The following is a 144179-nucleotide window of genomic DNA, read 5'->3' on the forward strand; positions in this document are numbered from 1 at the left end:
TGGAGGGAAAGGCAGGATACACAAATACTAGATAGGAGCTTTTAGTGGAATTCTATGAATGCAAGCCTTTCCCATGGCTCCACCAATCTTCAGGACAGACTGTACAAACCACAGGAAAATCACCGCAGAGGGCAGATGACTTTTAGCACCTCTGAAAGGCTCTGGTTTTCACATCCAAGTTTACATCCAGATTGATATGAGCTTTGGAGGTTATGGTGAGATGGTGAAACAGAGAGGACAGGTCACATCAGAAGGGCTGGAAGCCTCCAACTAACGTCTGGGATACTTAAGGAAAATCTGAAGTTCACAGAAATTAAGTGCTCTTGTCAAACACCCAGAGTTACTTTCAGTGCTGCACCTTGGAGATATAAATAAGGCTCCTGTTCTTGAGGAGCAAACAGATAAGCAAGGGAAAAAGGCGCGGAAACAAAATAGTTGATAAAACAATGTTATTGGTATAATAATGACTAAACATACGAAGTTGGTGTAATTGATAACATGGGAGAGGAAATGAATAAATGGCTTGGGGAAGACTTCTCTGAGGAAGGAAGCTCTTTTTTATGTTTTTTAAATTATTTATTTATCTTTTATTATACTTTAAGTTCTAGGGTACATGTGCACATCGTGCAGGTTTGTTACATATGTATACATGTGCCATATTGGTGTGCTGCACCCATTAACTTGTCATTTACATTAGATATATCTCTTAATGCTATCCCTCGCCCTCCCCCCACCCCACAACAGGCCCTGATGTGTGATGTTCCCCACCCTGTGTCCATGTGTTCTCATTGTTCAATTCCCACCTATGAGTGAGAACATGTGGTGTTTGGTTTTCTGTCCTTGCAATAGTTTGCTGAGAATGATGGTTTCCAGCTTCATCCATGTCCCTACAAAGGACATGAACTCATCCTTTTTTATGGCTGCATAGTATTCCATGGTGTATATGTTCCACATTTTCTTAATCCAGTCTATCATTGATGGACATTTGGGTTGGTTCCAAGTCTTTGCTATTGTGAATAGTGCCACAATAAACATATGTGTGAATGTGTCTTTATAGCAGCATGATTTATAATCCTTTGGGTATATACCCAGTAATGGGATGGCTGGGTCAAATGGTATTTCTAGTTCTAGATTGGAAGGAAGCTCTTTACTTGGCCAGGAAGGGGTTTGCTGACTATGACTGGCAGAGGATGCTCTGGATAGAGCCGCTGCTTGTAAATGTCTTGAAAGTCATAATAAGGAGTTTGTCCTTTATTCTATAGGCTATAGGTTTTTAAATTTTTAAAAACAGGACCCCCTTTTTGTCAGATAAACTCTTAAATGGAGCTCTAGTCTACAAATCAGATGAAAGTGGAGCTTCTGCCTAGGTGCGGTGGCTCACATCTGTAATCCTAGCACTCTGGGAGGCCAAGGTGGGCAGATCACCTGAGGTCAGGAGTTCGAAACCAGCCTGGCCAATATGGGGAAACCCCCTCTCTACAAAAAACACAAATAATTAGCCAGGCATGGTGGCGGGTGCCTGTAGTCCCAGTTACTCGGGAAGCTGAGGCAGGAGAATGGCATGAACCTGGGAGGCGGAGCTTGCAGTGTGCGGAGATTGCGCCACTGCACTCCAGCCTGGGTGACAGAACAAGACTCTGTCTCAAAAAAAAAAAAAAAAAAAAAAAAAAATTAACCGAGTGTGGTGGTGGGCGCCTGTAATCCCAGCTACTCAGGAGGCTGAGGCACCAGAATCACTTGAACCTGGGAGGTGGAGGTTGCAGTGAGCTAAGATCGCACCACTGCACTTCAGCTTGGGAGAGAGAGTGAGACCTAGAAAGAAAAAGAAAGAAAGAAAGAAAGAAAGAGAGAAAGGAGGAGGGAGGGAGGGAAGGAAGGAAGGGAAGACAGAAAGAGAGAAAGAAGAAAGAAAGAAAGAAACAGAGGGAAAGAGAGAGAGAAAGAAAGAGAAAGGAAGAAAAAGAAAGAAAGAGAGGGAGGGAGGGAGAGAAAGAAAGAAAGAAAGAGATGAAAGAAAGAAAGAAAGAAAGAAAGAAAGAAAGAAAGAAAGAAAGAAAGAAAGAAAGAAGAAAGAAAGAAAGAAAGAAAGAAAAAGAAAAAGAAAGAGGAGATTCTTTGTGAATTAGGTAGAGGACCAGGGCCCTGAGCACTTAACTCTCCATTGCCCCTGGTGATGGCTCTTTGGACTGCTTCTGGGGACTTCTCTTTACACACGCTGGAGGACAAAATAGCCTGCCTCTGCCAGCTTTACTGGGCTGCCAAAGGGTGGAACATAAACGACCTGATTCTTGATTTGAATTTTGTTCTTTCCATTTCCCCATCCTTTGCTCGTCTTTGTGAGTGTATGCCATCTGTATAGGGATTTACTTTTCACCAACATGATTTGTACCTGCCCACTCTCCCTTTAAAAGGCCTAAGCAATTACAGAGAACCTTGGTTATACACAATTGTTTTCTTCAGCATATACTAGAATAGTGAGCTCTCCAAGTATTCTACTGCATACACATATCTTGCGTCAGGGACGGTAGAGAAAAGACTTTGTGTTCCATAGCTGGAGCAGCCCAGTGTGGAGCCAGAGCAGCGCTGAGATCATCTGCAAACCTGAACTCATTCAGCAAAAGCAGCAGTTCGGGGCCTAGCGCTTCTGGAACACTATAAGCCACTCCTGGAGAGAGTCGCGAGGTTGCAAGACAGGGCACCCAGCTGGCATGTGGACCACAGTTGTGGGCCAGGTGAAGGTGGTGCAGGTGTGGACCATGCCCAGGGTGAAGGCTCTGGAGAGGAGCAGGGGCAGTTCAAGAGATGTAGAAGCCAGAATGGGCACCCTCTGGCAGAGGGTGGAGGGGCTGCTCTCTCATAGGTCTCTGGTTTGCAGGAATAGATAAATGGCAGTTGTGTACATAAGAAGAGTGAATAAACAACAGAGCAGATAAGTTTAGAAGGAAAATTCCATTTGGGACACTGAGTTCTCTGTTAGGAATCATGAGAGGTCTGGACTGAGAAATGAGAATCTGGAGATCACAAATAAGTTACCACATCTCCTGAGAGAATTTTGAGATTATACTGTCTACATCCATTCTAACATCCATCTTGCCTTTTTGAACCTTCAGTTACCTGAAAGGAATATGAGGACAGTATGAACAAAGAAATAAAGGTCAAAGGGAAAGACGTGGTTTCAGTCTAAAGAATTCAGGAGAGGTCAGGAAGTGAGAAGACATTAGGTCCTCCTTTCCAAGAACAGAGGAAAAGAACATGTATGGTTTAAACAGCATCAAAGGAGGAAAAGAGTCCATTCTCATTCTTTACATGCCACATCTTGCCCAATTTTTGGAACCCCTAGAGATAAACGCAAAATACCTCTGATTAGGCCAGACCCTGAGATCTCACACATGTTGTTTCTCAGTTTCCCTTCCCAGGGCCATGACGGAGCCACGAGGGTGGCAAATGAGCAAGAGGCGACCCACCAAGCAGCATAGCCAGCGCTGATGCCTCCTAAATCCTCTCCAAATATGAATACGTCAGGATTAGGGTGCTGCACTAATGATTCTCACTCCCCTGTTCTTGTTCTCAAGCCTAATTGTTCCTGTGAGATGCTGCATGTGCCAACTGAGTGTTGTCTTCCTTTAAATGCCCGATGAACCAGGTTTGCGGGGAGGTATTAAGGGAAAGGTTTTCTTCTTTTGCTTCATTTTTCCATTTTTCTTCTGCTTCAGCGCCATCCGCACCCCTGCCTGCAGAGGCAGCTGTGAGTGAGGAGCTGCATTCTTGCCAGCTCCGTGTGTGGCTGTGGTGGATGGATGTGGGTCATTATCCTATGGCCAAGAGGCTTTCCTACAAATGTGGAAATGGAGTGTCAGTTTCATCGAAGCATACTCATACCCAGCAAAGAGCAGACTCAGGAACAGCAGTTAAAAGGTGGAGTCTTCCAGAAAATTAATCTTAATAAGTTAAGTACATTAGGAAGCCCCAAGGGTTGGATTTGGTTTACCACAATATGTCAGCAGCCTCATTCATTGTACTCTTCCTTCTGATACTAGTATGGAATAAAGTGGAAGGAGGGCAGACAGAAATTATTTTAGCTTCTGAGTACAATACACAAAGCAGTGAGATTCACACACTCCCACCCCCAAACATTAAAAGTTCCCTCACATTACTTAGCAATAACTGGCCAAATTAATTGGGTCTAGATCTCAACATTATTACTTCCTGAAGGAATCTTTGCATGGAGTTAGTCAGTATTCTTGGCAATATATTATACACACAAGGATTTGAGACAAAATGAGAAAAAGTTAGCTTTATTATGCAATTTTTTCAATTGGAATCAATTTCCCCAGTCACAAATGGAGAAGCCAGGAACCTGTAGTGTTGCCTTCAAGACTGGGGAGGCAGAGGCAGAGTATGTGCCTGGTGTGTTTATGTGGGGTGTGTGCGCATGTGTGGTAAGTGTGGTTTGTGTCTGTGGTGTGTATGAATATGTGGAGTGTGTGTGCTGACAGAAGCTTCCTTTTCTTTTCTATGGAATCACAAAGATAGTGAGCATAACTGTTCCCCATAACACCTTTCTTTCTTGGAGCAAAAGATCGATGAAAGTAAAGAGGTAGAGTTAGGCAAAAGAAATTATTTCTAAAATTATTGAAAAGTAGGGATTATAGCAAATATTTTCTTCTCTTTTGTGCTGTGTCATTGGGACTTCAGCAAATTGGAGCCAGAGAAAGAAGGATCATAGTGCGGCCACAATAGCAACGCAATGGATTTTATCTCTCTAGTATGTAATCTTGTTAGGATTCCCCAGGGAGATGGGAAGAAAAATAGCAGAAATGAAAAAAGAGCAAAGGGACCTTCAAGTTAGGGGAATAATGTTTGGTAAACAACTCTGTCCTCCACTCTCAGTGTGCATTCAACCAAGCACAGTGCATAGAGAGATAGGCAGTATGAGATGTGGGCTGCCTAGACATTTTTAGAAATAAGTAGGTATTTAAATAATAATTGCTAAATTGATTTACAAAATTGGGAGGTCATATGTCTTTTAGATTAGATTCTATTAGCGACTTAGCCGCATTAAAAGTGTTGACACAGTAGCCTTGTAGTATAGTTTGAAGTCAGGTAGCATGATGCCTCCAGCTTTGTTCTTTTGGCTTGGTACTGGTACCAAAACAGAGATATAGATCAATGGAACAAAACAGAGCCCTCAGAAATAACGCCGCATATCTACAACTATCTGATCTTTGACAAACCTGAGAAAAACAAGCAATGGGGAAAGGATTCCCTATTTAATAAATGGTGCTGGGAAAACTGGCTAGCCATATGTAGAAAGCTGAAACTGGATCCCTTCCTTACACCTTATACAAAAATTAATTCAAGATGGATTAAAGACTTAAACGTTAGACCTAAAACCATAAAAACCCTAGAAGAAAACCTAGGCATTACCATTCAGGACATAGGCATGGGCAAGGACTTCATGTCTAAAACACCAAAAGCAATGGCAACAAAAGCCAAAATGGACAAATGGGATCTAATTAAATTAAAGAGCTTCTGCACAGCAAAAGAAACTACCATCAGAGTGAACAGGCAACCTACAAAATGGGAGAAAATTTTTGCAAACTACTCATCTGACAAAGGGCTAATATCCAGAATCTACAATGAACTCAAACAAATTTACAAGAAAAAAACAAACAACCCCATCAAAAAGTGGGTGAAGGACATGAACAGACACTTCTCAAAAGAAGACATTTATGCAGCCAAAAAACACATGAAAAAATGCTCACCATCGCTGGCCCTCAAAGAAATGCAAATCAAAACCACAGTGAGATACCATCTCACACCAGCTAGAATGGCAATCATTCAAAAGTCAGGAAACAACAGGTGCTGGAGAGGATGTGGAGAAATAGGAACACTTTTACACTGTTGGTGGGACTGTAAACTAGTTCAACCATTGTGGAAGTCAGTGTGGTGATTCCTCAGGGATCTAGAACTAGAAATACCATTTGACCCAGCCATCCCATTACTGGGTATATACCCAAAGGACTGCAAATCATGCTGCTATAAAGACACATGCACACGTATGTTTATTGTGGCACTATTCACAATAGCAAAGACTTGGAACCAACCCAAATGTCCAACAATGATAGACTGGATTAAGAAAATGTGGCACATATACACCATGGAATACTATGCAGCCATAAAAAATGATGAGTTCATGTCCTTTGTAGGGACATGGATGAAACTGGAAACCATCATTCTCAGTAAACTATTGCAAGAACAAAAAACCAAACACCGCATATTCTCACTCATAGGTGGGAATTGAACAATGAGAACACATGGACACAGGAAGGGGAACATCACACTCTGGGGACTGTTGTGGGGTTGGGGGAGGGGGGAGGGATAGCTTTAGGAGATATACCTAATGCTAAATGACGAGTTAATGGGCGCAGCACAGCAGCATGGCACATGTATACATATGTCACTAACCTGCACATTGTGCACATGTACCCTAAAACTTAAAGTATAATAAAAAAAAAGTGTTGACACATGAAGGCACCATTTATGCCCATGCTTGCATTATTTTAGTGCAGTTTAACATTAGTATACACTTTGATTTTCCCGCGTAGTAGCACAAATGAGATACTACTTCTCTTAATTCAGGAGGCAACTTACAATTCCCATTCAATTTATAGTATTTTTAATCAAAATATTTTCTCCTAAGAAGTGTGCTCCTGTAATGCTACTTGATGATAACCCAAAAGAATCATAAAAATAAGTTGAGCTTGCCAAGGTAATCTACAAAGCAGAATTGTAGCACGCCAAAAACTGGGTGCTCCCAGGTTCAAGACAGTTTTGAATCTTGGCTCTACCACTTACTTGCCATAAGAACCTAGGGAAATTACTGAATCTCTCTGTGTTCTTGATTAATCATCAAGGCGGTATTTATACCTCTCCTGCTGGGTGAGAAAGCTCAGTAAATAAACTAAGGGAGATCATCTACAAGTTAGTTCATGCTCAATAATGCTAGCAATATAGTCCAAAATATTCTTTTTGTTGGTAAGAAAAGTGGAGCCCAAAACAAAACATAGCAAAGAGAAGTAGAGGCTGGCCTAACTCCCAGTTCTAACCAGACCCTGAAGGAAGGCTTTCACCTAACCTTATCACAACCAAGACAAAGTAAAGACATCTTTCTCTTCATGTGAGACCTTCAATCAAAGATCAAAATCTTCATGATTACCAACAACCTAAAATACGCTTAGTTTTACATTTCCTAAGAACAGATCATGTGACTTCCTCTCCTTTCAAAGGGACATAGCTATTCTTCACACAATTTCCACAAGTTGTGTATTATTAATAATGAAGTAAGAGTCACAGCTCAGGGTATAACTCTTATAATGAGTTGAAGCAGAAAAGTCCCCAAACAAATGGTGTGGGTAGAGGCACACAGGAGAGGCTGGGTCACTCTCAGGACAGGGTTGTGAAATCCATCTTTTGGGAACGGCAGTTGCCCTGAGCAAGGGCTCCTCTTTCCACATTTGTAGTCCCCCACTGGAGTTCAAATTAAATTAGGTCTCACTTAAATTGGATTTTCTCCCATTACATTAGCATTTCCACAATCTTGCCAATGTTTGGCAACTTGCTAATTAGTAAGAGGATGACTTTGGACTGGAGAGTTAAATCACATTTTCCTGCTGCTAAATAGGCCTAGGCCTGGCCTCTCAAGGAGTACTTTCTTGGGTGTTCGTTCAGTTTTTATCCCAGTGGGCATACCTCAGTTGGCAAATTAAATCCACCACAAGAAATTGACATTACAATGACTTTTTCACTAAACTGAAATGCCAAAATGTTTCCATTCCTGGGTATTACTTCAGTATAGGTGAATCAGGAAAACAACAGTTAACAAGTCAGCAGCTGACTTATACTTACGCTTATACTTATACTGAAGTAATATCCAAGAATGATTTGTCTCTTTGATAAATAGTAACAGAAACAAGCTTCAGAAAATTAATGTAAGACAAGGATAATTCTTTGTCAAGAATTATGTTCCAGGGTTGCAAAGGGCTGAACCTGAAAATATTTATTTTCCTAAGGCTCTTTCATCTTCCCATTATACAGAGCTTCAGGTGTATCCAGATACTGGAATAATAATAATTTGAGCTGGAATAAAGTAGCATAATTTTTGGAAGCTGAAACTGGATAATTTTAGCAGTATGTTTGGATTGTTTTCTTCAACTGCATTTTCAGCTTTGCAGTTGCTTTAGGTTTACTTCTAGAAGCATAGATATCCAAGGATCTCACATTTCTTGTTATATGTGTATATATATATATATGTATATACATATAAATGTATAATTTGAGATCATATTTGTGAGAATATACATATATACACACACATATATATGTATATATGTATATAGAGGATCACGAAGAGGATCTCAAGTTAGTCCTAGCAGAATTCTTATTAAATGGATAAACTTAATACTTCTAAATCTGCTTAATCTTTAGACATCTGTCATGTCACTATAAGATTTAATTGCAACAAAATTTCAATAAATTCCATTTTCATTTTAATTGGCTTGAGAAGTCAGAATTAAGTTTTTCATTAAAATTAATCAAATCCATAGGAAGGAAAAACACAGATTTAACTATAAATCCATATGTCTGAAATATTTCTGTAAGTATATATGGACACAGCATAGCCATATAGCCATCATCATCCCATCAGGACTTTGTCTTCCTTTTTTTTTTTTTTTTTTTTTTGGTGGTGTGGAGTGGGTGGGTAGGGGGGACTGAGTCTTGCTCACTCTATTTCCCAGGCTGGAGTGCAGTGGCGATCTCAACTTACAGCAACCTCTGCCTCCCTGGGCTCAAGTGATCCTCCCGCCTCAAGCCTCCTGAGTAGCTGGGTTTATAGGTGTGTGCCACGAGCCTGGCTAATTTTTGTATTTATAGTAGAGATGGGGTTTCACCATGCTGGCCAGGCTGGTCTAGAACTCCTGGCCTCAAAGCAATCCACCTGCCTCAGCCTCCCAAAGTGCTGGGATTATAGGCATGAGCCACTGCACCCAGCCCAAGACTATATCTTTCATAATCAAGTCTTGTGATGCAGGCCCACAATTTCTCATCATCTTAAAGAAATGATCTGTCTAAGGAATAGCTTCCAATTAACCATCTTATTCAGATTGAACCACTTATTTAATTTAACGAGGTATATACACCTCTTCAATTCTATGTTTAGGATCACTGAGGTCAACAATATGTAGTCAAATAGCTAAAGAACTAAGGCACTGTAGAAGAAGAATGGGAGCAATGTTAAACATTTACAACTGCAGAAATTTTTACCCCAGGAAACGCACACACACACACACACACACACACACACACACACACACACACGTATATATGCACTTTAAATCAACATACAATATCCCTGCAGCAAACACTGAGTTGCTTAAATCATAGAATCATTTTTGTGCATCCAACAGCAATATGCTGAAGAGATTTTCAGGGAGTCGTGCATCATCCATCTGCCAAGTCTCATTTCAAGGAAACTGGAAGTTGTATTTGGTTGTATAATAACTGGCTCCTCCAATTTGATCAGGATCTTAGCTGTCAGAATCCTTTTCCCGTATTCATGCCAAAGGAAAACATGACCAGGCACAAATAACAGGGTAGATGATGTGCCTTTGTGGCAGAAACAAGCCTCAGTATAAACAAAGAAGAGGGTCCTCAGCCACGCTCCCTCGTTGCCTGTTGTCTCTCTCTGTTAGTGTGTACTTCTACTGATGGACTTTCTTTACTGAGGATAAACCTGTGGAAAAGAGTAGGAAAATGTTTTAGATTAAAAATTAACATTTCATTTCTCTTCTTCTGGCTTAAGGCTGACATAAAGTTCCAGGATGGCAAAAAAAAAAAAAAAAAAGTTATGTTATATTCATAAGCTCCCCACAAGTTTACACTGAGAAATCAAGAAGCGGGAGATGGAGGGTTATTATTTTAAGCATTGACATATGCTTACCATTTTGTGAAATAAGTTGTGGCCTCGTTCTAATTATGCCTGAGGAGGAATGTTCTATACTAATTCTCACTCTTGCTGGCATTTTGGCTTGGGCATGTGAAAGTAAGTCATATATATGACTTAGGTTAGGTTCAGTACTTACCCCAGAGAAAGAAAACTTGCCAAATATGATCTTTTAATATATGGTACTGGGTACATTATTGCCAAAGCTATAGAAAATATCCTATAGAAAGACTTGTTGGTGTATCATGAAGACCAATATGAAAAATCTGGAATATTTTGATTGAGTACTATTTGATAATGAATACTACATGAAAGACAAAGTCAAATAAGTTTACTCATGGCAACAGGAAAAAATAATCATAGAAATGCCAAGAAACAAAGAGTTATCCTTATCCCTGATAACTTAAAAATATGCTGAATGTTTTGTACTTGTTGTCCTCATTTGGTATACCAAAGACGTGCTAAACTAACATTTTGGTAACAGAAAAAGCAAATAGGAAGATAATAAGTTACTTTTCCAGGCTGAAAAATTATGTTGCTGAGGACTGTGGTCACTATGTTAAAAAGGTATCTAATATGTTGAGAACATAAATTTGAACTCAGAAGCATAAATTAATTGATCTAACCAATCTGAAGTTAACATTAAATAAATCCACTAATGATACCTCTCCCTAGGTATCTTAAATATTTTAAAATTAACTCCTTTTCAATTTGTACAGTGCTCTTGTGAAACAGGCATAGAATTAAAGATCAATAGCCTGATATTTTAGATGGAGAGAGGCTGTGGCCAATGAGATAATCCATGGCAGAATGGAAATCTGAACAAAAACAAAGATAGGTCTTTAGTTTCTTGAAGGGAAGGCACAATTTCCCTGAATGTATAGTGAAGGTGGGAGGAGGGCCTTAATCCACTGTAACTGGTGTGCGTGTAAGAACAGGAAAATTTGGACACAGATGGAAGATGGTCATGTGAAGACCGAGGCAGAGATTGCAGTGATGCTGCCACTAGCTAAGGAATACCTGGAGCTACTAGATGCTGAAAGAGGCAAGGAAGTCTCCTCCCCAGAGGATTTGGAAGGAGCTTGGCCCTGCCAACATCTTGATTTTTGGATATCTAACCTCCAGAGCTATGAAAAAAAAAAGTTTTTCTATTTTAAGCCACCCAGCTTGTGGTATTTTGTTATGGCAATCCTAGGAGACAAATCCAGTCAGTATTTAATTGGTTAGTATTAGACATTAGTAAAAGCTAATCATAATATTTAGGCTTTGATCTTCTATATTGTAAAGAAATAATTTCACAACACAGTTTCACATCCCTACATTTTATGCCTTTCTAGATACATTAATAATCCAGCTCTGGCTCATTAGACACAGCATAACTCTGTACCCTATGAAAAATTTGGAATGTACAGAAGTGACTGGCATGCAATGCAATCAGAAACTATAGCTTTTTGACATTTCAGAAAGGAAGAAACAAACAACATGTTTTTCAAGGTTAAACTAACTCTGTTATGACGTAATTGTTCTATAAACATGGAAGTCATTTTGCATCTCGTTCTGATAACAGATGAAACAAGATGAAAATGTTCTTTGTAAAATCACGTTTCTAAACAAAAGCTGTAACTCATTAATATCTGTGGACTTCAATGTATTAAAAACATCATTATTTAATGCTATACAGAGAGAAAGCCAAGTCTCAAATGACTTGAAAACATTCGAAACTCTTCATTTAAAATCTTTAGTTTTTGAAAGAAGGGTTGACTTCAATGTGTCTCCAAAGCATTCTGAAATAACCACAGACAGTAACTGAGAGCAAAGCTGGAAATTAGTTGACTGGAAGGCTGTGCACCATGGTACTCAGCACCTACCACCCTCAGTCCCTAGTCAGAAAGCCCTTCACTGGTGTCCCCATATTATAGAGGACTCTGCTCTGGCCCTCCTCCAGCCACACCCTTCCTCACAGTGTGAGCGACCTTTCCTCCAGAACAAGCTCCTGGCACCCAAATGCACATCCCGAAGTCCCTGCCCAGGTGATTCTGGGACTGCTTCCAAGACTCATGTGGTCCTCTTCCCAGCCTGAAGGCTGTCGAAAGAGTGCTGTGTGTAGAGTGGTGAGGGGTGTATGGACAAGGGTGGGATCTCCCAGCTGGGCTGTCTTCAAGTCTGCACTCAAGAGTCCTTATGATGGGAAGTTGGGGAGAGAAGGTCGAGGGTCCCAGGCAGGAGGCCAGGGCTTAGGTCTCCCTGTGCCACCATGTCCTGTCACAGACTGGTTTTGAAACTGAGCATTGTAAATTGTACTTTGGTTTTCCATGTATGTTTATCAAGGTAGGAGGATAGATTATACTTTAATAGTTTCTATGCTTGATTCATGAGATTTACACAGATAGGATGTAGCTCTCCACTTATTCTTGCTCTAGGCCCCAGAAATGTTAGAGGAGGATTTAGTAGTATCATTGAAATTTAATCACTCATTATCTGCCATACCTTTTCAAATGCATGAAGTTACTTCTTCTTCTTTTTTTTTTTATTTTCTTTTTTGAGATAGAGTCATTTTCTGTCACCCAGGCTTGAGCGCAGTGGCGTGATCTCACCTCACCGCAACCTTGGCCTCCTGGGCTCATGTGATCCTCCTACCTTAGTCTCCCGAGTAGCTGGGACTACAGGCACATGCCACTAGACTTGGTTAATTTTTGTATTTTTTTGTAGAGACAGGGTTTCACCATGTTGCCCAGGCTGGGCTTGAACTCCTAGGCTCAAGCAATCTGCCCACGTTGGCCTCACAAAGTGCTGGGATTATAGGCATGAGCCACCACTCCTGGCCTTAAACTAGTGATTTCTTAATAGTCAATACCACAAAATTATTTTATGAGAATTCTGAGCAATTCAGTTACACCAACAGATTAAAAGGACCTTTTTAATTAAATGAACCCCAAACCAGCAAGAACCACTACTGAAATTAAATAATGACACATCCATCATTTGTGACAAGAGTGATGTCAGAGTTCTGCCAATTCTTATGACGTGGCTTAAGCTATGAAATACATCAACTGTGGAAGCTAGTAAAGGAGGCATAGGAATCCCAAACAGGTAGACTTTTGAGTGAGGAACTTTTTGGTGGTGCCCTAACCATGATCAGCCCTCTTCTCTGCTGCTGGCCAGCCATAGTTAGTTGCAGAGCTGTGTTAGTATGGAAAAGGATAGGTTTCAAATGACAACATACCCTGGTCAGGTTCCACCAGGGCTGTCCATGCACAGGTTAGTTCATAACATATTTATTACACACTTAATCTTACATAGTACTGTGCCTTTTACTTGTGATATTCTAAATGTCAAATGAGTAGCATGCTGTAAGTTCACACAAAGATGAGATTATTGAGGGTTAAATGCTAATCATATTATTATCTATGTTAGAGCCCCCTTCTCATTTTTGTATCTATACTTTCAGAAAATTTCAATAAAGTGAGAGAGGTATAGTAAGAGGAACACTGTACTATATAATTCAAACCATATGTTTTAGAATCCTATATATCAAATAATCTAATCCCCTTGCTAAATTTTATTAACTGTGTGATTTAGGCGTGTTACTTAAATTCTCTAAGCTTCAGTTTCCTCATGTGTTAAATAGTGCAAAGCAAAACCTATTTCATAGCTTTGTTGTGAAGATTGAAATAATGCTTTAAAAACAGGCCGGGTGTAGTGGCTCACACCTGAAATTTCAGCACTTTGGGAGCCAGAGGCAGGAGGATCACTTGAGGCCAGGAGTTCGAGACCAGCCTGGCAACAGACTGGAGGTGGAGCAAGACACCATCTGAACAAAAAATAAAAATAAAAATTAGCTAGGCATGGTGGTTCATGCCTGTAGCCCTATTCATGAGGCTGAGGTGGGATGATTTCTTGAGCCCAGGAGTTTAAGGGTACAGTGAGCTATGATCACACCACTGCACTACTCCAGCCTGGGTGACAGAGTAAGACTGTCTCAGACAAAAAAAAAAAAAACAACAAAAAAACAAAAAAAAACAAAGCTTAGATTGGTACATCATGGAGATTTTTTTGTTGTAGTTTTACATCTGTAGACACTGTTACACGGTATGTTTATACATCACAAAGCTCACTACATTTTTCCTAGCCAGACAAAAATCAGTAAGTCTCATACACTGACTACAACATTTCATTATTGCATATTCTATTTAATTTCTGAATGTCATCACAATTCATTTCTATTTTATGTAATCATTAGCTTGTGTAATATTGGTCCAGCAAGAATCTAATAATGATATATAAATGACCTTATGGTATTACTAAATTCTGTACTAAGTAATTTTATTTTCCAGTTATTAAACTCCAATTCAGAAAGAAAATATCTTTAATAGTCATTCCAGAGCAATATAAAATGGAAAATTATAATTGGGTAGCAATTCTGTTATTATACCATAATAGATTTTAAAATTGCATATATTATGCAACACTCATTCTGGTTAATGGTATGCCTTTCTAATAAAAGAACTCCATTATTGTTGGAACTCAAGAACTTCATTAAAACCACTGGCTATATTTGTAGTAGAAAGCAAAGAAAAAAGAGAGTCCTATAGTGTTTTGATAAATACCTGGATATTTTATAATGGAATTCTCACATTTCATATTTCTTTTCTATGATGCTGTTGTAATCTATGGCCTTTGTCACTCCCATTGCTGCTGTGTACAGCTGTCCAGATTGCATATTGTACTTCAGCAGACTCCATTCACATAGAGTACCATGATGAGCCCCTCAGACTTGTAAAGTTCACAACCTGCAAAACTACATGTCGTATCCCTGACTCCCTATTTACACTCCATAACAGACTCCTTGTATTAAAAACTAGATTTCTGTGATCTCAGCTCTGACTTCAAACGAGATCAAATTTCAAGAATGGCCTGAAATTAGACTACATAGCTCATCTTCAGCATTTTTAGATAGAATCAAATCTTTGGAAATTAATAAGTTAGAGTCCCAGGTGTGTGTCATATGAGACTTTAAACATGTAGCAGACATTTCTAACTTTTGATTATGTATACTTGATGAGAATAGAAGTGGGATTTTGATTATAGCTCAGTTTATACAGCCCGCTTCTGGGTGGCCTCACAAGACCATAGAAACAAGCAGTAGAAAGTATAGCAGATTCTAGAAAGAAAACAGAAAATGTTAAATCAATAAAAAATAAGATTTGAAAAAAGTACTCTTAGTTGTGAGTACTTCATAAGTGACTTTTAGTTTTCACCAGCATACTTTGAGATGGGCGTTGTGGGCAACCCTGGCCTAAACTAAGAGCCCTGCCTTGGAGTCTGACATTTAGTCATAAGGGAACACAGTTCTGAGCCTTTGGTTTCCTCTGTCTGTCTGCCAGTGACATTTAAAACATCTGTCTAGCAAACTCAACCTGGAATAGTGGGTGTGCATCTGTGCTTTGTAGTACAATTGCAGAGCTTTGTTGTTGTTATAATACAGCTCTGCTTACAGTTTTCATTTCTAACCCCAGATGGAATTCTGACTCTGAGACTGAAAAAGGAACAGAAGCCAGAATTGAGGTTCATGCATTTCTGCATTCGCACATTTTCTTTGTCTTAAGGAGTTCAATTTAACCCCAGGTGCATCAAATTAAAGTTATGTATGTAACACAACTTTATAGTAAGTCCTCCCCAAGTACGAATGAATGTATGTTGAGTAAACATCCCCAAAAGATCCCATTAAGATGTAAACATGAAAGAATGCTCAATACAGCGGTGGTCTTACCATTTGCCTTGTGTTGTACATCTGGCGGAAGCTGGTCAAGAGCATACCACTGATAGTCTGGCTGTGTGGAACAATACAACATTATTATAGCAATATGGACTTCAAATATAGTGGCATGTCAAAAATACAATTAGGCTATGTGGCTTTTATTAAGCAGGCAACACAAAAGTAATTTCTATCCAAACCTATTGCCAACCTCACTCATCCTGCTTACCCCCCATCACTGCCATCATCTCTCCCTACCCCCTCTTAAATCCACTCTGTGTTTGGCCAGAATTTCTACCACTTTGAGGTTGTGACATGTTTTCTTTCTTTTTTTGAAACAGATGTGTTTTGAATATCTGCAGAAGTATAAACACTTGTAAAACTTACTACAGCCCATCAATAAAACAAAGCAACTTAGCATCAACAAATACTCTTTTTGAGACCCTCACACTAGAGGCAATGAGAAGGCCAGGAAAAAAAGTTTAATACAAGTTTTCTAATGGTTTAAGTAAGAAATCTAAGGTATTAAATGGGGATTTGGCATTGACAGAAGTTCAGGATGGTGAAGTAGGGCAAATCTTTCCCTTTTTGCTGTTGTGAAGAACCGATCCAGCAGAACCTATCCTCTAAATTGCTCATATAGTTTAGTCTACAGAGACAAGATTTTTCTCTTGGGATTTTTTCCTAGGTTTACACCAGTTAAGAACAGCTAGATATTGAATGTCGAACAAATTGCATTGAATAAATAGTAAACCCATAGGCCTGAATTATCAAGGTATCTCCAAGGCCAGCACCTCTGTATTTAACCCTTAGGAATGGAGCAATCTCAGCTTTACCTGCCCACAAAGCAGGTCTGTCTTTCTGCTCTGAATGCTCACCCCTGCCTCCTACTTCTCCACAAGACACAGAGAATATAGATTTTTTTTTTGTTCTGTAATTCAATTATCTCCTAAAAATAGCTTGAGGAAAATTTTTCTAACATGAGCCAACAGAGAGCATTTACAAGGCTGCCAGACCACTGAAAGTAGCCCAGAAAGTTCAATTACTCAATAAGACACTGAGAAATGCTGCTTTCAGTGCAGTTTGACCCCACTGTACCCCTACTCTAGACACCTAGGCCCTTGGCTCCTCTGGCTTATGAAAAAGCTAGAAGAGGAAATGAGATCACCTCTGTTTTTTATCTTCTCGTTTATTTTTAGATGTCTCAAATAACACATAGGATAAGTGACGTGAGCCTCAGTTTTATATTCCAGGAGAGTTGCCAAGAGAAGGTAAATATCCTGTAATGTTACCAACACTATAGCATGTGACTTAATTCAGCCTTCGATATAGACAAGAAACATGAAATATTATTTTTAAATTAACTTTGAGGATTTGGTTGTAAACTCTACTGTTATGCTGAGATTTTTTTCATCTGACTACTGCTTGAAAATGTAGGCCATTCTGGCCAGGCGCAGTGGCTCATGCCTGTAATCTCAGCACTTTGGGAGGCCAAGGTGGGCGGATCATGAGGTCAGGAGTTTGAGACCAGCCTGGCCAATATGGTGAAACCCCATCTCCGCTAAAATTACAAAAATTAGCCACATGTGGTGGTGTGTGCCTGTAGTCCCAGCCAGTCGGGAGGCTGAGGCAGGAGAATTGCCTGAACCCAGGAGGTACAGGTTGCAGTGAGCCAAGATCGCACCACTGCACTACAGCCTGGATGACAGAGCGAGATGCCTTCTCAAAAAAAAAGAAAAAAGAAAAAAAGAAAGAAAATGTAGGCCATTCTACATGGCTTGGAGTCCTTTTTCAAATATGGGCCTTTATTTGGTGACAATTTTATGTGACCTGGACTGCCTTGCCTTTTTTAATTGACATGGACTGTTTGATGAGCTATAGTAGGTGAATTCCTTCCTTCTTTCCATAAAGAAATATTTGACTGAAACAATAATTTGTACTCCTAGGTAAATGTGAATGACTGATTGGTTTTATAGTTAACCTTTCATAAGAATATTTCTCCAATCCCTCAACCTGTAGAAGCCAACTCCTATAGGTTAATTCACTCCTACAGTAAATTTCTCTTTATGTTTCTCACAATCTGAGTTGACTTCTACATTCTTGAAAAAAAAATTTAATGTTATTGGTAAAGACTGAAAAGTAAGCAAACAGGTAAAGAAAAAAAAGGAAATGGGGGAGGGAGAGCAGACAGAACTAGCAACCCGCAATAACATGAAAAGACTCAATTCTTAGCGGTGTGCTGTGTCATACCAGGGTCAAATAAGAGATGCTCATTAAATCCTCACATTCCTTCAGCCACCCAAAGAGTCATTATCTCCTCCCTTGGGAAAAGGGTTTTGAGTCACACTCAAACAAAAGTATGAGAACTTTCAGGAAGCCAAGAGAATCATGTTCTCTGTAAGCATTCTGGTAGGAAAATCCCAGTTAAAAATCTTAGATTTTTTCATCATGAGAAACACAATTAATCAAACCTAAAGGGTAGCGGGATTTGTCTGGGTAAATCCAAAATGCAGAAAATGCATATTTTTTTCCTGGATAAATTTCTATCTATGTAGGCAAAATAAAAAGGAGAGGAGGGTGGGTGGAATACTGCTATTGAGAAGGAAAAAAAGGGTGCTCTGGGCCTCACTAATTCAGGTTGACTGTCCAAATCAATTCCCCTCACAAATAATTGCTCAACTCTGCATTTCATTTTGTCTGGGAAGACACAGCCATGGAGAACAACTTAAGTGGGTCACTTTTTCTTGGATCCTTTAAGAAAATCCTTTCAATTGGAAAATGTCAAAAACTATTTTGCACATATGTAGCAATATCCATAGTAGTTCAATATAAATTTACAACTGAACAAAAGCATCTCATTTTTCTTGTTTTGCCGTATCCACTTTCCTTTATACATAAATACACTTTGTCCTTTGGGTAGAATGAAGTATGCCAATTGAAAATGTTATATGTTGTTCAAGGAATTATTCCCAATTTAATACCTTTCAGTTAATTTATTCATATCTATGTGTCCTATGGATTCAGTGTCCCAAAGATAATTCTAGTGTACATTGACCACTGCAACTTTGCAAGTTAGAGGCTGAGAGAAAACAGAGGCTCTTGCTGTAGATAATATAATGTGCTGAAATTCCAGAGATGCACATAATTTCTACCAAAACAGTATACTAAGCACTTTTTCAAATGCACTCTTACTTACTGGGTGCTCCCGTTGCTTCTGCACAGCTCCAGGGCCTGTTGGTACCCATGGATCTTGCAGGTGGAAAACCAAGCCGCAGTTACAGGGTGGGCAATACATCTGAGGAGAACAAAGCTGTGGGTTCACTACCAGTGGGAGAGACTGAGGAGTTGCACTGACATTGCTTTATACAAAAGGTTTGGTTTCAATCTTAAGGTTCCACTTAATCTGGCATAATTATATCTCAAAATAGTAAACATGTCAATAGACTCAGGACCTATACAAACGAGGCTCACAGGTCAAGTTTTACCTAAGGTGAAACTATAATCATTTCCCCATTTTGAAGAAATTAGACACACTTGAAAAGTATATAGAGTTAACTTTATGTTTTTGAGTTATCTTTATTGAGGGCCCTCAATGAAGAAAATCTATTCATTGAGTCATAAAATAGGTTTTCTTAAATTGTAGCCAGGGAAAACTAAAATCCAGAAAGGAAATTAGGAATTAGGACAAATAATATTCATTATTTAAGGCTATTAGAGAACCCATGGGATAGAATGCTTCAGTGCTCAAGAAGGCATGTTATTTTTTCAAAAGAGGCAGTATTTGATTTAGTTTTCTACTGTTAATTGTGTGAGCAACTGCATGAAATACCAATGAAATCTATTTCCAGGTGCTTGTGGGTCTAAGGAGCACTAAGACTTGTGCTACTGGTAACATGCTCTATAAAGCATATGCTTTCTATGAGTGTTAGGGCTGAAAGGCCTTGGTGGTGCCTAAGCACTGTCTATCCGTTGATGGTGTAGTCAGTAATGAAAAGCATGGGTTGTTGTAGGCCACCTGTAGCAGAGCTTGAATATGTCTTTAATTGGGACAATGAGAAATGCTGTACATGGGAATAAATGTATGCGTGAAAATTAGATCAACATACCTGTTTTAATTGCTTTTCTAGTTTTTCTTTCTCCATCTGACAAGCTTTTATCTAAAGACAAAACAAAGGCATTTGTTAATCAAGACAAGTTAAAATCATTAATTCCCAAGCCACTCTTGACCTACTCAAGTGTCAGGCATTGACAGCAGTAATACCAACAAAAACAGCCACAGGTTGGTTTTTGCAGACATGCATTGATTCTTAAAATTTCCAGTTGCAGTTTGAAAAATGTGATAATTTTAAATTGCTATTCCAGTTTTTTGAGGCCATTACAATTCTGTTTTAGGTAGATCTATTTAGATACAGATATAGAAACAATTTCCATTGCTTACTGAATGACTTTGGAATTGTCAATCTGACATTCAAAGGCTTCCACAATAAACTTTAGAAGTTATATATGCACTTAATCCATGTCAGAAACTTATCTAAATTTTTTACATGCAATAACAACTCACTGAATCCTCCCAATCCCTCTATGTGATACTTAATATTATCTCAATTTTATAGATGAGAACACTAAGACATAAGATTCTGAGTAACTTGTTCAAAGTCACACTGCTATATTCCATGGCTTCTCACTACTTAAGGCCCAGCCTCATCTAGATGAATCACCTACCCTGGGTTCCCTTAACTTAAGACACACTTAGAGAAAGCTGGCTTTTCCTTGACTGTTCATTCACATCATTGTCATTCCTACACTCCATGTCCCACATTCCCATAAGGGATGGTCAAATATCCCCTTCTGAATGATACCTTTCCAAGTCCCACTTATCAGAATTATTCTGTCCTCTTATGTAGTGTTGTATATTTACTGTGTGATTTTTTAGACCAATGTGTACTATTTACAGGCAATTCTTGCTGCTTGTGGTGGTCATATTCCATAAAGTCACCACGGACACTGAATTAGTGAATATTGAACCACTGCTCCCAGGAGAAATGTTGGGTTAAGTTTCTGCTAGCCTCTTGTCACAACATTTGTGTCAATGGATCAATACATAACTTTGTTTCATGTGTGTTTCTGATTAAAGACAACTTATTTAATATGTATTGTTGATTAACTCTGAAGTCATCGTCAAGAGTACTATAACATGTCTTAATGAAGCTTCTCTAACACACTTTTTCTCTATAAGGCACATCACATCCTTCATGCTTAGGAATACTAGAGAGCATGTCAGCATATATGTGTGGGCCATTCTAAACCATGAAATCACCAACAAATAGCACAAAAATGCAGGAAACATGGCACTAAATAGATCACAAAAAGAACACTAGCAATGTGTATATGTCAGGAAACAACTTTGCTGCTCTGCTCATATGTAAGGATGTATCACAAAGCACCACAAGTATTGATTTGGGGATGACAAATGCATTTTAGTCAGTAGGGAAATTCACATATGCAGAATTTGTGATGATGAGGATAGACTGTACATGTCTCTTTTACTATATTGTGAGTTATTTACTAGCAAGAACCAGTTTTCGTTTTCTCACAGCATATAGCAGAATGCCTTGCAAAAAGAAAGCATCAAAATTAGATTACAAAGAACTGAAAGTACCATGCTAATTATAAACTAAATGAAACTATTAAACATGCCCCCTCTTCTAATAGACTAAAATAATTTATAAAATACCTCAGAGCCATGACTTGACTTGAGCTAAATGTTTTCTAAAGGGTTTTTTGTTTTTTTCTTTTCTTTTTGAGACAGAATCCCACTCTGTTGCCCAGACTGGAATGCAGTGGCCCAATCTCGGCTCACTGCAACCTCTGCCTCCTGGGTTCAAGTGATTCTCCTGCCTCAGCCTCCGAAATAGCTGTGATTACAGGCGCGTGCCACCATGCCCAGCTAATTTTTGTGTTTTTAGTAGAGACAGGGTTTCGCCATGTTGGCCAGGCTGGTCTCAAACTCCTGATCTCAGGTGATCTGCCCGCCTTGGCCTCCCAAAGTGCTGGGATTACAGGCATGAGTCACCGCACCCGGCCTGTTTTTGCTTTTTTCACTTAACATTGAGAACAACTTAGTGAAGTCACAAGGTAGGTTTCATTATCTATATTTTACAGGCAGGTATACTAAAAGAGGTTAAGTAACTTATTTTTTAGAGAGAGATTTTAGAGTAATAAGAAGCGTTTTAGAGATCATCTAGTTCAACTTTGTCATTGTACAGATGAAGAAAAGGAAGCATAGAAAAGTTAAATAACTTGTTCAAGGTTACCACCAATGGAATATTAGAGCAGGCAGGAACACCAAGTCTTTTCCCCCTAAATTCTCCTATTTCTAAGTACCCTAAGCATCTCTCACTTTACCACATTACTTATTTTCACTGACTTAACGCATCCTCAGTGATAGAATGAATACATTCTGGTAAGAAAGCAACTCAGAATGCCAGAATGATTTGACCTAAATATTCCTCTAAAAGTCCACTTGGACAACAAATAATATGTTATTCAACTAAGGTAATGTCAGTTCTTTTTAAAATATCATAGCATTTAATCTGCTGTTAATACATTTAACATAGATCATCAAACCATCTATTACATCTCTGTGAATTCTATCATTCTCCTATTGAGTAAATGAGACTTAAAAAAATGACTGGGCTTTCATTATTTTAAAGAAAAAATTTCATAGCTTTAATCTATCACTTTAGATATCATTAAGATTGTCCTTTAGGTTCAAGGCACAATTATACCATACTGCATTTAGAAAATACATTTATTTTGTTGATACCAATCAACTTTACAGGTGACACAGTTAAGGACTTGTGGATTATAGTATATAATGTTAAGTAGATAGATATACATTCCTGACAAGACTAAAAGTTCTGTAATGGCAAGGACATTCCCAGTCTATCACCAATCTTAATATAGTAGAATAAATAAAATTATTTAATTAAATATAATTATATATTGATATATAATTTATCATATAAAAATAAATTATTAAAAATTGTTTTAAAATTAAAGTTGTTTTACTTGCTGTTTTACTGGTAGCAAATTTTAAAACTGCTTTAAAAAACAAATTATTTTTTGTTCTAAAACTGTTTTACTGGCAGCAAGTAAAACAGTTTGTGCAGAGACAACTTAAAAGAAATTAGAGTAGTTGGGCATGTAAGAAACAAATTAAAAGAATAAAAATACAAAAAAATTAGCTGGGCGTGGTGGTGCATGCCTGTAATCCCAGCTACTTGGGAGGCTGAGGCAGGAGACTAGCTTGAACCTGGGAGGTGGAGGTTGCAGTGAGCCAAGATCATGCCATTGCACTCCAGCCTGGGCAACAAGAGCAAAACACCATCTCATAAAAAAAAAAACAAAAACAGAGAGAGAATATACAATATATACTCTTTTTTTTTTACCAAGAGTAATCAGAACATTGTCTTACCTATTATTGTATGAATTATTTACTAGGTTGCCTGAATTACTTTCATAAAATTATTTGATTTTTTACTACTATTTTATTTTTTCTAATTTCTTACAGAGAAAATGGTTCTGCAAAACAATTTTTCCATGTAAAATTAAGAATTTCAAGTTAATCTTAAAAAAATCAGAGATAAAATTAAATTTAATTCACAATCCACTTCGTATTTGGAAGAAAATGATGACTGTTTTAAATTTTTTTATGACGAAGAATCTTGAAGCTAAGAGCTGCCACAGCATTCTCATAACAATTTTCTATTTATTTAAATGTATTGCAATATTTTACAAATAAAAATGGTGCCGTTTGTTTTATTTTTTAAGGCAAAATTATGTTAGCTACATATTCCTTCATTAACATCACTATTTACCCATCGTGGCAACTTCCTGAGTCTACTTTAATATATTCAATTACACTTAATTTTAGTATGCTTACATTTAATATATTCTATTTTAGTAAACTGGTGACCATTATCTGGCTTCCTTGAAAGTACTCCACTTACATTACATCTGGGGACCACTGAACAAAATCCTCAGTCTCACATATAAATGGCATTTAGAAATACGTATGTTTTTGGCAGACAGGAGCATTCCAACATAGCCCTTCAAAGAAAATGACAAGAATTTTAAAAACCACTTCACTTTATTTGAGTACTAGGTAGTTCAACTCTCATTCTACCAAGATAAATATTATGAGAAAAAGATCAAAAGGACTGTATTTTATTAAAAAAAACTTTGGAATGCAATTTCTTGGGCAATTCCTTAATATACTTAAGTTAAAAGAAATTTCCAGTCATTTTCATCTCTTTACAAGATTGTTTAAGAATGACTTCATCCCAGGTGCTGACCTTTCAAAAAAAATTCAATGTCAATTAACAGAAGTCCAAAAGTCTTGAATTTTTTTAAATGAAAAAAATATACATACATGCTGGCAAAGATTATTTTGTTTTGACTTGTACCTGGGAATTCAGCCTGTTCAACTGGGATTGGGAAGTTTCATTAATTTGCTGTAGCTCCTCTTTCTCTTGATTAAGTCTCTCTCGATCCGATCGTTCCTTTTTGAAGTCTTCTTCGTATATTTGCACCTAAGAAATATTAGCTTGCTGTTACTGTTGGCTTCCTTTTCACTTAAGCCATTTAAATGACTTTATTTTAAATGACTGCTGCCTACTCCATTATTGTAAAGAACCCTCCCAACTAGTGTTCAGTGTCACTGTTTTGGAGCAAGTCATCCATCCCTAACACAAGGGCTTTGATGTATGAATACTGCTTGAACTTCTAAAAGACAGTTTACTGACAATAGCTGTTAAGTGATGCCACTAAATACTGACGTGCCCAAGTTTCCAGACATAAATTATAAGTTGAATGCAAAAAAGAAATGAAACCCTTACATATGTGGAAAAGCAAAGCATGATTGTTAAAAGGTATTCCCCAATTTTCCCTTTATAAGTTATTTTGGATGTATATCATAAATAATAGTAATATTTGAGTGGAACACCTCTTGAGAGGCACTCCAAATATTTGAGAAAAGTGACTAAACTAAAAACAAAAACAGGTTTAATTATTGTTACTGTTTTCAACTGACTTACTGTTGACTGAAGGTTAGCAGACTGGTATATAAAGCTATGAAAACAAATGAAAGGTAAGGAATGAAGTAAAAACATTCCTCTAAGATTCTGATTTAAATTACTACTTATATTGGAACCTATAGCTAGATTTTTATCTATTAAAACTAATGCACATTACACTTTCATCACTAACGGCCCAACAAATTTTAACTAAAGGTTTATCAATTTTATTGTTCTAAGTCGACAGCAATAGAACAAAATATGCAAGGGAAGAAATTAAAAATTTTGTATAGATCTACATGCAGATACACATATTACATTTTTAAGGCTTTATTCACCAGAAGCACTGAAGGGAAACTACATCCAGCCACACTGACATTTTGATGATTTTTTTGGTTGAGAACTGACATTCATTTCCAGAGACAGTTAAACTAATGCTCTGTAAACAATTACCAGGGGCATTTTAAATGGGAGGAGCCCATCTGATTAGAATTAAACACTGGCAACATCATCACTTTAGTCAGGTAGGGGCCAAGATTCCAACTCAGTTTCTTTGTGCATTTAAACCCTTTAGTGTTTCATGTGGCACTTGGTGATGTAATGATTGCGGGTGCCTGATTAGAAACGTGCACAGTTAAAATATTTATGGAGAAAGTCAGCAGTAGAGGCACTGCAAAACTACGGAGATGGATTTTGGTCTTCCCACAGGGATTATGAAAAAAGAGCATCTGTCACTGTAACAAATATGAACCAAACCATTATTATAAACTTTATGTGTAAAAGTGACTCTTGCATGTGGTGTACCTTATATGCGAGTTCCGAAGATGTCAAGTGTTTGAACATAAGCAGTACTTTTGGTTTTTGAAGAAATCCTGGCTAGCACCAACAGTTACTTTAGGGGTTGAGAGTTTGACAGAGCTTTAAGACTGTGCATATTACCCTTATTCTCTTCGTCGGTTTATTTTTCAGCTATGTATTTTACCCCGAATGTAATGAAGCAGATTATTCAAGTAAAATTGACAGAAGAGAAAATCCAACTTCACCATCAAATGCTATAAAATTTTTAGATCTATTCACAGGCTACTTCATATGAAGCAATAACAATAAAGTAAATAGCAACAATCATAACACAATTGCTGAATTTTTTCCATGTATTGCAACAAAAATCTTTGTAATTAGTACTTGCTCAGGGCAAAACCAGTCAGTAAATCATACCCAGGGACATCAGAAAAATAATGCTTTCCAGCCTTTTGTTCTATGACACCCTGTCTCCCATTGCTAATATGTTACTAACAATGTGTGCCTCAGGGATTGAGGTTCCTTTATGTATCCTGTATTTATCATTATTGCCATGAACCATTCCAGATTTTTCTCTACATTAATTTAACCTCTCACATAAAAAGAGACATGATATGCATGGTCGGCCCCTCAGCTAAGTGAATTTCAGCAGATTGATTAAATTTAGACACAGGTAGTTTAACCAATGCAGTATCTCCACAGCCCTATGCTGCCAATAGATACATGCGGAAGTTGTAGAGAGTGCATCCTTACTCTTGCTGTCCACTTGGCAATAGTGCGTGAGGTTAGGTGAGTGGGGAGGAGAATGCTCTTGTGCATCAGTCAATTGCTAAGTGGTGCCATCCATACACGGGACTAGCTGAGAAACCTGGTTTCAGTGATTATAATAAGTACAAAGTATTTTCTTTAAAACTGCTCTTATTGTGCGAAGGCCTAGAGGCTAGCAACTACAGAATCACCACTCAGCTACTACCATTTTCTGAAAAAGTCCAGAGTTGGGATTAATAGTGTTCTTAAAATAAACCACGTGGCTGGGTGCTGTGGCTCACGCCTGTAATCCCAACACTTTGGAAGGCCGAGGCAGGTGGATCATGAGGTCAGAAGTTTGAGACCAGCCTGGACAACATGGTGAAACCCCATCTCTACTAAAAATACAAAAAATTAGCTGGGCATTGTGGTGCATGCCTGTAATCCCGCTACTCGGGAGGCTGAGGCAGGAGAATCACTTGAACCCGGGAGGCGGAAGTTGCGGTGAGTGGAGGTTGCACCCCTGCACCGCAGCCTCGGTGACAATGGGAGACTCCGTCTCAAAAACAAAAACAAAAACCATGTCTACGTGAAACTCCCTAGCCCCAGTGCTAATAGAACCTCACCCAAAGGTTAACTGGAGTGCCCCTCTTTTAATTGTGTGATCTTGGGTAAGCATTTAATCCGTCTGAAGCTCAGTTCCCTATGTTCTAAATGGTGGGACTGAACTAGCTGATCTGTATTCTTTCTATCAAGCTTGAAAATTAGATAATTCTACTTAAAATAAATGCAAAAACCTTTGACATATTTCTAGCAGCAAGACATCTAAAAATGCCCAAAGAAGCATGAACAATGGGCAGTATGTTCTCCACAGGATCATGCCACTTCCAGCTTCTCACCTGCTGCTTCAGAACTTCCATTTCTGTTCTCATCTCCTCATGGCAGAATTCCACTCGAGACTTCCTCAAACAGTCCTCGGAAAATGAACACTTGATATTCAAGGCATCCTGAAGAGCCTACGTAATAAGATAAGTACACTGTTGATCTAAGATTTACCACATGGAATGAATTATTTTATAATTGTTACAATCATCTCAAATGCACCCACAAATATGCATTTCATGTTTAACGCTGCTTACATAACCAAGTAACTTTCTTCTTTCTGATTTTCTCATATATGTATTTTTTTTTCCAGAATCTCTGTCTTTTTTCCATGATGATGCTTATGTTAGTCAATCCTCATTATTATTTAGGCTTTGATGTTGGACCCTCCTCCTCCACCTAGCCAACTATGAAAACAAAATCTGTATCTATAGACTTTCTCCAGATTCTCTGCTTCAGTCAAATGTATACCCTTTCAATGATGCTTAGCCTTAGGGAAAATCAGAGGCAGCAAATATGCCCATCCCTTGGTACTGGCTCCCAGAGATTATGAATCAGTAGGCTGGAGGGTATGGTTTGAGAATTTGCATTTCTCAGAAGCTGGTGTTGCTGGTCCCAGGTGATGTTTTGAGTAATATTCTACTATATAACTATGGCATGCCTCCAACAAGAGAGACGGACATCCACAGAAATGAAAGCCCATGCAGATTCATTATCTGTTAGCTCTGTTGCGCTGCTCTTCTGCTCTGGCCTAGCCACAGTCCTGTTTATTTTCTGTTAAAACATTCATTAACTCACTACCGAGTGGAGAGAGTGCCCTGCTTTCTTGACATCCAGTATAAGTTGATGCTTTTAGCATGACATGAGGAGAGGAAAGAAAGAAGTAATACCTGTATTCACCAGAACGATTATCATCTTTAGTCATTAGCTCATGATGGGCATATCATTACATTATGTTTGGTAACATCATATGAAAGACATTGCCTCTATTTTGAAGACCTTTGGTTCATGATAAGTTTAATAAAAATGACTTCCAAATATTGTGACAGAACACTTCTCCTCCTGGTGTGGCCTCAGAGACCACAAAATGACTACTTGCTCATTATCAAATGAGTCCTCTGTACAAATAGAAAAGGTTCATTTTCAGATCTAAGAATAATTTGCTTCTGTATTTCTTTAGTAACTTCAACAGTGTCTATTTGGTGATATTAGTGGTAACTTACTCCACTGCATTACTATATAATATGGTCATAAAGGTAGGAAAAGAAAAGCAAATGTGTGGTTTTGAGTATGTGAATAGACTGGGAATTTCCTAATAGAATGTCTTAGAATATACAAATACGGTCTAGCCTGATATGAATATCATTTTTTTTTCAGGAAGTTGTAAGAGAAAAAAAGAGCTTTTTTCATCCTTCAGGGAGAATTTAAAGAAACAACAAAAGTAGTTTAATAATTTATGTTTTGTGAGGATTTGTGTTAAGCTATAGGAAGTGTCAGAATAGTTCAATTTTTTTTTTCAATTGGTGAATAGTAGTAAAGAGAATCTAGGGTGGGGTGGGCCAAATGGATTATGGCAATGGAATATGCTGGTTCCTTATCCTACACCTGGGAATAGACTACTTTTGTAGATCTTGTTATTTGAATTTTCTGATCTACTTTTCATGCTATTTGGGATCCTAGAAATTTTGTAAATGAGTCATAAATGAAAGATGAGTCTAATAGATATTTATTCCATTTTGGGCTTTCCCAACTTCCTTGAACAAACACCGATAACCTATTCTAGAATATTTACGATTAGTACGGATATCCTAAACAGATCTACTGAGATGTTAGACAAATCAATTTTGCCCACGGGTGGCACGAGCTGAGTAGCCTTAGGTAATTGTTTTCACTTTGGTTAAACATCTGGCTTCAGGAGCCTGATAAAAACAAACTCCTAGGTATATTTCCCCATTTTCTTCAATGCAAATAAATTGAATAGAGTACACATAATTGTGTGAACTTCTAAAAACAGTATGTTAATTACAAAGCTGACATATTACAAATTTTTTCTGAGTGAATGGGTCAGGAGGCATTCAGCTTGTACATAGAGGGTAGGCCCTGGATTCCATGCTGTGAGGGATGGTGTGCAAAATCAGCTACCAAAATCAACATTTTGAGTAACTTTTGTTTATCACATTGGTAAGAAGGAAAAGAAAAATATTCATTGTAAAATAGAAGAACAATAATATCTTACATTAGGTACCAATACCCATCTTAAATAAGACAAAAATCTACTGTCATAACTCATCACTTTATATCTATACTTTTAAGGGACAGCTTAAAGTATAGATGTGGGATGAAATCTTTTCTGGCTTTAAGCATCCTTTTATTTTTTGCTCACTACCCATAAGTAATGCATTATGCCTGTTAAAGCATGAATTCTGGGTCCAGAATTGTCTACCAAACATATTATATACTAGCTAATTAAATTCATCCATTCACCCATTCAATAAATATTTAAGAACTTACTCTGAGCAAAGTCCTGTTCTAAGTATTCAAGATAAAGCAGTGAACAAAACAGAAAAAATTCAGAACCACATTATGACATTGCCTGAGTCCCTCCCTCCCTAAAAATACATGTTAAAATGATATTTTACAAATGTGTTATTATAAAGATGGATACATAATACATGAAAATGTGTTTTCAACCCCAAAGTTTATTTTTTCTTCTAATTTTAAGAGAAATTAAACATAAACATACTTATGGGTCCCTAACAGTACTATAGGCCTGGCCACTGCGCCTCTGGTGCCTAATGGAGGAGTTGGCACAAAAATCCTACCTTCATGGAACTAACAACCAAGATTAGTAGCTAGAAAACAAATAGTCATAAAAGTTAGACATTATATATATATTAGATAGTAATAAATTCCAAGGAAAAATTAAACCAGGAAACACCAGTAGTATAGTATGTAATTTTAATTAGGATAGCCAGAAAAGTCATCTTTGAGAGGTGACATTTGTATAAAGATCTGATTTTACTCAAATTATTTTTTCTCATTGAGATTTTATAATTGTAAAATCATAAAATTTTAAAATGTAAAATTTTGTGTAGAATTATTAAATTATATAATCACCGGAATGATGAAAAATTATATTTTTCTAACTTGAAACAATTTTCTGTGAGCTACAAATATGGATACACAAACATGAAGAGTGCACATGGACATGAGCAAAAATACAGCATTCTTGGCTGTTCTAATATCTACAAGGTTTATATCTTTGTGTCTACATTTAGGGAAATTAACTAGACAATGTAAGAAAACTTGTAATATGGTATCAAAAATGGGAGGATTTTAAATATAATCTCAATTATTTATAGTTCCTCTAATGCATTTGTGCAACATTTTCTGGAAAAGAAAAAATGGGAAAAGATAGATTTTGCCCCGCATTTGTATGTCTGAGCATGGTTTTTCTGTCTTAGAGGATAAAGTATATTGTTTATGAAGTTTATCCTCATTTTCCCATTTTCTCCTGAAGAATAACTTGTCCCACACACAGATCTACTACAGGATCACATTTGCAAAGCATCCTATCAACTATGCAGGCACATACTTAATACTTTGAGGATCTTTAAATGACATCTCTGAACACTAGTTAACTACAATCATGGGCATGTGGTCCAAAATACAGGGGTTGAGCACCTGTTTCAAGTCCAATCACCTACTCTTGTTTCAGAAGACAATTTCTGTTGCTTTTATCATGAAATATCTAGTTGAGAGAGGCATATCTCAACTCAACCATGTGCTAGCGCATTCCTATGTTCCACATATGGGTTGGCTCTTGGAAAAGTCAACAGTATAGGATTATTTTTCCTGAACTAGTTAGCGACCCATTCCTCCAAAACATGAATGAACTAGTCCATAAAACAACACACACACACACACACACACCTGCATGCACACATGCACACTTTTCCTCTCTCTGACTTTAAAGTAGGTTTAAAGTAGGTTTTAGGCTTGCACTTGAGAGAGCTATCATCTCAGCCTTGGATTCGGCATTTAGCATGCTTCCTTAGAGTGTGTTTCACACCCGACTCCATAGTGATCATTTTAAAGAGCAGTTTGTTTCCTGAGGAAGCTTTTGCGGTTGACCAAGAGTACGTTATTGTTCGCAAACACCCACTTGCTTTATGTGGTTCTTCAAACTAAGAAATGTTCTTACTGTCTCTGTAATTCCTCCTCATTTCTCTTTTTCATGATGAATCTTCGTAGGGACAAAAATTCCCTAAAGCCTCCTTAGCCAAGTATGGCTGAAAGCTGCAGCTAGGAGTGATTTATAAAATCACAGATAATTTCTTGTGCAAGCCTCCAAGGCTGGGACCCACACTGCAGCCTAGATTTTGTTGGGACTCTCAGTAAGAATGTTTTATGCAGGGACTTCTCATTTTAATCTCCCATGCTTGACGTGACTGATACCTTATTGAGGCGTTTTATTTCACATTCGTAATGTTCCTTTTCCTTGTTCGCAAGAGTATTTTTTCCCTTTAAAAGTTTATTCTCTTCCTTCAATTCATGTAATTCTTCATTTAGGCGTTCCTTTTCCTTCTGAAGTTAAGACCAAGAAAAGAAAAGAAAAGTCAGTACAAGTCAAATGAGATGATATTGTAGGAATTCTGATATATCAGCCATGGCAGGCAGATTGAGGGGTCACCCTTCTGAAATACAATAAAAACAGGACCTGCAAGACTTTAAACTTAATGTTCCATTTGAGCAATATTCTTTGGATGCACACTAGAATTAGGATTGAAGGAATCTTTCTTTTATCAGAATTTACTGAAGTATCTTAGAAATTTTGTGACCCCAGGAAAAAAAAAATCAAAATTCCCAATTCTTTTTTTTTTTTTTTTAAAGACGAATTCTCACACTGTCTCCCGGGCTGGAGTGCAATGGTGTGATCTCAGCTCACTGCAACCTCCGCCTCCCAGGTTCAAGCAATTCTCCTGCCTCAGCCTCCCTAGTAGCTGGGATTATAGGTGCCTGCCACCACGCCCGGCTAATTTTTTATATTTTTTAGTAGAGACGGGGTTTCACTATGTTGGCCAGGCTGGTCTCAAACTGCTGACCTCGTGATCTGCCTGTCTCAGCCTCCCAAAGTGCTGGATTCCCAATTCTTACTTTCAATTGTCAGATAAATGGGTCTGCAGGATAAGCAAGTCCCTATATACTGTCACTAGGTGATGGATAAGTGATTAAGAAAAATAGCTGAAAGTCTTAAAAAGAAAAAACTCTCATTGTGAGAAAACAATACTAAATATGTCAAACCTCATTCCTGCATCATTCTGTATTAGAAAGAGGGAAAAGAGAATAATCTTTAGGCCAATAAAACCTTTCATTACAGATCATTATTTAGAGCACTCTATTGTTGTGATTATTATTTTTAAAAGGTAGAAATCAACTAGTCCAACTGCCACCACTCCTCCAATTTTAGATGACAATCTAAAATTGTCATCCAGAAGTGCAGTGTTTTAAACAACTGAAGGTTAGCTGCGTAAACATCAACAGGCTCTGGATTCAGACAATATCTCCTACCTCTTAATTTTGTATAATAGATAGCAAACATTTTGTGAAGTAAATTGGGTTCTTAATGAGATTGAGATTTTAACCCAGTAAAATAAATATTGCAGAAAATAGGTAACTTGACATGCAAAAATAGCTAATATATGTGTTAAAGTGTGTTATTTGAGTAACTAATATTTCCCAATATGATTATTAAATTTAAGAAATCCGCTTTAGGTAATTCATTTTCTTTAAAAGGGAAAATCTTTCTATTTGCTTTTATTTAAATAGAATGAACATATACACTTAGAAAATAAGCCAATTATTTTCTAATTTAGCATAATTTAAGAGAAAATTATTCCAATAAGATAATGGTCCCAACTGCATTGAGGGAAAAATTACTCAGATTCCTGGCTAGAGTGTAATTGGAAAAGGAAATGACTGCTACATGGCAGAAAGGGAGTGTTGCTAAACTCTGTTTTCCTGACTCACTGTGACAAAGACATCCTCAGCAAGATAGGAAAACCTGGACTGGCATTGTCTGCGCTAATTTCAGACATTGCCTTAAGATTTGTACATGTTTTAAAATATTGCCATTGCCTCACGATATCAGTGATAAGATTTCCCCTCAGAGTCTTTACACTTTGTTTTTTCTTACTATACCTAAAATAACGAGGGGCCATTAGAGTTTAAGGTTTCCTCCCATTTTCTACAATATTCATGAAGTCCAATAATTGAAAGTAAAACCAGGAAGAAAAAGTGTTCTTTAGGAAAAGCTGTCATCTCAATTGTCACCATCCAGTTCTCAGCAAGGGACTGATAGAGCTTTAGAATCTGGAGGTTGGGTTCAAGTCCTTTTTCATCAACGTGGGCAATTCAATTTGTTTACATCTCAGCTTTCTCATTTTTAATATAGCAAAAATAATATTTTGCTCACAGGTGGGCCAAGAATGTTAAATGAGATAATGAGGACGAAGGCTTTAAAAAATGTCATAAATTTATGGTGATAGAAGTAAGACCTCATATATAAATCTCTCTGTAAGCTTGAAAAGCTACTGCACAAATACAAGGTATTGCCATATTATTATTATGAACACTACTAATAAAAATAATAAATACGAATAAAAGCAAAAGAAAAAAAAATTTCTCCTAGGCTGAAATGCCCTAGAGAGTTAGCAAATTTATGGATCCATTTTCTTCTTCCTGGAAGGGACTGGGGAATGACTGTCTGCCTATTTATGCAAACCAGGAGGAAGCCGGCAGAGAATCTCCTTCCTTCTTATTCTAGAGAAGTGACCCTTGTTCATGGCTCTTGGGGACTTGCGTAACCCATGCACCCTTGCACATCGGTCGTTGCTCAGTAGTGAGTTGATTTTAATAAAACGGTAGGTTTTCTACAGGAAATCCCCCCGCCCCTTTGCTTTTACTTGGATCCTCTGGGCTCGAGGACCCGGGCCCCGCCCACCTCCTCCCGCTGCAGCCGGTCCCGGGTCAGGTCGCGCTGCCTGTCGTCCTCTCTCTGCCTGTCGTCCTTTCTCTGCCTCTGATGCGGATCCTTCTCCCGCGTGCTGAGGAATCTTTCCGCGGCGTCCAGTTTCGTCTTCAGCTCTGCTACCTGAGGAGGTCATTCACAGACAGCTGCAGATACCTTCTCTGAATCTCACAAGCCCCTGGATTTATTCCCAGGCTATGAATTTTGGCAGAAACGCCCCACCCCAGGACGTCCCCTAAGGAGAGGTTCTAGCTCCCACCGTCCCGAACACAGATCGGGATACTCGCGTTTCAAAGGGAGCTTGGCCTTGCACCAAAACAGCCTTCTTTTCTCCAAACCACCCAGCTCTTCCTTCTTTTCTCCAAACCACCCCTACTTCAGAGGGGATAAAAGACTTAGACCCCACCCAGGGGAATCTGTAGGTTTGTCATTCTATTCTCAACTCTCCAGGTGAGCCTAGCCTGGTCTGGAAAGGGCAATGAGGAGCAGCAGGTTAAGTAGCATATGCCTACACCAGAGAAAAACAGACATGGCCTTTAATTTATCAGTAATTTGCAGCACTTGACCTCCTACTAGGTGCCAAATCACTCTGATGACAGAGTGACAGGTCCTCAGAGTGGCCACAGTCCAGAGGGAGAATCTTAGAGATGGATGCATCTTCCAAGATGGAGATTATAGCCATCACTAACACTGTCTTCACACACCTGCAAGCCATTCGAGAAAGCAGCTTAAGCATTCTCTCTGGGATCATCATCTTTAACATTTACAGACCCGGATTGCCCCAGCAGGGATATTGCAAGGCTGCCTGACCATTGCCTGGTGCAGCAGGAACATTATCCTGCACCTTCTAAATTCAATACTTCTGGGTAACAAAATGAGGAAGAAAGGAAAAATGCTGCTATATTATAATACTCATGGTCAAGTTTCTTAATACTGAATTATTTAGGGGAAAGTACTTGCTCTTTTTATCTCTTTTTGAAAATAGAATAATTTTAAATTATAAATTGTCTTTTATGTATTAAAGGAGGTTTTCTTCCAAAAGCCCCTTTCTCACCAGAGCTTCTTGAGAGCAAATATGCTTTAGATGGAAGAGGAGGTTGCTCCATTTCTACTCACATTTTCACTGTTACCACCATTTGTTTCTCTATTTGTGGAAAATAGGTCATGCTATCTAATTAAAGAATTAGGGCTAACCTGGCGTAAACAGTATGGACTTTAAACCATATCTCACCTCACATATAACTTTGTGTATTTGTGGCTTCTAGTGACAAAGGTAAGGCTGGGATACTCTGTGAGCCACGATAAATGTGCACAAGAACTCTTGAGACATCACTGGGGGCCATTTTTGCACCTTTCTTTAGCTATTGCTCAAGACAACTCACTGACACCGTTCATTAATCTTCAGTGCCATGAGACCAATACTACACTTAGCACCCTCCCCATCATTTTCCAACAGTTGGCTATCCACAAAGCTCTTTGTAGCTGAAATGAATGAGACTCTTCACACAATTGGCCCCACCAGGATAATGGCTTTAAAGAAAATACCGAATAGAGAGAGATATTTACCTTTCTTTCATATAACTCTTTCATACTTCTAAATTGCTGATCCCATTGCTGGTTGACTTCCAGGAGCTGAAATCATTAAAATTTGGTGAATCAACAAAGAATTTCTGCCCATTTGAAAGTTTGGTCAAAAAGAAATTACTTTCTGAGCTTATTAAGGTTTTAGAAGCCATGGATGAAGACAATATTTTTTTCCATCAAGTTCTGATTGTGCTGGGATGATTAAATTGAACACACTCTCACTGTTTATAACTGGTTCGTATATGAAAAACTACTGGCCGGGTGCGGTGGCTCACGCCTGTAATCCCACCACTCTGGGAGGCCATGGCAGGCGGGATCACTTGAGGTCAAGAGTTGGTGACCAGCCTGCCCAACATGGTGACATCCCGTCTCTACTAAAAATACAAAAATTAGCCGGACGTGGTGGCATGCACCTGCAGTCCCAGCTACTGGGGAGGCTGAGGCAGGAGAATCGCTTGAACCTAGGAGGTGGAGGTTGCAGTGAGCCGAGATTGTGCCACTGCACTCCATCCTGGGCGACAGAGTGAGACTCCATCTCATGGAAAGAAAAGAATAAAAAGAAAAGAAAAACCAGTAAGTTTCAGGTATATCTTGACAAGTCAGCTGAACAGTTTATCAGTAACTTTTAACTTTTTTTAGTTATTTGGATTTTCATTTTCTTTGTTTAATCCAACCACAATCTGATAAAAATTTGTAAGTATTGATGATTGTCTGTAAGATTTCTTAATGCATGAAGGTTCTTTTCCCAAACTTTTTCGTATTTTTCTTTGTGCTTACACTGATTATAATGAAATATTTTTTCCAGCTCTTTTAAAGCAGAATTTATGCTAACAAAGCCTAGGCTCCATTAACTGATCACGATTTTCTTGCAATAATGTGTTTTAAAAGATTAACACATGATTTATAATAAATACTCAACAAATAGGTAATATCACCATTTTGAAAATTTAGATTTTCAAGAAATTATAGTTTCGTCGTAGGAAAATATTTAGATGCATTTTAGGCTACAAATAATTTAAAGATCTTAAGACTATCTGCTAATTAGAAGGCAGAAGAAATGCTATGATATGTGGTTGGCTTTTTGTTGGGGAAGTTTGTAGTTTTCTGCATTAAGAGAAATTCCAACGCTTATCTATAGGGAACAGACACTGAGAAGACAGTCATAATGACTAAAAAGTAGCAAAACTTTCTCCTAATTAAAAAGCAAACTACTGAATCCAGAGTGGCAGTTACTAGGTAACTCTTATGCTGAAAATACATATCATTATTTAGTATGAAACTGTATAATATTATTATATTGAGAGTTACTCTGTTGGCATTTTAGGGATTCCCATGTGTATACTATAGTAACATTACTCTGCCATCGTTCAATAATTTTCCAGAAGGTCACAATATTCTTCAAGTATCAAAGAAGAGTAGAAGGCACCATGCAAGAGAACATGAAAGATGTAGTACACAGAATGAATTAGAAAAGGAATTACAGGCTGGGCACAGTGGCTAACTCCTGTAATTCCAGCACTTTGGGAGGCTGAGGTGGGCAGATCACTTGAGGATAGGAGTTCGAGACCAGGCTGGCCAAAATGGCGAAACCCCATCTCTACTAAAGATACAAATATTAGCTGGGCATGGTCGTGCACGCCTGTAATCCCAGCTACTTGGGAGGCTGAGGCACAAGAATCACTTGAACCCTGGAGGCAGAGGCTGCAGTGAGCTGAGATCGTGCCACTGCACTCCAGCCTGGGTGACAGAGCAACACTGTTTCAAAAAAAAAAAAGAAGGAATTACAAAATTGACAATATACAGAGTGCTAAAATTGTTATAGTTTTCACTACTTCCTCTGTCAAGAAGAGTAAAGAGGTTCTAACATTCATTAAGCTCAGAAAAATAAAACCCCAAATAATACCCATTAATTCCCAGGAACATTTTAGAAACAAACTTTATTTATGATAATGCTTTTTAACTCCCATGTGTTTGGATGCCCAGTTCATGAAGTCATAGCACCTAAATCAACTATACTTAAAGACTTTTCAAGTAACTCAAGAAACCTTGAGTTTCAAGGTGTGTCAAGTTGCAAGGCATAAAGGGTAAAGGTCATAAGGCACAAACGATAAAGGCATAAAGGATAAAGTAACTCGGTCTGTGTGGAGGAAACATCTAAGTTTTGAGAAAATTAGGATTATATTACCAGACTTATGACTTTGTCGTTTTTCATTCGTTACTGCACAGACACTGAGACAACAAGTATGAAACATACAGGTGAATAAGAAAGAAGCGTTTTCTTTCAAAATAGTGCAGTCCAGTATCTTAAAGATAAATACTGTGACCTGATAACAAAAATAAAAGGCACAAGGATAATACATTATTTTATCCTCAGCATTAATCCATGGCACCTGTGGCTTTAGCGAATATTTCTAAGTTACCTCTTTTCTTTGTTTTTCCAAACACCTTATCTTTTGTTCAAGAGAATTCATCAAGTTCTTTCTTGTTGATGATTCAGCACACTTAGAAAAAAAAAAAGAGAGAAGATTGAAACAAAGCTGTTTACAAAATAAACAGAAGTACTGTTCCTCAGAAACCCCATGCATTTGGCCAACTCTCCTGTTGCGATTTATAAAAATACCTGATTCTAGCAGTAATAATCCTCATACCCTAAGTCCTTCATCATGGCTGGTGGATGAGTCAGCTTCATATTACATTTTAGAATGCTTTACATAAATTAGTTACCAATATAATTCTTTAATAAATTATAAATATATCTGTATACTATAACGGGTAAGTCAGAGATTAAAATTTTATGAATTTGGATTTCAATCCTTTTCCCAAAAAATGACAATTCAGAAATCAGGTAAGTTTCATGGATATATTTTAGGTATTTTTATAGTAAACATTTCATAAAAGTCATTTTGGTAGCTGTGCCCATGAACATGTATGTGAGTAATATTCTGAAAAATAGACCCAGTAAAAGTCAGAGGAACGACAAAATCATCGAGAAAAAGACAAACACATACAGCCATTACTGTGTAATTACTGTGTAATTTTAGCCAGCTCTTTGAATAAAGTCACTAGTTTAGATTAATAATAAATTACTGGCATAATGAAAATTTACCACCTTTCTTTTCAGTTATTTTTTTCAGAAGTGAGAGTATTCATTTAAAGATAACACAAAAGCTGTGGAAGCTGTCTGCCATCTGCCTAAATTGACTAAGAACAATATTTACTTAAATAAAGGACTGGATCCTCTATAATAATTCAATAGTCTTATTACTATCTCATCTCAGAGTCATATAAGTAATACAATTTATTGGATGATGAGAGTAATTCCTACATCTGTAATCTGTTTCAGGCTTAATAGTTACTGTGGATCACTAAGTTGTTTAAAGTTATTTGTGAACCATTAAGAAATATTTTCAAAACATGTTGTTGGTCTTTGCCAGAAATGTGTACAGGAAATTGTTCTTTGCAATCATCATGGGATTTCAAGCACCTTTTTTCATCAGAAATTATTTATAAAACTGTATTTTCTATCTTTTCTCTGTTTGTTTATGTTTCAGCATTTTAGGGTTTGATGGTATTTTAAGTAAGCAGAGATGTTCTCGTTTCCTTAGCTTCTTCCTATTTAGACCTATGTTACAATTAAGACCACATTTAAAAAGAGACAGTCTTCTGTGGGTCAATAAATTCTGAATGATTATATTTGCTCTTGACCTCAAGAAGGTGTTCTGGCTGAGCACCAAGAGTGACACTGAAACCCAAGTGTCAAGTATGTTGGGGCCCGTAATTGGACCTTCTTTTGGGGAAGACTTCCAAGAAACTGGACCCATTCTGGGTTAGAACAGACTAACTATTAAGCATCTTTGATCTGGAAAATGCTGTGAGCCAACCCTACTTAGTGTACCTTGAGGTCATCAGCAAAGTAGGGGCACAGTAAGACTGGATTTTAGAACAGTGGTTCCCACCGCAAGAGCACATCAAAGTCACCGTTAAGCTTGCCAAACATAGAGCATCCTGAACAATGGATCAGAATTTCTAGAAGAGCAGCCAGGGCACCTCTATTTCTAATACATTTCCTAGGTAATCTTGATTCATACTAAAGTTCAATATATTCCCATTCTAGGGAATAAATTATGGGTCCTCAAAAATGTCTCCTCTCTGTTTGTGATGTAGACAAAAATCCGTGATTGGCAAACATTTGTATGTCCCTGCCTTTGGGAGCCCAGATGTGGAACAATGAGACAGTGTGCTTTTTGTTTGTTTCCCCATAAACAATTTTCTCTGGAAGAAAATTATAATACATTTCACCCTTGATTTTTCTTTAATAAATAAAAATTACTGAAAATCTAGATACCAAATCTGCAAGAGGCTCTATTTGTAACTGCACAAGTACTAGTTTTTGAAATTCATAAGTAATATTCAGTTATAGGTGGGGGAGGATAGGAGGGAGGAAAAATAGAAAACATAGTGACTAGGAATAGCATGTAAGTCACAAATGTATCACCAAAGCTTTCTCTGGAGATTAATCAACATTTTGTTATAGTTCATATGTCTCAGGTTTCTATAAAATAAAGTGAAATTAATCAAATACAAAGGTTTGGGGGACCTTTTCAATTTGTATTTACTTTGCTTTGCAGTTGCTAATGAAGGCATCTGATTTGCAGTAACTACAAAGATTTTCAGTCATTGATTCTAGTAAGGGCTGCTTACAGAACAGTTATTCCCTATACATAATTTCCTATAATTATTCCCTGTAAAGTAGAATTTCTGTTCAAAGCATCTGGGCACTTCTTTCTCTATGATAACATCCTTACCAATGTATATTCAAGGTCTGATGCTACTAAATTAAAAACTTAAATGAATAGAAGTTACCATTTAGTTTCCCATTATACCTTGGTTATCTGTAAAAGAAAACTAGAAAATATTTGAATTCATTCATTCGATTAGCAGTAGTCTCTGTTGCTGAACAAAATCTATGGTACCAATTGTAAATATATAAAAATATTACTACAGATACTCTATTGTTACAATATGTTCTATTTCTACCTGCACCAATATAGTATTCTTTTAAGATTTTTATAGAACAAAAATCAAGAACAAAATAAGGAACCCACAGAATTGGAAGGCTGAAAGGAATTTAAGCCCCGTGGGTTAAAAGCAATGTACTGGTTACTTAGATATTTTTTTCTATGTTACATAATATTGGTTAAAAATATAGAGCAAATCTTAGCTAAAGAAAGCAAACTATCCATTTCTGTTCTTATTGATAAGTGCACAATTAACCACTAGAAATGCCATCAATGCTAGATGTGATCAACTCATCTCCTAGAAATATGTTCTTACCTCTTTATGCTCCGTAGAACTTTCTGCAGCAATCATTCTAGATGTGCCCTGTACAAAATGTGCCATGGAAGCTGTTTTTCCTGGAGTCTTGGAAAGCAGAAAGAAAAACAGGGGAAAAGTCTCTTAAGATATATTTTAGGGTGAGAGCAAGTATACAAAATTTAAAAAACACACATCACCGTTAACTCATAATAGAAAATAACAGCAATAGGTTTTCATTAAAAATGAACAGAAGTTACTGTGGATAGGAATTACACAGAATAAAGTTATAAGCACTGCAACTGGGATTTTAACTTTTCTTCTCTTCCAAATAGGGATTTCCCAGGATGTCTCAAATAGGCAGGCCGTGACTAAGACCTGGGGCCGATTAGCCTTGCTATAGTATGTAAATCGTCATTCTTCCTTTACTGGCAGTTTCTCCCACTGGAGGAGGAAGTTCTCCACCACAGAAAGCCTGGGCAATCCAAGTGTTTCCTCAGTAGCCTAACTGTTATAAATTCATTGTATTTCCCAGAGCAATTAGGTAACTGTTGACTTTTTGACAGCTCAGTTTCCCTAAAGGCGAGATTTTCTGGCAATGCCTTCTAAATGTGAGTGTAGCTTGGTAGAACTTAATGAGTCATACATAATTCATAGTACATAATAATATAAGTGCCACTAATTCTTATAGAAATAAAAGGGAAAATAATTCATTGTAAAGAAAATGGGCATTGTTTGCAAATCTAATCTTCTATATTGGCAGAAAGGTTAAACTTGTCTCTCAAGTTTAAGTCTGTCTTTTCTATAAATCAAGTCCAGATTGTCTCCATGACTCATTTGAAGTGAAATCTTCTCATGGAGAATCACTTTCACTTTAATTATTTGACTGTTATCATTTTAGGAGCCTTGAGGTAATGGAGCACTTGAGGTAATGGAGTACAGATAAAAGCGTGGAAATGGCAGATACTTGGAGCTGCATAAGTGAAATGCGATGGAACAGAATACCTCATTTTGGACTTGGAACAAAAGGAAAGAGGCAAGGAATACAAAAAAGGAAAGAATGTGTAACTAAAAAGAGAAAAGAATTTATGGTCAATCATTTAACTTCATTAACCTGCCTACGAGATATTCACATATATATAGGATAAAGCCTAAAACTCCTAAAATTCAAAAGGGAGTGATTGAGTGTCCCACATTTGGCCCTCCCATTTCTCCTGAATATCTCCCCCTACTCTCCAACTCTCCCCTGTGCTCCAACCATCCTGACTGACCTCCCTTTCCTGAAATGAGTGAGATGGTTCTACGCCCCTGAGCTCTGTGCATGCTGTTCTTGCCACCTCAGATGTCTCCTCTCTGGGCCCTCCATCCAACCTTATGACGGGGAAAACCTAGAGTCAATGCCTCTCTTTCCTTCTGATCTTCTCTTGACTTCCTCTAATCAGCTAAGGAGAGCACTTCATCATGCATTACGATTACATATTTCCACGTTCTTGTGTTAATCTCTGTCCACGCACCCAGGCACTGAGCTATCTGGCACACAGCAGGCGTTCAACACATTTTGCTACATGAATAAATGAATGAATATCTACATAATGATTTACAAAATCAATGAACTTTTTGCTAGTTTGTGTGTGTGTGCGTGTGTGTGTGTGTGTGTATGTGTTTACTTTCTTCTGGTTTCTTGTTATGTTTGGGTCTACGCTTGAGTGAAAGGGAGTGATGCTGCTTTAAGGCAAAATCCAAAAATACAGGTAGGAATCAAATTGTTCATTCAGGGTTCTGAAAGTAAAAAGTTATAACTCACATAAGATCTGACTTTAGGGTACAGGAGCAGCGATTTCCTGAACCGACACTTTATCAACACTAAAATCTGCTCATCAGAAAAGAAAAAGAAAACTCTATTGTAAGAATATTTTTCTTCTGAAACATACCATGCACATACACACTCCATAGTTTTATATAGTGTAAGGTTCTCTTCAGCTTTAACTTTGTATTTGGTAGTAATAAACTAGGGATGTGGTAACATTGACCTAGAAAGGTGGGTGGGAAGAACATTTTCTTGCCAGGAAATACCATCCTTGGCATTGTGCCTCTTGAGTCTCCCCTGTAAAATATCCTGATGCACATACATTGTTAGGTGTGATGGCTTCTATTAAATGGAAATTCTATACCTTTACATCTTTCATTACAATTCCTTTGCCTCTTCTGCTATGCAGATAAACAACAAACAGATTTTCTATTAGCTCAAGAGAGCCATATGGTTATTTATGAATAAGTAATAACTCTTCTGAAGAGCCACAAGTTTGGTTTCAGAAAAATGAGACTTTCAATAGGCCATCCCTAAGAATTAATTGGGTCTTTTCTGTTACATATGCTCTGTTCACTTCACCTCCATCCCTCTCACATTGTGCCACATATTTTAAGAGTCTGGCTTTTAGTCAAGCTTTGTTTCATGAGAAGTATCACTAGCTGAAATCACTTTCAGAGAATCAGAGGTGTCATTCCATGTTTCCAAGGCTGTTGTGAAGAGTCTTCATTTCTGAAGTCACTAAAATATTATACAGAGGAAAGAAAATTAAAATTAACAAAGGGAAATGTGGTAAAGTAACAAGGACTACCAGTCACTGGTCTATAACCATCATTCTGGTGGACAATAATTATCTTAAAATTAGTCCAAGAGGAGAGTACTATATTTCTATAAGTTATTGGAGGCATTTTTTGGCAGGTAAAAGAAACATGCCTTTTTCCTTTTTATGCTTTTACAATGGGAGCTGAAAAACCTTCTTTGTTTCCTGAATCTATTTGCATGAATTTTTAAGTGTATGTGCTAAGTAGGTAGGAAAGAGAGGATTAGTAATGACTAAAAGATCTAGCTCTAGAATTAGATTATCTGGACTCACAGCTTGGCTCTGCCACTCACTGCTTGTGCCTTTGGTCATCTAAGATGCTTAAGGTCTCTAAGGCTCAATTTCCATTTTATACAATGGGATAGTAATAGTATCCTTCTAGTAGGGTTGCTATCTGAGCTTATATAGTAATAACAATTTGGTTTTAAAGATAGGACCATCAATCAAATTATTTATGAAACAAATAATATGACAAAAGGAAAGGGAAATCCACAATTTATGCATCACTCACCCTGTACTTGACATTGTGTGGGTTCCAAAGGAAAACAAAAGCAAAAATTCCCTGCTTATGATGAAATGTACACACACATACATATGTGTGTATGGCTGTGTGTATGTCAATATATATATATATATTTGAAAAACTAAACAGTAAATGAAAACCAGGAAATGAATGATAGAGACAATAAGGCCTGTAAGAATTCAGAGGAGAGAGTGCTCATTCTCACCTTTAATAGCTATGGAAAGAGTCAGAGTTTCTGCTGGGCCTTGAAGGGTAGATAGGATTTTGATACAGAGTGAAAGCCGAGCTATAAATGCTGCAAAGGGAGCAAAGTAAGAAACAGAACACAACTGGGTAAGCCTAGTTATAAAGGATTCTGACAAATCCAGTTTACCTGGAGTAGGGTCCGTGTGGTATTTTCAAAGTTTATTTGGATAAAATCATAAAAGATTTTAATTTCAGATTAAGAAATGTTGACCTTATAGGCCATATGGAATTACTAAAGACCTTTGGGCAAAGGAATTACATGATCAAAGTGGTTTTTTAATTGGTTTTAGTTCATCATGTATTAAATGGGAGAGATTGGAAACTGCAATGCAGTTAATATACATTAGCAAAAGTAATATTCAAAATATTTATTTTAACAGCTTGTGACAATCAGAATATTTAGCAATCAGTTCACCAGGGGCACTAGGAATGGACCATATCCCTGGACTCGAGACTCCTGTATTAATTGCTTAATTGTCATCTCTGCTTGTATGCATAATAGTTACCTCCTTCTTCACCTGACCTGTTTGATCAGGATAGCTTAGTTTATGATTTTCCCTGCAAAACTTGCCTTCCCTGTTACAATTAATAACACCTTTTATTCTCCAGATCAAAAATCTTGGAGTCATCCTTGACTCTTCTTTCTCTTACATCCTGCATCCAATCTATCTGAACATTTTGTAGGCTTTTTGAAAATATATCCAGACAGGGGAGGAGCACATTGCCACAAAAGCCTAGAGACTTCTCAGTTTAATAAGCAAGCGGCAAGGTGAAATAAACTTACCATTTTTTCTTTCTTTTTTCTTTTTTTTTGAGACAGAGTCTCGCTCTGTCACCCAGGCTGGAGTGCAGTGGCACAATCTCGCCTCACTGCAACCTCCGCCTCGTGGGTTCAAGCAATTCTCCTGCCTCAGCCTCCCAAGTAGCAGGGATTACAGGCATGCACCACCATGCCTGGCTATTTTTTTTTGTAGAGACAGGGTTTCACCATATTGGCCAGGCTGTTCTCGAACTCCTGACCTTGTGATCCACCCGCCTCGGCCTCCCAAAGTGCTGGGATTACAGGCATAAGCCAACATGCCCAGCCTTTTTCTTTTTTCTTTTCTTTTCTTTTCTTTTTTTTTTTAAGAGACAGAGTTATGTTCTGTAGTACAGGCTGGAGTGCAGTGGTACAATCATAGCTCATTGTAACCTCCAACTCCTGGGGTCAAGCAATCCAGCTGCCTCAGCCTCTTGAGTAGCTACAGGTGTGTACCACCACATCTGGCTATTTTTATCTTTTAAATTTTTGTAGAGATGTGGTCTCACTATATTGCCCACACTGGTCTTGAACTCGTGGCTTTGAATGATCCTCCCACCACAGCTTCTCAAAAAAAAAAATGCCTTTTAATAACTTTTTCAAAATGAGGACTTTAATATTTGCTTCCTGATTTTATTCATAGGAACACTTTTAAGAGCGTGTCCAGCAGTGACTGATCTCTGACTGTGTGTCAAACCTAGTTCCACCACTTGCTAGTTATGTGACCTTGGGCAAGATGATTGGCATTTTTGCATGACACCAACTCACCATCATCTCTTAGCTGGATTACTGCAATAACCTAAGGGTTTTCCTGCTTCTATTTTTGCTTCCACTCCCCCCTCCCCATTATTAACACAGTGGCCACTGTGAGACTTTTAAAATGTCATTTCATGTCATTCCACTGCTCAGAACCTTTCAGTGGCTTCCCATGTCACTCAGAGTGAAAGCAGAACTCTTTATAGTGGCAAGGTCCTGCACAATCTAGCCCAGGCCTCTCTGACCTCATTCTTGGTATCCTTCCGTTAGTCCATTCTGCGCCATGCCCTGGCTTCACCGTTGCCCCTTGAACTTGTTCTCTCTTGCCTCGAACTGTCTTTTCCCTAGATCTCCACATGGTACATCCCCTAACCTTTGTCAGGTAATGGTGTAAGTGACATCTGTTTATTGAGTCTTTACTTGGCCTCCCAATTTAAAATTGCTCTCCACCCCAGCACTTTCCATTCACCTTTCCTGCTTTATTTTTCCATAGCACTAAATTTTTTTCTTCTTTTTGTTGATTGCCTCCCGACACTAGCTTGTAAACTCCATGATAGCAACTTTTGTGTGTTGTGTTCACTCTGTGTTTCTCGAGCCCAAAGTAGTGCCATTTTAGTGCCTGTGCGTGTTCATGTGGGACTCACACTACAAATTGCCTTCCTTATCCCAAAACAAATGTATGATGCTCCCAAATCATACATCTTCTCAAGAGATTAAATGGGATCTAAAGATCAGAAACTTCAACTTTTTGGCTTCCAACTAGTAAATCACCTCTCTTTGATCCCCCAAACCTGGTTTTGAACTAGCAGAGTCGGGGAATGGGGTGTCACAGATTCCATAGCCTCTTGGAGGATATTCGCTTGTGTCCCGCCTGGTTGGAACTCTGAAACAATGCTCCTATGCGATATAGCGAGGTTGATTGCAGTCTGTCTTGATTATACACTTTCAGTTTTTAGGGCACATCAGATACATTAGAAGGCAAATTGGCTTTTGTTGACGAGTCTGCAGCCTCTACAAAACTGCAGACTTCGTGAAATCCATGTTTAAAGATTTCTGAGTGCCCACAAAGCAGTAAACAATCTGACCCACCTTGACCATCAGCTCCTCTGTGAAGGCTCCCCTGGTCTTCCAGAGTGGAGTTAGCTACTTCCTTCTTTATGATCTCATGGTGCTTTGTGAAGCATCAACTCTAGCACTTATTGTAAAGCAGTTGTTAATTCGATGTACCTTTCTCCTCTGAGATGCTATAAGCTTCTTGAAGATGAGGTTGATATTTATCACTTTAGCCTTAGGAACTACCACAGTACCTTCAAGGTACAGAGTATTACAATACATTTTTATTGAATGAGTCCGTTTATGTATGAATCTATAGTACAAAATCATAGCACACCCCTGCTTTTCAGAACACAGTCCAGAACACACAATGACCACGGGGATACACAAAGTTATAGGCTTTGCCTCCAAACCAGAAATGATCAGGTAGGACTGTGAACACACGTTTAAAGAGCTGGCCTGTTTCCATGTATTTTCTTTTTATTCATTTTATAAGCAAATATTTTACCTCATCCTATTTTGGTTACATGGTCAATAGTCTTTAGCCTTCATACAGATGCCTCTTAAAATTTTTTACTTGATTTTGATTAATATTTAATAAATAAATAATATAAATAATTAGATATGCTATGGGAAAATTTTTTAAAGGCAGAACTGTTGTCTTTAATGATACTTTCTACATTTTCATGGTGCTTTCTAAGATCTTATAAGTTAATATATTGAAGTATTAACTGATGATCCCCCAAAACACACACTATTCTTTTGTTTTATGTAGCTAATTCTTTCTTTGCTCAGTAAGAGATATCTTTTTTTTTTTAAAGAAGGAATCTTACTCTGTCGCTCAAGCTGGAGTGCAGTAGCATGATGTCAGCTCACTGCAATCTCTGCCTCCCGGGTTCAAGAAATTCTCCTGCCTTCGCCTCCCGAGTAGCTGGGATTACAGGTACCTGCCACCATGCCCTGCTAATTTTTGTACTTTTAGTAGAGTTGGGGTTTCATCATGTTGGCTAGGCTGGTCTCAAACTCTTGACCTCAGGTGATCTGCCCATCTCGGCCTCCCAAAGTGCTGAGATCACAGGCATGAGCCACCATGCCTTGCCAGTAAGGGATATCTTTTGTCAGATTAAGTTTGTCATAGAATAAAAAGAGGAGAACAGCCCCTGTTTGGCCTTTGCATTTCAAAATAGACTCTCCAAACTCTAGACACCATCTGGAGAATCAAACCTTTGAATTTCAAGAGCTAGTGTTTTCAAAACAATTTTTAAAGATTTTAGGCTAATTTATTTTGTGCAATTTATTTTGAAATGCCTCAAAAAGTTACATGAGTTGATGGATTAAAAGAGGGGTGGATAGATGGATGAATAGATGGTGAACAAGTAGAGTAAAATGTTCATGTTCATGGCTGAATTTTGATGGTGGGTATATGTGTATACCATACAATTCTTTCAACTTTCCTACATGTTTGAAATGTTCATGATAAAATGTTAGGGGAAAAGTCTGAATCAAGGCATAAAAACTTATACCAAGAATAGCCGATAAAACAAATGAGTAGATGAAGAGTCAGTGTAACCTGTCCTTACCACTTTCACCATCTGCCCCAGAAGAGAAAGGTTTCATGCCTCAGGAAAATGAAAATGATTCAGGCAAAAAGAGTACTGCCTGGATGTTTCTCAGTTCTCATGAGGAAATGGAGCCCTACTCCCCTACTTTTTGTTTTGTTTTGTTTTGTTTTGTTTTGTTTTGTTTTTGAGATGGAGTCTCACACTGTCACCCAGGCTGGAGTGCAGTGATGCGATCTTGGCTCACTGCAACCTCTGCCTCCTGGGTTCAAGCGATCCTCCTGCCTCAGCCTCCCAAGTGGTTGGGACTACAGGCATGAACCACCACGCCCGGCTAATTTTTTTGTATTTTTAGTAGAGATGGGGTTTCACCATGTTGGTCAGGCTTGTCTTGAACTTCTGACCTCAAATGATCCACCTGCCTCAGCCTCCCAAAGTTCTGGGATTACAGGCATGAGCCACCACACCTGGCCCCTATTCCCCTACTTCTAGGTACTCATCTGTCATCTTCCAAATTGCTTACATTGAACATCAAAGAGCAGAGTCAGCTCCAGCCTTACTCACTGGGTTAAGTCCAGGGAAGGTACAAGCCTTGAAGAGAATTTCTCCACACCACCATGGTACACGGCTGTGACATGGCCTTATGACTTGTCTAAGTAGAGAGGTCCTGAGACAACTCAACCTTAGAGTGGTGTGGAAGCAGAGCCAGAGATTTCCTATGTTCCTGGGAAGGATGAAAGAGTGGTTAACTGAGGGTTTGAGGAGGCCTCAGAGTCAAATTGAAGAGGATGTAGTGTTTACCACATGACCCTAAGGACTAGAGATGTGCTGAGTGACCTGGAAGCTTTAGTGATTGCCAGTGAGGATACAGGCCAATGAAAAAACCCATAAGGGATAGACTACATCAGTGCCAATGGCAGTGTCAGATGGGGGATCACTGTAACCCTGATGTCTCCACCCCAAAGTTGCCAGAAAAATACAAAATATCCAGTCAAATTTGAATTTCAGATAGACAACAATTTTTTGTATGTTTGTCTCATACAATATTCTGCCGTTTATCTGAAATTTAAACTTAGGTGGACATCCTATATTTCTATATGCTACATCTGGCAACACTATTTCACCCAGATTATTTCACAAAATCTGTTCCACAAATCCCTAGGTACCATTATGTGTAGGGACAGGGGATAATTCTTGCATACCACTGCACAGAAAATATAAATTGCCTGAGAAAACACTGAAGTGACTGAAATTTTCTGTGGTCAATTAGATAAATTATTTTCCAAAGGACAAGCTAGAGGTCCTAGAATGGAACTAAATTTAGTTAAGAAAACAAAGAAAATTACTATTTTGTACTAAGGAGTTATGTGGTTTAAAATACTTTATTTGCTTCAATCTGAACTTCATAACAGCCCCGTAAGAAGAGGCAGCTTTAATGCTAATGAGGACAAAGTTGAATTTAGAGATGGCAAATGACTTGCTCACAATTATGATGTGACAAGTGGGTGGCTGAACCCATATCAGAGCTCATTTAGTCTTCCTGGTTTACTTCCGCCAAAGAACCTTTTATCTGTGTGGGTAGACGTAAATAACACACCTAAAAATTGTAGCAGGAGACATCATTTACCAATTATGGAAAAGCATCGCAGGAGCCTAAGCCATTAGGAATATGATTCAGGGAAGTTTTATGGGAATTAAGTGTTTTTGAGGGATAGATATGAGGTGGCTTGACCTTTGACGTTGTATCCAAACAAAATCTTAACAAATTCCCACCATGACATGCCTAGAGATTAATTTGCATTTCCAAAATAGAAATTAGTGGTCAGAAAAGAGAAATTCAGTCTCTAAAAACTGTAGTAGTCAGAAGAGAGAAAATTCAGCCTTCAAAAACTATAGTGGTTAGAAAAGAGAAATTCAGCCTTTTAAAACTGTAATCTGTGTTTGAGTTTTTTTTAAAAAAATTATTTTCTCTGGAAGGAAATTAGCTGCTGATCATTTTATAGCAATGCAGATCACTCTGTTTTTCTCTTGTACCTTGCTCATGTGTTGACTTCACCTTCATTCATGTATGCACTTTTTTCTTTGAGATGGAATCTGGCTCTGTTGCCCAGGCTGGAGCGCAATGGTGAGATCTTGGCTCACTGAAACCTCTGCCTCCCGAGTTCAAGCAATTCTCCTGTCTCAGCTTCCCGAGCAGCTGGGGTTACAGGTGTGTGCCACCATGCCCAGCTAATTTTTTTGTAATTTTAGTAGAGGTGGAGCTTCACCATGTTGGCCAAGCTGGTCTCAAACTCCTGACCACAAGTGATCCACCTGCCTCGGCCTCCCAAAGTGCTGGGATTACAGGCGTGAGCCATTGCACCTGACCAATGTATGCATTCTTGTATTAAATACTTATTGATTATTGTCTGTGGACCAAGTATTGTGCTAAGTACTAGAATATGAAGATAAGCAAAAGGCACATCTCAGTTGTGTTTTCTGTTTTCTGAATATAAAATCTGAACATTAGAGGGGACCACTCCATTGATGATGGAATCTTTTCTGCATCATTCCTGCCAAGGGGTTGTCCAGATTAGCTTGGATACTTCAGGTGAAAGAGAACTACCTTCTTCCTGAGGCAATATATTTCAACACCATATCTATAGATTTAGACACTATTTTTAAATACCAAAAGTTATAATTATAAAAATTAAGAGACTAGGCATGGTGGCTGACACCTATAATCCGACCACTTTGGGAGGCTGAGACTGGGGAATCGTGTGAGCCCAAAATGTTGAGGTTATAGTGAGCCATGATTGCACCACCATACTCCAGCCTGAGTGACAGAGCGAGACCCTGTCTCTAAAATAATAATAATAATAAACAAAATAAAAAAATAAGAAAGAACATGTGCATATAAAGATGACGTAGGTATATGGAAAGGCTATGGTGAGGACTCAAAACATGGGTGATACAAGGAACACATACCAGAAGTGTTTTGTCTGAAAATAAGCCTGACTCAAAAAAATCTCCCAATATGCTAGCCTAAAAAATTGCAAACATTTGCTAAGTCGGTTTTAATGACAAACATTTATTTTAAAAAGAAATCAGAATAGCTATCTTCCTCACTGGAAAAAAAAAAGGAATAATTGATCCTTTTTTTGCTACTTATTCTAGAGTCCCATAAGAAAACATATTTACATACTTTGTGAGTTATGCCTCACTCTCCCCACAAGTACAAAATAAAGTAAAAAGCGTTTTTATTACATTTCATCTAGAAGGTGGACATGAGAATGACACGAACATTCTTCAGCAAGAGCTTACAGTGTCCATTTTGCTGGTACTGTTCCCATACCCATTCAAAAATATTTTCAATCAAACTAGAAACAAGAAGGCTTACTTGAGAAAGAAGGCTTATTGATGCATTAGATTCTAAAACCCAGCTTGGGTTGAGATGTCCCTAGGAGACATCCATATCCTGTCACAAAGCTAAATAGATCAAGAATATAATGAACACATTTGCTAAACAACTCTTATGAACATGTTATTTATGGTATCTCTCAAGCCCAATATTTTGCTTCCTTAACATTGTCATGAGTTTACACATTTCTTAACCCACAGGCTTATGCTGTTCTTCTTCTTACATTAAAAGGAATACCTATCCAAAACTTCTTCAGATTTACTTGCTGAAGTCATGCAAGTCTGGAAGAAGACAAAAGTGGAGTGATAATTCCAAAAGTAAGGATAATACCTTTGGCTTTAAGTGTCCATTCAGTAGAAACCCTGAGACCTCAAGTTCTTTTTCTTCTCTTTGTAGGGTTCTAGGAAGACTTATATTCTTCTAATTAACATTTATAATTTCCACACAGATGCCACTTTCCACTTCAAGTCTTGGTTGCTTCCCCCACCAAGCCTCCCAGTGTTGTCGTCTGCTCCCTTGCCCACCCCATTGACCCAAATTGGAGCAGCCAGGACTGCTGTGTTCACTAAGGCAGAGAGAATCCTCTTCTACCTACTGCTTACATCTTCCAAAAGACAATCTGCATCTCCCAGTTTTCTGTAACTCTTTCTTTTGTGGAACACGGGACAAATTCTCCCAGTGATAGAACAGATGACTTCTGAGTAAATAGAAAGCATCCTACTCAAAAGTGTGTCTTATTTATCAACAAGAATGGAGCCTCAGTTTATATTCCCCCCTTGCACCACTTCTGTCCTGTATAGAAATTTCTGCCCAATAGGTGGGTGGCTTTCAAAAGTTAGGGAAATATTTTCTCTCCCTTAATTTTTATGAGTTTTAATTATTTTGTCTTAGGATCCAATTTTAGTTCACAGACCTATGTCTCTGTTTTCCTGGGTTGTCTGGTGGTGTACTTTATTAGAAAATAGAGTTCAAGCTGGGCATATGCAGTCAGATCTCCTTAACTGGATGTACGCCTGATATTCATGTAGAGTGGAATCCTTTAAAAATCCTCGTAATGAATGGAAGGAGAAATATGTCATAAATTAACCATGGGATCAAATTAACTCTATGGTGATATTTTGGGAAATACAACCTGGCCTATTTATCCACTAATCTGTTTAATTTAGAGGGCTTATAATACTTTCAGAATCAGAATAGCCAAGCTTTACAGATAAAAGAAAGATGCATGACTCATTTAAATAACTTCACCCATGTTGCCAGTAATGAGCGTCAAATGCCATAAGGTGCAGCAGCTGAGCTGACAGGCTCCTCACTGCCTGAGAACACGCAGGCAGAGCTTTTCAGCCAGGTATCCAAAGGTTTCCCAGTGAAAGCTAAACAGATCCTCACACAACAATGCAACTTTTTTTTTCTAGCAGAAAAAAATAGATCAAAACATTCCACAGCTACAACCTTTGAAATTAGATAATGAGATTCAAAGAGGAAGTCAGTTATTGTATGAGAAAACCATTAAAGAAAATTTTGAGGCTCAAGCTCATCCTACTAGCATGATGATGATGATGATGATGATGATGATGATGATGATGATGATGATGATAGTGTTGTGTTGGTTTAGCACTTTATATTTACAGGGTACACTTTCTCTCACTTTGTATAATTATCACAACCCATTGTACAGATAAGAAAACAAGATTTTGATTAAAAAAAAAACAGCTTTCAAAAAAGGGAAATAAGAAAAGGAAAGTCAGATTTTTTTTTTTTCCCTACAGTGTGGTTACAGAAAACATGTGTCAATTTACGGTAGTTTGCAAGAAGTTTTTCCCTCACAATCTTTTGAAGTGTCATAAGTATATAGTAATCTCTGAACCAACCAAAGAAATTTCTCAAGGCTTTTTACCTTGGGAAGAGTGTCCAGGTCTAGAACTTCTCCCCAGCCACTGGGAGTTCCTCCCTTAACTTTTATCAAAAGTCATTAAAAGCCCATTTCTAGTTCTGCCTCTAAGTTAAAATCAGAAGCAATGGAATCCAAAGACAGGTTGGAGCTTTTAGGTAAATTCAATTCTGGCAGGTCTGCTTAAAATTTGGGCATTTTCCCTTTCACTCCCAGGTTTCATCCTTGTTTTCAAGCATTATTGGAACCATATTTGTTTATCCAAGAAATACATTTCAAGCATCCTGTCCCTTTCTTTTATATTTGAAGATACATGACTGCAGATTCATATATTATTTTCCTAATTTTCTCATAGTACTTGGACTATAACTTGGTTATATATAACTTTCATTTAACATTCATTTTGGAATCTTAATATCATTCTCACTTAGGCAATTATTTTTCCTTTGCCTACAAGATTTTAAATGACCTTTGGTCACTAACTTTCTACTTCTTCAACTCTCCCAGAATATAAAAGCACACTTTCACGCTCATGGAGTTCCTCATGTTCATCAATAGTGGTTTTCTGTTTCCTCAAAGCAGTGAGTCAGTCTGTTCATTTCTCTTATAGTAATTCTTCTTCTTTTCATATTCTTGGCAATAGTAGTTGAACAAAAAGGGAACTTGACATATATCTCAGGCTCTTTCACTAAATAATATCTGTTTTATTCAGTCACACCCTTCACATCCCATAAAGTCATAAAGAAACCAATTTCCTGCTCCTGGAAAGGGAATCTACCTTATTGTTCTTAGGCTAACTTCATTCAGTGTGAAAACAAGAGAAGCCTTCACTCCCTGTCATTGGCTCACCCTTGTGTTAACCAAATAGAAATTTTCTTATATTTTTTCCCTTTCTATCAATATCTCAGCAAAAATGTGAAGGTCTTTGTTTTGTTTTAAATATAGGGTTTCTTTCTGCAGAATGCTATTGTGTAAATAGTAGCTCAGCAGGGATTCCACCTGGAAACTAAACCATGTTTACTCAAAGAATCAAATATTTGAAATACCTGCAGAGGACAATTGAGGAGGATATGCCAGTGGTCTATTGGGATAAAGAATGGAGACTCCTGGGGACTGTTCTAGGAGAATTTACCCGGGAGACAGAATCAAGTAACAGTGGCTTGATCCAAGTGTGGTGCTTTTAGCTCAAAGAGGAGGAGTTAGTCTGATGACAATATCGTTCCTGACACCAGCTGGAGCTCTGCTCTAGTCTTCAAATAACTCTGAGGTGAGGGAGGGAAAATTAAAAGTAGAAAGTACAGGGCAATTGTTTTCATTAGACATATTTGAGTTTAGGTCCAGAATCTAAATCCCATTAGCTGTACAATCATGAGAAAATTGTTTAGCTGCATTGAACTCCAGTTTCCCCATCTGTAGAGGGGTAAAGATGAAATGAGCTAATGAATAGAAATACTTTGCAAAAATGCTGGCCAAGAGTAGGTGCTCAATACACAGCAGCTAAAACCTGAACAACGACAAACTGAAAGGGCTCTGACCCTCCGGCAAACACTGGAAGTGCAAGCTAAAGTTGGAAAAGAAGAAGTCTCTTCACCTCGGTCGCAAGAGCAATAGTGTTTGGTTGCATTTGGAGTTCTCGAAGACATATTCCACATTGAGCACACTTGGCACAGTGAGTGGTACCCAAAGGTGCTCCTAAGAGTGGTACAGCAAACTTTGAGAAACAAGGACAGTTTGAGCACCTGAAAACTTTCAGCAGTCAATAACTTCATGACACCAGGATGGGTAAGACCAAATAGTAGCTTCCATACAAGAACTGAGAGATTAAGCTTAAGAGTGTACATTTGATACTCCCCTGCAGACTCTGAGAACTATTTGTAGGGGAATTATAGGGATAAATCGATTGTATATTCAGTGTTACCATGTCTCATGAAACCAAACAAGTTGTTTACTACTGTTGCTTTCTAGAAAATTCTATGTTGTGCTTTTTATACCTTCATGGAACACTTTATACCCCATCCTCAAGAAATCCATGAGTCTCTCATAATCCATATGAGAGAAAACACATAGATACATAAGTGATCACAAAAACAAAATGATAAAGTCTATAAATGACATATAAAGAAGATAAAGATGTAGGACAAAGCAGGGAGGGGGCTGAGTAACGCCATGTGGGACTAGAGAGGGTGAAAAGGTTTCAAAACCAGAAAGGTTTGAATTGGGATAAAAAAGGCAGTTCATCAAATGGGCAAAGAAGCAAGGATTTCCAGAAAGAGTAAACAGCATGTGAAATGATAGCACAGGAAACTTCATGGTTTGTTAAAGGCTTATGGGTAGCTAGAACACAGGGTGCACTTTGGGAAATAGCAGAATGTATAGAAGACACTAAAACACTACAGGAAAAATATGTACAAACTTGGCTTTCTATCCTGATACAACTTTGTGAATTTAGGCAATGTTTTAAAATTTCTATAAGCCTTAATTCCTCATCTGGAAAATGTGGATAAAGACAGTCATATTTAAGTGTTGTTGTAGGTAGAAAACAAAATAAAATATTTACCCCAATAGGTATTTACCCTAACAAGTATTACATCCTTCTTCTAATGTTTTGTTCTAAATGTGACAGAAGCTATATCTTGGAAGAATGTATATATGATGCAAAGGCATTTGGTTTCAATGATGTGTGCAAAGAGATCTACTTTTAAGTTTTAACCACTTTTAGGTTTTCAGTACATTAGTAAGATCTATGTTGATAGAATGAAGAAAAGGAAAAAAGTCCAAAGATATAATAAAGGCAGATTAGACCTTCCCTTAGGAAAGGTCCAGAGTGAACGAAAGATGGCACTATTCTGTGAATGGTGCCACCTGAGTGGTGCAGCATGGTGGCCCTGAAGGAATCCAGGATTCCCCCAAGTTTGGATGATTGGGTGCCTAGTGATTCATTCACCAGCATAGAAAATGTGTGTGTGGTGGCCAGGGTGGGGGAGGGATGACAAGCAGATATAGCAGGAAATATATTGAATTCACTTCAGGAAAGACTGAGTGGAAAGGAAGTACATGTAGAAAAGCACTCCATGTTTAGTAAGTACATGTGTCTGGAGTCATTGTCATATATTTTGTAGTTTAATGAGCCCAGGACAGATCCTTGAGTAACACTAATGTAGCACAAGCCGGTGATGTAAGGGAAGCCAGTGAAGGTGAGTGAGAAGGAGAGACCAGAGAAAAAAAGCGGGGAGGGGTGGTGAGGGTGTCCAGGAATTAATATTATAGATGTCGGGCTGGGCGCGGTGGCTCACGCCTGTAATCCCAACACTTTGGGAGGCCGAGGCGGGTGGATCACGAGGTCAGCAGATCGAGACCATCCTGGCTAACACGGTGAAACCCCGTCTCTACTAAAAATACAAAAAATTAGCCAGGTGTGGTGGCGGGCGCCTGTAGTCCCAGCTACTCGGGAGGCTGAGGCAGGAGAATGGCGTGAACTCAGGAGGCCCAGCTTGCAGTGAGCCAAGATCGCACCACTGCACTCCAGCCTGGGCGACAGAGCGAGACTCCGCCTCAGAAAAAAAAAAATTATAGATGTCAAAGGAGTAAGATACTTTAAGAAAATTGAATGACTAAATAGTGTCAAATGCAAATAAAAAGACAAGTGAAAAGTAAAATGCAAAATGACCATTGGATTTATCCAGATAGAGGTTATTAATGGTGTGATAGCAGAGGGAAAGTTTTGGATGCTGTGATCAATGAGCTTGGCTATGTTGTGTAAGAGTGAGTTCAAACATTACCCATAAAAGAAGATGGGGTCTCGTATATGTTTGAAGTGGAGGAGAATGGTACATATTTTGAGCTGGTGAGGGGTGATGGAGAGATTAGAGATACAGGAACCCCCACACTGTTAAGTGATTTGTCTTATCATACAGTGGTGGTTTTCAAACTCAACTTGGTCCTCACTACTACTCTGCAACTCATTTTCGTTTTACTTATCTATTCTGTCTCCCTGCCTTCCAGCAGTCATTTCATATCTTCCCCAATTCCCTTAAGCCTTGGGTCTCACCTCTTACCTTCTCAGTCTCTGTAGATGTCTTTACCTCATACTTCACAAAGAAAATAGAAAACATCAGCTAAGAATCTGCTGCCCTTTGCCTGGAAGTGTGAAGTGCAGGAGAATGAGCAAATTTCCTCAATGAGGTCGTAGGAGAATCAGTATCTTAGAGAGAGAGACATAAATTTCAGTGAAGTCCCAAAAGGAGACATAACCTGTAGCTAACAGGAAGGTAATAAGGATGTAGAAGAGGTTTTTACCATGTAAAGGAGGACCAAGAAGACGAATGAACAGAATTGCAAAGAAGGTCAGTCATGAGCAAATAGGTCTTAGAGGATGATAATGGGAGGATATGAGGATGAGGGTACCAGAGGGAATTGATATTGTCACCATGAAATTTCTTTCTGAGTTTAGACAAGAAGGTGGCTGGAAAAAGCACATATTTCCATGAAGGAATAAATTTCTAGTTGGGAGTTGGAGGTGTATATGTGAGGGCTTGGAGTTGGGATGAGAAGAGCAGAAGAAAACAGAAGAAAGAGGCCTTATTTGACCTCATAACCATTAGTACACATTCATCTGTAACTCCAAAAATAAAGACAACCTGTTCAGGAAGAAGTGAGTTTTTAGACATGAAAAAGTGACTAAATGCAGAAAGCACACAACACTGTTCATGACATGAATGAAAGAAAGAGGTACAGGAGTATCCACAGCATATTAAGTGAAGAGGGTAAGTTAATAAGACAGGTGTGTGTGTGTGTGTGTGTGTGTAAAACACAGAGGTATCCCAAATGCTAAGAGATGGCCTCTATAGGTGGTGAGCCTACTGGTGGTTTCAGAGGCAGTTCTGTGTTTAGTGAAGTCTGAGGCCTATACAATTCTGGGATTTCCTTTAAAAGAAAAAAGAAACAAATTTATGGATGCAAATTAGCTATAAAAGTAAATATTTGTTTAAGGGAGGCCACACTCCATTATCTCCACAGTGAATCTGTCTCTACATGATTTTTATAGTTTTCTGTGTTTATCCATATACATTTTCAACACTAAGAACTTCTTTAGAAAGAAGAACTAATGTTATTTTTATAAAGAAGTATAAATTACTTTTTAAAATGCCAGCCATGCTCTCAAACTACTCAGATTCTCACATTAGATTTTTTTTTTAGTAAGAATCATGAAAGATAGTTTTTAATTGGGAGGATTACAGAGTTTAAGAGTTCATGTTGTCATAGGATGCATGTCAAGAAAGTCATCTGTAAAATTCCTAGCTTGAGCCTACCCTTGAATTTTATTTGCTTATATAAAGCACCATAGACAAATACCCTGAAACGAGTGGAAGTTCAAAGTCAAACAACTCCTTTAATCAATGAAACCTTGCTTTTTCTTACAAAAATACAAAACGAAACAAAAACAACTACAAAAAATCATCGACATGAGTTGTGCTGATCTTGGTAACCCAATTTAAATGGGTTACTTCTTCCCAGGAAAGAGTTGTCCCTGCATTAAACATTCTTTCTAGTGGCATGATCTCCTCACCTTCTTGTAGTCACAGCTGCCTGGACACTTTAAACTGGAAAGTGCCAGCAAATTCTTCTGCTGAAGAATTTCTTTAGTAACAGGAAGTGGCTGTGTGAGAGAAGTTTTATACTGCTTCAGTTTATCCTCTCAGCTGACAAGGAAGTACATGACTGACTGTAAATGACTTGGGGACTGTCCCCACAAATTCTTCTTGATGAATAAACTGCTGAAGGGTACATCGAGATAAGGAGAAAAAAGGTGTTTTCTTACCTTTGGAGAACATAGATTTCTGTGAGTTGGCATGGCCTCTGGGGTGAACCGTTTTGGATGAGGAGACGCATTTCTCTCAATCAGATCCTGGATTTTTTTGTCCAGCTCCATGCTTTCACATCTGCCCAGAAAGACATGGGAAAGTTACATTATACAAAGGTAATTAAAAATTATTCAGGCGTAGAGTGAGTTTATGGATGACATGGAGGTGTTATTTATGTATGATACTTCTCTACGATCTCCCAAACTCTAATCTCATTATGTTTTCATTAGTCCATGCCATGAAAGCACTTTGAAAGAGCATTAGAGTTTAATTTTCACTTACAAAGGAAGATACGGACAAGTTTAGGAATTTTCAGTCTGAGAACAATGGCAAGAATTGAATCGAACACTCACGGTGAGCCAGGTTCTTTCACGCATTTTCTTATTCAATGTGCACAGCAACCTATTAAAGTAGTCACTGTCCCAGGCATTAGACAGGTAAGTAAACTTGAGTTTAGGAAGTTAACTAATTTACTAACTTAAGTGAAGTCAAACTGAAACATCGGCAGGGCCAAGATCAAACTCAGACCTGTAGAATTCTGCAGTCTGTCTCAACCATTTTTGCTGTATGTCTTCAATTAACCTGAAAACAAATCCCTAAGCAGCTACTTGCCACCAAATGGAAATAATATATTACAGCTGAAGAGTATCTGGAAGCCCCCTTAGGAGAATCTAGTCCAGCTGCTTCCCAGAGGGAGTTGCTCATAGTCACATGGCCATTAGCTGATAATGCCAAAATTAAACCAGAGCTTCCTACTCAAATCAAATTTTTATTTTTCCTTTATACCAGGGGTCCCCAACCCCCACTGCCAGTCTGGCCTGTTAGGGCCACACAGCAGGAAGTGAGAGGCAGGCAAGTGAGCGAAGCTTTATCTGTATTTACAGCCCCTCCCCATGGCTCACATTACTCCCTGAGCTCCACCTCCTGTCAAACCAGCAGTGGCATTAGATTCTCATAGGAGCGCAAATCCTATTGCGAACTGCACATGTGAGGGGTCTAGGTTGTGAGAACCTTATTGTGAACTGCACATGTGAGGGATCTAGGCTGCCTGCTCCTTATGAGAATCTAACGCCTGATGATCTGTCACTGTTTCCCATCACCCCCAGATGGGACCATCTAGTTGCAGAAAAACAAGCTCAGGGCTCCCATTGATTCTACATTATGGTGAGTTATGTAATTATTTCATTATATATTACAATATAATAATAATACCAATACAGTGCACAATCAATGTAATGTGCTTGAAATCATCCTACCCCCTGCCCCAGTCCATCGAAAAACTGTCTTCCATGAAACCAGTGCCTGGTGCCAAAAAGGTTGGGGACTACTGCTTTATATGATGTTGGCATAATGGAGAAATTATCTCATTAAAAGCAACTCACAAGGAAAAATGCATTAATTGTGTGATTTTTTTTTCTCTCTCTCTATATATGTATATTTTTTTGCCTGCCTCATCATATCTCACCCCCTGAAAATAACCTCTTGGATTGAGGGAGGAGTTCTTGCAGGAGTACTTCTCAAAGTTGTCTCCAAATAAAATAAATAACCAGATGAATGGCCTAATCAAATGCCTGTATGGCAGAGGTTGCTAGGGTTGTCTGCTCAATCCACCACCCTTGTTGAGAGTAGCTCACAGGAGTAGGCTCTGACAGCCATGTTTCCATTGATATGACTTGAACTTGCCTTTTGGTTATAACTGATTGGACCAAGAGTAAACAACTGATCCCAGTTTGGCCAGTGGGATTCTCCTCTGTGTCTGGAGCGAGCTGAGAATGAAGCATATGGGTAGACAAATGCGGAGCTGAGAGATGGAGAGAGTCCTGACAATTTTCTGGTTTAGAATCAGCCCCTTCTAAGGCCTGACTACCTTCCAACTTTTAGATTCTGTGAAACACTCCATGTCATTATAATGAATTCTCTCTCATTATTTTTAAAGCTAGCTTTGCTTGGTTTCTGTTATCTATAATAAAAAATCCCTATATATGCACCTTGACTTTCATATTTATATTGTTTCTTTCAGGCTGTGAAATATCTGTACATCATGTGCCATTTATGATCCCATTGTAAAATATGGGCTACTGGGCCTACGGTAAATCCTTCATGGTGCAAAAGGTTGCATATGCATAACAATGAGTTTGGACCTATCTTCAGGTTTTTTCCACAAACCTGTGAGGAGGAAAGTCACAAAATTTGTTTAGTAACTGCCTTAAATCCTTCAGGTTAATTAGATTCCCAAGTAGCAACAGAATTGGACTTGTCTAAATGTTAAGCTCTTGAGGCAGCTTTTGGACCTATTCTGAAGCAGACTTGCCTGCCAAGATGTCACAAGACTTTCTGGTCCTACATCCCTCTGTGACAGAAAAGTTACTGAGCCACTTCAATCCCAGGCAGGATCATTTGGAGATAAAACTCATCACGATCTACAAGTCCTCAAATGATCTCGTTTTCTTGCTATCTTTCTAATCTCACCTTCTACTCTCTTCCTTCATGCTCTTTTTCTTCCAGACACGTTTGCATCGTCAAACTTTATGGAACATGCCAAGCAGTTCCCACTCCAGGCCTTGGTGTTTGCTCTTCCTCTGCAAAACTTGCTGTCCCACTTCATTCAGTGCTGGCTTAAATGTCACTTTATGGCGAAAGCCTCTGCTGACTAACCTATCTGAACTAGATTTCTGAGCCCCATCACTATTGTCCCTTAATTCTGTTTTATTTTCTTCTTTGAATTTTTTATTATTTTGATTTCTTATTTGTTTACTTTTCTCCTCCCTTGCCCCATCTATATCCCAGGAAAGAGGAAAGGCCTTTGTCTGTGTTTATTCACTGCTCAGTCTCTTAGCACACAGTAAGACGTCAATAAGGATTTGTTATTGAATAAATATGACTCCAGGAAGAGATTTAACTCAAAATACCTAATTATTAACTCAAATCTAACCAATAAATTAAGTGCTTACCTAAAATGTATGTAAATAAACTCAAACTCATAGGACTGATAAAGTGGAAACACAAATCAGTAAGCAAGGAAACACTAGCAGCAGCTTCAGAATGGACACTCAAGCTCAGCTGGTATTGCCCTCATGGCTGCCTTGTTCTTTTTTACTTGTACTATATGTGTTCTTTGACATTAAACAACAATTGAGTATCCATTATTGCAAGGTACTGACTTTTCGCAGAAATAATCACATGCAGTCATCACTGTTAAAATTGTTTCAACTTCAGTGGCAAGCATGTTAGAAGCCAGCAGTTACTGTTCCCTCTTCATTTGGACAGAGTGGTGAAGGATCAGCCTCAGAGCTGGGGCCCTGCGTCCTCTCACGTGAGCCTGGTTCAGCACACGTCCCTCAGGACCACAACCAAAGAGGGACGGGCCCTCATGAGGATAGTGGTTTTCTGGGCTTGGCGCACAGTGAGATTGAGCGTGGTGACTACAGCTTCACTAACTTCAGCCACTACAGAAAGAGGAGAAGTGGCAGCAAAGAAAAAGAGAACCATATGGTGGTGACCAGACGTGGGGGGTTTTGGTCACACCTGTGGAGAGAGTGGGCGTCAGTGTTGACCACTGTGGGAGGGATACGTTTTGAGCACTCAGAAATCCAGCTGGGAACTGAAAGGACACAGGAGGGGTGGAGCTCCAGGGATTGTAGCACAGTAAGGACTTGCACTCACTGTCTTTTCTCATTGCCAATATGATTGACATTGTCACTGTCACTATAATGAATATGCCTCAGAACTTGCATATGAACCCTCTGAAAGAAGCATTGTGATGCAGTAGAAAATCAACACGCTCTTAGAGTTGAACATAACAGTGGGACCTAGTGTAAGTCCTTTGGCTTCTATGAACCTTTTTGGCCTGTTTTGTAAACGGAGGAAAACAATGTAATGCTGTGAGGCTGACAGTAGGATTAGTGATGCCATATGTACAATGCTTAGCACAGTGCCAGGCATGCCACAGATGCTCAGTGATCGATACTATTGTTATTATTCTGAGGGTCTGGAATAGTTACCAAACATTCTAACAAACAAGTTTGGAAAGTAGGAGCCATAAATTTAGTATACCACCATAAAGAAAAGAAAAGCACAAAAAATGTTCATTGGGTTCAAAATATTCTCAAGAAGTTCAGTCACACCTCAAATAAATCAGAATTATGTCACCTACTTGGGCTTTATAACATTCTTAGGAAACCTTTTAGATTATTCTTTAATTAATGTAGGAATTTGTACATGAAAATATTTTACATTCTCTTTTGAATTAGTGAAATTCATTATGTTTCATAAATTTCGATTTGACCTAGATTTATTTCACAGAAGAAAGTGCTTATCAAAGTTCATTTTTTCCTATAAAGCTCAACATTCTGATAATTGAGAGGCAGAATTAGTTAAAGTTGAAAAATCCTCCTTTTTTCTTGAGATCACTTAATAATTGCATCCAACAGTGTTGTGCTCTTAATACAACACTATGACCTGAGGGTAAAACAAACAAACAAAAAAAACACCCTACCAAGCTTTTAAACACCAATAGAACAGATCCTATATAACCCTTGCATTAGTTCTGTGGGTACACAGTTGTTCCCACCTTGGGATCTGTTCCAACAATCTGCTCAACTGATTGAGAGTTATGGCTCCAATGATCTCTGCTCTGGGCCCTACCTCTTACTCATACATATTTTTCAGATAGGAAGCTTGAGCATCAGTGAGGCTAAGCAGTGAGGCTAGACACCTTCTCCCAGGTCACTTGACTCATGAAGAGCAGGGTAAGATTTCATGCTGAAGCTTGTGACTTTTTACTCTACATCTGGGATCTTAGTGACCTCAGCCATTGTTAATAAAGAAGGACCACGGAGGGCTATGTTATTTCCAAAGAATTTGTTTTAGGTTTTCCATTTTGACAGGCATTTCTGCTCTAGTTCTAAAGAAAACACCTATAGGTCCCTCCAACTGAAATGTAGCTGATTTGTAAAGTCAGATGTTCAGAGAGGCTTGGGAGATAAGATATAGGGATCAGGTCTATCTTTTATATTTTTGACTAAAGTCTATGGATGGGATTCAATCAAATTAAATACAAAATAATATGTGTGCTATGTGTTTATCATCTCTTCCTGAAGATAGGGTCCCTAGCAAGTTCTGGAGCTCTCAAAAGCTTAAAAGCCCTGACCCAACTTTAGTTACTTTCACATGTGACTACTGTTTTTTGTCTAAGAGTACACTTTTACTACATTTTCTTTCTTTCCTTTTTTTTAACCATCCAGGAATTATAAAAATTCAGAAATGACTCTTTGAACCAAATACTATTACTAAAATCTTGATTTAAGGGGGCCTCTTGACTAAATTATAAATGAACAGAGAATTATGGAGGCAATATTATTAGGCTAAGAATTTGAGGTGAGAGTGACAGAAATAAATGAAGCTCAGTAAATACCTGTCGGGTCTTGGCTTCTTCACAGCTTATTTTAAACCTACATGGACAGAAATCTCCTTCCTTCCTGCCCTTCACTCACAAGAATAAATCAACATAGAAATTAAATAGAAATGATATTAATATGAATTAGATTTTATCAGTAGGATAGTAGGTTTCACCAATTTGACAATGAAACTTAAAAAAAAAACTCTCCCCTAAGTTATATATTATTGTGAACTGTTTTTCCCAGACTAACATTGGGAAATAACAATCTGCCCTGTAATCTCTGTGAGCAGCCAGAGAGGACACAGGAAGAGATCAATGATTTTCAGGCGTTTGGAGCCCTCATATTTTTGTTACTTGTTCAAAGGTCTCCAGTACAGAAGTCTCCAAAAAATTATCTAAAGGGTCCAATATGTTGTTGAATGTCATTGTTTAATGAGCTCATCTAAAGTTTGTTTAAATTTTACTAGTTGATTAGAACCTAAATCAATAGGATTCTAAACTTGTAGAATCCTATCTGGTAGAGAAGATAATCCAAAAGGTTATGGTTTACTGCCTTGAATGGCAGTTTTGTATCTAATCATCCTATTCTAACACTTCTCCATTAAATTGTTTATGAATACCCAGCTCCTCAAATGCTCCTGAAATGAGCTGTCTCATGTTTCAGGATACCTCATTAATTAATACATTGAATAAAACCTTGGACATGGGTTCATTTTGTTTGCATGAACATCATGTTTTTAACTTTTTGTAAATTATACATTAACACCCCTGGATATCAGTACTTTAAGACCATTGAATTTCGAGTTGACACTAATGATGCCTGGTGAGCATGCAACCCCAAACCACCAGACTTGGTTTTTATGGTTACATGGTACGGTTGCCTCATTAGTATTGGCAAGTAGTGTAAATTCTAGAGGAAAATAATTCCATTCAATAGGAAAAACACATAACCACAGTCTTAGAAATAACTTGAAAAATCATTTAATTGACCTCCCGCATTAACATAACAAAGAAATGAGGCTCAGTGGGGCTAAGTGATAGCAAAGCCAGAATAAGAATTTAGGATGTTAGTGTTCTTTCTTCCTCCACACACTCGCCTACCTCAAATGCCACATTTCTTCCCAGTCCATTGCCAAGGTCACATTTTCTGCTTTGATCTTATGTCATAAACCATTATTTTCAGGAAAGACCCTGGAGAACAAAGCTCATCTTCAAATATGAGAAAAGGAAGAATTGACAGTAGATTCTTCTATAATGGAAATGCTTCCAGATGTTCAAACATCAGGAATCTGGGTGACCCAGAATGAGAAGTGTTGTGTAAAAGATGCTAATCAAGCAGCAATTTTTAGGTTTTAGTTTTTGTTATTATGATTTACTCTAAGTATGCTCCTGGTGATTTTGGGAAGAAACAAGTGACTCATAAATTACTCTGTGTATGTGTGTTTTAGATGACTGAGTTCAGGTGTCTTAATTACTTGAGTAATTGGAAATATTAACAGTTGTGGCTTAAGAGTGTAGTAGAAGAGAGAGGGTTTGCTGAGAGAATTTTGAAAGTAACATTTTCCTCGGACAAGAAGGAACATTTCTAAAGTTTTACCCAAGGCTATGTGGTTTAAAAATTTAAATAGATATCGAAGAATTGTATTTGCATGTCTGAAATGAAAGCCCAGAGAATAGGGTGGGGAATGTTTCTTATAAACCTGGGCTCTGTTATTGCCCTCAATCTGCATTCTTGGCTAGCTCCCTGTTTATTTCCTCCCTGCTTTTGTGATGTGCCAGCTCACTATACTGATGCCACAAACTTGATCCAAACCTCTTGTGGCTGTGCCCAGGAGGACCGTGCAGGCAGAGGAGCCAGTTTGGGGCAGAGATAGAGTGCGGCTGCAGCTGCTGGTGCTAGACCCAGTGAGAGGTTAGGAGTGAACAGAGTTGTGTAGAAACCACATCCTCCTACAGGCATCCTGCTGACATAGGTTTGGCCTTCTTCTTGGGACTGGTCTGCATGGGTTAAACAATCTCATTCACAAAACAGAGTGACAGATTAAAACAGAATATAGAGCTTTTGAAAACACAGTGCTTTAACAAAAGATATTCTGATACATGCATATCTTGGCCTTTTTGCCTGGCATGTTTACTCATATTTAGTATCCTTTGGATTATAAACTTCATGAAGGCAGAGACAGGTTTAGCCTGCTAATCACTGTATTTTTCACAACCTCACAGAGCCTAATCATTGTATTTTTCAGAGCCTCATATACTTATTAAGTATTTGACAAGAGAGTAAATTGACAAGAATAACTAGATCTGAATTGGAAGAAGAGAAGCTCCCATTAAAAAGTCCTGTGCAAGTTGGTCTCCTGTCTTCTTCAGATGCACTCTATCTAAGTTTTCCATATTATGTCTTTCCTTCTCAACCTCAGTAAATCCTATTCTGGGAAAAGGGGCTGACAAAGGCTTAACAGTTGAGTTGCGTAACAGGGGACACACCTGTCTGCTACAAGCCATAGAATGTCAATGTCAGTGAGCAGGGATCTGGAGGTATACTGGAGTTCAGAATTCCTTTTCAAGTTCCCTGGAATTAAAGCCATAGTCAGGCCAATACTCGAAATAAATATGAATAACGGTAGAACCTTAACCGAAGGTAAGTGTTGAGCTCAATACTCCCCGAACAAACTCTCAGAGAGTTTCTTCATAAAAGCTCAAAGAAAAATGATGTCACATTAGATTTCATGGGTAAGGTAAGCCTGGAAGACCAAGTTATGCTAAGATGTGATCTTCTACCCAGGGAGCCAGGACCCTAGTAGAGAAAAAGGACAAAACTAAGAAGAGGGTCAAACACTGTTACTCTCACTACCGTTTATTCCAAAGTTGAAAATTACACAAAATTTACCCTCTGACAGGGACACAGGAAGAACATAGCTTAATAGCATTTTGGGTCAACAGAGGGAAGCTTCCTTGTTTTTGTTGTTGTTGTTGTTGTTATTTTAGTATGGCATGCTATCATTAAGGTTATTTTTATTTATTTGAAATTCTATTTTCGTGAAGAAGCGGAGACTATAAGGAATGCACAATCAAAGATTTAGAGAATAGGAAACATTGGCTCCTAATCAACTTTATGAACAAGGCTGAGCCCCTATATTTTGGTGAAGAAAAACTTGGCACTTGATCTAACATTTGTATCACCTGTTAATGCTTTTGCACCATTGTTCTACAGTAGAAATACACTCAGATGGGTTTATTGATAAACACCTGGAAGAGAACAAAGTTAACCTAGCTACACATGCACAGAAAAATTATGTATTTTATTGTTAGTTTTCTTGGAAATAGGCATTTCAACAAGAACATTTAAATGATGTATTTTACAGTTGCGTCTATGTTGCAAAATGAAGTAGAGTATATAAGTTATGTCTGATACATTCACCTCATGTAACCACATCCTGTGTCAACTATAGTTGTCCTTTAACTTATCAAAATGTTTCTCTCAAATTGCTACCTGAATTTTAGACAGGTACAGTTCCAAGTTGTGACATTCTCTAGGAATATGAGAAGACTAAATTTTGAGTCATGTCTAATAATTTTCCCTAGTATCTCATTGTTATTTATTAACTATGTATTTAAGTGAAGATTATTATCATATAACAAAACACTACTATCTTAAAATTATTCTCTCAACTCAAACCAATATTGTTAAGGCTGAGTTTCATTGGGACAAATATTTGAAAGGACCTTTTTCTTTAAGACACAGCCATTGATAAAAATAATTTTATTCAAATCTTTGGAAATTATGACAAAGGTGGTGATAAAGACATAATTTTTATGAGTATATCTGGCATATTAAGTTATTTAGATACCATATATTTAAGAGCTGTCTAAAAATTTTATAATAGAAATGCATTACCTTTCTGTTTAATCATTTAATAACAATTATTTGAAACAACAGTTTAAATGTGAATTTTTTTCACATCTATATTGGAATTTCCTTTCAAGACATGATTACAAGTCTTGATTCTACCTCACCAGAGTCTTTTAAGCTCGTGTGCATACACACAAGAGATGCCGAGCCAAGTCTGACCGCTGAAGCAGTTTGCCAATCTCAGTCGACGCCTGAACTGTCTGTGGGTGTTAAGGAATGTTAAGAAATAATGGAATAAATTATTGAAGACATTCTTTCTGCGTGAAATATTTAGAAGACGTCGTAACAGCTTACAAAATGTCATAGGACAGCGTTAACGTCCCTTCTCATCTCTGATGGCACGTTCCCAGTCCTTTCGTGTAGCTGATAAAGCGCAAGCCACTTTTTGTCAGATCCTTTGCATTAGTTTTGTTTGAGATGCTACAAAATACGCTGAAACAAATCATGATCAGTTGTTATTATGTGTAGGGTAATCCTACCTATTTGACGAGAACTGCTTCTGAAAAGCTTCTATCGAGCTTTAAACAGTTCCTCTGCCGTTGGAAAAATTGCATTGATTTAATGATGCCTCTAGAGGGCACTCTGCACTCAGTTCAGGTCGAAAATAGTTTCTGAGATTGCTGGCGCTTTTCCCCAAGGTTTTCATTTTGAATTTTGAGTTCCGGAGAAGGGGTATGGGTGTAGAGAATTTGTGGTGTACATGTGAGTAATAATTATAACTCATTTCCTTTGTCTCATTTATGTTAAAACTTTTTAAAAAATATGTAATGCTTCACAAATTGCATTGCATCCTTTCATGTAGGCCGTGCTAATTGCCTCTGTATTCTTCCAATTTTAGTATATGTGCTGCTGAAGTGAGCACAATTATTTATTCCTTAATAAAGCTGGTTTTTAAGTTGCAATCATTGTTGGACATTTATATAATAGACTTACATCCAATAACTTTCCTCGTATATGCTCTGTAGAAGCTTTTCAGAAACAGTTCTCATTTTATATATATGTAGAATTACCCTATACATAATAACAACAGATCATGATTTGATTCAGAATATTTCGTATCATCTCTAACAAAACTAATGCAAGGGGTATGACAAAAAGTGGCTTCTGCTTTATCAGCTATGCAAAAAGATTGGGACATGCTATCAGAGATGAGAAGAGACATTATGTTGTCATATGTAAGCTCATTTTTATAAAAAATTGCAATAATTCATATTCATTCTCTTCTTCTGTGATCTTCATATGGATGTGAAATTGATGAGCCTGGAATTTCTTTTCGTGCCAGAAATTAGGCAGGATTCAAAGAATTGATCCAATATGGCATACTTTCAATATCAAAATATGTAATAATAAGAATACATTAGAATTCATCAAATAAAGTAGGAATTACTAACCTATACTGATGCAAATGTTAAAATAAACATAAGTGGGGATAAGAAAAGGCTTTTCTTTACATTAGAATGCCTACTGATAAGTGTAGAGAACATTATCCCATTAGAAAATCATTATTTGACAGCCGTCATAGTAATAATCTCAGTAAGAAGTATCAATAGATGCTAAGACTGGTGGCTGAAAATTTGATAAGAAATGGGATCTTTACATAATTTCATACTCCTACCACCAAGTATGTAATGAATACTAGGGGAAATGTAAAAGAATAACGCTACATTGGGGAATCTTGGCAGGTACCACTTTAATCAAATGATCAAGGTTAAAATCACCTGTAATGAGAAAAATCCAAACTATGATCATATGACAAGATGCATAAAAAAAGTTTCACATCTGTAATATTCTTGCCAAGATTATACAACCTGAATCTAATTACAAGGAAACATTAGCCAAAAGAAAATTGAGAGACATTCTACAGAATATCAAGCCTATAATATTCCAGAGTGTCAGGTCATGAAAGTTAAGCCAAGACTGAGAAACTGACCCAGATTGTAAGAGAATAAAATTTATGAAAACTAAATGTAATGTAAGATCCTGGATTGGAGCCTTTTTTATGCAAAGGATATTAATAGGATAATTGGCAAAACCTGAATGGAGTTTGAGGATTAGATGTAGTAGTGTATCGATGTTCATTTTCTGATTTTGATGGTTATCTTGTGGTATATCCTTGTTTAAGGATATGCATACTAAATCATCCAGTGGTACCTTTTTAAAATTTTTTTCTTTCTCACAAAGCAGACTTTAAACTTTCAGTGGTAACTTATTTCCAAATGGCTGAGGAAAAAAATATTTTTGTGCACTTCTTAAAAATTTTTTGATAAGTTTAAAATTATTTTATAAGTGCAAAAAAGCAATTAAAATATTAAACCTAAAAGATAAGATCTGATTTGATCTTAAAATTATCTTTTGCTCAATGTAGAAATTATTTTATAAAAATGAAATTAGCATTTCATTATGTAGCAGGAACTAAGATGCAGACCAATAAATCTTTCTTGGGGTTTACGAAATTAGTGCAAACCAAAGCAACTAAGATGATTTAGTTTTTGTTTTGTTTTTCTAAAAGGATGTGGAGGAAGAGCATTTGTGTGCATCATATTACTGTGATGGCGTATTCTAGCCCAAGGATTCTAGAAAATGAAATGAAATACTCCCATCATAATATTTAAAGTTCAAATAGTAAAAAACACAAAATAAACAAAACCCCTAAACCTTGAGTGTCTTCATCTTTGCTCTATTTAATGGCTGGCATTTCACCTCCCTGTGGACTTCTCATAATAAACAAATAGGCTCTGTTGGAATCCTCAGATTATAGAAACTTGCTTTTGGAAATATGAGTGAGTGCTAATATCCATGAACAATAGAAAAAAAAAAACGTACACACACACAGACTTCTTCTCAGCAGGGTAGAGTGGCTCACGCCTGTAATACTAGCACTCTGGGAGGCCAACGTGGGTGGATCACCTGAGGTCAGGAGTTCGAGACCAGCCTGGTCAACATGGCAAAACCCTATCTCTACTAAAATTACAAAAATTAGCCTGGCATGGTGGCAGGTGGCTGTAATCCCAGCTACTCAGGAGGCTGAGGCAGGAGAATTGCTGGAACCCCGGAAGCAGAGGTTGCAGTAAGCCAAGATTGTGCCACTTCACTGCAGTGCAGCCTGGGTGAAAAAGCAAAAAAAAAAAAAAAAAAAAAAACTTCTCCATTAAGTCAATAAATATTTTTTAAAAACGTCTTTGAGTAACCCCCATACACCTTCAAAATCAACTGTCTATATGCTCATAATTTCAGATGGGATTATAGAAGGAAGAAATGTGCATATAAGGGAATTTTTTAAATTATTCTTTAAACAACAGTGGTATGAGCCTTGACATCAGACAGCATCACATGGATTAAAATGGAATTATATCACAGCATTACCTTTGGCTAGAAAAGTTATAAAACCCAAGTATTATGGACCTTGTTTATTTATTTCTGATTATAGAGAGTGGACCATTTTTTCACAGGTGAAATATCAAAAACATTGGGTTCTCTTTGTTTATTATAACATGTCAAACAATCGAATTCAGATGGGAATTAACAAGGGTCATGACAATGTGAGAGACCAGGAAATTAAAAGTTATTTGTATTAAAATTGTTTGGAATAAAATTGTTTGTTGTTCTTCATAATCCTCTTTATATGATTGACATAAAAGCAAATCTAGTGTTTGTAGTAATGCAGCTATACAAAGGCTAGAAGACAAATTCCTAAAACTCGGTAAGTTAGATTACTTGGCAGCAATGGCAAGTCTGACTATAGCTGGCATTTCAGAAATAAACTGACCAGGGCTGATAGCATTCGGTAGTAAGAACAAGGACCAGCAGGGAGTGAAGTGAACTGGTTTTGTGAGTGATGACAGGATGAATGGGAAACAGTAGCATTCTGCTAAATAAATGACATTTACACTCACGTTGCTGATGCTTGTAGAAATACATACAAACAAACAGACCTCCTGCCCAGACTAGTCACAGTGATGGCAGGATTCATGGAGCCAGGCACTGCATTAAACACCATACTCTTGATTTTATTAAGTCTTCAGAAGGCCCTTTTAAGGTGGAAACTGTCTCCCTGTTCTTAGAGTTGAGGAAACTGAGACTCACAGAGATTAAGTAATTTGCTCACGGTGAGCTCTTAACCACTGCATTTACTCAGGAATAAATGATCCATTTTCTGTACTCAGAAATAAATTGACAAGGTCCACAATACTTTCTTTTTATAGCTTTTGTGTCTAAAACTAATATTGTGATAAAAATCCATTTTAAACCTGTGTTTGTAAATTGCTAAAGGTAAAGAATTAAGACAGATCAACTAGTGATAATGGTAGAGGTAGGTCTTTTTAATAAGTTTTTTCCTGTAACAAGTATGGGTTTTTTTTAAGTTAGAAAATAAATCAACGAATATAATATTTGGCTCTAAAGAGCTAAAATTCTGCAATTGGTATAGGAAGCAATTGTGTGTGGTTGACTATGTAATAGAAATCATAACAATTAAATGTGAAATTCCCAGTTTGGAAAACCAAAGAATTTGTCACATTTTTTTTAATGGAATTACAAATTACCTGAGATATAAAGTATATACAGCTTTGAAGATGAAAAAAATTAACAATTGCTTAGTAATATACATTAATACCAAAGATAACTATAAATATTTAGCAAAGGCTCAACAAACGCTGAATAAATAAATAAATAGAAAAAGCAAGTACTTTAATCTTCTGTATAAATGTTTTTATAATAATTGTTATAATAATACAATTTCAACATAGAAAATTTAAAATAAAATTATGATAGATTTGCTTCTATTTTCTTTCTATTTATATACGTATTTTTAAAATTGAGATTACAGATACATAGTGTTTTATATTTTATTTTTTCTGATTAGTGTTTTATCAGTCATTAAAAAAACATAAGAAATTAAATTCTCCTTCTTTTACTCAAAGAACCATGGGTAGAATAAGAATTCAGTTCAAAGCATTCAAGAACAAACACAAATAGACTTGACTCAAAGTCTTAATGAACTTAAAAAAATACAATGTGTTAAATACATCAAAAATGGGAAAAAAATCAATTAGAAAGCAGTGGGCTATTTATCAGTGCAATATAAAAGTTGTACTCATAAATTACAAGCAGATGGCTGCTAAGAGTTAAGAAACTTGTTGTTTAGCTTTACTGTTAAAGACTTTGGATGTTCTTACATGAATGCTCTCTTTAAGAACACCTAAATCCTGCCGGGCACAGCAGCTCATGCCTATAATCCCAGCGTTTCGGGAAGCTGAAGCGGGTGGATCACCTGACGTCAGGAGTTCGAGACCAGTCTGGCCAACATGGTGAAACACCTTCTCTGCTAAAAATACAAAAATTAGCTGGGCGTGGTGGCGGGCGCCTGTAATCCCAGCTACTTGGGAGGCTGAGGCAGGGGAATCGCTTGAGCTTGGTGGCGGAGCAGAGATTGCAGTAAGCCGAGATCAGGCCACTGCACTCCAGCCTGGGTGACAGAGCGAGACTCTGTCTCAAAAAAAAAAAAAAAAGAACACCTAAGTTCAAGCTAAAATACACATTTGAAGTATTTAAATTTTTAAAATAAAAATGAAGAATCGAAGAGAGTAATGAGAAAGAGATTATCTTTAACATGTAAATCTATTCCAGACCTAGCTGGAAAACTAAACATAAACAAAAAACTGGGAATTACCCAAGAATTCTGAAGCAATTTGGGGGCAAATTTAGAAATCCTCCTCAAAATACATTAGCCACCATGAAAGAGAAATGAAGATTGTTGGTATTATTCTTGTTAATAAGAAGAGCCATATAAGAAAGTCAAAGTCCTTATCAGTGAGCAATGGAATGTCATGGTATAGATTCACTACTATTCAAGTGTTTTGCACTATGGAAAGAAAAGTTTCTGTAATGACGAATCTTGCTTGACTGAATAAATACACGTGAAAGATTCACTGATATTACAGGCAAAGGCAATTTTAAATATTGAGTAACTATGAAAATGTTCATCATGTTTTTAAAAGTAGATCCTAGAAAAGAACTAGAGGATGTGGATAATAGATGTGTTTCTGAGTGAGTATAAATATTTGTTCTTTCTTAAGGACCTTGGCTAGGAGAAGTTTCATTCTTGTTTTTTTTTAGAAATTACTTGTAAGAGAAAGTAAGCAATGACATTTTTAGGACTTTTCAAACCAAAATGCTAAAGCAAAAGGAATAAGCTACAGAGAAAATGCACAAATTTATAGGAATAGGCTGAAAAGTAGCACATGACCTTCACTGTAAAGAATTGCATTTAGAGAAGAAAATAACCCAAAACATATGGATTTGATATATATAGCATAAACTTTCTGGTGCAAAGAGGTTTACAAGGCATTTAGATTGTTTGCTTATGAAATCATTCTCACAGAGCTACAGTGCAAAATTTCTCAATGACTAGATTTTATCATTCATTTGGCAAATAACAACTGAGCACCTATTATGGGCCAGATGCATTTCTTAGTGGTGAGCATATTATGTCAATGAACAAAACAGAAAAAAAATCCCTGTTTTCATGGAGCTTACATTTCAAGGTTTCTGTTAAAAACAACAAAAACTATAGCATTATTTTGCCTCTAAACAAACTTATAGTGAATTTACCCTCAAGTTCCTTAATAAATATGGCTTGAAAGATCTAGTGAAGGCCAACTCAACTGATCAAGAAGATGGGTTGCCTTAAGGCAAAATTTTTAAAAGTTGGTTTATGTGTCTGGAAAATATAAGTTCAAAGAGAGTGTTAACAAAATCATGGAATATATTATGAGAACAAGCTGTTCTTTCAAAGTAATGATGGCCTGAGCTGTCATAAAATATACATATAGCTCTGAGGTATTTAAAATTTTTAAATAAAAATGAAGAATTAGGGAGGATAATGAGAAAGAGACTGCCTTTAACATGTAAACCTTTAAAAGAGATCTTTGAAAAGGGTATAGATCCTCTTGGATGGCCAGAGACACAAAGTTGTAAACAATTAAGAGGAAGTTTAGTGAAATCCTAAAACCAACCAAACAAACAAAGGGACTTGAGAAAACTCAGATGTGACATGGCAGGTCCAGCTGAAAGCATTGAGCAAGGAGAGAGAGTGGATAGATAATTCGAAACAAAAAACAAAGCAAAACAAAAAACAAAACCAGAAAATTTAGGGAAACCTGGGACACACTCATGGAAATGGTGGCGATACAACTTCAGGGAACCAAGAAGGGATGGATGCTAGAGCTGGGAAACTGTTAGCAAAATACTGATAATATCTACAGCACACTAAGCTTCAAGATATCCTATAAAGCTAGTTGTTACTTAGACAGCAGTTTGCACTTAAAAGAAGTCGGACATGAGGTCTATAAGAAAGCAATATTACTATGTTTCTAGCCCAGAAATACCCCTTTCTGGCAGAGGTAGATGGGCAGGAAAAACAAGGTCTTCAAAGGCCCTGGTTATGAGCAGGGATCAATGAATGGGAGGAGGAAGTGACGCCTGGGAACCATTGATTAAAGATTTCAACCCATGACAAGCTGAGAGATCTGAAATTAAGCTTATCACTGAATTGATCTTTATCTCCCACATTCCTCTATTCTTCACTGGAATTAAGAATAGTGTGTGCGCCAAGCTTCAACAGCCTGAGAAGAATGGCCTGGAGAAGAGAAAGCTGATCATGTAAACACAAATTCACAATGCCCAGAATAGAGGCATCATTCTTTTGGTACCCTCAGATAAGAAAGGAAACCAAGGAAGCCTAATCTTTTCAAGTGGCATCAGAGTAGGTAACTTGTCAGGGTAGGTACCTGAGGACGGTTGTGTAGGTTGCTGTGTAACAGCACATGGCTTAGGAGGGAAGGCTGGGATACAGCCCATTCTCTACTTGCCCAGCCAAGACACCTCGTGTGGGGCTGCATATGCCCAGAAGAAAGGGTGCTTTTTTCTCAATTACACAAAGGCACTACACAAGCTAGCATTGTCCTGGGAACTGCATCCCCTCAAAAACCACGGTCAGAGGCAGAGCCCTTACCTGTCAATATTGAGATGGCATTTGGCATTTCTTTCTTTTGTGTGTTGCAACACTGTGACCACGTTCACTGGGTTCCTTTACTGCCCCTAGATGGGCACAGACATGCTAAAGGAGCTTCCTCTTGCCTTGGTTCTCACCCAAATAGGTAACACCAACCACCCCTGAGAATGCTGAACAATGGGTTCACCGAGACAACTGCAGAAGAGTTTCGACAGAGATGCTACAAAATTACAAATTCCTTTTTGCATAATCCACTAAGAAGAGGAATATTTACAGTCCAAGATTTCTCAAAAACTTTATAGTAGGGCCCTCAGTAGACTTTATTTAGACACAATGTCTCAAAACTGTACCTAGTTAGAATTTGTCAGGCTGAGGGGGTTTTCCACACTTCTGAGCAACGTTTTTCATCTTTACGCAGAGCTTTGACAGTTGGCAGCTGTGGGGTCCCTGGCAGTCTCTGGATTCATAGAGACCCCCAAGCACACATACCCTGACCAGTGGGCTCCTGTGGTGCTCTTAGTAACCACCAACAAACTGCTGTCTTTTCCTATGATAGAACAATCTAGTTCAAAGAGAACTGTTGCAAACACTTAATGCCAAAGCTATTGGTTTAATGATCCTGGAGTTACTGCCAGTAATCAGGCACCTTGGCTACCTTTTTTTCAACAGATTCTTTGTTGTTGTTTATTTTTGTTTTAATTTCCTCAGAGAGCTTTTTGTTCCTTTTTATCCAGCAGATTTCTGGAACCCCAGCTCAGCTGGCCATTTCAAGTCCTCTGTTCAGGCTCTGTTAAGAGAACAAACAAAACTGTACTGGAAAATCACTAATCATGGGTAGAAATAAACCCGGAGGGAAGTGTCACAAAGTGAAACTGGCTTTTTGGATCTGCTTGGTGAGAGTGAAAGTAAAGGTCACTTTTTGGTAAGATACTCTGAATATTAGCAAAAGTGGAACTGTGTGCTGGGGAAGAGAGTAGGAGTTGAAGGTCAAGGGGAACTTTGGTGGCTGCAATAACCATGATTAATTTATGAATGGACTCTAAGCTATGTAAATGGATGCTTCTGATGAGTCTGGATGAGTAGGGGGCAGGAAAGAAAGTTTTGAGGTATGAGGAAAGTCCAGAAAACATGCTAATCAAATGTTCCATGAAAGGGGACAACTGAGTGGCCCTACTGATGCTTTATTTAGTGCTTGGAAGGACCACAGGAGGGCTTACTGCAGAAACCACAAGGACGTTCTATGCAAGATGGCGTGTGGTCAATGGCTGGCTTCTTACAGAGCAGCAGGGTCCAGAGTGGAACATCTTGTTACTAGGCATTGTTTTGTATCTCATGTGTTTAAAATTAGTTTTTAAGCATTATATTGTATGTCTCAAAATAAAACAAAACTCCCAAAATAAAAGACAATAGGTTTTCTAAGAAGACATAAATATGGCTCTACAGCATGAGTATCATGATTTTTGCCTTAGGCAAATTTAGAGCTAGAATGTTTGTAAGAGTTTTCTAGCTAAGCCTATCTAGCTTCATGCAATACATGTCTGCATGTTGTTCTCCCAGGCTTGTGTCATGATGGGAAGAACCCTGGACCTGGAATCAGAAGAGTTGTATTCTAGATTAACCAACTAGCTATGATTTGGGCAATTACTTAGCTCATTCATTTGTATATTAATTAATACACACATATTCATTTATTCAACAGTTATATATCAAGAATCTGCTATGTATCAGTACATGAGGATCACATTTTCCTCATATGTAAATTAAGGAAACTGCCTAAACTCCAACATTGAAATCATATAATTTATTTTAAATGTCACATTATTTTGAAGCATTGAGATAAAAATCTAGGTCATCTCACAAACAAATGGAAACATATCCCATGCTCATGGATGGGTAGAATCAATATTGTGAAAATGACCATACTGCCAAAAGCAATCTACAAATTCAGTGCAATTCAAATCAAAATACTACCATCATTTTTCACAGAACTAGAAAAAACAATCCTAAAATTCATATGGAACCAAAAAAAGAGCCCACACAGCCAAAGTAAAACTAAACAAAAAGAATGAATCTGGAGGCATCACAATACCCAATTTCAAACTACACTATAAGGCCATAGTGACCTGACAAAGCAGCATGGTACTGGTATAAAAATAGGCACATAGACCAAGGGAACAGAATAGAGAACCCAGCAATAAGGCCAAATATTTAGAGCCAACTGATCTTTGACAATGCAAACACAAACATAAAGTGGGGAAAGGACTCCCTATTCAACAAATGGTGTTGGAATAATTGGCTAGTCACATGTAGAAGAATGAAACTGGATCCTCATCTCTCACCTTATACAAAAATCAACTCAAGATGGATCAAAGACTTAAATAGAAGACCTGAAACCCTAAAAATTCTGGAAGATAACATTGGAAAAACCTTTCTAGACATTGGCTTAGGTAAAGACTTCATAACCAAGAACCCAAAACCAAATGCAACAAAAACAAGATAGATGGGATTTAATTAAACTAAAAAGCTTCTGCACAGCAAAAGAAATAATCAGCAGAGTAAACAGACAACCCACAGAGTGGGAGAAAATCTTCACAATCTACACATGAAACACAAGACTAATATCCAGAATCTACAAGGAACTCAAAGAAATCAGCAAGAAAAAACAGATAACCCCATCAAAAAGTGGGCTAACGACATGAATAGATAATTCCCAAAAGAAGATATAAAAATGACCAGCAAACATGAAACAATGCTCAATTCACTAATTATAAGGAAAATGCAAGTCAAAACCAAAATGTAATACCACCTTACTCCTACAAGAATGGCCATAATCAAAAAAATCAAGAAATAATAGATGTTGGCATGGATGTGGTGAAAAGGGAACACTTTTACACTGCTGTTGGGAATGTAAACTACTACAACCACTATGGAAAACAGTGTGAATATTCCTTAAAGAATTAAAAGTAGATCTACCATTTGATCCAGCAATCCTACTAATGGATATCTACCCAGAGGAAAGGAAGTCATTATATGAAAAAGATACTTGTAGAAGCATGTTTATAGCAGCACAAGTCACAACTGCAAAAATATGAAACCAGCCCAAATGCCCATCAATCAATGAGTGGATAAAGAAAATGTGATATAGATAGATAGATAGATAGATAGATACCATGAAATACTATTCAGCCATAAAAAGAAACAAAATAATGGCATTCGCAGCAGCCTGGATAGAATTAGAGACCATTATTCTAAGTGAAGTAACTCAAGAATGGAAAAACAAACATCATATGTTCTCACTCACAAGTGGGAGCTAAGCTATGAGAACTCAAATGCATGAGAATGATACAATGGACTTTGGGGACTCAGGGGAAAGAATGGGACAGGGGTGAGGGATAAAAGACTATACATTGGGTAGTGTACACTTTCCGGGTGATAGTGCACCAAAATCTCAGAATTCACCATTGAAGAATTACTCATATAACCAAACACTACCTGTTCCCCAAAAACCTATTAAAATAAAACATTCAAAACAACTTAGGTCATCTGATATAATACATAAACTTATTTATCAGGTTATTGGACCATGTATTTTCAAATAGTAGCCTGTTTTATTTTTTAATGGATATTTTACATTATAGAAATACACCCATTTTAACAAGCAAACATTAGAGAACACAAAAGAGTTAACAATGTTCTTGTGCTTCCTTCAGTTCCACTCTACTCTGATAATTAGTATTAACATCATTCTTCCATATTTTCTCTGTGTTTATACAAATATAAGTAGAGTATATATACAATATATGTGTGTATATATATATACTAATACACAAAATATTTTTCTTTCTTTTTAAAATATATATATTTTTTAAATTAAATATTTAATATTAAAACAAATATTGTATTATATATAACTCTGCTATTTGGTTATTTTGCATTTATGAAAAAATCTCTGACTATTCCTTCAGTTCATACATATTGCTCTAATTATTTTAAATAGCCAAATAATATTTGAAAATTATGAATGGGCCAAATTTACTTTGTGAAAGAAAAATAAATCCTAGGGCCCAAAATCTCGAAGCTAAAGGGTAAAGTCAAGCTGGAAACTGCTTAGGGCAAACCTGCTTCCCAATCTATTCAAAGTCACCCCTTTGTTCATGGAGATAAATGCATATCTGATTGCCTCATTTGGAGAGGCTAATCAGAAAGTCAAAAGAGTGCAACCATTTGCCTCTTATCTACCTATGACCTGGAAGCTCCCTACCCACTTCAAGTTGTCCTGCCTTTTTCAGACCAAACCAATGTTTGTCTTACATATATTGATTGTTGTCTCATATCTTCCTAAAATGTATACAATCAAACGGTGCTCTGACCACCTTGGGCACATGTCATCAGGACCTCCTAAGGCATGCATCCTCAACCTTGGCAAAATAAACTTTCTAAATTAACTGAGACCTGTCTCAGATTTTCAGGGTTCACAACTTAATCATTTCTCTATGATGGAATAGCAAGTTGTTTCTAATTACTTTTTCCTCTTGATGTCACTACAATCAATGCACAATAGAAATACCTGTCTAGATATATTCTTACATACTAGTATTTTATTTATATAGAATAGATTTACCAATGTTAGATTGTTTGGTCCAAGGGTATGGACATTAAAACTTTTAATAGTGCTTCTTGGTTATTTTCTAAATTGGCTACAATAATTTTCATTTCTATCAGCTATGTGTAAGAATTCTTATTTTCCTACAACTGAAGTCAGTCCTAGGTGTTATTGGTATTTTTGCCAACCAAAGAATTCCATTGTTTTAATTTGTATTTTCCTAATTACCAGTGATATTGATCATATTTCAGTATGTTCATTATTCATTTGCTTTTCTCTTCCGTAATTGTTCATTCTGGTTCTTGACTGATTTTTCATTATGGGTGTCTTTTCCCTTTCCCATTTGTAGTAGTTCTTTGTCTAGTTAGCATTTTAACAGGTAATAGGTGTCATAGAAGAAATATAGAGCAATGTAAGTGGAATCAGGGTTATGAGGTGTTAGCTGGGGAGATGGGAATTGCAATTTTAAATGGAGTGATCAAAGGTGGGACTTATTGAAAGGTGACAATTGAGCAAGGAGTGAAGGAGGTGTAGTATGGGCCATGTGGCTTATTGGGGAAAGAGCATTCCCTGTAAAGGTAGCCAGTGCAAAATCTCTAAGGCTAGAGCTTGTGTGGTTTTTCCAACATACAGCAAGAAGGAAAATATGGCTGGAGTTGGGGGAGTAAGAAGGGGGGTTGTAGCAGATTACACCAGAAAGGTAAAAGGGAGCCAGCTCAAGGAGGTTCGTGGGCATTGTAAAAACTTTGCATTTTACTCTGAGTGAATGGGGGTTTTCAGCAAAGGAGGGATATGATATGACATAGTTTGGAAAGATCACTCTCGTTGGTGGGTTTAGAACAGCCTGTAGGGAAGCATGGGTAAAGGTACTGAGACAGTTTAAGAAGCTCTTGAAATTATGCAGGCTAGGGATGCTAGTGGTTTGGACAGAATGGTAGTGAGGGATGTGGAGAGAAAAGGTGGGATTCTGGGCATAATTTGAATTTAGCCAGTAGGAGGGAAAAGGGAAAGAGAGAAAAAGCTCAAGGATGCCTCCAAGTTCTTTCAGGTTAAGAAACTGGAAATAATAAAGTTGCCCTTTACTGAGACAGTGTATTAGTCTGTTCTCATGCTGCTATGAAGAAATACCTGAGACTGGGTAATTTATAAAGGAAAGAGGTTTAATTGACTCACAGTTCTGCATGGCTGGAAAGGCCTCAGAAAACTTACAATCATGGCAGAAGGCAAAGGGGAAGAAAGGCACCTTCTTCACAGGATGGCAAGAAGGAGAAGTGCCAAGTAAAGGGGGAAGTCCCCTTGTAAAATCATCAGATCTCTTGAGAACTCACTCAAAATCATGAGAACAGCATGGGGGTAACTACTCCCATGATTCAATTACCTCCCACTGGATCCCTCCCACAACACCTGGGAATTATGGGAACTACAATTCAAGATGAGATTTGGGTGGAGACATAGCCAAACAATATCAGACAGGGAAGACCAAAAGAAGAGCAAACTTAGACTAGTCTTAGGAGATTCTTACTTGGGACGTCTTTTAGACTTCTCAAGTAGACATGTTGATTAGGTAGATGAATACACAAGTCTTAATCAAAATGAACCTTTTGCTAAACACTTTGCATGCGTTATCTCATTTAATCCTCACCTTAACACAATTAGGAAGGAGCTGTTATTCCCTGATCCTCGGTTAAGTTAAATTTGATGATAATCAACTTGTTCCTTAAAAATAATCTGTAAATTATTCATTATGCTCACATGAATTTTATCATAAATTTATTGTTCTGACTTTTAAAATATAAATGTATTTAAAGGTGTTGAGATGTTACATTTGTATATATTTTGTGTGTGTGTGTGTGTGTGTGTGTGTTTTATCTTTTCTTTTCTTTTTTGAGGTCTCCCTCTGTCACACAGGCTGGAGTGTAGTGGTGCAATCACAGCTCACTAGCCTCAGCCTTCCAGACTCAAGAGATCCTCCCACCTCAGCCTCCTGAGTAACTGAGACCACAGCAGCTGGGACTACAGGTGCATGTCACCATGCTCAGCTAATTTTTTCTTTTTTTGTCTTTTAATACAGATGGGGTTTCACTATGTTGCACAGGCTGCTCTGAAACTCCTGGACTCAAGGGATCCATTTGCCTCAGCCTCCCAAAGTGCTAGGATTACAGGTGTGAGCCACTGAGCCCGGCCATGTTTTATTTCTTGCACTAAGCTCCTGAGGGTACAGAGCTACCTAATTTTGAATTCATGGGAGTTGTACATGAATTCAAAGGTCAACTTTTCAATTTAAAATAGAAATAAGTTCAAATATAGACTCCAAAGGGCAAACAGCTAAGGCAAAAAAATGTGATCAGGTAGAGGAAAATGTTTTCATTGGAAAAAAAAAGTCATGGAAGATCATATTAGTGAAAATATAGTACGTGTGATCTTGGGTTCTTTGTTTTGTTTTGTTTTGCTTGCTGTTTATTTGTTGCTGTTGTTAACGACTGGAAATTGAAGAAGAGGAAGGAAGCCTGAATATTCAGAGAATTGTTCAAAAGTACAGAAAAAAAGCCTCAAGATCAGTAAAAAACAATGATCAATGACATATTTTAACTCAAAGCATAAAATAGACATTAAGCATTGACAGCTGTAAAGCAGAAACTTCTAAATTAAAAAGAGCAACTAACAAGTCCCAAGAAAATCAAGAAAATTCCATTAAGTTTAAATCTATTAAAGTTTCATAGAAACCAGGATATGTCAATGAATGATTTATAATAGTTAAATGTTAATGGATTAGGCAATTAATTATATGCAGATGCTATATATCTTTAAATCTTACTTTCTGTATTATTTCATAATTTCAGTGATGTTTAAATGCTTTATTTAACTACTTTAACACTGACTTAAGGTATTAGTTAATAAAAACAATTAGCCTGCAGATTTGGGGCATGGCAGCCACACAGAGGAGAGCAATTTAGACAAGGAGACCAAAAATTTGAAACTGCCTTTACAAAAATTATAACTGAGAAAACTATGACAGTGAAAGAGATCTGACCTAACTGATTCCATCTTGCTTCTAACCTCCAAGCTGACTTTATTCACTCCTGGATGTAGGCCAAACTAACTTTGGGAAGAATTTAGTTTATAGTTTAACTTTGAAACAAAGATGATAACAACCTGATATGGTTTGGCTGTGTCCCCACCCAAATCTTATCTTGAATTGTACTCCCATAATTCCCATGTGTTATGGGAGCCACCCAGTGGGAGATAATTTGAATGATGGGGGTGGTTTCCCCCATACTGCTCTTGTGGTAGTAAATACGTCTCATGAAATCTGATGGTTTTATCAGGGGTTTCCGCTTTTTCATCTTCCTCATTTTCTCTTGCCACCGCCATGTAATAAGTGCCTTTCGCCTCCTGCCATGATTCTGAGGCCTTTCCAGCCATGCGGAACTGTAAGTCCAATTAAACTTCTTTTTCTTCCCAATCTCAGGTATGTCTTTATCAGCAGCATGAAAATGAACTAATATACAACCCTTTCCCAAAATAAACCCCCTTCTACCTGGGGACCAGACTGCCTCTATAGGACTAATAAATTATCCACAGAATTAGAAATTATGGTTTAGGAGTCATGCAGCCAGAGACATCAAGATTCGAAATCTCCCCAGTTGCTCCTAGGGGTAACATCACTATTGTAAAACCCAAGAAGAGATATTTTACAGACCCTGAACTCAATGTGTCGGCTGGAGCCACCCAGATCAATAAACTGATTCATCTGGTCTTGTGGCCCCCACCCAGGAACTGACTCAGCACAAGAGGGCAGCTTCAAATCCGTATGATTTCATCTCCAACCTAACCAATCAGCACTACCCATGTCCCAATCCCCTACTCATCAAATTATCCTTAGCCCTGATCCCTGAATTTTCAGGGAGACAGATTTGAGTAAGAATAAAACTGGTCTCTCATTCAGCTGGCTATGCCTGAAATAAATCCTTTCTTTATTACAATTCCTCTGTCTTGATAAGTTGGCTTTGTCTAGGTAACAGGCAAGGAGAATCCATTGGGCTGTTACAAGTGGGTGTGATATAATAAAAAATACATTCTTTGTCTCTGGTTCCTGGCACAGAGCTTCTGATACCCTTGGAATTTCTTAAGTGATAAGAATGACTGTCTCTTGTTATTTTAACTATACAGTCCTCTGGACTACACCTAAGTTATGCTAATGAAGTCTGTCAGGGTGGAATCCATGGAGAGCTTCAGGGTGGGGCCGCCAGAAAGATCAAATTTGTGATTAGAAGGTAAGAACTTTCAGCCCCATTCCCCAATCTCCAGGAAGGGGAGGGAGCTCCCCAATCTCCAGGAAGGGGAGGGAGCTGGACATTGGGATGTAAATACTCTTTTAAAAAATTTATGTCTACTGGGTTCAGTATGGATATAAATACTCTTGAGCAAGGAGATTTGGAAAGCTTCCTGGTTGGTAACACATTGATGTGCTGGGAAGATGGCAGGTTTGTTAAGGGCAAGGACACTGTGTGACAGCATCCCCATGCCTCACCCTTTGGATTCTTTTCATCTGGCTGTTCCTGAGTTGTATCTTAAAAATAAACTGGCAACGTGTGTTTCCTGAGTTCTGTGAGTCCTTCTCATGAATTACCAAATCTGAGGACGGGGTTGTGGTAACCTCTGAATTTGTAGCATGTTGGTCAGAAGTATGGGTGGTCACTGGACTTATAACTGGCCTCTGAAGTGTGGGCAGTCTTGTGGGACTGAGGCCTTAACATGTGGGGTCTGTACTAACTTCTGGTAGTGTCAACACCAAATTGAATTATTGGACACATAGTTGGCATGGAGAGTTGCGGGAAAAAAACTACGCATTTGTGGTCAGAAAAAAGATGTCACACTGGGTATAATGGATGCTTAAATGAACTCAAGCAAGCAGCATTATTCCTAGAAGGAACAGTGAGCCCAGAGGAAATAATTAGGCTCCAGATTAGCCTTGTAAATTCAGACCAATAAAGTTATGGCAAATATCACACATATTTGTACCTCTGAAGCTCCATTAAACAAATACAGAAGATTCAAGATCTTCTATTTTTTATTCCAAATAGGAAGAGATAAATATCAATTATATTATTTTATTGATGTTTTTTTGATCATTTTAGTTATGCGACTTTTATTCACTCACTCAACAAATATTTATTGAAGTTTGCTGCAGGCCAAGAACTATTCTACGTACTTCTTATGGTATATTTCTTACTGTAAAAAACTAGTTGGTGGCACATTTTTCTAGTAATGTATAGAGTTTTGCTGAATTTTACATGAGTGCTTCTAAGAAAAGAGAAAATTATTAAAATTTGAAGTATTTTTAAGGTTTTAGAGTAAATGACTTACCTAAGAAGCGTGATTTGAACTCAGGGAGTCTGACTCAAGAAACCACACTCTTAACCATAATACTGATTTTAAATGGTGTCATTGAGATAGTGGATGCTCTTCACTTCTAAATAAATAAGAACTTTTGCTATCAGCTTTGCTCAGAAGGGTAGGTATGAGGTACCCTGAGCCCATGGATGAAAAGGTATTTCACCATCCTTTAATGAATTATAATTTATAATAAAGAAAGGAAAAATTACTCTTACATAGAGATAAAATAAGTCCTTGTTTTCTGGAACATTTTTTAATAGCCTGAAGTTGAATCAGGTTTAGTAATGATATCTTGAATAACAGAAGTATTGGTGGTCCCCTAAGGGAATATCTTCTAATATATTGCCTGGACTTCTAGATGTTTATTAGATATTAATAGCTGCTTAAGCCAAACTCCTTCACACAGCCTCTGAAATCATTATAGATCAACAAGAAAAGCAAATAAAATCCTTATTAAGTACCTGTAGCATAAATAGTGTCTTAGTCTTCTTGAGTTGCCATAAGGAAACAGCATAGATTGGGTGTAAACAATGGGTATTTATTTCTCACAGTTCTGAAGGCTGGGAAGTTTGTGAGCAAGGTGCCAGCAGGTAGGTTTCATTCTAAGGCCTCTTTTCAAGGCTTGCAGTGTGCTCAAATGACCTCTTCTTTGTGCATGTGTGGAGAGAGACAGCAAGCTCTCTGGTGTCTCTTTTTATAAGGGCACTAATCCTATTGTACCAGAGCCCCACCCTTATGACTTCACTTAACCTTAATTACCTCCTAAGGGCCCTATCTCCAAATGCAGTCACATTGGGGTTTAGGAGTTCAACATACGAATTTAGGGGGACACAATTCAGTCCCACTGTTGTGTTCTAAAACAAAGTATGAGGTAGCACAGCAAAAAATGAAAAGAAAAAAGAGAAATCATCAAATGGTTTGGATCTGAAAATAAATATTATTTTGCATTTTAGTATGCTGGTATTTTCTGTCATAATTGAAAACCCTGATCTGGTAATATAAAGAAAATAAAGGAACTTACATGGTTAGAACAATGAAAATAACTGGACTTGGAAAGCAGAAATGCCCCTGACATAGAAATATTTCCTAGATGTGAAACTGAAAAGTGATTCTCTAGTTCAGTTGGCTTGGAAAGAGGGGTGATGTGTGATTTAAATAATTATGATCCAATTTAACTAACAGAGCAGAATATTTAGAATATGAAGTGACAGCTAGAGTCTTATGTCAATATAAATACTAGCAAATGATATAAAATACTAAAAAGAGGAATAAAAAGGTATTCGAAACAAATCCTCAATGTAACCTGCCTACTCTCTAAACTCATATTTGAACAGAGACATAAGTAGTATCCCAAGCCAAAGCCTACAAGGGATGAAAACCCAACTCACTGAGGATATTACATTTAAATTTTCAATTTACGTGAAGGAATAAAAACAAAAAGATTCAAACCAAAGCCAAATTGAATTTTCCAAACTCTAGTCTCTTCATTTCCCCCATTATTTCTTCACTTAGTGCATTTACACAAATTCCTGTCAGAGTAGCACAGAGAGTTGTGAATTTGGTATTTCCAAATTGCCCTGAAAACTAGAATTTTACTAATGCAATACCTTCTATTATATTAACTGGCTTTGAAACTGCTTCAAATTTAAGCCACAGAAATGGAATGTACTGCCATGGAGGGTCTGTATATTGAATTATCAACTCAGAGGAGATGTTTTCAGCATAAACTCTGAGGCCTTCTGCAAAAAGAGAGCAACTCCTTAGAGTTACCACACACAGAAAGGACAGATTTAAAATTCATTCAGCTGGCTGCAGGTTGTCTGTGGCCTGCCTGGGGCCTCCTACAGACCTCCAAGCAAGCTCTGTGCCACCACAGCTTTTACCAAAGACATTTCCATGGAGGTAAAAGCTGAGTGATTTCCAGTCTCTAGACACACAAATTTTATGCTGGTACCAGTACTTCCCAGAAAAATGCTAAGTTGATTCTTGGGAAAATTCTAATTTGGTATTCTTTTCAACAACATCTCCCAAACACTTTCTAGCATACAGTAATAGCCTTACAAGTGATTTCTACATTGAATCCAAGAGTTTATGCAAGCATAAAGTGTTCAAGGCAGACAGAACAAAAGGTGTACTCTAAATATCTTCTTGGACCTTCTGGATAAGGTAGGCCTCAGAATATGGAAATCTGTGTTTATCCCATGGGCGTTGTTTGCATGGAAGAGGCTTTTCTGAAATGTGCTTTACAGAGCCTGGTTCAAAGCACAAGTTGTCCCAAATCTCCTTGTCTCAAATCTCTGTGAATTTATCCATCCAATAAAACTTAATTTCATCTAATATATTACATATAAATAAATAAGGTTGAGAGACTGCTTCCTTAGTGTGGAAAGAGAAGAAACTTAGTCTATTGTCCAGAAACCCAATGTGACTTTGATGTTTATTAGTTTGAAGACATTTAATTTCTGAAAAACTAACACATTTGAATTGCAAATAAATTAGTAAAATTTATGAAAAAAATTATGATTGGTCTATGATGTTTTGCCTGTCATTAAAAATACTTATTCATCAGTGCTGCTGCTTGTTTAGTGAAAAGAAAAATACTTTTATTTAGCTCTTCAAACTATAAGTTTCTCTTCTACTTAACAAAACAATATGAATGGACGGAAGATACATTTTCAGGGATGTCTGTCTTTATGAAAAGGTGTGAGATAAACTTAACTTACCGCAACTGTATAAATGATTCTTTCTTCTGCCTTTCCAGAATAGTTTAATTTAGAGTCAGGTAAGAAGGGGGTTAAAAATAAAGAGGCCAAAAGAATTGTAAGAATGCCGATGATATCATAAAAGAGATCATTTTAGTTTTCACTTACCACATACATAGTACAACTAAAACATCTGCCTGTCACCCCATAAACATTCCTACATTTCTCTTCCTTTTACGAGAAAAAAAAATAAAGCTTTAAGGGACTTTTAATAGCCAGCAGCTGTTTGGCTGCTCAGTGTTGCATCTGGAAGAGAGTATGCTACTCACATGGAGAAAAAAAGACAAAAGTATTGTTTAATTTTCTTAATGTCCACCAATGCTTTACATAAAGACGTTTGAATGACTTGAATATGAAGAAAGACACAGAGCTCCTTAAGTGCATCTGAAATCCACCATATCGTTACCAGAAGCCATGAAAAACTGATGGCATTTGATCCTGTTTAATATTAGGTTGAATGACTGCTGTTGTGAATGAATTTAATGCCAGGTAAAAGGGTCACTTCATGAGAACACAAAGTCATCTCATTCTTCTGAGATGAGCTCTACTTCAGGCTAAAATGAATCGTAGTCGTTTTTCTTGCACGATTATAATTGTAATTTTCTGAAGGCATAATCCATTTTTTTTTAAAAAAAGACATTCTTCAGCCAGGCATGGTGGCTCATGCCTGTAATCCCAGCACTTTGGAAGTCCGAGGAGGGTGGATCACGAGGTCAGGAGGTCGAGACCATCCTGGCTAACACGGTGAAACCCCATCTCTACTAAAAATACAAAAAAATTAGCTGGGCGTGGTGGTGGGTGCCTGTAGTCCCAGCTACTAGGGAGGCTGAGGCAGGAGAATGGCATGAACCCTGGAGGTGGAGCTTGCAGTGAGTCGAGATCGTGCCACTGCACTCCAGCCTGGGCGACAGAGCAAGACTCTGTCTCAAAAAAAAAAAAAAAAAAAAAGACGTTCTTCTTACAATATTACCACAGGAAAGCATCTGCTTTAGAAAAATTAAAATATTAAAATGAGGAACTGGTATTACAAGACTACTTCAAAAACAGGATGACCCCAGGATCATACATGTTGAGTGGGACCACTTTCATAATAACAATATGCTTCAAAACTGTGTTAAAGGGAAATATAAAAACTATAAAACATCATGTTTACTTTGATAATCCCCCACACTGACAATCAAAATTATTCCTTCCACTCCTTTATTTTCCTTTGAAAGGAAACCTGGTGTGGCAACCATAATATCAATATGTAGGACCTAAAGCACTTCAGTGAGAAAAGGAGTCAGTTCAGGAGTGATAGAGGGAAAGATGACTCAGGTGCTCACTATTCTTTTCCTGTCTTGTTCGCTCTTGCCTCTCTTCTTTATTCTTCTTTCCCACTTCCCTCAGACAAAGACATGGACCACAGCCCCTGCCTCACTGCCTCATCCCTCATCCTTCTTTCTGCACTTCCGGGTATATACACCCTAGAAGGCAACTTGAAAACCAGCTTCTGAACATTTTATATTACTATTAAAGAACCTAACCCTATCTATTTCTTTCAGAAATACAAATTTTTAACCACTGTAGAAAAAATGTTAACTACTAAATTCTACATAATTTTCATCATTGGTAAATAGAACTAAACAGTAAATTGCATTGCTGGCTGTGGAGAAGAGGCAAGAGAATGGGACTCAGGAGCTCACACAAAGTCCTCAGAATTCTCCATGTGGAAGGAAATGGCTTGTGAATGTGGAGAGGTGGCCGGGTGAGGATTGCCACTACATCTTAGAAATAATAGGTTTCTCCCTTCCTTTCTTTTTCCCTTCCTTCTTTCTTTCTTGTCTACACGGTGAAATTTTGCCAAGCATATGCTTCTGCTACCAAAGAAGGATGGGTATCATCTTTCCTAGAAGTTGTTCAACATCACATCATATATTTTTTGCTTCTGTAATGCCTATAGTATCTTAGAGGTTGTCAGTATAATAACTTCATCCTTAAATGACTCCTGTGATGTAAATTTCAATTTTACTAATATTTTATTCAAATATATATAAAACAGATCAATGCTTATTGTAGACCCACAGTCTTTGAGGGGAGTATTCTGCTGCATGTCGAGTCTTTCCGTTGAGGTAGGTAAAATCATATTGACAAGGAGAGACTTACACACCCAACACAGTTCTAGAATAATAAAGTATAGTGCACAGGAAAACGCTAAATTATATACAATTGAAGGCTAAAATGCTTGTTAAAGATACTGAATGTAATTGATTGAGGTGAATGGGAGAAATCAATATTTCTATATTTATTTGAACTTCAGATCTTTTCCCTTTCCAATTAATTTTAAACACTATTGTTAGAGTAGCCTATTGGAAATCCTTGGCTCAAAATTCTTAATGGTACCCCTTGTCAAGTCATGATTTTCATATTGAAAGTACAGATGGGCCTCTTTTAATGAAAATGTTCTCATAGAGAATCTGAGAATATGACTCCAGACACACAGGATCTCAGAACCCTAGTTTAAGAAATACTGACTTGAGAACTTGATCATTATTATTTCTTGAAATTATCTTTCACTTGAAAGGTATCACAAAATAGAATTTTTGTCTTTATAAACAGAAATATTGGCCTGTAGAATAAATTCTCAGCTATTTAGTCTCTCACTCAAGAGAGAGTATCAACTGAGTTTCCTTCTTTTTACTACACACTACCTGTGGAAGCCAAAACAAACTGTTAGTTGATCCAGACACAAATACGTGACTTTCCTACCACCACGTCTTTGTACACATTCTGCCTTCAGCTTGGAATAGCCTTTCCTTCTATTTTTCCATCTTTCTCCTGTTTCTCTTTGCCAGAAATTAGGTTAAACCACTTCTTTGTGTATTTCTATCCCAGTCTCTGGAAATCTCACTTTCCTCAGATTTCCAAGAACAGTTTATCTGTGCCTCTTTCATGAGGCAGAGCATCCTACCATATATGATGCTTAGGCATCTGCATGGCTTTTCACTTCTAAACTTCAAGCAGCTTGAGTATAGGGTCTGAATCTGATTCCTCTTCTGCAAGCAACAAGCACAATATCTTGCATGTATTAGGTGCCACATTAAAAAAAAAAAAGAAATAACTCTGAACCAACGAATAGAAGGAGGCTTTAAAAAAAACTTTGAAAGATTGATAGAATGTGGAAAGTGCCTAAGTAAGGGATTTTTTTTCATAAGGAACTCAGTAAACTTCTCACCCTCCTTCAGGTGAGCTAAGGATTAAGCAAATCAGGAGAAAAGGTACAGCAACTCCTTCAACTTACTGGTGGAATACAGTTGTTTCCTAGGAGAAAAATTTGTGCAATTACAGAAAAACCATCCACCAAGGCTTGTCAATGGAAATTTACAAATACTTTAAAAATCAAATTATCTTCATAACCTACCATGACTTTTGTCCTCTGGATAGCAATAAAAGAAAATATGTTCAGATAGATAGGCCATACTGTTACCCGTCATCTTTTCCTTTTCTATTCTATATAGCTCCATTCAGACAGCTTCTCTTCTACTCTTAATACACTATCATTGCCACAAAGCAGAAGTGCTCTAATTAGAATATTAGTATTAGAAGCATATAATCTCCAAATAAACTGTTATTACCTTTCAGAATCTTCAGATTGATTGGTGAACATTACCAGTTTATCGTCGTGTTTCTCATTTTTGTTCATGAGCCATCCACATGGAATCTAAAAGAAAAAAATATGAAGGACATGAGGCTCAGATGTACGTCAAGGGAAGTTAACTATGTCAGTCACCAAAGGAGAAAACCACCTGTTAAATGCATTTTTCATCAAAAGCCATGTTTTTATTCTCATGTCTTGTTTTCAGCCCTGCCAGACCTGAGAAGACAGACCACAAGCCTGCCTTCTGCCTAGTTTCAATGAAAGGTAAACCACTGGGTGTAAACACAGGCTCAGTGAGTTAAGGAAGAATCTCATGACAGGGAGAAATTGTCCAGGAGCAAGTAAAAGAAAGCTAGACATTCTAATACATAGAGCATGAACAGTTAAAGTTGTCAGACTGACATGTTTGTAGTTTAATTAACCCCAGTCTAGGAATGAGTTCTCCAGGAGTGCCTACTGACCCCAGGACGCCAGCAGCTTTCTTCTAGGAAGACCGCTCATGCCAGCTTTTTCTCCAATAGGAGTTTATGATTATTTCTATGATTTTCAGGGTAACAAGGGAAGTGGTAATGGGACAATGAAAAAAAAGAGAAAAAAAACTGTACTTGCGACAGAATTTGTTTCTCATTTTTTAAATTTATTATTAAGTTTCACTTAAATTTGGTGCAACTTAAGCACCAAACTGTGGACAAATATTATACAGACTACATAGTATGTCATGGGACTTACAGTAGAATCTTCAGATTGAAGAATTTGAAGATTTGTGTATGCTTTAAAAGCCAATTCCTGCAGGCAATTAACACATTTTAAATGCATCTGGAAACCACCAATTGCTGAGACCCCATCAGAAAATTTAGGAGTTAGGCCCATGGGAAACACGAAGCCAGTTTGTCTGAGTTTCAAGCATTTCTGTTTAATTGTAACAACAACCAAAAAAAAAAGTTTGTTAAAATGCTCCAGGAAAGATTCATTTCAGCTATTGGCAAGCTGGCTGTACATAGTGTTGGAGGGTGGCTTTTTATTTTGTTTTGTGTTGTTTTCGGCTTGTGACAGCTGTTTAAAAATCATCTGTTACCACCATGGTAGCCAGTTACTAGATGAAAGCAAATGCCTTTCTGGATGACTGGAGGAGTTGGACCACCAACTAGTAGAGCTATCTTTTAAAAATGCAAAATTGCGAAACTGCCCATCTTGTTTATATGGAACGCTGGAGATATTACACAGTTCTGCAAATATGTTGAAGAGGAAACCAAGTGATAACCATCTGATAGAGTGACTGCAATAAGTGCCCATTTCTGAAACATGAAGTCTTAAATATTTAACTAATAAAGAAATTTGTAGTAAGGTTTTTAAAATGTCTTATATTCTTTCACTATTTCAAAAATTACCTTTAAAATGCTAATTTCCAAGCATATGCAAAATTACACATGGAGTCCTGGAGTATCAGGGAATGATAGAATCTGACACCGTGGAGAACACGCTAAGAATTATAATGCCATCATCTTACAGTAGAGGAAACAGAACTCCAAAGAAAACAAATGACTTGGCTAATTAATGACTGATCTAGGATTAGACACCAAACCATCTGACTCCTAGTCATGATCTTCCATTGTTGTTCATAACTGAAAATTATACAGAGGAAATTTTAAGTTTGAAATAAAATAAAATTAGATACTGATATATTTTAATACTAATATATTTTAAAACTAACCTACAAAATTTTTACATTACAGATACAACATCATAAAACTATATTTCTTAGGCAATGGCATTGTATTATTTGAACTCTGGTAGTAAACACCCCAAAAATGGCATGTGCAAAGGGAAATCTCCAGATTTAATATTGTATAGTTTAAGATTTACAAATAATATCTTGGAGGCACTGGAAACAGACAAGATGGAAATTGTCTCAAAGACATTAATTAGTTTACTGAACATTGTATTTCCTTTCTAAATTGCCTTTTCCTAGGCTAGAATTTTACATTTGTTATTATTCTATCCAGGAAGTAAAAATATTAACCAGTGACAATCAGAAAAGTCAATATCCCAGGCATAATTATAATTTCCAATAGTTTATTTTCCTTCCTTCCTTCCTTCCTCCCTCCCTCCCTTCCTTCCTTCCTTCTTTCCTTCCTTGCTTCCTTCCTTTCTGCCTCCCTCCCTTCCTTCCTCCTTCTCCCCGTCCCTCTTCTTCTCCCTCTCCCTCTCTCTGTCTCTCTTTCTTTTGAGACGATGTCTCACTATATTACCCAAGCTAGAGTTCAGTGGCTGTTCACAGGCACCATTACAGTGCACTATAGTTCTGAACTCTTGGGCTCAAGCAATTCCCCTCCCTCAGGATCCTGAGTAGCTGGGACTCCTGGGCTCAGGCAATTCTCCTCCCTCAGCCTCTTGAGTAGCTGGGACTACAGGTGTGCACTACTTTCCCTAGCTATAGCCACATAAAATTTCTGAGAACAAAAAGATTTACAATTAAAAACCACAGAAGTGGCCAGCCATGGTGGCTCACGCCTGTAATCCTAAAACTTTGGGAGGCCGAGGCAGGTGGGTCACCTGAGGTCAGGAGTTCGAGACCAGCCTGACCAAAATGGAGAAATGGTGTCTCTACTAAAAATACAAAAATTAGCTGGGTGTGGTGGTGTGCACCTGTAATCCCAGCTACTCAGGAGGCTGAGGCAGGAGAATCACTTGAACCAAAGAGGCGGAGGTTGCAGTGAGCCGAGATCACACCATTGCTCTCCAGCCTGGGCAACAAGAATGAAACTCCATCACAAACAAACAAACAAACAAACAAACAAAAAACCCATAGAAGTAAGAGTACCCAACTGGCTGAGCATCCTCTGAAGCTAAAAGCAAACACATGTCTTTGTTTCCATCTTTTGATTACTTCTCCTTTTTCCTCCCTCCTCCTCCTTTTCCTCTTTTTTTAGGAATTCCTATACTGCTAAAGAAGCAGCTGCTGCTTTCTGTTTCACTTAGCCGAAAGATGCCCTCTGTTCTTGGATGCATTTCAGCACATCAGTGAAGATCATAAGCTGTTTGATTGTTTAAGCAGAAGTTTACACAATCCATAGTTCCAAAATAACCCAACTTTGAAGGATAAACTTACTTTTGGAAGTTAACCAAGTTTTATGAGCTTTTGGACATTTCTGGTGACAGCTTTTAATATACTTGGATTTCTAAAGTCAGATTCAAGGACAGGGTGTTCGTATTACCAGTCATAGTCAAAGTTTGCTCACATAGGTTTTACAGACCTTGAAAATGTTATATAAAAAAATTACCAACGAATTCTTATACTATTGTTTACATTTATGTTGCTCAAGTCTATGTTATACATTGAGAGGTGTCCAAATGTAATTCACATATAATCAAATGCATGAAAACTTAAGGTAGAAAGGACTAGAAGCTGACAAGGCATATTTATTTAAATGAAATGTGTTTCTTTCTGGGTCATACAATTTACAACACATAATACCTTCCTGGAAACTGTTTCATTTCACTATCTTTACTAAATTAACGTTAAATGTTAACCAGGTTCAATACATTTAGGATAAAATGTCCTCATCAGGGTACTAAACCATCATGAAAATTACTATCCTTGTATCCATATATAATAAATAATAAAGATTCTATAAAGTAATAGGCTGAAAACCATACATATGTGTACATTCACATGCTTACAGTTATAAAAGTACTTATATTAATTTTTTAGAAATGACATTATACCATTTAAGAATACATGAAAAGCTTTCTTATTGATCACATAAGAGACCTACAGGTAGGCAGTCAGTTAATCAAAATATTAGTTAAAGCTGGGACTCATGAAGAATAATACATTAATACCATATTAATTTAATGTCACTGAAAATACATAGGTGAACATCATTGCTAGGCTCTGTTTTCTAAGGAGAGATCTATTAATGGTTGTCCACATGTGTCTTCTGGCTCACAATAAATCCTTGGTGAATTCTAGTTTTGGTTTCTTTACAAGAGAGCAAAAATTTTAAGACATAAAGCAATCTGAAAACAGAATGCTTTTAGGTTTTTATGATAATTAACTACTTTTTTTTTGTATTTGCCCTCACCAACATCCAATTCAAATTTGGTAACTTAACCTTTACTGAATGTTTCCAAGATGCTAAAACTAGCTTGTATTGAAACAATGTTTTTTTTTAACCTTTTGGTACTCATGTATCATCGGCTTATATACATTTTATTTAAATATATAATGGCAAAAAAGTAAAATTGTCATAAATAGCGGGGGGAATAAACAAAGCTGATCCTGGGTAAACGTACCACTTAACTTTTAGAGTCAGAAATAAGTGAATGTCCTTAGCTGTGAGCATTCAGCATGCCTTAAGTGCCAGTCTGTGTGTTTTACTGAGCCAATGGACAGCAGGATTTGTTCCTGCTGTGATTTGGCTGAGTAGGGGATGAAAAAGAGCAATACGTTCAGTCAAGAGTGGGAAAATGCCTGCAGAGTCAGGAAGCTGACATAAATTGGTGACAAGTGGTGGTAGGGGCTGTGGTGAGTAAGTGAAGACATATCCTCCCCAAAGGTATTAAAATTCTGTTTAAAAAAATCAGTGAGAACAAATAAAACATAATGCTCTTTAAAAATTTTTGGTTTACTGTTAGCAATTCTCATGGCCTTTTGCAGTTTCCAAAGCTTGAGATATTTGTTGCCAATACGTGGATGATAATGGACAACATTTTGAGATCCTTGCTATTATTGGTAAGAAAGAAATGTAAAGAACTATAACATTTTTAGTATAAAATCTTGGTTATGTTTTTCTAATAATATCTTTAATATTCAGTCTAAATCACTCTTAATATATAAAATAGCCAGTTTGTATGTTCAAGAAGTTTTATCCTTAAAGTTCCCTATCAGTCATTTTATCTCCATAAATATTAAAAAAGAAAAAGGAATTCACTTAGCCTAGAAACAGGAACAGTAAAGCAATCACGTGACTATAAAACTAACCTAAATTTACAAGCACAAAGCTAAAACAGCAATAAAAGATTTCAGATAATTTCTATGCAAAATGAGGCAAATGCTCAATGTTTTTAAGAATATGATAATGATATTCAAAAAAAGGATATGTTACACATTTTAATTCATTTATTTCCTCTAGCAAATAAGATTCCTATACCCAACAGGTACTTAAGGACCTTTGATTACAGTGTGGAAGAAATTGGAGGAGAGGAAAATTACGCACCACTCTCATTTACAGTAATGGCTCAAGGGAAATTGAGAACAAGAAAGAGATTTTTGGCTGCACATCGTTTGGCTAAACCAAAAGAAAGAACTACCCAAAAGAGCTGTAACTATTTTTTTTTCCATTTCATATTTCTGAGAAAGGTGTCAAATCAGGGGACTTTCATCACCTATTTCCTTCTAAGAAGTCTTTTTGTTTTATAGCAGTAAAGTTTTTTGCCACCACAGATTCTCTACAGCTCAATCACATCAGAACACCTGCATTTCTTCTTCATGCAAAACTGACATTTGAGGACTGAATCTAAAAAAGTTCCTGAACTAGGAGTCAGGAGACTAAGATTCTGTCTGCCACCAGGGCTATCACTACATTTGCTTGTCCCTGAATGTCGATCACCAGCTCTAAAATGAGAACAGATTGTACATTATAGTAGCTAAGAGTGCTCCTAATACTTAAGTGTTATGAAAACTGGTCATCCTAGGATTTTTGCAATGTTGCTATATTGCTCTTGATGCATCTTAGAGGCTTAGTGAAATATTAGTGAATTTTTTCCCCTGCGAAGAGGACCTAGTTTTCCAAAGAATGTTCCTTCATTCTGCAGAAAAATGAGCATATCCTTGTTCTGAGTCTTTATTCAGCTCTATTTGGGAATATTCCTGTATTGTGGATTTCTACTGATAAATTTCATCAAAGCACCCCAAATTACAAATTCGCTTTTTCAAACGTGTATTGGAAGGATGATTGGGTTTAGAGTCAAAAGATGTGTATTCCAATCTGTCTCTCACGTTTAACAAACTATATGTCTTTGGGCATATTATTTAAATACTCTGAGCCCCACTGTCCTTACCTACAAAGTAAGGATAATACTTCCCTTCTTCAAAGAAAAGTCCATAATGATTAAACAAGATACGGCATTTACAAGCAACTTTCACCTCAATTGCACTATAAGGTGACTTTTCTAGTGTTGCATGGCAGATAGTAAGCTCCAAATAAATGTGAGAGAATTTAAATTTTGTTTAATCTTCAAAACTCACTGGAAAGCCTGTAGAGAAAGTGATTTTTACGGGACATAAATGTTATTATACATGTTATTAGTTATTAATTGTTGGTTGTTCTGCTGAAAATCATGAAAATGTGGAGCTGAGGGTGTTTTTTGTGCGTTTTTTTTTTTTTTTTTTTTTTTTTTTTGAGACGGAGTCTCGCTCTGTCACCCAGGTAGAGTGCAGTGGCGAGATCTCGGCTCACTGCAAGCTCCGCCTCCCAGGTTCACGCTATTCTCCTGCCTCAGCCTCCCGAGTAGCTGGGACTACAGGCGCCCACCACCACGCCCGCCTAATTTTTAGTATTTTTAGTAGAGATAGGGTTTCACCGTGTTAGCCAGGATGGTCTCGATCTCCTGACCTCGTGATCCGCCCGCCTCGGCCTCCCAAAGTGCTGGGATTACAGGCGCAAGCCACCGCGCCCAGCCAGGTGTGTTTGTTTTTATGAGAATATGCTTCAGGTGAAACTAGTAACGGATCGCTTTCATATCCATTACAGGTGTGCCAGCCTTGGCCCATCCTTAGCCTCCTGCTAACTGTATCAGTTCCTCCAGGCAGATGCTCACCCGCTTGAAAGGGAAGTAAAGGACAGCCTGAGCCAATTTATCAGATATCTTTGCATACCAGGATTTTGTTCTGAAGTAATAAATTTTGTTTTATAACTATGCATTAATTTTGAATGCAGTTTAGCAAGCAATGACCAAACTTAAACCTGGTCTTGTACAAAAACAATTCAAACTTTAATGCTGGATTCGTTCTCATTATTTCCATGGTAAAGTAGCTGAAAGATGGTTTTAAATAATAACACACAATAATATTCATGTCCTATAAGAAAATCACTTTTGCTACTTGCTTTCCAGTGAGTTTTGAATATCAAACAAGATTTAAATTCCACCACATTTATTTAGAACTTACAAGGCTCCACAGAAACTAGAAAAGGTAAAAATGCCTCATTATCACACGTGCATTTCATCATAGCTTTATGAGATTCAGAGCATGAAGAGCAGAAGCCAGAGCTGTGTCCTTGAACACCTTTCTTAGCTTCCCTATCCATTAGCACAGTAGGTATATGCATAATTGTAATACTAGTTTTTCTACTCCTGTCAACAGATCATTAGCAACTAAGAGGAAAGAGTATAATGAATTCTGATTTCCATCAAATTTTCAGCAATAGAAGCCATATCAGAGACTATTCTTTCAAAAAAAACATACATTATTACTATTAAAATCAATCAGTTGTGCTAAATCTAACCACGGGAGGCTACACAATGATTATCCCCAGATTAACAAACATCAATACAAAGAACTATGCTGTCTCAATTCCTCAAATGAAAATAAATGGAAGACTGTTCAATTATAATAATGAATAATAATGAATGATCTCAGCTCTCTGATTTTAATTAGTACTCTCTGCTGATAATAAAAAGTTGAGATGCCAGCACTTTGGGAGGCCAAGGCGGGAAGATCACCTGAGGTCAGGAGTTTGAGATCAGCCTGGCCAATGTGGCGAAACCCCATCTCTACTGAAAGTACAAAAATTAGCTGAATGTGGTGGTGGGCGCCTGTAATCCCAACTACTTGGGAGGCTGAGACAGGAGAATCACTTGAACCCAGGTGGCAGAATTTGCAGTGAGCAGAGATCGTGCTACTGCACTTTAGCCTGGGCAACAGAGCAAGACTCTGTCTCAAAAAAAAAAAGAAAAAAGAGAAAAGAAAAAGAAAAGTTGAGATGAGACTTGATCCCTGAGCACTGGACTTCCGATACAGAATCCACACTTTGGCTTTTACCTGTAAAGCTCAAGATCCTCTCAGACTAATTATATCTTAATGTTCATGTTGTTCATGGTTATGTTTTTTGATATTTTTCTTGCTTTTAAACAAGTGACAGAACACTCTCTAATTAGAAATTCATCTTATTGTTTTCACCCATATTTAGGCAGGTTTTAATTTGTCTACCTTAAACTCTTTAAAGTTGATAATCTTTCTACTCATTTTTTTCTGTTAAATGATTTTAGGTATTTCTTTTCATTATAAATAAAATTTGATTTTTATAGCTTAAAGTTAAGCTGAACAATTTTTTCTCTTATTTTAATATCTATAATTGTTTTGCCTTTCGTAATTTAAAAAATGTGAACTATCTTCCTAGAAGATTTTTGAACACCTTTCTAAGTAAAGAGTTTGGGGGAAAATGACAACATATTCTCTAATATTGAAAAAAAATGACAACATACTGAACAGCATACTGAATATAGTGTGTCAGCATACACTGTGTCCGAGAGTCATCTGGCTGTAATCTATATATCTATATTTATTCACATCAAAAGGAAACATTTCACCATATTTGAAATTTAAGATGTAATTGAAAACTGAGAAAGGGATCATTTGCCTTCAAATGTATTTTATTAACTATACTGCTTAATACTACATTACATCCTATATCCTTTCTTCTTGCAAAATTCATACATGTCAGATTAGCAATGGCAGAGAATGACTAATTTTTATTACTTATCACAATGATCCATTAACTATGTACTAATTGCCCCTTGTGACTGTCATCCAAGGTTTTTTACATACTTAAGATTAATCAAGAGATTCATTTGTTTGGATTGTGCTTTGCAACCACTAGAATATTTTCCCCCCATATGATGTCTTTGTTTCAAAACAATGGAGATATTTAATCTTGGCCATGTTTTCAAATATAATTGATTTTTTACTCATGCTCTGTGCAATTTCATTAGAAAAGCATTTTTTATTCTTGTTTTTTTCTTTAAGACTTGTGGATGTACACGTGAAAAGTGATTTCTTTTTGTTCTAAGGTCTTTATCCTTCGTGAAATAAATATTTGAAAGATCCAAACTGTCACAACTACAAACAGATGGGAGTACAACTATGAGTAATAGGTGTTCCTCTAACAATTCATCATTATCTGATCTTAACAAGAAAGCACTGTTTAGAAAAAGAGCTAAAGAGTAAAGTGTTAAAGAGCAATTTTTAAAAGTTAACAGTTAAAGTGAGGTCTAAGGTTTTATCCTCAGCAGGAAGTATTTAGTTGGCCTAAAACTTAGTAAGCACCTTTGCCTTCCCCTTCTCACTCCTTCTCTACCTTGGCCCCCGACCTGGACAAGGAGGCACCCAGGACTTTTGAGGAATCAGGGACTTTGACTGATGAGATAAATGGGAACTTTGCCTGTCTCTTCTACACTGTGCCACAGGTCTCTTTGACAGCTATGTGCTTTAGGTTCCTTTAACAGGAGGAATCGTATTTAACAGTCAATTTCCCATGTTTAAAAATTATTATTTCTTCCTCATTCATGCCTCATTAATGTCATTAAAATTGGGAAATTGTATAATGGCTGCAAATTTCATTGAGAGAATTGTACTGGAAGCCAATGATAATTAAATATATACTTGGAGAGACAGTAGGACCAAGCAGAAGGGGAGACAGAAAGAGAGAGAGACAGAAAAACAGGCACAGTGAGAGATCAAGACAAAAAAGAGAGAAACAGAAACAGACAAAGGGGGACAGAGACAGAGAGTGACAGGAAAAGAGACAGAGGCAGAGGTACACATAGGAAAGAGAGAGAGAGAGCGACAGAGGCACAAAGAAAGAGAGACAGAGTGAAAAGGAAAAGAGAAAATGAAAAGGCATAATGTTTTTCTCTTCTAGACTTTAAAAACTCATTAAAATTCTGATATAAAAAATACACTAAAAAAGTTGAGAAGATCATATCTGAAAATAGTTTGTTAACGTTGATCCATTCCACAAATATTTGCTTTTTGCTCATTAGGTTAAGGCCTGATTCAGGCCTTCCACTGTGGGGACAGGTCTGTGCATGCAGTGCCACTTGAAAGGACACTCTGGGAGTCTCTGCCACAGGGCATCGATCGAGATTCCTAAGAAGAACAAAGTTCTCAGCATTTCACAGCAGGGAGTTTGTGGTTAAGCCAGAAAGCAAATGTTATCAGATTCAAGAAATACCAGCACTGCGCCTGTAAGCATCTAGTCTACCTTTGTCTACTGCTGGCTTTTAAAATGAACCTTCCTTGCAGGATAGTTTAACTGCTCACACTTAAATTATTCCTAGGGAAGTTTATTTTGCAATCTCGTTTGGGAAATTTGACTGTTTAAATAAAACAGTCCAGTAACTTTATATTCAGAAATACATTCTTTTAGAATGTTTTATGTTCCCCATTGATGTGACTCTATAGCACCATGAAGAACACGGTGAAAAATGTCCCCTGCAGAGGAATACACTAAATGGATGCTGGCTCTGCTCATTGCTTAATCAAGATTGTTCAACCCTGTAATATCCCAAGAGGGAAAGCATAATTATTCATATAAGTACTTACATTTAGTTATTATTTATAGGATTTTTAGAAGTAATAAAGCAAATAGGGTAACAGTCACATAGTTAAATGTGTCATTTCCAAAGCTTATTTTATCTGATGTGCACAAAGGGGCCAACTAACAAAAGCTGTAAAATAAAAAATGTAAAGGAAACAGCATGCATTATTACATTTACAACAAGTTCTATCTTATTTCTCACCGGGAACACATAAAACCTTATCTTAATTGTTAATATTACTGAGTTCCTGATCAGTTATATATGTCTTTTTAATACGAGAACTTTATGCATTTTAAAAAAGAAATTAAGTTACAACCAACCCTGGTAAGTAAGCGAAATGAAAGTAAAGGCACAAGACATTATGTTACTCACCATGTTCTATCCTGAAAGTCCTTCTCAGATCTAGGTAAGCGTATTACAAGGTCTAATACGGAGACCTGTCTTTAAGACTCTTTGAATCAAACAGTAACTAAGTGGTTTAAGTAGAAACATGTATTTTGAAAGGTTAATCCACCCATACACAGGGAAACCCCTTTTTTAAGAAAGTCATTCTGCTGCCAAGAGACTATTAATATTCACCTCTCAGATACAAATACAACCTACAGATAAAAGATTCACAACCTATGTGAAAATACCACAGAGGATTCCCTCTTAGTCTCTATGTTGTAATGGAAACACAAGAAAACAGTATACCTCTTCAGGCAATCAGGAGTACTACAGGAAATCTACCTGCCCACTTAATGGAAAAGTTAGATCAGCTTAATAGGGCCACAACACATAAACATAAATTTAGAATTAGTATAACTTACTGTAAGGACCACATAGGTCACACACTCATTTCTAGGAATGTTCCTGTGTTTCATCTTCCTATTTCTTTCCCTGAGAGAGCTAGCACCCAGGTTAACATTTAAACAGTCATCCTTTAAAGTAATTTAGAAATAAGCTGGTTACCTTTTAAAAATAGGACTTGCTGAGTGTTTTCTTACTTAGAGGGGAAATTATATTTAGAGTCTCTATGTGGCTTCACTGGCACTATATCATTAGGAATTATGTGAATTTTTCTTGCCATACCAGAAAACAGTCTGCATAATCATTAGTAGTGGCAAACCTCTCCAAACTGCTAAAGACATTTGTACCAGTTTGGGAATAAAATGTTTGCTGATGAAGTGCCTAATAGTGATTATTATTGATTAGTTATACCATTTGCTTATATTGAAGTATTCATTTGTCAGATAGGCATGGTAAGATTAAGAAAATGGCAGCTAGCATACTGGCGATATGCTGGAGGAGACATTGTCTCAGAGTTTGATTGTTTGCTCTACTTTAACTCTCATCACAACAGGCGTTAAGACTTCAGAAAAGCAGATGGACAACGATGAGCCCCTTCTACACTTCCACTTCTACAGACATGCCTTGGGAAGTGTGAGACAAAGGGGGCCTCAACATTATCTTTTTCATTACAAAATGCTGTAAATATCAATCCTGGTTGGTAAAGCTGTAACTGTTTCTTACATTTTTCTTTACCGTATTTTCTTTTTCTGTACTGTATTTTATGTTTCTGTATTTTCAAAAATTTAAAAAAATAATCTATTATATGATGCAGCTTGCATATGCAGTGAACTGAAAAAGAAAATCAAAACAGAGCTTAGGAAGTAAACAGTCCATCCTTAACCTGAGTTATTAAATTAAATACATCTGATATGAAAATTCCATTGTTTCAAGGTCCTCTAAAGCATTTTGAATATGTCTTTTAAAAAGCCTTTTAAATGAACACAAAGTGACATTTACTCTGTTAGTTTCTTTCAATGTGAGAAAATTAATTACTTAATATTTCATAAGAGTATGCTATTTTAGTGCAATATCAAAAGAACAAGGAGAAATTAATCAGTCAACAGCAAGGAGGTTAAAAGTTTAAGCCATCCCTACAGACTGGAATCTTCAGATCTAACTAATGTCTTTCTTTCCTGAAAGTACTTTTAAAATTACAGAATGCTATGCAAATTCACAATGTGGTTGCTATTATTAGAACTAAAGTTTTCCCAAAGTGTGTTGAAAGACGATCTTGTCTTAAGCCATATGTCTTTTCATTTGACAATCACATCAATTAAAGTGTGGAGGGAGAGTACAGAAGCATATTTCAGAGAGTGCTGATCCAAGCAAGAAGTTATTTCCATCAAAAACTATGGGATAACTCAGCTACTTGGGAGGCTGAGGTGGGAGGATCAGTTGAGCCCAGGAATTCTAGTCCAGCCTAGGCAACATAGTGAGACTCTGCCTCTAAAAAAACAAACACCCATGGCAGGGTGCGGTGGCTCACGCCTGTAATCCCAGTACTTTGGGAGGCCAAGGCAGGCGTATTGCCTGAGCTCAGGAGTTCAGAACCAGCCTGGGCAACACGGTGATACCCCATCTCTACTAAAATACAAAAAAATTAGCCAGGCATGGCGGCATGCACCTGTAGTCCCAGCTACTCAGGAGGCTGAGGCAGAAGAATTGCTTGAACCTGGGAGGTGGAGGTTGCAGTGAGCTGAGATCGCACCACTACACTCCAGCCTGGGCAACAGAGTGAGACTCTGTCTCCAAAAAAAAAAACAAAAACAAATCACGCCTGTAATCCCAGCACTTTGGGAGGCTGAGGCGGGCAGATCACAAGGTCAGGAGATCAAGACCATCCTGCTCAACATGGTGAAACACCATCTCTACTAAAAATACAAAAATTAGTTGGGTGTGGTGGCACCTGCCTGTAATCCCAGCTACTCAGGAGGCTGAGGCAGGAGAATCGCTTGAACCAGGGAGTCAGCGGTTGCAGTGGGCCAAGATCGCACCACAGCACTCCAGCCTGGTAACAGAGTGAGACTCTGTTTCAAAACAAACAAACAAACAAACAAACAAACAAAAAAAACCCAAACTCTGAGATGGATGGTGAGGATGGTAATGCTAGTCAAATGAAAATGTAGAAAGACACCATATTTATTTATCTCATGGAACTGTTATTGGCGGAGGAGAAGAGTCTATAAAACAGAAAGACAGATGTTGTTATCACTGCTTCTCACCGTTCTAACTGTAGAGGGGAAACTGGACTCTGTTGAATGCCACCATGAAATAAATGCATTATTTGCACATAAAATGCTGTATTGCTTCTTGTATACATCTAAGCCACCTGACATCAACTGTGAGCAGAAACTGGCAATGTGCCAACTAAATGATTTTTACTGTTCACAATAGAGTATTTTGTTTAGTGATTTACCTTCAGGGAAAAATGAGGAAATGAGTTAGGAAAAAAATTAATAAAACTTGAAGACCAGTGTCGAAAGTGATCGATCCAAAATTAATTTCACATGTCTGAGGGTACAAGTGTCTGAAGGAAATGGGGGAGGAAAGGAGAAAATGAGACTGGCGAAGTAAGACAAGCCCATTTAGAGTTGGGGGGAAAAAAGCAGTCATAGTCAATGTTTCTTCTTTTATTCATCGAGAGTATTAAAGAGCCTGAGATAACAAAATTTCCAAGCTTTAGGCTTGAGAAAGGGCAAATCCAACTTGTCTCTGAAGATGAGCTGAATGCGTCACTCAAGAGTAAGATCTCATGGACCTCACTGCGTGCCTCGTGTGTAGGCTGTCCACAGGTGTCCTCGAGAAGACAGGCAAAGTGCTTCCACATGCTTACTTTCTGGCGAGATTCCAGGCACTCTCCTCCCTCCCTCTCCACCACAGACTCAGGCTGCTTTCCCTCTCGGCCTCCCAACATCCAAGTTCCAAATCATGGGTAAGAAATGGAGATTGAGTGGAGACAATAAATGTAGTTGTCACAGTTGAGGAAATTATTTTAAAAGTCTTCACCACCATAGGGTGTTTCTACAAAGTGTGATGAAGCCAACCTGGCAATGTTTGTCCCATTTAAGTACAGTTTCCTCAGGAAGTGTTCGATCTAGATTTTGTCTGTTAGGTGAGAGCTTTCTGTGGATTAGGGACATTTAATGACCCTCCGGTGTCTTTCAAGATGGAGGCCATGGCCTCTTGCCAAACTTTGGTCTTTATTGTTTTGATGAGAGAGGCAAACTAGAGAGAATATTCCCATGGCAACTTCAGAACATCATCTGTAATATTACTTAAAGGACAGAGGGTGGCTGTGCTAGAAGCCTCAGCTGGACTGGATATCAAACTAGAATGGGTAATAATATGGGCTTGTGTTCTACTCTCTCCTGGCTCAGTTTATTAGGAACAAACTTTAGTGTTAGTTTGGGCTTTCTGCTCTTCATAAAAAAGAATGGCATTTTTTTTCTCACAGATACAAACTCATATCACAACTAGAAGTATGGCTAGCTGATTTCAATATTTGATGACTCTTATTTTAGAGAAACAAGTCGTTCAATGCATTTTTGCCACATTCTCTTCCATTACTGTATATGTGCTTTTGTCTTTACTCTGACATGGATAGCAAAGGGGTAAACAACACATGATTTAAATCATTAAAGTATCACAGTTCTGCTTTTTCCTAAGAACTGTAGTCAACTTTTGTTCTGTAAAATGCTGCCAAAAAGAGGATATATCATGTAAACTATTGGGACAGAGGATGGGCATAAATCTCCTTACTAAAGAGGATGAAAAAAAGGAGATGAACCATGGATGTAGATAAATCAGAAATGCAGCTGTTTGGGACCAAAGTCCAGTTATCACTGTAAGCCAGGCCCAAAAGACATGGTGATCTTTAAAAGGCAATCCCAGGTGTTGACAGAGAAGTCCCCAGAGAACTCTTTGACACTCCAGCCCTTTGACTTTTACCCTCACCATATCTGTATCCTTTTTCTGTCTTTAATACAGAGACATTTGAAGCGACATTTTTCTTATAGCAGTTTCTTGTTTTCAGTTGAAAATCTAAAATGGAAAAAATAACTTCTAATGTTAAGCTGTGGTTTCCACCTTCTATGACCTTCATTTACAGTCAGTTGTTTTTATATGATCTTCAGATCTTCACTCCAGCTCTACGGTATTGTGGGGTTCATGCACTTGGGAATAGACAGGAACTCTGGAACTATCAAAACAGTTATGAAAATGATTAAGTTTATGGATATTTTAAGGTAAAGTCATTCATAAGCTGAAGTTTGAGAAGAGCCCTCATTTTTTTATCCCAAAAGACCCAAAAGATTATATAACAAATGTAAAAGTTTACCTCTAGCACTTTGAAACTCACAAAGACATTTTAAAGCTTGTATCAAAAGTAATTTTATACACCAAGGAGAGAAAACTGTTTATAGAAGTTTAATTTAAACCAATGCATTATTCTCCAGGGGCATTTGTTCTAACATACTTATTACATATCAGATTCATTTAATCCCTGGAGGCTTCAATTCCTTTATCTAAAAATGAGACTGGTATACATAGTGCCTAAAAATCCCTTCCCAGTCGAAGAGTTTAATTTGATATCACCCCAAATAGCAAACAACACATTTCCATTTTGATTGGTTTTATGGCATGAAATCAATAGTCTTCTTAAGGTCCTTTGTATCATTGTGAAAAAATATCCCAAAACTATGACCCTCACATTGCTCTACAGTGTGTATACTCTGAGTTGATTCTACTTACAGAATTAATAGCATAACTGATTTCAGATATTAAACCAAAGTACCAAAGACCTAAAAGAGTTGGACTCCCAGTACAATTTAACAGTTATATAACTGAATGCTTAATTTCCTGAAAAGGAGTAATTAGGCCTTTAGAAAAGTTGTCTTCTTGTGTACTTCATTGTGCTGTAAAAACATTTGACATTAAGAAGAAGTACTTCAGTCTTAAGACAATTTTCTCTATTTTACAAAGATGCTAGGATTCTGGAAAGTCAAGCATAGCCGGGACCCAAAATAATAATTATTTTTAAAAATATTTTAAATTACAAAGCCAAACATAAGAATCATGCAAAATTTAAGCAGTATAAAACTATACTACATGAAAAGGAAAAAAAAGGAGAAGTAGACTCCTATTATTAGAATGTGATTTCCAAAGATGACAGTCATTTTCAGAAAATTTGGTGTATATTCTTCTAATACTTATCTCCTCTATACATATAATAAGTGATATTGTACAAGGCATAACATTTTGTTACTGAATGAAGCCAACAAGTATTCTTATTGGTAATAATATTTCTAATTGGGCAATACTAAGAATACTTCACACAATCTTCTATATCTATTACAATGAAGAGAGAGAATAAAAAATGTCATAAATTCAACAGGCTTTCATAGTCTCTTGTTTTTAAAACTGTAAATACTAAAAAATTGTGTAATATAAGGCATAAGCATATATGGACAGAGTTTATTGCTGAAATAAGTATTTTACAATTATTGTTTAACTTAATAACATTATCATTGTTGTGGTATATAATTAATTGTAATGGAAGGAATTCACATATGTGATTTTGATGACAATGATGATTGAAAATAATGATTAGCAATTATTTCTGATCATCTATGGTATACCAGATGCTTTACAAACATTATCTCCTTTCTACTTAAAGTGGAGTCTTTGGATCAACAGTACTGGTATTACCAGGAAAATTGATAGCAATGCAGAATCTAAGGCCCAACACACCCTGGTTTGTGAGTCTCAGAAGCCTGTATTTTTCCCACAATCTCATACAGTGATTATTATGACTTTTATACAAATAAACCAAGAATTTCTAAAGTCAGTTGGAGTGAAAACCTGATCCAAAGCTAAACTTAAAAGATTTCATTGTTTCCAATTTCTCTCTGCCCATTCAACTTCTACATTCACCTCCATTTTTTCTGCTTTACTTCTCTTGAATATATCCAGACCCCACCAAAGTAGTTTGATGTCTCAGTCACCATAAAACAAAGCCCAGTCCCCTTGAGGACTGATAGAACCTGACTTTCCACAGATTGGGTCATTTACCTGCAAGGACCATCTAAAGAATGTAATAATTTTCTCTCTTGACTGTAATTCTCACAATAAATGGTTATGAAGCATTTCTGGAGAAACTGTAGTAAAACGTATGTCACTGTCCACACTGAGAAAGTCAACATTCATTTTGCACTCCAGAGTCCTAGTTACAGTCCAGCAGGATCCTCATCTTTGTTTTTCCTGGTCAGTGTCATTGCACTCAGGAGCCTCTGCCAGATTTAGCAGAGTAGTGTCTGGATGATTCCTTCTTTCATTCCTAGGACTGGGAAGAGGAGTGTGCTCGGGCTGGGACCATGGGTAACATGAAAGAGAGTATTTGTTTCTCTGGAAAACATCGTCTCAAGTTACAAGCCAAGCTGCCTCTAGATGTCCCTTTTCAACTCATTCGAAAAAAAATACAGGGCTATGTCCAAACCTCAATGTTGAAAGCATTTAGGAGGTAATCTTTCTTTTTTTTCTTTTACATTTTAAATTGATGCATAATATATAGAAATAGTACATATACATTTGCATTTGATGAGTTTTCAAAAACTAAATACACCAGCGTAACCAGCACTCACATCAAGAAGCAGAATGTTATCAAGGAGATAGTGTTTTCATTACCTATCCATGGCAGAGTTTGTGAATACCAGGGATAAGTGGCCCTCCCATTTGTGACTCATCCCATCCTGATGAAGACAAATTAGTTAATGGGGTCTCCAAACTGAGATCCAGTCTGATCGGAGGGTATAAGTCAGAGAATAAAGTTATAGGTGAGGTGTTTGCTGACTGCAATTGGAGAACTTGCTTATTTCTAGCCCCAGGTTCTTGTTTGTTGGGTCTGACTTCAGAAGCTATGGCAAACTTACATTTTTTCCAGCTCTCAGTGTCCACATTTTCTCGAATTGGATCTCCTTCATTGTCCTGCCCTTGAAGGGCCACTGGAAACATCTTTTCGTATTTCATCCTAGTGTGGGAGTATCAAGATTTTTCAGCCATTCTTGGCTATAAGTGTATTTCACTTGGACTTGGCCTACTTCTCTTTGTTCAAGCATCTTTTTGTCACTTCTCCCACCTGATCTATGTGATTGCCTTCCAAATGGAACAGGAAACCATGTGAATCTCAGTCACTGTCTACTCTAGACCACTTGTTCTTGGGCAGTGAGGCCATTCTATATGATTTGTATGTGTCCGAGACCATGAGCCACCCCAGAGTTGAGGTCTGGAATCTCATATTTGGCTGTCGATTTTTTTCAAACTCTGAGGCTTCCATGCTGTCTGTGTCACTAGTGTATTCTAACAAAACTCAGAATTGTTCCTCAGGATCTTAGAGAAGTGCTTTCTATGAATTTCTCTAGTTTATGTTAAAAATAATTTATGCACATGGTTCAAAAGCCTGCTTGATTATAAGTCATACAGTAATAGCTACCTCCATATGGAATCTGGTTTATATCAGTGAAGCAGAGCAGTAAGTCTGTGATAATCAAAACAAACATAAGGCTGGACATGGTGGCTTATGCCTGTATTCCCAGCACTTTGGGAGGCCAAGGCAGGCGGATCATCTGAGGTCAGGAATTCAAGACCAGCCTGGCCAATGTGGTGAAACTCCGTCTCTACTAAAAATACAAAAATTAGCTGGGTGTGGTGGCAGGTGCCTGTAATCCCAGCTACTCAGGAGGCTGAGGCAGGAGAATTGCTTGAACTTGGGAGGTATAGGTTGCAGTGACCTGAGACTGTGGCACTGCACTTCAGCCTGGGCAACAGAGCAAGACTCTGTCCCAAAATAATAATAATAATAACCTAAACACTTGTTGTTTCCTAAGAAATTTAGTGCTTCATGGAGTTGGGTAAAAGGTAATGGCAGATTTACCGCTTCATAAGATAGATAATGAGTTTTCCTTAAATTATTGAAGCAACTCAATATTGTGTAAGTTTGGTTCTCTACCTGAAATAGCCAGTTTTAAACCATGCATTCTTCCCAAAATTGCAATTCAGATTTTAATGAAATTTCATTAATATTTCATTGGTGACTAGCAGAGTTCTAAAAAAAACAAAGAGAGAGAGAGAGTAAATGGGAATAGATCTCTTGAGGCATAGGCTCGGAAATGGTACAACTATGCTTCCTGAATATTTTATTGGCCAAAGCAAGTTACAAGGGCATTCCAGATTCAAGGCCTGGAAAAATAGATTCCACCTCTTAATAAAAGAAGCAATGTGACTTTTTGTTGACTTCCATCAAGAGGAGAGACATATTATCAGGTGCCTCCCATGCCCTACTCACTCTCCTCCTTGTTAAAGCCAGCCAAGCCCCAGAAGTGTGATTGCCTGGCCTCACCAGCCTCTGTGAGAATTAAGAGCTAAATAATTGGTTGTTATATTATATCACTAAGTTTTAGAGTGATTTGCTATACAGCAAAAACTAATAGACTGCCTTATCAGGTACTAAAATATGTACAACTATTAAACATTACAATTTAATTCTAGTTTTACTTTTGTCTTTTGGAAAACTTTGAAGGATATCCAATTCACAGCCCACAGGCCCACTTCCAAGAAAAGAAACAAATAATGCAAATGATTACCTATTATCTTTTGCTCTGACATCTCTCAAGCAAGTCTGGAGACCTTCTTTCCTCATTCTGAAACCACATCTCAAACTTCTGCCTAGCACGCTCTCCGCCCAGGCTCCTCAATTCCCGTCTCTGACAAAGCCATGCTTTGCTGCCTCTCTGAGGGAGTGACTCTGGGGACCTGTCCCTGCCTATTTTGGGGTAGCCTGAAGATCCAGCAGCTGCACGTCCTCTGGTCCTTTGCTCATAAAGACAGCTGTGGCCAGTGCTCCTTGGAAAGCTGGGCTCTGTTCTCACTTTGATTGCTTTTCTTATGGGAAAAACTCCTAAACCTCTTTCAGAAAAAGATATCCACCTTGCACCTAAGCAAAACCTTCTGGGGTTGATAAGTGAAAATAAAACAGCCTCAGAGTTGTAAATGATTCACACATTCATGCAGAGTTCTGTATACGCCTTTTGGATAAATTGCCAAAGTCATCCCCAATGGATGTACCCGAACTAAGAGTTCAAATGGGGAAAAAACAAAGTGAGGTGAGGCTTAGTGCAAACAAAGTTTAGAATTAGAAGATAACTTTTTATAACTTCCTCAAGTTAGCAAGTAGTTTCAGAACAAGCAGAAATTGGAAAGCAACTGTTGTTATAGTAGTTACTAAAGCCTTAATGGGAAATGTCTCAGTGCAAGTTGAGCTTCAGCTGGCAGAACTGCTAGACTATGGGCAGCAGAGTGCTCTGCGGGAGGCCAGGATGTCTGACTTGCCAGAGAGTACAGAAAACCCAGTCAAAACATTGAACCAGGATATTAAGTTACCGGAGAAACTCAAAACACAGAACCAAGGGGCAGACAGGCCAGAGTAGTCAGACAGGAGGACATGATAGATCAGGGTCAGAGATCACATGGTAGAATCAACCATTAGCATCAGTAGTCAGAACAACTACTGTATCCCAGGACCCTTTGAGATGAGACTAAAATTTCCTACCCGTTCCTGCCCTTCCTATAAGGGGTCTGTGTCATCCTATAAATGGAAAGTTCATCTAGACAATATTTCCTGCTTCATGCTTCAGAAAATCCCGGGATGGGCAGTGAGGTGAGACTTAGGATCATTGCCTACGAGCAGCAAAGGGTGGAAAAGATCAAAGGGTTGTGAGGGTATCCAATTCCCAGGACCTTTCTTTGGGTCCACATCTGTACAATCATAGAAAAGTAATATTGGAGATCAAAGGTCTTGGCTTGAGCTGAAACTACTTCCTGACTTTTTGCTGTGATAGTTAGAGGTAGACAGTTAAACTAGGTTGGCCAAAAAGAAGAGGAATCAAGGTAAACATCAATGTGGCAGTTACTCTCAATAAAGCAGATTTGAAAGTATTTCGAAAGGTTCAATAAAATAATTGTGTGGTTATTGGAGATTGTAGAAAAGATATTGTGGGTTAAAAATTACAATCTCCCTCTCCCTCTCCCGCTCCCGCTCCCGCTCCCCCTCCGTCTCCCGCTTTCCAAGGTCTCCCTCTGTTGCCGAAGCTGGACTGTACTGCCGTGATCTCGGCTCGCTGCAACCTCCCTGCCTGATTCTCCTGCCTCAGCCTGCCGAGTGCCTGGGATTGCAGGCGCGCGCCACCACGCCTGACTGGTTTTTGTATTTTTGGTGGAAACGGGGTTTCGCCGTGTTGGCCGGGCTGGTCTCCAGCTCCTGACCTCCAGTGATCTGCCCGCCTTGGCCTCCCAAGGTGCCGGGATTGCAGACGGAGTCTCGTTCACTCAGTGCTCAATGGTGCCCAGGCTGGGGTGCAGTGGCGTGATCTCTGCACGCTACAACCTCCACCTCCCAGCCGCCTGCCTTGGCCTCCCAAAGTGCCGAGATTGCAGCCTCCGCCCAGCAGCTGCCCCGTCTGGGAGGTGAGGAGCGCCTCTGCCCAGCCGCCACCCGGTCTGGGAGGTACCCAACAGCTCATTGAGAACGGGCCATGATGACGATGGCGGTTTTGTCGAATAGAAAAGGGGGAAATGTGGGGAAAAGAAAGAGAGATCAGATTGTTACTGTGTCTGTGTAGAAAGAAGTAGACATAGGAGACTCCATTTTGTTCTGTACTAAGAAAAATTCTTCTGCCTTGGGATGCTGTTAATCTATAACCTTACCCCCAACCCCGTGCTCTCTGAAACATGTGCTGTGTCAACTCAGGGTTAAATGGATTAAGGGCGGTGCAAGATGTGCTTTGTTAAACAGATGCTTGAAGGCAGCATGCTCCTTAAGAGTCATCACCACTCCCTAATCTCAAGTACCCAGGGACACAAAAACTGCAGAAGGCGGCAGGGTCCTCTGCCTAGGAAAACCAGAGACCTTTGTTCACTTGTTTATCTGCTGACCTTCTCTCCACTATTGTCCTATGACCCTGCCAAATCCCCTTCTCCGAGAAACACCCAAGAATGATCAATAAATACTAAAAAAAAAAAAAAAAAAAAAAAAAAAATTACAATCTCTCACCTGGAGAATTCCCTCAGTGATTATGAGTTCATCCAGTTGTCATCTGTTGGAAATCTTGACCAGTGAAAGGATAGCTTGAAATCACACACAAAGTGTGACTGAACAAAAGTGCTAGGTCAGAGTCTGGAAAGTTAAGTAAAATATAACTCCCTGAGGAAGGTGGTTCTGAGTAGAGCAGATTCTAGAATTATCATATGAGTACTGTTCTTTAGAAAGGAGGATGGCTTGTCTGTCCATGAGGCTTGTACAATTCTGGAAGTTCTGTGGTCAAAAGGAGCCTTCTGGCTATTGACCTGAGAATTTAGGATTATGAAGTCAGGTTTAGTTATACTTAGAGGGTAGAGCTAAAATATGTTGTTCAGGAATATATGTACATCTTTAATAATCATGTTTTTATCACAACTGAGGAAGAAGTGTATTATCTTAGTTCTGTATAAATTACCTTGAAGATAGTAGCATGCTGTTGGAACACAGAAATTTCTGCAATAAAATCTCAAAAAGGCATTTTACTTTCTCAGCTCAGATTTTGACCCGAATATACAAACTTATAAGAATTGCTGTCACTCTATTTGCTGATAAGAGCATGTAGAATCTCGAAGGTAAAGGTAAAATGACTTGAAGATGAGACTGTTGCCCCAAATAATTAGAGAGAGCAGATAAAATAAAATAAGTGGCCATCAAAATAGCTATATTTTAGAGAAATTGTGAAATCTACATGACACTACAAAGAATTGTACCATCTGCAGTTAATTATGTCAAGCAGATACAGCTATAAATTGTTATCCACATTTTTGAAGAGAACTTGTGTTCTTGCTTGTCTCACTGATGAATAATTTGCCTTGACCTTATTGCTTGCCTTGTGGCTGCCCACCAGTTACACACCCATTGCTTCTTCTGATTTCTGGCCTCTCCAATGGTGAGCTTCCTCTCTGGGGCTCACACGCCTTTCTTGGCCTTGGCCTTGGATCTCCAGGTTCTAGCTTTTGGTGCTAATGTCTCCACATCACATTCCACACCTCTGCAAACAGCACGGTGACTTATGGCTTATGGAGAACCACCTTCACGTCCAAGCCATCAAATGAACCATGGCTTAACTCATGTCTTACCTGCAAGATTTGGACTTTCTTTGGAATAGGAAGAAACTTTTGCTTAAGGACAATGGAAACATCATTGCCTCCCTCTCTCCCTGCTACACATGATACTGGGGTGCAGTATCCAGATCTATTGAGATTCTTGCCATAAGGCAAGGCAGCCAGAGGGAAGGAACATTTCTTCCTCTGAATTCAGAGCACACAAGCTTTAATTCTGCTGGAGATTGGTGGGCCGAAAAGGTAGGTGTTTCAAATTTCCCATGTGGGTCTACCTGAGTCAGCTCTTCCTCCTAGCCTATCCACAATATGGGCTGCTGCTCTCCTGCTCCTGGCTCCTTCCTCACTGCCCATGTACCCACTCATCTCTTTCACTCAAGACTGCCAGAGTTTCTTTTTTTTATTATTTTTATTGTTTATTTCCATAGGTTTTAGGGGAACAGGGGGTGTTTTGATACATGGATAGGTTCTTAAGTGGTGATTTCTGAGATTTTGATGCACCCATCACCTGAGCAGTGTACACTGTACCTAATTTGTAGTCTTTTATCCCTCACCCTCCTCCCATCCTTGCCACGGAATACCCAAAGTCCATTGTATCACTCTTATGCCTTTGCATCCTCATAGATTAGTTCCCACTTATGAGTGAGAACATAGGACATTTGGTTTCCATTCCTGAGTATAATATTCCTGAGTATAACCACTTATAATAATGGTCTCCATTTGCTGAGAATGCCATTATTTCTTTCCTTTTTATGGCTGAGTAGTATTGAGATATATATATATATATATATATATATATATAAATTTTTAAATTATTTATTTATTTATTTATTGAGACGGAGTTTCGCTTTTGCTGCCCAGTCTGGAGTACAATGGCATGATCTTGGCCCACTGCAACCTCTGACTCCCGGATTCAAGTGATTCTCCTGCCTCAGCCTCCCAACCATCTGGGATTACAGGTGCCTGCCATCACACTAATTCTTTGTATTTTTAGTAGAGACAGGGTTTCACCATGTTGTCCAGGCCAGTCTCAAACTACTGACCTCAGGTGATCCACCTGCCTCGGCCTCTCAAAGTGCTGGGATTACAGGCGTGAGCGTCCGGACTCACGGTATCTTTATCCACTCACTGACTGAAGGGCATTTGGGCTGGTTTCATATTTTTGCAATTGCTAACTGTACTGCTATAAACATGTGTGTGCAAGTATCTTTTTCATATAATGACTTCTTTTTCTCTGGGTAGATACCCAGTAGTGGAATTGCTGCATCAAATGGTAAGCCTGCTAGAGTTTCATTAAAATGTGTGCTTGAGGTCAGTGCTCTAAACACTATCAGAGTTTTAGTTGCTTCTAGATTCCCAAAGCTAAATGTGAGGGAGTCAGATACTTAGATGATTTTCAAATCCTGGCTTTGTGATCTCAGCTAGGATAACTTTTAACCTCTTTGGGCTTTATTTTTCACATCTGCAAGTAGGATTATTATTGCTGTTATAATCATCATTATGGAGTTGTTGTGAGAATTGAAGAGGATGTATGTACAGTACCTAGAACATGTTATGTCAATCAGCTTGGGCAAAAAAGAAGGGCCCTGGATCATGAGGCTTAGACATTTAAAATTTTTTATGGGAATAGAGGGAGTTGAGCTGGCCTTGATCACAGGCTACCCAGGAAGATAAAGGCCACTTTTGATCTCTAGTAGCAGTTGTAAGCTGTCTTCTGAGTTACATTTCTGTTAACTTTTCAGGAAATTCTTGATAAAAATTACAGCCTGATCTCAGTTGTGCAACAGGAATTTTGAAGAGCAGCCACCCTCCCTGAAGCCATCTAGGGAACACCAGCAGAATCACACTGGAGGACTGGTGTCCACAGAAGGCCACAAGCTTGTGAAGGTCAACTCAGCTGCGGCAGCTGAGCAGCTGTCGGGCAAGTCTGCTGGAATCTGAAAACCCAGAGACATTTGTCCTGGGGGATATATGGTATGATTCCCTTGGGTTCTCAGAAATGACAGAGATGACATTTTGAGAGAAGCTAAGTTTTGGAAATTAGGCCAGAGACTTGTGCCAAAATTGTGGATAAAGAGGAAGTTCCTGTTTGGGTTGTAGTGACAGGCTGTTGAGACTGGTGAAGTAAGCATCACACTCAATTTACCCCACACTATGAGGAGCAAAAGAGTTCTTAAAAAGACAGAGAGGCATAACCTCATCATCAGAGCTCTTTAGGGAAACTGGGGGTGCTTGGGATTACCTCTATATGTCAGATTTTCAAATTAGCGTTGCACACCAGAGACCTCTTCAGGTGAGGTGAACTTGTAAAAATACCTGAGAATGGTTGTGAAACTGTAGTGTGCTGCTGCTGTGACTTCTGTTTTATTTTTTTCATTTCATTTACTTTTCTATATATGAGTGTGTGTGTTTGTGCACACACACAGAGTATATATAAGACATAGATACTTATAGTACATAGAAATGTATTTGTATAAATACATGTATTATGTTGAAAGTTTGAGATTCTTTGTTTTTTGATAAAAACTAGTTAAAATTGTTATTAAGATCTGAAAATTAATTCAGTCAGTTTTAAGAGACATAGAAATTCAGAGCAGCAATCCCTGTTTGGTAAATGCTTCTGTGGGGGACAACATTCTCCACTAACGTAATTTTGAGCCACAATCTTAAATCAAACCATGAAAGATAGAAATTATTTCCTTGGAAAAAGCTGTGAACAGTATTACCTAAGGCTTTGGATAATTTCAAATGAAATGCTGAATTTAATATATTGAATGACACAGCATCTTTATTTTAAAATGGAACAAGTCAATAAGGTATTTACAGGAACACACAGCTTGAATAATAAAATGTGTGTGAATAGATCTTAATAATTCATTCCATGTGCTGATGCAATTTGATACAAACTCAAGTGTTTTAATAAGAACTGTAAGCGGTTTTTTGAAATTATGTATTGGATTAGAGAGAGAGAGAGAACAGACCAATTAAGCAACGAAAAAGAAGCGGGGGATTGCTAATGCTGAATGAGTAGGAGCCATCTGGAACTATAAAGCGTCCCCAACAACCTACAGCTTCCCACACAGATCGTAACCTCCTCCTCCGATACCCGCCCCCACTACTTTGTGTAGGAGTTTATCTTTTCCAGCTATCACTACGGGTAGGGTAAAAACTACTTTTATAAAAATTACCTTCATGGTTACTGAAAGCTGAAGAGGAATACTTCACTAACCATGGGTCATGACTCATAGCGTAAATACTTATCTAGTAAGCATTTATAATATTTCTTTGGTGCTAATTTTCTCATTGAATAAAGTTTGCTTTCATTTTGTTTCATCCACATCATAGCGGCACTTTCTGGCTGAGCTGCTTAACCCTCTGAATTCAACTATTTGCAGAGGCATAAAGAATTTTGATGACTATTTCATTATGCTTCCTCTAAAAATATGTTTTAAAGTCTCTAAAGATTGTTGACTGTGTGCAAAACACTCTAAAGCTTGTTTCAAAGTAACATAATGCATTTAGATCAGAAAAGGGAATATACACAATCCACTTCAGCTACACATAAACTGGTTCATGTGTTAAGGACAGTTCTAGAACTTTGGAAACTTGGATAAGGACGCTCCTTCTGAGTATAGTTCTCATAGCACAATCCCAAAGACACTGGAACCAACTTCAACTCCCACTGTGCTTAGAACCTACCCTTTACATTACCCTAGAAAAACAAACACACTCTTTTATGTAACCCCTCTCCCCATTCTCCCCTTCTTTTACAAATTATATGCTAAAATGCTCCCAATGTACTTATAAATAGATCCAATAAGACATCAATTTCTACACCTTCCAAGAGAGAGGGGAAACAATCACAGGAAATGAGGTGAAAACAAATACTATTGGCCGGGCGCGGTGGTTCACGCCTGTAATCCCAGCACTTTGGGAGGCCGAGGCGGACAGATCACGAGGTCAGGAGATCGAGACCATCCTGGCTAACACGGTGAAACCCCGTCTCTACTAAAAATACAAAAAAATTAGCCAGGCGTGGTTGCAGGCGCCTGTAGTTCCGGCTACTCGGGAGGCTGAGGCAGGAGAATGACGTGAACCCGGGCGGCGGAGCTTGTAGTGAGCCGATATCACGCCACTGCACTTCAGCCGGGGCGACAGAGCGAGACGAGACTCCGCCTCAAAAGAAAACAAAACAAAAACAAAAACAAACAAAAAACAAACCAAATGTTATTAACCAAATTACTAAAATAAAGGAAACTTGAACACTAAAGAATAAATAATTTTCACAAGAACATTCTAAAGCAAATTGTAGTATCACTTTATTTTCATTATTGTAGTAACATTTCTTCAATGACTTGGTATCAATAAATTGTATACAAATAAAAGTCCTGTGTTGGCTTAATATTTCATTTTTCAGCTTTTGTGTTAGGGTCTATAAACAAGTTTATTGGTACCTGTGTTTACAGAAGCACCATATTTAAATGTAGTATAAAATTTGATATATATGAGAATACAATGGGATATGTGTATGTGTGCTCCTGTGTGTCTGTATGTGTGCCCTTGTGTGTGCAAGAGGGTGTGTGGAAGGGTTTGTGTATGTATAAAATGCTGTGTGTCTGTTTAATTAAGAGCGTTTCTGATAGGATATGATTCTAGTGGGTTAGGGAAGAAGAAGGTGAGAGGAGAGTAGGCCAAGGTTGACACAGAGGAAGTAAATAGGTAAATAGAGAGAAGTCAGGCACAGTAACAAGGTAAGCAGGATATTGGTGTATGCTTCCCCTGGTTTATCTGACATTTTCCCCTAGGTGTTCCTACTCATCACTAGCAAACCTAAATCTATATTGACCCATCTGCACCTCTGGAATTCTCAGCATCAATCTCAAATTATTGAAACTAGTCTTTTGAGGATAGCCTGAAATATTCTTTTGGTGAAAGAAAAAAAATCTCGGGCTGGGTGCGGTGGCTCATACCTGTAATCCCAGCACTTTGGGAGGCCGAGACAGGTGGATCATGAGGTCAGGAGTTTGAGACCAGCCTGGCCAACATGGTGAAACCCCGTCTCTACTAAAAATACAAAACTTAGCTGTGCGTGGTGGTAGGCGCCTGTAATCCCAGCTAGTTGGGAGGCTGAGGTAGGAGAATCACTTGAACCCAGGAGGCAGAGGTTGCGGTGAGCCGAGATGGCGCCACCGCACTCCAGCCTGGGCAACAAGAGCGAAGCTCCGTCTCAAAAAGAAAAAGAAAAAGAAAAAAAATCTCTACATATATTTTCCAAAATCATATTTGAAAATCTCAATGATTTAATTGATTTATAGATAAATTGTTGGTAAAATACATTCCCTAAATGAATTTAAATATAATAAAATAAGGTTTCATTTATCCTCTGATTAAAGTGATATTTTATTGAAATTTTGTCGTTTAAATAATGACCTTTCCCTTTGTTTAATGCCATTGCTTATATAAATTAATGTTTCAGCAGAACAACGGTGAGTGGCAGACTCTCATTGTGTGTTTCTAAAGTTGGTCAGATACTGCTAAATGTCATTGTAATTATCTCAGAAGTTTCCCATTTGGCGTTATGTGGATGAGAAAAACTGTTTCTTGGCTAAGCTAAAGTCTCTCTAGCCTTGAAATTATTAGGTTATCTGTAATCTAAAATATTTCCTAACAGGTCAATAACAAGAATAAAAATTCGTCATCTGGTGTCAAATTTTAAAACTAAGTTTATACCTACCTGTTTATAATTTTAAAATGTTTACTTTGACTTTCATATCCTCCAAATGTAATTTCCCCCCAAATCTTTTACAATTATATATTTTAAAACTTTTTGTTTACATTTAATTTTCCAGAAACTATATTCATAATTTTTTTCTGCATCAACTTTATTTTTAATACTTAAATGTCTTGAAATATGTATGATAAAACTCTGCTGCATACATATGAGTGGGGAAAGAGCCGTGTCTTTAACACTGCCTCTAGCAGATAGTGTTTATTACTAATTTTCTTTCTGTGGGAGGTAGGGGAGATTACATAGTAAGAGTAGAAATATTAATTTATTTTTCGTCATTTATTCACTCAGTCAATATCTATAGAGTACTTCTGATGTGCCAGGCACTGTTTCAGGTGGAGAACAGAAGTAAACGAAACAAAATTGTATGCCCTGGTGGAGCATAAGATTAACTAGAGAAAGACAGAATGCTAACAAACAAAACATGGAATGTGTCAGAGGGTGATAAGTATGCAGAAATACAAAACAGAGACGGGGAAGGGGTGTGGGATTTGGTAGTCAGAGAAGGCTCTACTGAGAAGGTGATATTGAAGCCCAGATAGAGAGAGGGCAAGGGAGTGTGGGAAGGTGTTCCAGGCCCAGGCAACAGCAAGGGCAAAGGTCCTGAAGAGGAGGTATGCTGAAGGGAGAGGAGAGAGGATGAGGTCAGAGGAGTAAAAAAGGGCACATTGCATAGGACTCATAGTCCTTCATAAGGCTGTTGGCTTTTACTCTGGAAGACACTGAAAGACATTAGATATTTATGAGTGGAGAAAAAAAGTAATCTCACTTTTTTTTTCCCCCCCCAAAGGAATCTTTCTAGCTGCTATGTTCAGAATAAACTTTAGGGGAGCAGGGATAGAAATGGGACCAGTAGGAGGCTATTTCAGACACAGGATTCTGATGATAGGGTAGTGTGGGTGGAGTATAAGCTGAAGTTAGACCAAAAGGATTTGCTGGTGGAGTGGATGGGAGGTATTCGAGAAAAAAAATTCAAGGATGGGCCAGGCACTGTGACCCACGCCTGTAATCCCAGCACTTTGGGAGGCTGAGGCGGGCGGATCATGAGGTCAGGAGATCGAGACCATCCTGGCTAACGTGGTGAAACCCCGTCTCTACTAAAAATACAAAAAAAATTAGCCGGTAGTGGTGGCAGCTGCCTGTAGTCCCAGCTACTCGGGAGACTGAGGCAGGAGAATGGCATGAACCCAGGAGTCGGAGGTTGCAGTGAGCCGAGATCACGTCACTGCACTCTAGCCTGGAGAACAGAGTGAGACTCCATCACCAAAAAAAAAAAAAATCAGAATTCAAGGATGACGTCAGGCCAGGTGCTGTGGCTCACACCGAGGCAGGTGGATCACTTGAGATCAGGAGTTCAAGGCCAGCCTGGCCAAAATGGTGAAGCCCCCTCTCTACTAAAAATACAAAAATTAGCTGGGCGTGGTGGCAGACACCTGTAATCTCAGGTACTTGGAATGCTGAGTCAGGAGAATCTCTTGAACCCAGGAGAGAGTTCTGTAGTGAGCTGAGATCATGCCTCTGCACTCCAGCCTGGGCAACAGAGTGAGACTCTGTCTCCAAAAAATAAAAATAAATAAATTAAACTAAATTAAATTAAATTAAAAAACAAGAATTACGTCAAAGTTTTTGGTGTGAGCAACTAGACAGCTTGTGTTGCCATTCACTGAGATGGGCAAGCCTATGTGAGGAGGAGGTTGAAGGTTTAAAGAGGAAGATCTAGAATTCAGTTTGTGAGATGTTAGAGTTAAGATGCAAATTAGACATCCAAGTACAGTCATCAAGTAGGAAGTTGTATATATCACCTGGGAATTAAAGAGAGAAGATCAGCCCAGAGATATTGATTTGGGAAGCATCTGCAAATAGATGGTACTTAAGGTCCTGAGATTACATGAGAGATCACCAACACACTGAGTATAGAAGAGGTCCAGTGATTTAGCCCTGGGCCACTCCAATATTAAAAGAAGAGGAAAGATGAGAAATCAGAAGAAAGACTGGTAAGAAGCATCAACTTACCAGGGAGAAAACCAGACAGTATGGTGCCCTGGAAGCCAAGTGATAAGTAAGCGACCTGAAAATTTCCCACTGGTTTTTAAAAAGTGGACTTCATTTAGTGACCTTGACAGGAGCTATTTACTTTGGAGGATTGAAATGAAAGCCACATTGAGAGAGCTATAGAAAATATAGAAGAATGTGGGAGTCAAGACAAATTTTAGTATTAACTTGGTATTCTGCTGTTCAGTTGACCTCCCCTGACTCAGGCCTTGGTATACCCAGATGTCAAAGGTTAGAAACCATCATGGTAGCTCAACGCAAACCCCTGGGGAATCATGACTAGAATTCTTCCTCTAATTTTAGGAGATGGAAGAAAGCACAAGAGAGTTTTTTTTTTTAATGGAAAGAAAGTGAAGATCAAAATTATTAAGCGATCAATAAGATTATTAATAATCTTTAATTTTTATTCCTTCTGTCTCCAAGCTGTGTCTTCTCACTGCTCTTTCCTCTAAACTACCATGTTCAGTTATTACCGCCCACAAGCCTCCAAATAAAACTCTCACAGTAGTAAATCACAGGCCCCAAAGAGCCAAAGTTAATGCCTTGTTAAAACATAATGGATAGAACATTATGTTGGCCTGGCCACTGAGGGCCTGTGTGAAAAAGGGAACAGATGGCAGGAGTCCAAACTTACAACTGCAAACATAGCTAGAGAGTTGGGCATGGTCAGCCCAGTGGGAGATAGATTCAGGCAATCCCCAGGGAGGTATGGGGTAATGACTGGGTTAGCAGGGTCAAGGATGAAGGAGATGGCTTCAGCCAGGGTCATGAATAGGAAGTGTACATAGTCAAGTTGGAAAAACTGGCTGAAGTATGGTCAAGGAAGAGGGTCAAGGCTAGTTCAGAGGTAAGACAGATCTTTAGACCAGAAATGACCTTTTTGCTTCATTGTGCACCATTATGCATTACTTCTTATCCCAGTTACCCTCAGTGATCCATCCTCTGTGATCAAGTCTGCAGCTGGCCAGCTCCTTGTCTTAGACCATTTTCTGCTGCTATAACAGAATACCACAGACAGAGTAATTTAAAAAGAATAGAAGATTATTTGGCTTATGGTTCTGGAAACTGGGAAGTCCAAGAGGATGGTGTCAGCCTCTGCTGAGGGCCTTCTTGCGGAATCATAACATAGTGAAGGGCAAGAGAGAATGCGGGACAGAGAGGATGGGAGTCAGAACTTCACCTTTTTATCAAAAGCTCACACATGAAATAATTAACCCACTCCTGAGATAATGACATTAAACCATTCATGAAGGCAGAGCCCTCAAGCCCTAATCACCTCTTAAACATGCCACCTCTTAATCCTGTTACAATGGCAATTAAACTTTTAACATGAATTTTAGAGGGGACATCCAAATCATAGCACTCGTCAATATCCAAGGCACAGGTAAGCTTTGATAGAATGTTTCTCACATAAAGAAGTCCTTGGAATTCTTCAGGCGCCCAGCCTAGTGCTGAAGCTAGAACTTGGATACTGATCAGACCAGGCAGACAGGATGGCAAATCGCCATGGTTACCAGGTTCCTTCCTTATTCTCAGTCTCTCATCCCCATGAGTCTTCCTTTTCTGACCACTTTTGATGATAACTAGAATTACTGTCTGCATCAAAGGCAAGAGAGTTTTCACTGCATGTGATGGAAATTCAAACCAAACCAACTTAAATGGAAATCATTGGTTTATGTAATTTACAATTCCAGAGGTTTCAGGTACTTCAGGCATCAGGCTTATATATTTCTGTCTTCAAGTCCTTGCTCCCTAACAAACCCAGAGAGGTACACACTAAGTATGACCATTCCCTTTAACATACTGTAAGTATTTATTCTTAGGACATCTAAACTGATGTTCTATTCATGTAAATTATGAGAAGTGTGGCATCTTAGATAAGGAAGAGATTCTCCAGCTTGAAAATCATATTATTAAAATATTTTTTCATCTTATATGTAATTTCTTCTGCAGACAGCTTCTTTCAGTTTATACAAACCTTAATTCAGTACTTTTTAGTTTTTCCCAACAGAAACTCTTCTCTATGAAGCATGAGTGAGCAATGCAAATTTACCAATGATTTTGCAGAGGACATTAAGGGAGAGCTTGCATTGCATGACATATGGTATTTAACTCCAAAAATCGCCATAAATTTTTCTCAACCTTTCTTCTCAGTTACCAGCCTTTGGATCTCCCGCTGACCATCCTTCCCATGTGAAGTCTCAAATCTCTCCCTTCCTAAGCAGATAGTAGAGCTCTCCCTCATTCCTTGAAATCTATCTCAGGTGCCAGCCAACCTGTAACCCTGGAGACTCCAAACAGGCTCACCAAAGCGTTAACTCCAAAACTGAGTCTCCTCCGGGTGGAAACTCTTGGAATATGACCAAGAAAAGAATTTTTTCTTTGTTATTTGCATTTACATTGATGTCCACAAATCAATTTCCAAATAATATTTTTTAATTTCCCTAAGTAAAAGGAGAGTGTAAATACTATACTCTTCATATCTAAGAAAGAACTTTCAGTTAAGTCTTGTCTCTACAGTCAGTGAGCTACCACATCCTTGAAGATACAGGAATCTTTGCAAAGATTTTCCAAACAACAACTCTAAATGATGAGCAATTATGAGGAACTCACATAAACAAGGTTTTTCTACTTTCACTTGAGAAACAAAAAACTTGAGGTGGGAGAGATGAGTTTTATGGTTAAATTTTACAGTGATTATGAAAATAGTTAATTGGGTTAAGAGAAGAATATTCTGGGTCGGGCTTCAAAAATGCAGTGTCTCTCCCAGCCAAAAGAGTCATCGGCAGAGAAAAAGAAGAATTGCTGTCTCTGGTTCAAAACCTTTTACAACAGAGGAAAATAACTGAGAAAACTTGTTAATATATGCACATTTTATTAATATTTACCTCTCAGTCTAATGTGATAAAAAGGAGCTAAGGGTAAATGAGTATAAGGAAGTGGGTTTGCATAGAATTTAAATTTATACCTACTGATCTTTCTGTTGCTGGCAAGGATATTTGTAGCCACATTTACCCTTACTCAAAAAATATCTACTGTATGCTAAATCTTATATCCACACACTATGTATTCACCATAAAAAGGCAAAAATGAAAATCCAACAATATGTATCAGTCCTGAGTAAACATAACTTCTCTCAGAGGGGCATTCAGAGGAGTATAGTGGACCAACAACTTTTTAAGGGGACAAAACTTATAGGACAAGAGAGACAGTTTATACAAAAAAACTTTCCACTTTTTTTCTATATTTACGTCACATTTTGAACTTTTATCATGTTAACAAGATTTCGATCTCATTGCATGCTTTCGTGTCTCTGCTAAACACAAAAATAAGCTGGAAGTGTGGGGGACACTAAATTCATATTGGGATGAGCAGAAAGTGATGCAATATATTAGGTATCCACCAATCTACTGACTGATATTAGCATTCCAGATATTCACAGACTTCAATACTGACTGTAATACTGAACCTTGCTAGTGTCCACTGCACTGTGGTCATGGCCCACAGCACCCAAAGGATGCGATGTCTTAGCCACAGTCGTCTCTGTTCCTCACTGACAACATGGAAAACTTGGCAAGGACACTTGGATTTGCAATTAAAATTCTAGGCCACAAACTTTCTTACCAAGAAATGTTCCTATAATTTGGGAAGGCTACATGCCTTCACCTTTTTTCTTGTTATAAAAAAATGATTTCAAAAAGCATTGTTAGCATCTTGGTCTGTCTCCTCCATTCCTTACAATTGCAGTCAAATAAAATTGAAAACTCAAATTCTTTAATAGATTAATATAGGTTCTTTTCTGGTTTTGATATAAATTAGTATTATTGAGATCATCTGGGCTGTAAGAGACATCTTACTATAGTAAAATCTTGCCATAACTACATAAGTGGGGTTTTAAAAAGTCAAGGGTAAAATGCAGGGTTGCATTATTCGAGGTTAATGAGTTGCTTGTTGGATCTGTGTATCCAATTGACAAGAGAGATCTGGAAGCATAATCTAAATCCATCCCAGTCCCAACTCAGTTTGCTGCCACCTGGTGGCAGTAGTCCACAACAGCTTAACTAAGTGGTCAGGAGATTTCCAGGACAGGCTCAATGAAACCCCAGCTCTGGTTATTTGATCCCCATTTCTCTGGCTGTAACTGTGGGAGATTAGGCTAGGAAAACACTGAGGATGCAGGGAGCCACCCTTCACGTTATCACCTGCTTCATCACACAATGTTGCCTGACATTTCCAAGATAAGATCTTTTACCTGACCTCCCTTGAGAAAATAGTAGCAACCAATTGCCAATTGCTTTATATCAGGATTCACATTGTCTTGGTGTTGTATTGTTGAGGGGTTTATGTTAATTTGAAACACATGAAAAGTAACAGAGGACAAGAGCAAAATTCTGGAGCATGGTTCCAGGTAATTCTTCCATGTGCTCCCGGGTTTAACATAATGTTAAGAGAATTGACTCCCAGCCAGCACAATGACTGATTGACAGAAGTGTGCTGGCTTTGGGCATGGATTCTTGGAGTTTGGAATGTCTCCCTACTTCTGTTGTGTGAAATAATTGGGTTAACACAGAAGCTCACTACCTGGAGAGATTAAACATAGGGGCCTCATGTACTGTTTTAACTAAACCATTTCTTGAACATCTTTAATAGTTCCTGACAAAAGAGGGTTTCTTTGACTGTTAAAATTGTTATTTTTAAAAACACTATGATACTTTTGTGCATAGATAATTATAGAGAAATTTAAAGTGACCCACAATCTCACCACCCCAAAAAATCAAATTATGTTTAAAGGAATACATAAATATATTTCAAAAATTCAAGTAGTGCCGAGAATAATAAAATGAAAATTAGAAAGTCTTTCCTCATCTCCTTCTCCCCTGAAATTACCACTATTAAGTTTCCTTTATAATGTTTGGTTTTATGCATACAATAGAACAGTTCTGCAACTTACTTTTTGCACAAAATAACATCTTTTGGAAAGATATTTCCATATATCAACATATACACGTATAGATCTACCTCGTTAGAAAAGTCACAGAGGGAAAATCATTCACCATGTTATCATAGTTTTTATCCAAGTCTAGAGCCTGTGATAAAAGAGTTTCATACAAGTGTATCTTCATCAACTTGAGTTGCTGTAACAAAAATAACATGAAATAGGTGACGTCAAGAACAGAAACTTATTTCTCACTCTTCTGGAGACCAGGAAGTTCAAGATGAAGATGCAAGTAACTCGGTTCCTGGTGAGGGCCTTCTTCTTGGTTTGCAAGTAGATGCCTTCTTGCTGTATCTTCAACTGGTGGGGACAGAGAAGAAGCAAACTCTCTTGTGTCTCTTTTTATAAGAGTACTAATCCCATCACAAGAGCTCCAACCTCATGGTTAATTACTTTCCAAGGGTGAAACCCTTCACCTCCAGATACCACCACTTGGGGATTAGGATTTCAATATCTGAATTTGGGGGAATTTAACAAATGTGCTGTCAATAGAAAAGTGGTTTTTCTGAAATGACCCCAGGGATCATGAGTGAGGCATAGAGAAAGTGTGCCTCACCTGCAAGATGGCCTCCTAGTTCCCTGCCTCCTAGTATTCACACTCTTGTGTAATCCCCTCCTGCATTGAACCTGGGGTGATCTATGTCACCAGTAGCATACAGTACAAGTGACAGTATGTCCCTTCTGAAACTAGGTCATTAAAGATAGTGTGGCTTCCTGCTTGCACTCTCCTTTGCCCTCTGTTACATCGCTCACTCTGGGGAAAGCTGGCTGCCACCTCGTGAGCAGCAGTCCATGTGGTGAGAAACTGAGTGCTCCTGCTCACATCCCTGTAAGTAACTTTAGAAGTGGGTCCTCCAGCCCCAGCCAAGCCTTATGATGAATGCACTCCTAGCTCATATTTGGAATGCATCCTCATGAGAGACCCTGAGACAGACAGAACCACTCAGCCAAGCTGCTTCTGAAGTTGACCACAGAGACTGTGAGAATAAATGTTTGTTGTCTTAGGCCGGGCGCGGGGGCTCATGCCTGTAATCCCAGCACTTTGGGAGGCCGAGGCAGGTGGATCACGAGGTCAGGAGATCGAGACCACCCTGGCTAACATGGTGAAACCCCATCTCTACTAAAAATACAAAAAAATTAGCAGAGCATGGTGGCAGGTGCCTGTAGTCCCAGCTACTCAGGAGGCTGAGGCAGGAGAATAGTGTGAACCCGGAAGGCAGAGGTTGCAGTGAGCCGAGATCGCGCCACTGCACTCAGCCTGGGCAACAGACAGAGACTCCGCCTCAAAAAAAAGAAAAATTGTTGTCTTAAATCACTAAGTTTTTTATGTAATTTGTTGCATGGCAATAGATAGCTGATACAGGAAGTCAAGCAGAGAAGGAGGGAAAGGCAGTGTAAGAATGTGTTGGTCACCTTTTTTTTTTTCTTTTTCTTTTCTTTTTTTTTTTTTTTGAGACAGGCTCTTACTCTGTCACCCCGGCTGGAGTGCAGTGGCATGACCTTGGTCCACTGCAGCCTCAACATTCTGGGCTCAAGTGATCCTCCCACCTCAGCCTCCTGAGTAGCTGGGACTACAGACACATGCCACCATGCCTGGATAATTTTTGTATTTTTTGTAGAGACGGGGATTCACCATGTTTCCCAGGCTGGTTTCAAATTCCTGAGATCAAGTGATTCACCTGCCTCAGCCTCCCAAAGTGTTGTGATTTCAGGTATGAACCACCATGCCTGGCATGTGTTGGTTACTTCTATGGTCAACTGATGCTCCATCCAGCAGGACCTTCTGAGGAGCCTTATGTAATGAATGTCAGAATTGTCCCTCTAGAAGATCCAAGGGGGAAGCATTTCCAGCAGCCCCATCCTTCATTGGTCAAGTATGCTCTATCAGTGTTAACTCTTCAGTACTTCCAGGTTACACATGGGTGAGCACCAAGTGGCTTCCCATGGGCTTCCCATGCCACACTATGAGGTATATGACATAGCTCAAAGCAAGACTATCAGGTCGTGCCTGTACAAACCTGGTTGAAGCCTGCTCCAAACCATAGCTACAGGGATGGAAAAGAAGTACATCTGATGTAACCACATACATCACATTTCCCATGATCTTCCTTTTCATACATGTGTACACCACTTATTATTTTCAACATAGCAATTTCCTCTTGGAGTTTTAAAAAATATTGAAATTGAGTACATTCACTATAATTAACTTCTTACTTCATGTGATGTCACGTTTTATTGTTAATGTGTCTATTGCTTAATTCTATATGAATTTATAGTGCTCTCGAATTAAGAAAATCATTGGCCATGTGCAGTGGCTCACGCCTGTAATCCCAGCACTTTGGGAGGCCGAGGTGGGCAGATCACCTGAAGTCAGGAGTTCGAGACCAGCCTGGCCAACATGGTGAAACCCCATCTCTACTAAAAATACAAAACTTAGCCGGGTGTGGTGGCAGGTGCCTGTAATCCCAGCTATGCAGGAGGCGGAGGCAAGTGGATCACTTGAACCCGGGAAGCAGAGGTTGCAGTGAGCCAAGTTCATGCCATTGTACTCCAACCTGGGCAACAAGAGTGAAACTTCATCTTAAAAAAAAAAAAAGAAAGAAAGAAAAGAAAATTATCTTTCCTTTCAATTTGAAATTCCTTAAATTAATGAAAGATTATATATTTTAGTTGATAGTACCAAAATTAAAAACAATTTCAAATCTCCACATTGTTAATCCACATCTCTCATGTCCCTTTAGAGTCTGTGATTAAGAGAAGCAAGAGAAATTGAGCACTTTGGGGAGCATTATGAACTAAGATGAATAAGCACTTCCTTTTGCAAATTAGAAATTGCAGCTGAATTCAACTGCGAGGGATGTTGAAACATTGATATTTTTCTTTTTGTTTGAATTTTATTTTAATTTTCTTTGGTTAGATGACTTCTCAAAATTGCCCTTCTGTTTCTTTAATGTTGACCTTAAATGCATGGTGGCATTATAGCTGCACCAGGGAAAAAAAGATACTACTCAAATGGGACTCCTTGACTTTGTGAATCTTTCTTTTCTGAAATTAGATGGAGAAATGTGTTGGCAGAAATGGTCTTTAAGAAAAAGGCAGTGACTCAACTTCTGAAGTGAAGCCAGGTTCTCAGGCTACAGGGTGCTGGGGTGGGCAGAGAGAAAACTCATTTCAGTAGAGTACAGGAAGTTACTTAATGCTGCTTATGAGTCAGAAGAGGGTAGAATCAGTTATGATTGAACTCTCTTTAGTTCCACCTAAATGCAGATAGTTTAACATGTGTGTATAAAACATATACGTGTGTATTTTTATTCATCTGTGTCCTATGTTTTGCTTTGATAGGAACCTCCCAACCCCCATCCCTTTTCTTCTGTTTGAGTCCAATAGTAATGAGTCACTGACATCTATTGCTTTGAAAGTAAGGACTTTCTAGGTCAGAGATTTTTTTTTCAAATATTACTATACATTTCCCTTTATTCAGTGCCTTTAGTGGGATCACATACAGAGGTCTGTATTTCAAAGAATTCTTGATTTGAGAAAAAAAGAGATAATCTATGTTCACAACACATCTGGTCTGTGCTAGGCACTTTATATACTGTCTATTTAATCCATAAGCACATAGTAGTCTTCACTCTGAAAAACAAGAAAATGGATACAGGGGCTCTGTTATGTTAATGTAACCGCCCAAGGTTCACCTTGCCCTCTGCCTAGACAGAGCTGATTCATCAAGACAGGGGAATTGCAATAGAGAAAGAGCAATTCATGCAGGCTGTGCAGGAGACCGGAGTTTTATTATTTCTCAAATCAGTCTCCCTGAGCATTTAGGGAGCAGCGTTTTTAAGGATAACTTGGTGGGTGAGGGAAAGCCAGTGAGCCAAGAGTGCTGATTGGTCAGAGATGAAATCATAGGGAGTCAGAGCTGTCTTCTTGTGCTGATTCAGTTCCTGGGTGGGGGCCACAAGATCAGATGAGCCAATTTATTGATATGGGTGGTGCCAGCTGATCCATCAAGTGCAGGGTCTGCAAAATATCTCAAGCACTGATTTTAGGAGCAGTTTAAGGAGGGTCAGAATCTTGTAGCCTCCAGCTGCATGACTCCTAAACCATAATTTCTAATCTTGTGGCTAATGTTAGTCGTGCAAAGGCAATCTAGTCCCCAGGCAAGAAGGAGGTCTGCTTTGGGAAAGGGCTGTTACCATCTTTGCTTAAACTATAAACTAAGCATCGGCTGGGCGCAGTGGCTCACGCCTGTAATCCCAGCACTTTGGGAGGCTGAGGAGGGCGAATCACAAGGTCAGGAGATAGAAACCATCCTGGCTAACACAGTGAGACCCCCGTCTCTACTAAAAATGCAAAAAAATTAGCCAGGCATGGTGGCGGGCAGCTGTAGTCCAAGCTACTCGGGAGGCTGAGGCAGGAGAATGGCGTGAACCCAGGAGGCGGAGCTTGCAGTGAGCCGAGATCACGCCACTGCACTCCGGCCTGGGCAACAGAGCGAGACTCCATCTCAAAAAAAAAAAAAAAGTAGTTTCTCCCAAAGTTTCTCCCAAAGTTAGTTCAGTCTACGCCCAGGAATGAACAAGGACAGCTTGGAGGTTAGAAGCAAGGTGGAATCAGTTATGTTAGATCTCTTTCGCTGTCTCAGTCATAATTTTGCAAAGGCAGTGTCATTAAGAGACTTCCTCAACATTCTTGGAAGTGGCAGAACTGAGACTAGAACCAAAGTCTGCCTCTTCACATAACCCTTGATTTTTCTACGCCACTACACTTCCTCTATATCTTCACAGTCCTTGCCTTTGCCAAGGTCCAATGCTGTGGCATTGGCCAGGTCACTACCTCTTGGTGTTCTTTCTTCTGAAAAATGTGGTACTTAGAATCCATGCCAGTTCAAACATTCTAAGAATCTTTAAGATACTGACCAGGTGCAGTGGCTATTTGTATTTGTATGTTATTTTTGTGTGTGTGTCGGGGCTCTCGGGGCCTGGCCACTGAAAATTAAAATTTGAATATTCATAAGCCATGCTTGATACTACCAGGACTGTTCCTTTTCAAACATTGATTATTGCCCCATTTTTCAGAGACTTGTTCCCTTGTTTGGATATTTAGAAATATTTTCCACAAGCAGAGAGGTCTCAGATAATCTGTATTCAGATGGAAATGGATTTAGGGTCTCTATCTGACTGTGGGCTTTCCTTTTCTACTGTCAGGCCGGAATGTCTTGGGAAATTTTTAGGGAATTCTTCTAGATATAACTATTCCACTAAAGAGAACAAAGAAGGATTTGTGGCTTCTATCCTTCTCCTTCATTCTTTGGAAGGAAAAAAGGAATTGGTAAGCAGCTGAAAAAAGCAGCATACTATTCCAATACCCGTAGTTTCATTACTATATTTATAAATTGTTCCACCTTAACTTATAAAAGGTGCTCACGCATTCTCAATCTAGGTGACATTTCTGCTAATTTCAAGATAAGTTATTTCTGTTGGGGATGTTCTTTCATATAGCATTAAAATATAATTTTTCCAGATGCCATTACTACTTTAAAAGCACTTTAAGCTCAATTCTGTTTTCCTTCTTGGAGGAGAAAGAACCCAACTTTCAAAAGGTACCAGTGTGACAGAAATCTTGCAACGGTTGATGTGAAGAGCTTACTTCACAAAAGCAAAAGCACAAGAACTCTCTGATCAACTCCATTCCTTTTGGTCTATTAGTCTACATTTTAAAACATACCCATTGTGAAAATCGAAGTAGAAAATGTGATCATTGCCAGTTTCTCTTTGAAAAGGTAGTGGAGAAATTTTAAAAAGACAAAAGGCAAAGAAATGAAAATTAGTATAGGACAAAGGAATGCAAAGATTATTTCTTAAAGTTCTACTAATAATACTCCTAGCCTGTTGAGGTTGAAAGAGATAAAGTATCAGGCTTTGTATAAAATTTTGCTTTGCAGTCACATTTCTGTCCTTGAAATTAGAAGCCAAGATTCAGTGTTCAAATTATGAGGGCAATTTAGCTCAAAATGTATCTGAATCAAAACTTTTTGCTAAATACTTATCAGATTCTAACAGAATGATGATTTTGTTTACTAAAAATCTCTTCTCTCTAGGTAAAATTGAGACAACTATTGAGACAATAGTAGTTAATTAACCCCCTAATTGTCTATTGAATTGAAATTAGGATTTAATTTTGTCTAAATAGAGGAGAAATTGAATAGGCTATATTTTTTTAAATTAGCCCCCAAATAATTCTGCAACACAGAGCAAAAGAATAAGCAGAGAGCAGTGTCCACCTAGCTGCCAATGTAAAAAGTAAGTATTCCTTTCACACATATTATTTCCAGACCTGATATATACAAACTTATTGTATATAAGCTTTTGTTGCTCTCTGTTGTTGCAGAAAGCAACAAAATTTTTAAAATAAACATAATTAATACTACAACTATTACTCATGACTATTGATACTTCTACTAATAAAAATTACATTTTATTGTGCCCAACCACATGTCAGCCCCTGTGAGTAATGAAATATTGTTTCTTGGTAGTGCCAAATGTTCGTTTTCTTCCTACTTTTTGTGTTCTAATTTGTGTTTCTGGAGGTTTTGCAAATTAGCCTACTCTTCACAACAGTTGTACATGACTGGTGAGTAAGATTTTAGGTTATTAAACAATTCATCTTCATCTTAAGCTTGTATATATCAGGTGTGGAAATAATATGTGTAAAAGGAATACATTTTACGTAGACAACTAGATGGACACTGAACTCTAGAATTGTGGGATATATATTTTTTAATTTCCAACTTTTAAGTTCAGGGCTACATGTGCAGAGTGTACAGGTTTGTTACATAGGTAAACGTGTGCCATGGTAGTTACCTGCACGGATCCACCCATCACCTAGTATTAAGTCCAGCATGCATTAGCTATATTTGATGCTCTCCCTCCCCACAACCCCGACCCCAACAGGCCCCAATGTGTGTTGTTCCCCCTCGTTGTGTCCATGTGTTCTCATTGTTCAGCTCCCATTTCTTATAAGTGAGAACATGCAGTTTGGTTTTCTGTTCCTGTGTTAGTTTGCTAAAGATAATGGCCTCCAGCTCCATCTATGCCCCTGCAAAGGACATGACCTCATTCCTTTTCATGGCTGCATAGTATTCCACAGTGTATATGTACCACATTTTCTTTATCCAGTTTATCACTGATTCCATGTCTTTGCTATTGTGAATACTGCTGCAATGAACATACACATGCTCGTGTCTTTATAATAGAACTATTTCTATTCCTTTGTGTATATGCCCAGTAATGGGAATGCCAAGTCAAATGGTATTTCTGCCCCTAGGTCTTTGAGGAACCACCACACTGTCTTTCACAATGGTTGAACTAATTTACACTCCCACCAACAGTGTAAAAGTCTTCCTTTTTCTCCACAACCACACCAGCATCTGTTGTCTTTTGACTTTTAAGTTATAGCCATTCTGACTGGTGTGAGATGGTGTCTCATTGTGGTTTTCATTTGCATTTCTCTAATGATCAGGGATCTTGAGCTTTTTTCCATGTTTGTTGGCTGCATGTACGTCTTCTTTTGAGAAGTGTCTGATCATGTCCTTTGCCCACTTTTTAATAAAATTGTTTGTTTTTTTCTTGTAAGTTTGTTTAAGTTTCTTATAGATGCTGGATAATTGATAATGAACTCTAGAATGTGGGAGATTTTTAATAAAAGAAAATTTAATTAAATTTTCAAACAAATAAAAAGTTCAGCTTTATTTAAATAATTTTTATTTGAATGTTTGTTATTCATTAATATTATTTTACATCTTAATGCTTATTATTTTGAATATTTAGAAGAAATTTGAATATTTAGAAGAAAATGAATTTAACATATAGAAATAACTTTAATGTTTGGAATTTTTACACGGTAAGTCATATTTGTGTAAAAATCTATTAAAATATTTGTATACTTTGAATAGGATTGCCTTTATTTTTTTAATCATTTAGACCCTGTTAGAAGAACAAAAATTGTAAAGAAATTTTGATGGCAAAGCCATAATTAGCACCTTCACTACAATAAAGTTTTTTTAAATTTGGAAGTAATACAAAATTATTTATAATTTATGCACATCTTCATTTTATTACTCATTCAAATATTGCCAACCAACATAATAATCACATTTATGCAGTCATGGTTAAAATTCATACATCTTTGCTATTTTGCTAATAAACTATAGCTTTACACATTTAAAAAATTTTATTGTGATGAAAGAATCATTTGTCAGGGTGAAAATGTAGAACATATTTTTTAAAATTGTTTGTACTGTTATTTGAAACTTCTAAATATTTAGAATCACAGTTAAGATGACTTCCATTTGCATTCTTTACTAAGCCCTGCAAATGTTAAGGGTGAACCTTGAAGGAAGCACTTCCACTTTGGCAATTTCTCCACATCTCAAACGCTAGTGCCAGAAGGGATCTTAGACATCCCCTAATCCAACCTCTTTATTTTACAGATGGGAAAGCATGATGACTGGCTATAACCCTGTGCCAAACCATAACGTTTTCTGAGGAGGACCAGGAAATGGAGCTTCCTGAAGCAGCCAGAGGGTCATGATCTGTGAGCCCAGCTGAGGGATGCCCAGGTCTTCTGTTGCAAATAGCTCACATGTCTTAGACAGAAAGTGCAGGCCCTGATAGCTGACTGAGTGAGACTAGCCTGTTCATGAGGCTTGTAGGCAGCTTGCACTGGCCATGGGCCAATAAGCAGGAGCCCTCATCAGTTGCTGCCTATCTCTCACTTGTGTATGTTTTAACAAGGCATTGCATTTGTAAGTGTATCAATATAAGACAATTCTAGAAGAGTTAATTACAAAGGAAGTAACACTACCCCTGTAGATAGTGCAGAACCCTTGCGCTAGAAGCAGCCAAGTTGGTACCACTGGGAGAGAAGCGGCCAGAACCCAGGAGAGAGATTAAAATGGGGAAGGGCGGCCTAAGAGGGGCAGTGGTCTTGGGTGAGGAAACAAATCTAAAATGATTTCACAAGGAAAGAATGAGGGGGAATAGTTCTCTTATTTCATTTGACATGTCCCTCTGATCCCCAACCAGGGCTTTCCGTTGGTGAAATCCACCTGGAAGTGAGAGGGTCAGAGACCTTGAAGATGCAGTCCTTATCAGTCAGCACTCCAGAGCAGAGAGGAGGTGAAAAGGGGTGGAAATGGATTTGAAGGGGCACATGGATGATATTTGGTACAGAAAATGAGGCTTCTCATCATGTATTCTGGAGCTTTTCATTGTCTTGCTAATCAGAAAAAGTAACAAAATGCAGCGGGGGCAGGGAATCAGTATAGTATCACCTTAACACCTCAACAAGCAGGGCCCCGGCTCAAGAGCCCTGTGCTATGAAGTGCCATTCTTGACATTTCTAAGACCCTCTGGTGCCTGGGACCAGCTGGCAGAGGCACAAGGGCAGAATGCTCTGAGCTCAGGGCTCTATGGGTTCTGGTCTTTGCATCTTCCTATTTGGGACAGTCTCTGATTCTCTTTCCCATACAAGGCATCAACAGATGCCCTGATTTATGCCTGAGGTGTTGTCCCCAGGCTGTCTGGTCAGGCCCTGGTTCTAGGAGGATGGCCTGGTAAGCAGCTCTCTACTGACTGCTTGCTTTCTTTCATGTGATCACAAGAAATTGGGCTATACCATGGTGCTGGCACACTCACACGAAGTACCTTTTGCTCTGGAAAGATGCAGGGTGAGCTCAGTCAGGCCTCTGGTCCACTGTGGATTCTTGGCCTATGGCTGCATTCTCGGCCTTTCACCAGCCCAAATTCCATCCAGGATCCACCTCTTGTCTACAGCACTTGAGGGTGGTGAGAGTGGCAGAAGGCATCCTTCCTTTAGCTTATGTGAGACCCAGGGAGGTCACCCCACCCTCTCAGCAGGCTTCATGCCACATATGGTTGACAGTCACAGTGCAGGCTGCACCTATCTAGTCTGAAAGTGTTAAAGACCAGTGACTGCTATTCCAAAGGGCCCTTTTATTCCATGTCCTCTCTTGTCTCTAATTGATATTATGATGTTGTTCTCTCAGGTCTTAAATCATGTCATATGAGGGAGTCCATTTTTTGCACATATAAGAATGCCCTTCTCACTCCACTCACTAGCCCCTTGCTTATACCTCTTGTTGACAGCAATGTATAGAGGAAAGTGTGCAGGTGACATTGAAAAAGTGATAGTTTTAAGAAGACAGTGATTATCGTCTAAAGAGTTTATAGGAGATACAGTTGGAAGACATGCTTTTGCTACAAAGTTCTGAATGGCAAATTTAACATGACCATCAAACAAATTATTGCTCATATTTTTTGCACAGATGGGGCAAGGCTTGCATTTGTGGGCCTCATTAACAAAGCACAGAAACAAACCCTTTCAGAGTCGCTGGAAGGCAACATCCATGGGTGGCATGATGGATAATATAGCATCAAAAGTAATGATCTAACCAGCAGTAAACAAATGGCAATGGGCAACAACAGAGGCAAGAATAGCTATATTTTCCCCCATGAAACAGATTCTAAAGATCCATCACATTTTGAGTAATAACAGCATTACTATCATTTGCTTGTGGTAAGAAATATGAAATTAGCCAGAAACTGCACATTTGTCAATAAAGAACATTTAAAAAATGGTTTCCAGATCTGAACAAGACAATGCCTGGACACCACAAAGAATCTTCAGTACACTGATTGGATCATAAGCAAATACCTAAGTACCTCTTCTCTACCCATTATTCTAAATCTTCATCAATAAAACACTGTAACTTGCAAGGACTGATGAATCTTGCAGTCTATTTTTAATCAGAATGTTAATAAGGACAGGGATCATACAAAAATTATTTGCATGGGGCCTGTATAACTTAGAAGCTCTGGGGGACCTTATAAGTAGCTTCCTCCCTTAGTGTCCAGGGACGGGGCAAGGGTAATGCTAACTACCAAAGGGGTATGATGCTGATGTGGGAAGATGCCTAGATATGTATCTGGAATTTTTTTTTTAAATCAGATGTGCCAAGGTGGCAGCCATAGAGACAACTACCTTTGAAGAAAGAGTTTTATTACTCACAGTTCCCAAGTGGAGGGGCATGCCATGCCATACAAGGCCACACGGGGAAGCACCAGGTTCGATCAGAAGGCAGAAACAATGAGCAGAAAGTATGGGCAAAGGGCTTTTATTGTGGTTTTGGGGGGAAAGGAAAAGTCAAGGCAAGGTAAGCAGTTGAGGACTGGCTAGTTTGAAAAATTTCACTTGACTCCATAATATAGGGGTGGTCCCTAGCTATCAGTTCCTGGTCCTAAGTTGATTTAATGCAGGGGAAATACTAGTTTGGTGTGTGAGAGTTAAAGAAAGCAGGTGGTTTAGGGTATGGGTTTTGGATTGGTTGGTTTGCATATGAAAGACAAGTTGTTTACTGTCTATAGGAATTAGCTAGCCATGGGAGGGGCAGATTTTCTAGCATTAGCAAGAACCCAAGATATCAAAGATCACAAAAGACAGAAAGTTAAAAATATGACTAACACATAAGAACGTCACTGGTCTAAAAGACAGAAGCCTGGGTTCAAGTCCAGGCTCTGCTTCTTATTAGTTGTGTGGCCTTTTGTAAGTGAACTTGGCATTACAAATCCTCAGCTTCCTCATATATAAACTGTAGCAATAATATATGCATTACCCCACGCCTGTAATCCCAGCACTTTGAAAGTCCGAGGCAGGTGGATCACAAAGTCAGGAGACTGAGATCATTCCGGCCAACATGGTGAAACCCCGTCTCTACTAAAAATACAAAAATTAGGCCAGGAGCAGTGGCTCACACCTGTAATCCCAGTGCTTTGGAAGGCTGAGGTCAAGAGACCGAGACCACCCTGGCCAACATGATGAAAGCCCGTCTCTACTAAAACAACAAAATTTAGCTTGGTGTGTTGGCGCATGCCTGTAGTTCCAGCTACTAGGGAGGCTGAGGCAGAAGAATCGCTTGAACCCAGGAGGTGGAGGTTGTAGTAAGCCAAGACTGCACAACTGCACCCCAACCTGGTGACAGAGCAAGACTCTGTCTCAAAAAAAAAAAAAAAAAAGCATTGCCCACCAAATGGGTTTATTGTACTAGTAAAAGAAATCCATGTTTATAAACAAACTTGTTAAACCTTAAAATGATTTGAAATAGGTAAATTGCAATAGCAACTTTGTATAAAAACAATGAAAGGTTTTTCCCCTAACAGCAATTTCTTAACAATCACATTTGGTCTATTTTATTCTCATTAGGTGGTGAAAACAGTATCTCCAAGGTCATCTGTTCTTTTCAGTGATTCAAAGCAGCACTGGTTAGCCCTCTATGTAATGAAGCCAGCCAAAACTGCATTAAAATTTATTAAACAAGCCATATCCTCAAGAATATTTGATTTGGGCTTTCCAAATCACTGACAATTTAACTGCTCTGCGTTTTTGTTTGTTTGTTCATTTGTTTGTCTGTTTATGCAAGACTCTATATTTAATCTGAGATATAAGATGAAATTTTCCCCGGGACACCAAAAGCACCATGGGTTTCCTTTGATGTCACTTGTTTTATGAGTTTAATAATTCATTGACATTTCAGAAATGAAAGTTTTGGCCTCAACTATCTTCAAAAGATGGAGCCCATTAGATCAACAGGCAGATCAAGGGACTGAGGAGACTGCTGCTGACATTCAATTTCCTCTTAGCCTAAGGGATCTCTCACCCAGGAGAGGATAATGACGAAGTGCTGCAGTCTAAATAGAAAATCAAGTGGAGAAAATGTGGGGCTCTATTTTCATTATTTGGCTAAGAAAAATAAACCTCTCCATGTCCATCTATGTTTTTAGTTTTTTACAGTTCTTTTCATGCAAAGTGTTTTGAAAGAATAGAGTCCACAGTCCATTTGTCATTGTAGAGTTAAAGTGCTTTAGCCCTTGTCTCCAAGTGTATCTGGTTTAGACCTCATGTCCATAGTCACGAACACAAAACCATGAACTCTGGAAGAAAAGTCATGGTGGTATTGACCTTGGAGACACTAACTAGCTCAGCTTGAAATTCTTGAATATTGTGAAACCTGCATTTGATACAATAGGGGTGATGCACCACCACATCATCATAGATGTAAACACATGACTGTGGCTTACTGGTAGGAATAAGGTTTTCTCTCCATTTCTAACCTTAGCCAGATCATTATTAGAAGGTCATAAAATAGGCTAATTTGGAGATACTATAATTAAAAATGAGAAACCTAAGGAATATTCAGAAGGCAAAAGCAACTATAAACTTGGGAATATCCTTTGATGAAGGCTTGAAGGTACACTTTGGATTAATAGAGAAGTTTGAAAGAGACTTAGTTATAGTTTTCAAACTGTAGAAGGTTTTGAACAGGAGACAATGAATTTTTTCCTTCTCTTCTGGATAGGCCTTTAATACTCAGCTTGAATTTTTTTCTTTCCATCTTCTCCCCAACTCTCTATTCTTTGAAACTTCAAAACCAATTGTTTGTTAAAGATTTAGGTTGCACATTTTCCTGTCAGTTAAACCACACTCATGAAACATGCAGAACCTTATAAATGCCACTCAATCACTAAAATCTATAATTTCTTTATCCACTCAACACACATTTCAGTCATTCCTTCCTTCAGTCTGGTTGGGGGGGGGGGGGGTCCTTCTTCTCAGCTACTTGACAATCTTCCCACCCCAGGGTCACCTCTCTTGCCCACCTGACTTCCAGGCCCTGCTGGGCTGGCTTTTCAGCCTCCAGGTTTCTCTTCTTTCCGTAGTTGGAGATTGTGTAATCGCTGCTGCAATCAAGTCTAGCTGAACCGCCAGGTCTTCTTCACAAGTTTATCAAATTAATCCTGTGACCTGGGGCAAATTACTTAAACTCTCTCAGTCTCTCTAAACTATAAGGGGGGATATTAGTAGCACCAAATGAAGCTCCTGCTTTAGGGCCCTTCATTTGCCTGGGAGGAAGGCAAGCTCTGGGAGGAAGGACCAGAGCAATGTATTTTCTAAGTCATGTCTTTTTAACATTTTGCAAAAGTGCTTTTTTTTCTTTTTTTCTGTCTGTCTTCTTCTGT

General features: G+C 38.1%; 1 protein-coding gene and 1 non-coding gene across 9 annotated transcripts; both read right to left on the bottom strand.

Annotated features, from left to right (window-relative positions):
- Positions 1-9429: 9429 nt before the first annotated feature.
- Positions 9430-104854, bottom strand: TNIP3 (TNFAIP3 interacting protein 3). Of its 8 annotated transcripts, none has more exons than XM_009448214.5 (14): positions 104600-104854; positions 93603-93688; positions 59862-59982; positions 41211-41297; positions 38297-38377; positions 35859-35924; positions 34266-34415; positions 31721-31849; positions 27280-27396; positions 24227-24352; positions 19865-19915; positions 18955-19053; positions 15774-15834; positions 9430-9793 (listed from the first exon to the last, which is right to left on the bottom strand). In XM_009448214.5, exons 1-14 carry the CDS (start codon positions 104600-104602, stop codon positions 9762-9764), a joined length of 1209 nt encoding a protein of 402 aa, XP_009446489.1. In that variant the 5' UTR covers positions 104603-104854; the 3' UTR covers positions 9430-9761. The 8 variants fall into 8 exon arrangements, with proteins under 8 accessions (XP_009446489.1, XP_054539327.1, XP_063665886.1 ...); XM_054683352.2 differs by lacking the exons at positions 59862-59982; positions 93603-93688; positions 104600-104854 and adding exons at positions 43579-43737; positions 44545-44634; positions 47230-47250; XM_063809816.1 differs by lacking the exons at positions 59862-59982; positions 93603-93688; positions 104600-104854 and adding exons at positions 43121-43737; positions 44545-44634; positions 47230-47250.
- LOC112209066 (U6 spliceosomal RNA) lies at positions 69972-70077 on the bottom strand. The gene has a single exon (XR_002943746.1). It is a non-coding gene; the product is annotated as a U6 spliceosomal RNA (small nuclear RNA).
- Positions 104855-144179: the final 39325 nt, after the last annotated feature.

This window comes from Pan troglodytes, chromosome 3 (assembly GCF_028858775.2).
Source record: "Pan troglodytes isolate AG18354 chromosome 3, NHGRI_mPanTro3-v2.0_pri, whole genome shotgun sequence".
NCBI classification, from domain to species: Eukaryota; Metazoa; Chordata; class Mammalia; order Primates; family Hominidae; genus Pan; species Pan troglodytes.

Excerpts from the sequence above, each read along its gene's own strand:
- TNIP3 (XM_009448214.5), bottom strand. Across the intron at positions 19,054-19,864 it reads TAGAAAAGCAATTAAAACAG|ATGTATTGCCCACCCTGTAA; the intron begins GTATGTTGATCT and ends TGTTCTCCTCAG. Across the intron at positions 15,835-18,954 it reads AGAAGCAACGGGAGCACCCA|CCAGACTATCAGTGGTATGC; the intron begins GTAAGTAAGAGT and ends TGTTCCACACAG.